The 114,313-nt window shown below is 43.9% G+C and overlaps 10 protein-coding genes and 1 long non-coding RNA gene across 21 annotated transcripts in view; 5 read left to right on the top strand and 6 right to left on the bottom strand.

Annotated features, from left to right (window-relative positions):
- Positions 1-8,329, top strand: part of LOC109883367 (runt-related transcription factor 1) — a 57,718-nt gene extending 49,389 nt beyond the window's left edge. For 3 of the 5 annotated variants that reach the window (XM_031824083.1, XM_031824082.1, XM_031824084.1), the window contains 3 exons: positions 1,425-1,625; positions 6,849-6,995; positions 7,120-8,329. In XM_031824083.1, the coding sequence (XP_031679943.1) occupies positions 1,425-1,625; positions 6,849-6,995; positions 7,120-7,628 (857 nt within the window). In that variant the 3' untranslated portion in view covers positions 7,629-8,329. The remainder of the gene's footprint in view (positions 1-1,424; positions 1,626-6,848; positions 6,996-7,119) is intronic. The other 2 variants (XM_031824085.1, XM_031824086.1) reach the window with 1 other exon arrangement.
- A 2,808-nt stretch (positions 8,330-11,137) lies between these two features.
- On the top strand, positions 11,138-15,405 carry LOC109890517 (protein downstream neighbor of son homolog). The gene is made up of 8 exons (XM_020482444.2): positions 11,138-11,723; positions 11,959-12,039; positions 12,274-12,474; positions 12,624-12,802; positions 12,957-13,135; positions 13,422-13,837; positions 14,005-14,205; positions 14,540-15,405. Exons 1-8 carry the CDS (start codon positions 11,301-11,303, stop codon positions 14,675-14,677), a joined length of 1,818 nt encoding a protein of 605 aa, XP_020338033.2. The 5' UTR covers positions 11,138-11,300; the 3' UTR covers positions 14,678-15,405.
- Positions 15,406-15,945: 540 nt separating this feature from the next.
- LOC109890516 (uncharacterized) lies at positions 15,946-21,927 on the top strand. 2 transcript variants are annotated; one of them, XM_020482442.2, is made up of 7 exons: positions 15,946-16,121; positions 17,648-17,720; positions 18,050-18,427; positions 18,600-18,977; positions 19,525-19,632; positions 19,735-19,800; positions 19,909-21,927. In XM_020482442.2, exons 2-7 carry the CDS (start codon positions 17,675-17,677, stop codon positions 20,040-20,042), a joined length of 1,110 nt encoding a protein of 369 aa, XP_020338031.1. In that variant the 5' UTR covers positions 15,946-16,121; positions 17,648-17,674; the 3' UTR covers positions 20,043-21,927. The 2 variants fall into 2 exon arrangements, with proteins under 2 accessions (XP_020338031.1, XP_020338030.1); XM_020482441.2 differs by lacking the exon at positions 15,946-16,121 and adding an exon at positions 17,239-17,397.
- Positions 21,928-21,979: 52 nt separating this feature from the next.
- Positions 21,980-33,527, bottom strand: LOC109890353 (protein SON). 4 transcript variants are annotated; one of them, XR_004209925.1, is made up of 14 exons: positions 33,334-33,527; positions 31,937-32,004; positions 31,628-31,792; positions 29,634-31,235; positions 29,072-29,490; positions 28,745-28,879; positions 27,769-28,074; positions 26,603-26,713; positions 26,405-26,521; positions 24,113-24,202; positions 23,397-23,544; positions 23,226-23,291; positions 22,961-23,076; positions 21,980-22,827 (listed from the first exon to the last, which is right to left on the bottom strand). XR_004209925.1 is itself a non-coding variant. In XM_031824079.1 (13 exons), the coding sequence occupies exons 1-13, from the start codon at positions 33,414-33,416 to the stop codon at positions 22,645-22,647; spliced, it is 3,519 nt and encodes a 1,172-aa protein (XP_031679939.1). In that variant the 5' UTR covers positions 33,417-33,527; the 3' UTR covers positions 21,980-22,644. The 4 variants fall into 4 exon arrangements, 2 of the variants coding, with proteins under 2 accessions (XP_031679939.1, XP_031679940.1); XM_031824079.1 differs by lacking the exon at positions 24,113-24,202; XM_031824080.1 differs by lacking the exon at positions 24,113-24,202 and having other exon boundaries at positions 22,664-22,827; positions 22,981-23,076.
- Positions 33,528-33,954: 427 nt separating this feature from the next.
- LOC109890515 (uncharacterized) lies at positions 33,955-40,699 on the bottom strand. The gene is made up of 13 exons (XM_031824081.1): positions 40,642-40,699; positions 40,129-40,166; positions 39,608-39,655; positions 39,270-39,473; positions 38,656-38,790; positions 38,369-38,557; positions 38,114-38,269; positions 37,851-37,997; positions 35,494-35,628; positions 35,285-35,403; positions 35,066-35,200; positions 34,840-34,951; positions 33,955-34,475 (listed from the first exon to the last, which is right to left on the bottom strand). Exons 2-13 carry the CDS (start codon positions 40,163-40,165, stop codon positions 34,402-34,404), a joined length of 1,491 nt encoding a protein of 496 aa, XP_031679941.1. The 5' UTR covers position 40,166; positions 40,642-40,699; the 3' UTR covers positions 33,955-34,401.
- A 740-nt stretch (positions 40,700-41,439) lies between these two features.
- Positions 41,440-45,198, top strand: LOC109890352 (adrenodoxin). The gene is made up of 4 exons (XM_031824078.1): positions 41,440-42,002; positions 42,605-42,729; positions 42,863-42,992; positions 43,534-45,198. The coding sequence occupies exons 1-4, from the start codon at positions 41,824-41,826 to the stop codon at positions 43,640-43,642; spliced, it is 543 nt and encodes a 180-aa protein (XP_031679938.1). The 5' UTR covers positions 41,440-41,823; the 3' UTR covers positions 43,643-45,198.
- Positions 45,199-46,635: 1,437 nt separating this feature from the next.
- Positions 46,636-64,907, bottom strand: LOC109890351 (rho GTPase-activating protein 20). 2 transcript variants are annotated; one of them, XM_020482324.2, is made up of 15 exons: positions 64,453-64,907; positions 58,403-58,488; positions 56,820-56,990; positions 56,524-56,673; positions 56,061-56,102; positions 55,378-55,546; positions 55,201-55,267; positions 54,916-55,104; positions 54,507-54,688; positions 54,128-54,292; positions 53,013-53,137; positions 51,142-51,331; positions 50,165-50,267; positions 48,949-49,934; positions 46,636-48,841 (listed from the first exon to the last, which is right to left on the bottom strand). In XM_020482324.2, exons 1-15 carry the CDS (start codon positions 64,546-64,548, stop codon positions 48,011-48,013), a joined length of 3,552 nt encoding a protein of 1,183 aa, XP_020337913.2. In that variant the 5' UTR covers positions 64,549-64,907; the 3' UTR covers positions 46,636-48,010. The 2 variants fall into 2 exon arrangements, with proteins under 2 accessions (XP_020337913.2, XP_031679937.1); XM_031824077.1 differs by lacking the exon at positions 56,061-56,102 and adding an exon at positions 55,818-55,859.
- A 4,101-nt stretch (positions 64,908-69,008) lies between these two features.
- On the bottom strand, positions 69,009-72,374 carry LOC109890500 (zinc finger protein 250). The gene is made up of 2 exons (XM_020482428.2): positions 71,929-72,374; positions 69,009-70,291 (listed from the first exon to the last, which is right to left on the bottom strand). The coding sequence occupies exons 1-2, from the start codon at positions 72,119-72,121 to the stop codon at positions 69,423-69,425; spliced, it is 1,062 nt and encodes a 353-aa protein (XP_020338017.1). The 5' UTR covers positions 72,122-72,374; the 3' UTR covers positions 69,009-69,422.
- A 6,848-nt stretch (positions 72,375-79,222) lies between these two features.
- On the bottom strand, positions 79,223-87,114 carry LOC109890504 (zinc finger protein 2 homolog). The gene is made up of 2 exons (XM_020482433.2): positions 86,895-87,114; positions 79,223-79,986 (listed from the first exon to the last, which is right to left on the bottom strand). Exons 1-2 carry the CDS (start codon positions 87,085-87,087, stop codon positions 79,388-79,390), a joined length of 792 nt encoding a protein of 263 aa, XP_020338022.1. The 5' UTR covers positions 87,088-87,114; the 3' UTR covers positions 79,223-79,387.
- Positions 86,594-87,574, top strand: LOC116374145 (uncharacterized). Its single transcript, XR_004209923.1, has 2 exons — positions 86,594-86,808; positions 86,950-87,574. It is a non-coding gene; the product is annotated as an uncharacterized LOC116374145 (long non-coding RNA).
- Positions 87,575-89,444: 1,870 nt separating this feature from the next.
- On the bottom strand, positions 89,445-106,379 carry LOC116374144 (zinc finger protein 135-like). Of its 2 annotated transcripts, none has more exons than XM_031824076.1 (2): positions 106,005-106,379; positions 89,445-91,759 (listed from the first exon to the last, which is right to left on the bottom strand). In XM_031824076.1, exons 1-2 carry the CDS (start codon positions 106,195-106,197, stop codon positions 91,572-91,574), a joined length of 381 nt encoding a protein of 126 aa, XP_031679936.1. In that variant the 5' UTR covers positions 106,198-106,379; the 3' UTR covers positions 89,445-91,571. The 2 variants fall into 2 exon arrangements, with proteins under 2 accessions (XP_031679936.1, XP_031679935.1); XM_031824075.1 differs by lacking the exon at positions 89,445-91,759 and adding an exon at positions 99,950-102,352 and having other exon boundaries at positions 106,005-106,374.
- Between the last annotated feature and the right edge of the window lie 7,934 nt (positions 106,380-114,313).

Genomic DNA, 114,313 nt, shown 5'->3' with positions numbered 1-114,313 from the left:
CTCTCTCTTCTTCCCTCTCTCTCTCTTCCCCTCTCTTCCCCTCTCTCTCTTCCCCTCTCTCTCTTCCCCCTCTCTCTCTCTCTTCCCCTCTCGCTATCTCTCTCTCTCTTCCCCCTCTCCGCTCTCTCTCTCTCTCTCTTCCCCTCTCTCTCCTCCTCTCTTCCCCTCTCTCTCTCTCTCTCTCTCTCTCTTCCCCTCTCTCTCTCTCTCTCTCTTCTTCCCCTCTCGCTATCTCTCTCTCTCTTCCCCTCTCTCGCTCTCTCTCTCTCTCTCTTCCTCTCTCTCTCTCTCCTTCCCCTCTCTCTCTCCTCTCTTCCCCTCTCTCTCTCTCTCTCTCTCTTCCCCTCTCTCTTCTCTCTCTCTTCCCCTCTCTCTCTCTCTTCCCCTCTCTCATCTCTCTCCTCTCTTCCCCTCTCGCTATCTCTCTCTCTCTTCCCCTCTCTCGCTCTCTCTCTCTCTCTCTTCCCCTCTCTCTCTCTCTCTCTTCCCCTTCTCTCTCTCTCTCTCTCTCTCTCTCTCTTTCCCCTCTCTTCTCTCTCTCTCTCTCTCTCTTCCCCTTCTCGCTATCTCTCTCTCTCTTCCCCTCCTCTCTCTCTCTCTCTCTTCCCCTCTCTCTCTCTCTCTCTCTTCCCCCTCTCTCTCTCTCTTCCTCTCTTCTCTCTCTCTCTCTCTCCTCTCCTCTTCTCTCTCTCTCTTTCTCTCTCTTCCCCTCTCGCTATCTCTCTCTCTCTTCCCCTCTCTCGCTCTCTCTCTCTTCTCTTCCCCTCTCCTCTCCTCTCTCTCTCTTCCCTCTCTCCTCTCTCTCTCTCTCTTCCCCTCTCTCCTCTCTCTCTCTCTCTCTTCCCTCTCTCTCTCTCTCTCTTCCCCTCTCTCTCTCTCTCTCTCTTCCCCTCTCTCGCTCTCTCTCTCTCTTCCCCCCTCTCTCTCTCTCTCTCTTCCCCTCTCTCTCTCTCTCTCTCTCTCTCTCTTCCCCTCTCTCTCTCTCTCTCTCTCTTCCCCTCTCTCGCTCTCTCTCTCTTCTCCTTCCCCTCTCTCTCTCTCTCATGCTGTTTTGTTGTGGTCTGTTGAGGACTCCCTTCATCATTATGTCCTTTCAGTCTGGCCCCCCATATCACTCAACATGAAACCAAATAGGGAAAATCTCATATTGGAATTAGAACTGAGACCTCAGACTAAAGAAAAAGAAGAAAGAAAAACATGTCAACAAACAGACAGGCAGACAGACAGGCAGACAGACAGACAGACAGACAGGCAGGCAGACAGACAGGCAGACAGGCAGACAGACAGGCAGACAGACAGGCAGACAGGCAGACAGACAGGCAGACAGACAGGCAGACAGACAGGCAGACAGACTGAGAGATTGATTGATTGAATGAATGATTGATTGATGGAGAGTGTATGCGTTTCTGCCTGCGTGTTTGTAGGCCACAGACAGAAGTTGGAGGATGTGAAGACGGGAGCATTGGCCTTCTCCGAGCGTCTCAGTGAGCTGGAGCAGCTAAGGCGGAGCTCCATGAGGGTCACGCCCCCTCACCATCATCACCACCACGCCCCCACTCCCAATCCCCGGCCCGCCCTGAACCCGGCCCAGTTCAGCAACCCCACACACCACACACAGATACCAGGTGAGTCTTCTCTCATGGTACCACATACACCCATGGTGCATAGGCTACATGCTAACTGTCATCACACAGTGAAATCACTGGCATTATGCCTCCACAAACGTAGCAAACAACACTCAAACAATGTGTAAGAGAGCAGGAGAGAAGAGGCTCAATCAATTTGTTTTTCACACATTGTTCTGTGTATATTTATCTAAGCCGTGTTTTCTTTAACTCTGGGTTTGGAAAGACCAGTACTTCCTTTTTTGTGGTTTTAGCCAATCCTATTGCGGTTGACGTGTGGCACTAGAGCCTCTGACACACACGCCCGCAGTTTCTGTTCCTCTTCTCCAGAAGTGTTGTGTGTGTATGTCTGTGTGTGTGTGTGTGTTGGCCAGTATATGTAGACAGTTGTCGTGAGGAAGCGGGCCAGGGAGGAGAGGAGGAAGTGAGAGTCAGCTGACAGGAAGTAGAAGTGTGTGAAAAAACCCTCATTTAAAATCTAAACACGCAATACTCCAGTGGAGGCTGCTGAGGGGAGGACGGCTCATAATAATGGCTGGAACGGAGCGAATGGAATGACATCAACCACATGGAAACCATGTGTTTGGTGTATTTGATACCATTCCACTCCAGCCATTACCACAAGCCCGTTCTCCCCAATTAAGGTGCAACCAGCCTCCTGTGCAATACACTACAGTATATAAGGGAGTCTTTCACATTACACGTAAGAGACCAGCAAAATATTGACATTGACAGGAATTAGCTATGTCTCCAAAAGTGATGTCAACAAATGACATGAGATGGAGATGGAATCAGAGATGGGTGTATGGAGAGATGGAGAAAGAGGAGGGAGGTAAAGAGAGATGGAAAGACGAAGAGAGAAATAAAATACCCCAAAAGATACATGAGACGCGAGAGAGAAACGGGGATAAGGATGGATGGATAGAAGGAGAGGAGTCCGAAAGAGAGGGGCAGGCCCCAGTCCTTCCTGTCTGGTGTGTCTCTCAGATCCTGAGGCCACAAAAATAGCAACAGGAGCACTGCCAGCGGAAACCGTTATTAAGTAATTCAAGACCTCTCTCTTTCCCTCCCTCTCTCTTTCTCTCTCTCTTTCCGTCCCTCCCTCTTTCTCTCTCTCTTTCCCTCCTACTTCTCTTTTCATATCTGTGAAAATCTGAGGCAGCTGGGGCCATGGGCTGGGTGTATGTGTGTGTCAGAGGCAGCTCTGTGTGTGTGTGTGTGTGTGTGTGTGTGTGTGTGTGTGTGTGTGTGTGTGTGTGTGTTTGTGTGTGTGTGTGTCCAGTCTGGTTGTCAGTATGTGGCGTGCCAACCAGAGTGGGTTGGCATGCAGTCAGTGTGGGGTCTGTCCTGAGGCTATGGGCTTTGTGTGTGTCAGTAAGTGGGTGGGTATGTGTGTAGGAGTGTGTTCTCTCCATCCAGTGTGTGCCAGCTGAGGCCACCTGACCGATTCCATTTGCCCCATCTGTCCAAATGTAATCTTGGACACCCAGAAATAAAACACTTGCGTCAGATGCTCTAATTAAGTTCTGGGGGGATACGTGTTCGAAAATGAACTAACGAGACTAGAGAAGTCTCCACCCCCAAGACGTAAACTCTCAGTCACCTTCGAGCCTATCAGCCAAATGTCCCCTCCCATTCCGAAATTACATTTGAAAGATGTGAGCACCTGCAAAATCGGGATTTGTCCAAATGATGAGTCTGTTGGCAGATACCTGTAATGTTAGAACAAGAGACGGTGATAGAGAGCAAGAGAGAGAGTAAAATCATGATTAATCTTTCAGTCTCTCTGTGTGTGTGTGTGTGTGTGTGTGTGTGTGTGTGTGTGTGTGTGTGTGTGTGTGTGTGTGTGTGTGTGTGTGTGTGTGTGTGTGTGTGTGTGTGTGTGTGTGTGTGTGTGTGTGTGTGTGTGTGTAAAGCTTACCGTGTGCGTGTAGGCGAGTGACTATGCATATGTCTACATGTGTGTGGGAATGCAGTAAAATGAATGAACCGCAGCAGCAGCAGCCCCGGATACACAGACCCGCCTCCAGCCACCCACCCAGCCATGTGTGACTCCTGCCCCAGATCAGAGCTCCGAAGCCTGGGGAGGGGAGCCAAGAAAGGAGGGGGTCTTGGCACTGGGCCTAGGCCTCAGTGTTTTGTTCTTGGGGGAGCTGGCTGCACTTAAAAAGGCCATTGACGTCTTGGCTGCTGTGTGCAATTTGCTTCCCCTCTCTGTCTGCAGAGTATGTGGGACACACACACACACACATACATACACGTACACACTTTTGTCTGCGAGTCTGAGGGCGATCACTGGCATTTATTGGACCACAGGGAAAAGAACCGGCTGCCTAAGAGCACACACACACACACAACCCCCCCACCCTTCCTACGCCCCCTCACTAGGCTAATCACTTCCTCTCCTCTCTGTCTCCATCTGTCCATCTCTCTCCATCTTTCTCTTCTTTATTCCCTCTTCCTCTCCCTTCCTCTCTCCTCCACTCCTCCCACTCCCTCCATCTCTCTCCATCTTTCTCTTCTTTATTCCCTCTTCCTCTCTCCTCTACTCTTCCCACTCCCTCCATCTCTCTCCATCTTTCTCTTCTTTATTCCCTCTTCCTCTCCCTTCCTCTCTCCTCCACTCTTCCTCTCCCTTCCTCTCTCCTCCACTCTTCCTCTCCCTTCCTCTCCCTTCCTCTCCCTTTCTCTCTCCTCCACTCTTCCTCTCCCTTCCTCTCCCTTCCTCTCCCTTCCTCTCTCCTCCACTCTTCCTCTCCCTTCCTCTCTCCTCCACTCTTCCTCTCTCCTCCACTCTTCCTCTCCCTTCCTCTCTCCTCCACTCTTCCTCTCCCTTCCTCTCTCCTCCACTCTTCCTCTCCCTTCCTCTCTCCTCCACTCTTCCTCTCCCTTCCTCTCTCCTCCACTCTTCCTCTCCCTTCCTCTCTCCTCCACTCTTCCTCTCCCTTCCTCTCTCCTCCACTCTTCCTCTCCCTTCCTCTCTCCTCCACTCTTCCTCTCCCTTCCTCTCTCCTCCACTCTTTCTCTCCCTTCCTCTCTCCTCCACTCTTCCTCTCCCTTCCTCTCTCCTCCACTCTTCCTCTCCCTTCCTCTCTCCTCCACTCTTCCTCTCCCTTCCTCTCCCTTCCTCTCCCTTTCTCTCTCCTCCACTCTTCCTCTCCCTTCCTCTCCCTTCCTCTCCCTTCCTCTCTCCTCCACTCTTCCTCTCCCTTCCTCTCTCCTCCACTCTTCCTCTCTCCTCCACTCTTCCTCTCCCTTCCTCTCTCCTCCACTCTTCCTCTCCCTTCCTCTCTCCTCCACTCTTCCTCTCCCTTCCTCTCTCCTCCACTCTTCCTCTCCCTTCCTCTCTCCTCCACTCTTCCTCTCCCTTCCTCTCTCCTCCACTCTTCCTCTCCCTTCCTCTCTCCTCCACTCTTCCTCTCCCTTCCTCTCTCCTCCACTCTTCCTCTCCCTTCCTCTCTCCTCCACTCTTTCTCTCCCTTCCTCTCTCCTCCACTCTTCCTCTCCCTTCCTCTCTCCTCCACTCTTCCTCTCCCTTCCTCTCTCCTCCACTCTTCCTCTCCCTTCCTCTCTCCTCCACTCTTCCTCTCCCTTCCTCTCCCTTCCTCTCTCCTCCACTCTTCCTCTCCCTTCCTCTCCCTTCCTCTCTCCTCCACTCTTCCTCTCCCTTCCTCTCTCCTCCACTCTTCCTCTCCCTTCGTCTCTCCTCCACTCTTCCTCTCCCTTCCTCTCTCCTCCACTCTTCCTCTCCCTTCCTCTCCCTTCCTCTCTCCTCCACTCACTCCATCTCTCTTTATCTTTCTGTCCATCATCATGTCCTGGATCTTTTACTATTTAGTAAATGATGGTGTAGTGAGTGGTGTTATGAGTGAAGGTGTAGTGAGTGAAGGTGTAGTGAGTGATGTAGTGAGTAAAGGTGTAATGAGTAAAGGTGTAGTGAGTAAAGGTGTAATGAGTAAAGGTGTAGTGAGTAAAGGTGTAGTGAGTAAAGGTGTAGTGAGTAAAGGTGTAGTGAGTAAAGGTGTAATGAGTAAAGGTATAATGAGTAAAGGTGTAGTGAGTAAAGGTGTAATGAGTAAAGGTGTAATGAGTAAAGGTGTAGTGAGTAAAGGTGTAATGAGTAAAGGTATAATGAGTAAAGGTGTAGTGAGTAAAGGTGTAATGAGTAAAGGTGTAATGAGTAAAGGTGTAGTGAGTAAAGGTGTAATGAGTAAAGGTATAATGAATAAAGGTGTAATGAGTAAAGGTGTAATGAGTAAAGGTGTAATGAGTAAAGGTGTAGTGAGTAAAGTCGTAATGAGTAAAGGTGTAATGAGTAAAGGTGTAGTGAGTAAAGTCGTAATGAGTAAAGGTGTAATGAGTAAAGGTGTAATGAGTAAAGGTGTAATGAGTAAAGGTGTAATGAGTAAAAGGTGTAGTGAGTGATGTAGTGGGTAAAGGTGTAATGAGTAAAGGTGTAATGAGTAAAGGTGTAATGAGTAAAGGTGTAGTGAGTGATGTAGTGGGTAAAGGTGTAATGAGTAAAGATGTAATGAGTAAAGGTGTAATGAGTAAGGTGTAATGAGTAAAGGTGTAGTGAGTGATGTAGTGGGTAAAGGTGTAGTGAGTGATGTAGTGGGTAAAGGTGTAATGAGTGAAGGGTGTAGTGAGTAAAGGTATAGTGAGTGAGGGTGTAGTGAGTAAAGATGTAGTGGGTAAAGGTGTAGTGAGTGATGTAGTGGGTAAAGGTGTAGTGAGTGATGTAGTGGGTAAAGGTGTAATGAGTGAAGGTGTAGTGAGTGAAGGTATAGTGAGTGAAGGTATAGTGAGCGAAAGTGTAGTGAGTAAAGCTGTAGTGAGTGAAGGTGTTGAGAGTTTTACACACTCACAGAAAACTACTTCACTCACATCTCTCTTCAATCACATCCAGTATAGACTGTAATGTTTCAGTTTCTACCTGTTCAGCAGATGCTGGGGTGAAACAACCTCCGGCGTGTGTGTGTGTGTGTGTGTGTGTGTGTGTGTGTGTGTGTGTGTGTGTGTGTGTGTGTGTGTGTGTGTGTGTGTGTGTGTGTGTGTGTGTGTGTGTGTGTGTGTGTGTGTGTGTGTGCGCGAGCGTGTGTGCGTGTGTGTATGTAACCCTCTCTCAACGTGTGTGTCTGTGGGTGGTGGGATAGGCAGAATATATATTTCCATTCTAATGAAATGAATGAATAAAGTATCTGTTCTATTCTAATCTCTCAGACTCTAGGCAGATGCAGACATCTCCGTCGTGGTCCTATGAGCAGTCCTACCCCTACCTGGGTCAGATAACCACGCCCACCGTCCACTCAACCACGCCCATCTCACCCAGCCGCTCCTCCCTCAGTGACCTGTCCAGCCGCCTCTCAGGTAACACACAAACACTCATTCACCCACTGCCGACTGCCCGTAGTGTTCTCTTACAGTCATCGATTGCACTCATTCACTTCCTGCTTCCACTCTAACCTCTAACCCCTGACCTCTCCCCCTACAGGCCCTGACCTCACAGCCTTCAGCGACCCCCGTATGTCCCTGGATCGCCCGTTCTCCTCCCTGACCTCGCTCCCTGACAGCCGCTACCCTGACCCGCGCATGCACTACCCTACTGGGGCCTTCACATACACCCCTACCCCTGTATCCAATGGCGCCATCGGACTGACCATGGCAACCACTCCTGCTGGGCGTTACCACACCTACCTCCCCCCGCCCTACCCCACAAACGCCCCCCAGGGCCAAGGTGGACCGTTCCAGGCCGGTTCCTCTCCCTACCACCTGTATTATAGCACGGCCGCTGGGTCCTACCAATTCTCCATGATGGCGGGGGGAGGCGGGGAGCGGTCTCCTCCGAGGATATTCCCTCCCTGCACCAACGCATCCATAGGCTCCTCCCTCCTGCACCCGTCTCTGCCAAATCAGAGCGAAGGGGTGGGGGTGGAAGCGGAGGGAAGTCACAGTAGCTCCCCTACCAATATGGTACCCGAGGCCGTATGGCGGCCATACTGAGCACAGCAGCGGGGTTGATAAATGATTGACGGACTTGCTGGCTAATTGGAGTGGAGAAGGGGCTTTCACGGAGCGTTCCTATTGGATCATTAGAATGATCAAGGAACAAATTGAGGAAGGAACAGAAACAGGGTGCCATTTTACACCGAGGAGCATGCAGCAGCACTGAACTGAAAATAATTCAGCTTTGTTTTATAAAAGGATTGTTTGCCATGGTTATGATTGTTGTTGGTATTATGAATTACTCGTGGCCAAAAATACAATGGGTGATTTTTATGTGCCACAGGCACTCCCCTCCTATCCCACCTTTCCTTGTACCTCCTCCCCCTCTCCTCCCTTATCCCCCTCTCCCCTCGCTCAAAATGGAGAGAGTGCTGTTAATGTAAATTATGGTCAGCCAAGATCTGTGTCTGTTCTGTCATGTTTGTATTGGTTTATGGCCGTGATATTGTCTGCACTGATCTACAATCAGCACTGTTAGTCGATTCACAATGGTTAAGGGTAGGAATTTACAGGGAATGCTGTACCCAGTTCAGTGCTTATGGACATTGTACTGTCACACCAAACTGTAACAGGTCGTTTGCTTTATGATTCCTTAATTTATTCTCTTACAATACCTTTTTGGTTGTACGGTGTGTGTGTGTGTGTGTGTGTGTGTGTGTGTGTGTGTGTGTGTGTGTGTGTGTGTGTGTGTGTGTGTGTGTGTGTGTGTGTGTGTGTGTGTGTGTGTGTGTGTGTGTGTGTGTGTGTGTGTGTGTGTGTGTGAAGGAACAGATAAGGCCTACATTGCCACATGATTCACCTCATATTTGTAAATAGTCTTTAAATGTAAATGACGACATTGTCCATGTTTGATGACATCATTGCCTCCCACACAGGTATGTCACAGCAACATCAAATATGCTTTTTCTCACATTTTGTTTACTTTATGAATATAAATATTGTTTGTAATGAAAATAAAACCAGTCTTTTTGTATTTTCTCTAAATCTCTCTCGCACAATCTGTCTCAATCTCTCCCTTTCCCTCTCTCGTATTGGGCTGAAGGGAAAGGGACTTGTTGGCACTGGAATCTGTGCCAACATTCTCCCCCCTCCTAAGCACACACACACAGCCTTATGCTATTCCTGAACCAGGAAGAATTTACACAGGCAACCAGACAAGCACTGGCCTGCCCTCTCTGCCACTCTACGTTTCTAGAAAGACAAACTCAACCTTCACTAAAATACACACTGATATGGGCGCGTAGACAGACACTCACAAAGACTTCTGAAATGTACTGTAAATACACACTGATATGGCCACCTCTCTCTCTCCTCTCTCTCTCTCTCTCTCTCTCTCTTTCTCTCTCTCTCTTCTCTCTCTCTCTCTCTTTCTCTCTCTCCCCTCTCTCTCTCTCTCTCTCCCCTCTCTCTCTCTCTCTCTCTCTCTCTCTCTCTCCTCTCTCTCTCTCTCTCTCTCTCTCTCTCCCCTCTCTCTCTCTCTTCTCTCTCTCTCCCCTCTCTCTCTCTTTCTCTCTCTCTCCTCTCTCTCTCTCTCTCTCTCTCTCTCTCTCTCTCCCCTCTCTCTCTCTCTCTCCCCCCTCTCTCTCTCTCTCCCCCCCCCCCCCCCCCCCCCCCCCTCTCTCTCTCTCTCTCCCTCTCCCTCTCTCTCTCTCTCTCTCTCTGCCCCCCTCTCTCTCTCTACCTCTCCCCCCTCTCCCTCTCTCCATCTCCCCCCCCCCTCCCTCTCTCTCTCTCCCTCTCCCTCTCTCTCTCTCCCTCTCCCTCTCTCTCCCTCTCCCTCTCAGGGCTAAATAACCCACAGACACACACACAAACTGACACACAGATAGCTGAATAAAGGCGAACCTGTCCAGACAGTGGGTACACAGAGCGTGGCTGTTAGGTCTGTGTTGTAATCCTTCTCCAGGACTCAGGCCAAGGCCCATAAAACCACACAGTCTCCAGGAGAATAGGGCAGTGGGGTGGGAGAGACACAGAAACACAGTCTATGATGCTATAATACACCACTATTCACTGTCAGTCTATGATATAGCCTATGGTATTCTTTATCCAAAACCAAGGAGTTAATCTAGGTATTTATTATGTGTTCCAAGCAGGTTTCAAACGGAGTAAAACCCATAACTCATGTGTTGCAACCTACCTATAAACCAACTGAATCATCTACTTTGACATGTAACAAAGAATCCACAGACAAATAGGTCTATTCCTCATGACTTGGTTAGGGGAACCTTATCATAAATCAACATTCAATGAGAAAGCGTTGTGAATAGCGTCTCCTAATGAGGCCCACAGACTTTGTGGTGGTCTTATGAGAAACAGGCAAAACTTGATCTACGTATGGCTACCATGTCACGTTGATCTTCCTTTGAGGAAGTGTAGATCGATAATTAAATTGTAGTCGCAACTTTATCATCAGGGATGCATACTTTCCGTTGCTTTGTTTGAAGTTTCACCAGGGGTGTATTCAATCAGCCGTTTATTAAACGGAAGCAACGGAAATAAATTTGCTAAACGTTTTGAAACTGTTTAGACTAATGATTACACCCCTGGTTTGTTTGACAATGCTCGCACATGTCCAGCTCAGTGAAAAATACCTGTATACAATTACAGGTGCACTAAACCCTTACACCCGCCTTATTATACTCCATGTTGACATAGGGTCATTTTTCCAATAGGCGTAGCCTACAAGCCAGAGGAACCGTTGAGGGGAACACCCACCGCCATCGGGAACGTGGGAAACGCATTAAACTAGTTTATCCCCGTTGATATTGGCAGCCTATGAGCGTGACATACTCAATCACAAGGAATAACCTGGAAAGTGTTAGCTTTGCTGTTAGTCATGGCAGGACCGAACACAGAAACAAACATATGTTGATGTATGTGTGTTGAAGTTCATGGCCCACAACAATCAATTAATCCTACTAACCTTGGGATACTTTTGAGACGACAAAAGTACTGTCTTTCCACCCAAATGACAGCTCAAATAATCGATTCACAAATTTGCTAATCCCTGAAAACCGTTAGAATGACTGACGGACAGTTTCATTGAGTTCGGTTCAGCAATGAACGTGATTGATCACCAACAGTAATGATAAACGCTGAGAAATGATCGCTAACAAGAATTAACATACATACTATTAATCACTTTGACAAGAGGGAGAGGGGTCGAGGGGACCGCTGATTGTTGCTCGGACATAATGCAGATGAGAAAATCAAGAAATGAAAACATGTATTGAAAATGACATACACATTATATCTTATGGATATATATTTTGTAATAATTAATGAAGCATAACAGGATATAGGATATAACTTTAATGTCTGAAGAAACATAAATTATATTGATTTGTTTTCCCGGCAGATTTAGAGAATCAGTGGCTTTATGCGATGGCAAAATTGGTCTTGCAGTTATAATTCTAACCAGCAGATGGCGCCAAAGCATCTCAATTGTTGTTTGACTCGAAACGCGCCGGCGTAACTTGAAACTCCTCCCCTGAAATTTTAGCGGGACTCTGACGTTCCACTCACGTCGCGCGCTAAATTTGTTTTGTGTTGAAGTAAAATTCAAGGAACAACAATACAGAGGCGTATCGGCCGCACACAACCATTTTAAACGGGTTTCTTCTTGTTGTTTTCGAACCAAACTTGTTTTTACATTATCCTTACAAAATGGCACAACAAGCTGGTTACTCACCTAGTTTCAAAAGACCAGCTGAAATCCTGCGAATGCGGAGGAAGAGAGCCCGCAGCCAGGGTGTCAGTTCTGGCGGCCGAGGCGCGATTGCCAGCCCGTGTGAGGGTGCCTCTATATCCGCTGTTCGACCATTCTCCCCAGGACCCCTGTTCGGCCAGGGTCACTCTGGAGGGGGAGTGAAGCGGAGAAACCCATTTGCTAGCATCGAGAACACCTTCAGCAGCCCAGCGAAGAAGAAAGTCTTTATTTACACTGATGATGACGACGCCGACTCGTCGGATTCTGTGAAGCCGGGCGGCTCTGCAGGAGTGGAGGGAGAGAAGTCACCAACAAGAACGCTGCCATTTAGTGAACGACTTCTCCAGGCAGAAAAACTAAGCAAAGACGTGCCCGGCAAGGTATGGTAGTGGCACACGTTAATACAATAATAACGTGATAAACAATCTAGCTTTCTTTTCCAGCAAAGTACAGTATCTAGCCAACTTGACAGAGGTAACGTTAGTTAGTTAATGCAATGTTAGCCAGCTACTGTACAGTTGTCAAATTGCTTTATCTGTCAAAGCATCGCACCTCATGGTGACTTCACACCGCTGTTTTTGTTCTGATCTTTCGCTCATTTCTCTCTAACAACAGAAACCAACTTCTCTGTCTGAAGACGACTCACAGTTTGAAGATGAGGATTTGTTCCAGGAGGAGAGAACATCCATACTGAAGGTGAGTTCTATTCATTTCTCTATTCTCTTACTCCTTGTGGACATGTCTCCAACTCCATTCTTGGAGAGCTACCAAAAGCCTGTTACAATCATAGCTATCTACATTATAGACAGGCTGTGGAGTAGCTGGTGTGCAGGCTTTTATTCCATCCCATTCAACTATTCATCTCTACAGACTAACGTTAGGGGTTGTTTTGGTATTTTGTGAGTCAACATTTTATCTTGTGTGTGTCAGAGTCCCCAGGCTGGTGCAGTAACCTCCATAGCACCCCCTGTGTGTGTGGAGTACCCTGCAGACTGGAGCCTGAAGACGCATCTCCTTTTCACCTCCCTGCTCCCCTTCTCCTGGGCTGTACAGCCCAGAGCTACAGAGGAGGCCCAGGGTCTTACCCAGCACTGTAGAGGACAGTACACCACTATACCACAGAGTATACAGGTACTGTTATACATGTTACACACAGACACCCCAGTGGCAACCCCAAGGCAAAGGAGTACTGGTACCTGAGGAGCTTTACTAGCAACACAAATATATTGTCCTCAGTCTGTCTCTCACACTCTGATACTCACTTCTCTGTGTTCCTCCAGGACCCTCGGACATCTGCTGAGCTACGATGTGGGTTCCAGCAGTGTCTGCAGTTCTGGCAGCACCCGTCCCTGTCCTGGCTCTCTCTGTTCCCCCGGATAGGAGCAGAGAGAAGCTTCACTGGCAAGAACGTCCCCTGGGCCCAGGACATGGCACTTCAACAGAGCCTCATGAGTGAATGGTGAGTGGGCATCAGAGGGGAGTGTGTTGTCTGTATTATTTCAAAAGCTTTAAATTACCTTAAATTCAACTCCTCTCTACTCTCTCTCTCTCCCTTCTCTCCTTCCCCCTCTTCTCTTTTTCTCTCTCTCTCTCTCTCTCTCTCTCACACACAGGTCAGTGAGTCTGTCCTCCCTATACAGTCTATTGAAGGCCAGACTATGTCCATATTTCTATGTGTGTTCCTACCAGTTCACTGCTCTTTTCAGAGCCTCAGGACTGGCGGGGAACAGCATCATCACTGCACTACTCACCCCAACCACCAGGGGGCTCAGAGAGGCCATGAAGGCTGATGGTGAGCTACAAGATACAGTACATCCTTCAAGTTTATTATGTCATATGCACAGGATACACACATGGTGTTTACAGTCCAACGAAACACTGACCTGCAGGTTCCCTCTCGATAATGTGACAACAGTAAGAAGTAAACAGTAAATCTAATAGAATAAACATTTAGCATTAGTATAAATACAGGAAGTCACTCAACAATATATCATGTAGAAGTTTGTTATTAAACATTTATATATGGATATTCTAATCTTGATAATAAAACATTTTCTGTCAAATACCTGTGGTTGTAGGTATTGAGTTCACACTCCCCCTGCTGGAAGAGAGGAGGAAGAGCAAGGAGCAGGGATCAACTGCACACAACCAGGAGACAGATGGAGAGGAGGAGGAGGAGACACGGTCTGAAGCCAGTGACAAGGAAGATGATGATGATGATGGTGGGTTTTCCTGGCTGACGGAGATGGGAGTGCAGGATAAGATTAAGAAACCAGACAACATCTCCATCAAACTGCACAAAGAGCGCAACTCAGTGTGTTTAGACCACAAACCAGAGTCTGTAGTCTGTGTGTCGGGAACGCACACCTTCACTCTCATCAACTTCCTCATCAACTGTAAGAGCCTGGTGGCAGGGGCTGGATCACAGGCAGGCTTGCCCCCCACCCTACTGGCCCCTACAGCCTTCAGAGGAGCTACGCTACATTCACTCAAGGTGAGACGCACACTGCTGCAGACTGGAACCGTCTGAGCCTTACCTCTCACATTTCAATTTTCAATTTATGAATGGAAATAACAAAAACTAGAAATGGAAAGTTTCAGAAAAAATGTTGCTGTGTGTAACAGAAATTATAAGCATGTTGCCTTGTGTGTAATTGTCAGGCGCGTAGCGTGAACGTGAAGACTCAGGTGCGTGCTGGGTACCAGGACGTGTGCAGTCTAGAGGTGACGGGACCCATAATGCCTCATTCTCTCCACGCCCTGACCCGCATGCTTCGGCCTGCTCAGAGAGGAGGCTTCAGCACCGCGCTCTACACACACGAACCCACCGCTGTCCTCAACACACACACCACCAGGGAACAGGTCAGTCACACACACACGAACCCACCGCTGTCCTCAACACACACACCACCACCATGGAACAGGTCAGTCACACACACACACAAACCCACCGCTGTCCTCAACACACATACCACCACCAGGGAACAGGTCAGACACACACACACACACACACACACACACACAGCTCAACTGTTATCCAAGTCACGACACCACTGTAGCGGACTGGTATAAAGCCTCATCATTTGATCTCCGCAATTCAAAGTTAAATCATAATAAAAAATCCTTTGTACTTGTTTGTATATATCCTTCTCTTCCTCCCTCCTCCTCTTCCTCCCTGCCTCTCTCCCTCTCCCAGGCTGAGCAGGCTGTAGAGCTGGATGGATGTGGTCTTCATCCCAGCACCATTCAGCAGCTCCAGGAGCCCTCTACCTTGGGGAAGTCTCCCCTCAGACAGCTCCATTTGAACAACTACTCCTACACATGGAAGTCCTGAGAGCAACTCACCCTGTCTCTATCAGACTGCCAGGCTGGGTCCCAAATTGCACCCTTTTCTCTTTATAGTGAAATGCTTTTGACCGGAGCCCAATAAAGTAGAACACTATATTGGAAATAGGGTGCCATTTGGGACACAACCTAGGGCCAACATTCCTTTAGTGGACCGTACCATTCCTACACTGCCGTATACTTACTGTCCATATTTGTATGAATAGCCTGTCCACAAACTCCTGGTATGCTGGCAATTGTAGTTTTACTAACCCCCTGTCCTCTGTACTACAACCCAATGACTGATGGGATTTTTAAAAAACATTTATTTGACCTTTATTTAACTAGTCAAGTCAGTTAAGAACAAATTCTTATTTTCAATGATGGCCTAGGAACAGTGGGTTAACTGCCTTGTTCAGGGGCAGAACGGCAGATTTTATTTTACCTTGTCAGCGCAGGGATTCGATCTTGCAACCTTTCGGTTACGAGTCCAACGCGCTAACCAGTATGCTACCTGCCGCGAAATGGACTTCTTGTACATGTAACATTCCTGGATTTGCCATAATGAGATGGATTTGGCTAAAACGGGCTTGTTGTTGATTTTAGACCCTAAGATGTTTTTGTCTTGAACCATTTTTTTAAATGTCTGTTTTAAGAGCTTTTATTTCAACATAATTGTTCAACATATAGTATCTCTACTGGTGACATTTTATTGGATTAAATTCATTTGTCACGTGATTTTTCTGCTTGACTTATTTTTTCACACTTGACTGTTATAAATTTTAACGTCGAAGTCTAAACCTTGAAAGGTTTAGATTTTCTGATTTGTTTTTTATTTTTCCCCTGATTTGCTCTTGAGGAGAATAGTCAGTCACAGTGTGGTGTCTTGGCAGCAGAACCACTGTGCACTGACTCTCCTCCAGCTAGAGTTTCATGTTCCGTTAACGGGAAGCCGATCTGGGCTGCATCCAGGAGAACACAACGTTCTGAAAGCTGCAGATAGAAATGGATTGTATAGAGCTGACCTGATTCCCTTCTACGTGTCAGGCAAGAGCATGTCTATTCTATACTGAACAAAAATGTGAATGCAACTATTTCAAAGAATTTACTGAGTTATAGTTCATATAAGGAAATCAGTCAGTTGAAATAAATTCATTAGGCCCTAATCTATGGATTTCACATGACTGGGAATACAGATATACATCTGTTGGTCACAGATACCTTAAAGGTAGGGGCGTGGATCCGAAAACCAGTCAGTATCTGTGACCACCATTTACCTCATGAAGCGCAACACATCGTTTCATAGAGTTGATCAGGCTGTTGATTGTGCCCTGTGGAATTTTGTCCCACTCTTCGGAGACTGCGAAGTTGCTGCGTATGGGTGGGAACTGGAACATGCTGTTGTACACGTCAATTCAGAGCATCCCAAATATGCTCAAAGAGTGACATGTCTGGTGAGTATGCAGGTCATGGAAGAACTGGGACCTTTTCAGCTTCCAGGAATTGTGTACATGCTGAAACATGAGGTGATGGCATCGATAAAATGCAATTATGTTCGTTGTGCCTGCCCATACCATAACCCCACTGCCACCATGGGGCACAGAGTTCACAACTTTGAAATCAGCAAACCGCTCTGGTGGACATTACTGGAGTCAGCATGCCAATTGCATGCTCCCTCATAACTTAAGACATCTGTGGCATTGTGTGGTGTGACAAAACTGCACATTTTAGAGTGGCCTTTTATTGTCCCCAGTGCAAAGGTGCACCTGTGTAATGATCATGAAGAAATTCTCACTAACAGGGATGTAAACAAATGTGTGCACAATATGAGAGAAATAAGCTTTTTGTGCATATGGAACATTTCTGGGATCTTTTATTTCAGCTCATGAAACATGGGACCAACACTTTACATGTTGCGTTTATATTTTTGTTCAGTGTACATAGTACGTTGCTATAAGAATGTTTTGCAAACGTTTGAGTCCACTGATCTGCATAGCTGCATCTTGATAAGTAAATAGGAGCATAGCTATAGATGAACTACACTCATGTGAAATAGGTGTAAAAGTGAAATGGTGCAAATTGGCTACCTTTACGCACCAGATGTCCAAATTAACAGGATTGATAGAGGGGGTTTATGACCAAACACTGCACTGGATACTATCAATTTATGTTATAATAATCCAAAATTCAGGCTGCCTTGTGTTCATGTAAAGGTTATTATAGTTTTGTGGTTTTATATTCATTTTCTTGTCTCAGTTTTCAGATCCACTTTGCTAGTTTTTATTTAGTTTGTTTTCACAAAAACATTTCTATTTAGTTTTATATTATTTTGTTTCAGTTTTAGTGTTAAACTTACTGTATGCCTCCCAGTCTAAACAGTTTGTGTGCATATTTTATGTCAAGCCAGGGTAAGCCTACACAAAACACAGCGCTCATTTGAAGTCTTTCTAAAATCCCCTATGAGAGAAATTAATGGTGGAAAAACGACTAATTTCCCTGTTTGACCGCCAGGTTTTATGGGTATTATGACACCTCCACCGTGGGGCTCTATAGGGTGGTTGGATTAATATAAATTAAATAATAGCTCATAATGTGAGTCCTGACACAGACATCTGTTTCTCACGGTTAAAAAAAAGAGGACATCCTCTTGCCAATGGCTGAAGTCTAACCCGTGCGCAGACCCGTTTCTTGCGGTTCGTTGTTTAACTCGCCTTGATAACCAGTTATTCGGTAAGGGCACCCTTCACCGTGACTTGTTTTGTTGCAAAAGTTTTAGGCTCGAGAGATCAGCGACATCCACCCGACCCTGAACGGATTATTTTATCGATTTATTGATTGGCTATGAGTGGGATTTAGGCTACATTTCCAATATATTTTGAACACTTTTTTTACCAGACCTAATACCCTTCTAATAACTTATTTGTTTCTTTCCAAATGTATTCTAAAAAATAAAAACTTTATATAATATATTTTTTTATAGGTGTTCAAGGGATAGACATCTTGCAAGATGATTTTTTTAGGCTTCTTGGTGATTTTGACGTCAGTCCAAGCTGGTGAGTTTCTTGAGACCTAAGCTACTACTCTCTCAATCATGTAAAACTCATCAATAAGAATTCTCTATTTTCCAAAAGCTTGTGTCATTATTTGTTTAAAACTAGAGATCTTTGCTATACCTCTGCTCTTTCTGTCATTATCATACAAAGGTATTGGACACAGAAATGGATCTGTAGCATAATGTACATAGGTGTTCTGCCTGTCTGTCTTCCTTTCTGACTAATCATCTATTCACCCCTTTCTCCTTCTCTCACTCCCTCAAACGTTTTCCCATCCTTCATCCCTCTCTCACACGCTGTGTTCTCCATCTGTCCATCCATCCCCCCAGTGTCTGTGCCTACCTTCTCCCCCGTGTATGAGCTGAAGGTGGGGTACGGAGACAATGTCACCCTCCCCTGTAACTTTTCCTCCTACCTGGGCCAGGAGCATGAGGGGGAGGTCCACTGGGAGGCCATGGGGCAGGAGGTGGCCTCTATGGAGGTTGGGAACATCCTTGGTGAGGCCAGATGGGACGACGGGGCCAAGGGGGTGGAGGTCAAAACGATGCTGGGGTTCTCTTCCCGGGTGGAATTCCCCCCAGCAGAGAGGATGAGAGATGGAGACTTCTCTATGACCATCCAGGAGACAGTGCTGAGCGATGAGGAGATGTACGAGTGTATCTGGCTGGGCCGCAAGACCATCTCTACGGTCTGGCTCAAGGTTCAGGGTAAGTCTGTTTTCAGGCTTTCCCATTCAGAGCCGCATTCTGTGGTTGGTGGAGTCGACCAGCGGCCATTTTGGGTGTACCATTTGGAATGTTTGATTATCTTAATTTATGCTTATCACATCCTCTCTCATCCCTCACTCTTTTCTACTACTCTCTATCCATTCTCTCTCAGAGCCCGACCCTCCACGCTCTATCACGCTGTTCAAGGGAAGCCCGGTCACTCTGCCCTGCTACGGTGTCGTCCCCAAGACCCAGCCCACCAGCCAGATCTACGTCCAATGGCTGAAGGACGATGTGGAGATCATGACCCTTAACCCTGGCCCAGACGACAAGGGACCTAAGGAAGAAGACCTCCGTTTCTCTCTCCCACCCAACAACCTGCTGGAGAATGGTGACCTGTCCTTGTTTATCTACAAGACGGAGCTCAAAGACCAGGGTGTCTATCGCTGCTTCTACAAGTCCAGGGGCTTCGAGGACCCTAAGAGTGGGATACCAGAGGGTGTCTCTCTCACCATCCTAGATCCATACACTGACTTATATAACTTAACAGGTAGGCCTACACACACTGACCTATATAATTTAACATATAGGCCTACACACACTGACTTATATAACTTAACAGGTAGGACTACACACACTGACCTATATAATTTAACATGTAGGCCTACACACACTGACTTATATAACCTAACAGGTAGGCCTACACAGACTGACCTATATAACTTAACACGTAGGCCTACACACACTGACCTATATAACTTAACAGGTAGGCCTACACAGACTGACCTATATAACTTAACAGGTAGGCCTACACACACTGACCTATATAACTTAACAGGTAGGCCTTCACACACTGACCTATATAACTTAACATGTAGGCCTACACAGACTGACCTATATAACTTAACAGGTAGGCCTACACACACTGACCTATATAACTTAACAGGTAGGCCTACACACACTGACCTATATAACTTAACAGGTAGGCCTACACACACTGATTGACATTGAGTTTGTTCTTTCATTTGTGCTCCTTGTTTTTGAATGTGAGCGCTAGTAGCATAGATTTTTCAGTGTTTTTCCCTTTTGTAACACAGGAACAGAGAATGTCACCAGTAGCTCAGACTTCAGTGGGACTAGCGGTGACAGTGAGAACCCAATAACATTCTTCACTTTGGTGACCCAAGAAAAGGAGGATATGCAAGGTACTGTACAGGTGTTGCAACGTTTGAAAGCTATGCTTATTTTTACTTATTGTTTTCGTTATTGCTGGGACATACTGGTAAAATGTCAATACATCATTACAGTGACATCATCTGAGCCAATACTAGTGCAGACAGAGATGACACCATCATCACCTGACACAACCTTCGGTGAGTGCTATGTTCTAAATGTTTTAGAAGTACTGTAGATTAATGTTGGAAGACGTAGTCAATGTTACCGTGCCCCCCTATTCTCCCTCTTCCCTCCTCCTTGCCCAGAGGATCCAGAAGACGTGTTGGCAGTGTGGGCAAAGACCCTTCCGGTAGTGCGTATCGGGATAATCTCCGGGGTTCTGCTGGTTACAGCTCTGATCTTCTTCCCTCTGCTGGCTCTCAACAAGATCCCATCCTAGACCCACATTAGGAAGAGAGGGTAGACGCAAGGGTTAGGGCAAGGTCATTCAATTATGGTTCTGGAGGGCTGAAAAACATTGTTTTCATTCTCTTTTAATCAGACTGATTCAGATTTGGGTCTATCTGGTGACTCTTGGCCAGTCAATTACATCAAATGATAATTCATTCAGGACTAGTAACTTTTTAAAGTGTATACAGTGCATTCGTAAAGTATTCAGACCCTTTTGATTTTTCCACATTTTGTTACTTATTCTAAAATATATTACATAATTTTTTTTCTTTCATCAATCTACACACAATACCCCATTATGACAAATTGAAAACAGGTTTTGAGACATTTTTGCAAATGTATAAAAAACCCAGAAATAGCTTATTTATTACATAAGTATTCAGACCCTTTGGGATGAGACTCGAAATTGAGCTCAGGTCTATAAGGTCCCACAGTTGACAGTGCATGTCAGAGCAAAAACAAAGCCATGTGGTCGAAGGAATTGTCCGTAGAGCTTTGAAACCGGATTGTATCGAGGCACATTGTACCAACAAATGTCTGCAGCATTGAAGGTCCCCAAGAACACAGTGGCCTCCATCATTCTTAAACGTAAGAAGTTTGGAACCACTAAGACACTTCCTAGAGCTGACCTCCCGGCCAAACTGAGCAATCGGGGGAGAAGGGCCTTAGTCAGGGAGGTGACCAAGAACCCGATGGTCATTCTGACAGAGTTCCTCTGTGGAGATGGGAGAACCATCAGGAAGTACAACCATCTCTGCAGCATTCCACCAATCAGGCCTTTATGGTAGTGGTCAGACCGAAGCCACTTCTCAGTAAAAGGCACATGACAGCTCACTTCGAGTTTGACAAAAGGCACCTAAAGGACTCTGACCATGAGATACAAGATAATCTTGTCTGATGAAACCAAGATTGAACTATTTGGCCTGAATGCCAAGTGTCAGATCTGGAGGAAACCTGGAACCATCCGTACGGTGAAGCATTGTAGTGGAAGCATCATGGTGGGGGGATGTTTTTCAGCAGCAGGGACTGGGAGACTAGTCAGGATCGAGGGAAAGATGAACAGTGCAAAGTACAGAGAGATCCTTGATGCAAACCTGCTCCAGAGCACTCAGGACCTCAAACTAGGGTGAAGGTTCACCTTCCAACAGGACAACACAGGCATGGCTTCGGGGAACAAGTCTGTGAATGTCCTTCAGTGGCCCAGCCAGAGCCCGGACTTGAACCCAATCTAACATATCTGTTGAGGCCTGAAAATAGCTGTGCAGCGACACTCCCCATCCAACCTGACAGAGCTTGAGAGGATCTGCAGAGAAGAATGGGAGAAACTCCCCAAATACGTTTATGCCAAGCTTTTTGCTTTGTCATTATGGGGTATTGTGTATAGATTGATAAGGGGAAGAAAAACAAATGAATCCATTTTAGAATAAGGCTGCAACATAACAAAATACAATTGCACTGTATGTGTGAATAGTCAGAAAATACTACATTATCTTAGCCACATTACAGCTACAGCCTCTATGCATTTGTCCTCTGCGATGCTGGCTCAACCACATATCTGAGCTGCCAGTGAGAAGTCAGATCGTTTGATGATGTCTGCACTGCTACGTCCGCTGAATGCTTTGGAGGTTGTGTATTGGAATGTGGGATTGGACTCAAGGCCTCAGATGAACCCTTCTATGCTCTGTCCATATATAGTATTCCTATTAATAGCTGTCCCTGCACCAGGAAATATGTTTATTGCTACAAGTGCTGGAAGGATGACGAGGGCGGGGAGACCGTCTTCAAATACTGAACTGCACCGTTTGAAAACACAGTATTGGATGTACAATAAACGTGTGTTGTGAGCGCATGGCAAATAAACATGGGAAAAGACACGTTCTCGTCTGTATAAACAACATGGGAAAATGTACTTTAGGCACACAGTGAAAGGATGGTATCATTTAATTAATCAGATAAAAACATTTTTATTTTGGTATTCCAGACCATAACGGTTACCCACATCTCTTCGCTTTCAGCTAACACTTTACAATTGTTTTTATACAGACATGGTAAATAACGCTACCAACAAAAGCGGACTGAGAAAGCTCAACTTAAGACAGTAGTAAATGAATCTGTCCAAAATGAGAGAACTATCAAGTGTGAGTCACTTTGAAAATGAATGTTCCAAATGGGTAACATTTGATATTGACAATTTGGTCACGAGGAGAATAGTGGGGTTTTTCCCAAATGCGTTAACACTATGAACTGCTTCTTGAAAACATCATTTGAGCTTCAACACATAAGATAAACATTCAAAGTACGATTTTTTAAAAACGGAGTTACGGAACCGTTTTAAAATATCAGTAAGTTTATTTTGCTTCCAGAGTAACACCATCTCCTAGTGTTGACCATTAGGCAGCAGATACAGCTCTTCTGAATGCTTGTGGTGTGTAGGCCCAAAACATTATAAGACTTGATACAACGGACATTCCAATACAAATCATCGTTCCCTGGCGGGTGACTTCAAATTCTATATGTCCTTTTCAGCCAGAAGGGTCTGCGACTCAAGTGTGCGAGCGCTGTATCTCAGTCCGAGTGTGTTTCACTGTGTGTTAGACGTTGGAGGAGAACAGTGGGCCAGTGGTAGCAGTGGTGAACACAGGCCCTGTATAAAGCCCGGTGTCCCCTGACACCTCTCCCATGGCCTGCAGAGCCACCGTAGCAGCCATGGCTTTGGCATGCTTCTTATTGGGACTGGCTGACGCAGGCTGGAAGTCTTGACCATTTACCACCACCTGGGGTACAGAGAGAGAGGAAGAAAGGGGATGAGAGAGGAAAGAGGTTAACACACAAACCATCTGACAAAGTCAGCCATAAACTAACAAACAAACCCATGCAAACACACAGGCTTATAGCGCGTATCCACACCTTGAAAAGGAAGTTCTTGCGGTGGTCTGGGCCACTGTGGGTCACCATAACAAACTCTGGAGGAATCCACTTCTTCTTGTTGCACATCTCCATCAGAGCAGACACTGGGTGCTTACCTGGGGGGGGGGGGGGGGGGGGGGGCAGATGGTCAATACATTCAGTAAATCAATACAATTCTAATTTATTGATTCTATAGCACAAAAAAAAAAATGCAATATTGGTAAATTGAGTGAGAGTTAAAATCTTGTGTGTGTGTTGTACTCACCCAGTAGATCCTTCATCACAACCATACCGCCCGACTTCTGAGTCTTCTCTCCCTCAGCCACCAGACCTATGGTCAGATTATACACACATTATTAATCATCATCAATAGCCTTCTGGAATAATATTGCGATGCATAATGTTTTGGTGGAAAGCATGGGTCACTTCATTTCACCTTTGCGGTCGGTCTTGAAGTCGATTATGATTGGCTCGACAGTGCCCTCGCGGTGTCGCCCTAGCCCCTCCCCCGTCCGCCATCCCATCTTCCTCATGAGAAACTCCCCTACTCCTCCCGACACCGGGGCTGCTCGTAAGAACTGGTCCTACAGAGAGAGAGAGAGAGAGAGAGCGGCAGGAGAGAAGGGAGGGAGAAAGAAGAGAATAACAGAAGAGAGAACCATGGAGTGAGGAGGAAGAGGGAGAGAATGAAGAGGAAGAGGCAGAGGCGAAAGCAGATAATTAGTTTCTACCTTGAAAACATCTCAACCACCTCATCCAGTCACACCACTGTCACAGTCAGACTTGAGTTAGAGACTACCTTCAGGACAACTCACATGCCTCTGGATAACAGTGAGTGTGTGCATGTGTGTTACTCTGTCTGTAGTAACCTCTACCCCTATGTGAAACACTAGAAATAACTGTGGTGGCAGCTTTTGAAAATCGTGTGTTTGAGAGAACAAAACACATTAAGAATACAGATGAAATTAAATAAATTCTGTGGTGAAACTCAAGATACAGCCAAGAGACATTTCTTCACACATTATACCACATGTAGGTAAATAAGAGGGCGATGTGCCTTGACACCTCATTTCTTTCTCTCACACACACATTTTCTCTCACACACACACGGTTACACAAGATGTATAGTAAGGCGCTGTGTGGTGTACGTACCTAGCCCCTCATCACCGGCCCAGCATCAGACAGGAAATGAGGGGGGCCTGACTGTGGCCATGGCAACAAGGACAGCTACAAGGACTGACCCTGAAACAAGTGTCCAATACACAGAGAGGTGAAAGTTCACAGGTCACCCCTGTGAACCCACACCTCTCTCCCTCTGCTCCAATCCAGACCCCTCTTATCGACCCCCTTCCTCGGGCTGCCCCAAGGACTGGGAGGAAGTTGCCCCTAGACACCTAGGTCAGCTTGGAGTTATGATTTGCGAAAGGGAAGCTGATCCTAGATCTGTGACTAGGAGCAACTTCTGACCGCAGCCTCCCCCAGGGCAAGGGAAAGAGCACAGGCATGTCCATGGACACCTGTGACTAGCCTAGGTCCCTCAGAACAGAGTTCTCCCTCAGGCAGTGGTCTCCAATTGTGGTCCTGGAGCTAATAAGCAGGTTTTTGTTATAGCCCTAACCTATACGACTATGCTGGGATGGAACAAAATCCTGCACAGCCTGGACTAGGGTTGGAGACCACTGACTGGTCTAAAACTAGACCCCGCTCATCTACTGGGAAACAGAATGCACCAGGACTGGTTGCTGGGGGCACCCAACAACCACACAAACAACACAGTCCATATGCTGGTAATGCTAGCGTGCTGTAAATCAATGTTAGCTGCTGCAATGCTAGCGTGCTGTAAATCAATGTTAGCTGCTGCAATGCTAGCGTGCTGTAAATCAATGTTAGCTGCTGTAATGCTAGCAAAATGCATGTCACTAACATTAGTATGATCAATGCACTCTCATCCCTATATCACGTCTCTGAACATGTCCATGACATCTGCCAATAGCATCTGCATGTGAAGGACGTGTCGTATTAAATGAAGAATGAACTCAGCAGATCCATCACTCTCTCTATAGCTAAATGTGACAATGTGTTACTTAACCAGAGAAAGAGAGATTCCTCAGGATGTGTCGTTTAAAACAGTAGCCCCTTGTGTGTTTACAGAGCTCAGGAAGGTATAGGGTACAGTTACACCCACTGGCTTCAAACAGCCCACTATAGAAATGCTACAGGGTAGGAGGGTTCAGACTGGGTCCATAGACAGAGAAACAAACGACTATGGTTATCTCTGGGCCTGATGACATTCTGTGTGACTGGGTGTGGGGGAGTGATAGGGAGACACTGCATTAGGGAGACAGCGTGACGGTAGAGACTAAAGTAACCTGTCTTAGGGTGCATCTGAATAGTCTAAAGTCACTTCCTCACCTAACGTCCCCAACCATATCTGACCTGATCTGAAAAGGCAGGATAAGTAAAATAAGTGCTTTTCCCTTTCCCCTGTTCTGAGATCAGTGTGAATCCAAGGAAAGAGACGAGGAAGCAACTTTAGACTACTGAGACGGACCCATAATCTCTGCCTTGCCCTGGGGTGCTAGAGGACAAGGGGGGGGTTCTGGGGTCTGCAGACTTACTTCCAGCTCTCCTCTTCCTCCCCTCCCTCCCTCTTTCATTCTCCAAGTCCCTATTCCGACTCCGAGGGGGACTCTATTTAGTGCACAGACCAGAGCACCACTAGTAGACGGGTGTCAGACCAGCGCACCACTAGTAGACGGGTGCCAGTACTGCATTTGCACCTGCTTTGGTAAGAATGTCACATGTAAGGAATCTGCATCACTACCCTTAACATGGTGTACCCACTTCACAGGAAATGTAATTAGTCAGAATGTGTGTGTGTGTTGCGGGGGGTGATTGAAGTGCAGGGAGATTTTTGTTCATCTCTGTATGTCAGATTAAAGATTAAGGTCTGGGTTCATCATGTTACCACTGTTACAAACTGCAGTGCAAATATCAGGCAACATAAACAAGAGGCTTCCTTCACCGCCAGAGCAGCTTTTTCTGACGCAGACAGAAACACACAATACAGACAGATGCTCACTCACACACACATCAGTAAACTATGTGCATTAGCGCTGACAAGGGTTGCCATGGAAGCAGTGGACCCCACGTTTCGGGGCCGTTACATCTGACCTGGATTTCTCTGAGTAACAGTGGAACTACTCCATTCTAACCCAGTGTGTTCTTCATCAACAGAACACTTGTCAAACTAAATACAGTATATGTCTCTGGCTCTATGCGTACAGCCATTCAGTTATTTGATTAGGGCTGGGTGGTAATTAGGGAGCAGGCTGAGGAAGGTGTGTGAAGTGGGTACACCAGTGGGCATGGGCGATCCAGACACCTGTAGGGTAGTGGGGTGGTATGTTTGGGGTGGGGAGCAGGTAAGACAGTGGACGGTACCTTTTTAATCCAGGCCTGTGGTCCGCTGTTGGACAGCTCCTCTGAGCTGAGCACCGTTGCTCCAGTAGAACCTGTAAACAGACCAGGGATGGTGTTGGACTGGGCCCATGCATCCACCTAACAGAGAGGAAGGTTTAGTGTGTGAGAAAGGAGGTGGAAAGAGCGTACATTATGCTTCTACGAACACCTGTTGTTTACCTGTTCCTGAGCACGGCTGAGCATGCAGATGGCGCTGATGTCGTACGGGTTCTCAGCCAGACGCTTCTGGGCCTTCATCCTCTCACCGACTGCCTGGGTGATGTCTACAGGCTACAGGGGGAGACACAGGAGTCAGCGCCACACACACACACACACACACACACACACATCATTCATGCAAAAACACAATACTACACACACACACATACACACCCCAGTGAACAGCCGGTAAAACGAATAAGGAAAATCCATTCACCATACAAGAAAGAAATCTAGACTTATTCCATGAGACCTAGATCAGTTGTTATATGAAACTACTTACATCTATGTAGTCGTCAGTATTTGTATATTTATTTTTTTGAGTCGTCAGTATTAGTACAGTTGTACACCCCCCCAAAAAATAAAACGCAACCTGTGGAATTTCAGCCAGCTTTGTTTAATAACAGTTGCATCAAATACAAAAAAAGCACAAATTAACAGCAAGGTCACAGATGACGTCACCTGATTTCTCATTGGTCTGCCCATCTGACGATTGATGACTGATCGATAACTCAATTCTAAACCACTTGTCATCGCCTGGGAGTCAGATTATTAAATGGTATTGCTCTGAGATTTGATAGGTCAAATAATGCCCTTGATTGTACATTCAATTTGGAATTGGTGGGGAGGAGGGTCAGTGTTTACATGCTGCCCTCAAACAGCTATTCCAGCTAAACCCAGTCAATGCTGCTATAGGGTCAGATGAGGAGCACAGGTATGGCATTCTAACTAAACTCACCATACCATCTAAACCAGTGGTTCCCATATATTTTTCATCCTGCTGGGCATGACAACCCACCTAAGGCTTTGGACTTTTCTACTTTCAAATCAACCACACCAATGTTTCTAGCTACTTTGTGTAACAATAGAACCTGGTCTCAAACTACATCCCAATAGGAATCAGCAGTGACCTACCATTTCGGAAACCACTGATCCAAACCACTACATGTGGTAAAACACTGGGTTAAAACTAAAATCCAAAAATAAATCACATTTTTAACACGTATGATTTTGAAATGCATATCTCAACTCACTTTCTCTCCCTCCTACACGACAACTCTCCTAAAACCCCCTCATCTCTCTTAGTGTCACCTTACCCCCTCCTCCCCCTCCCCTCCGTATCCCACCTGTAGCGGCGGCTCCGGGAACACACTATCACTCTCCTTGACGACCGCCGGCTCCTCCGTTGCCACGGACACCGCAGACAATGGCGCATCCCCAGGCGAAGTTTCCTTGGCAGCCGTTGCCAATGCCTTGGTCGCCGCCACCTTGGCCTTTTCCGCCTTCTTGTCGACGGTCACCCACTCTCCGTAAGCCCCTCCCCCGTCGCCCTCCTTCTTCCTGTGCTGGGAGCCCGACGACACGGGGAACTCCTTGGCGAACGCCGCCTCGCTCCGAACCACCAACGCCGGAGATGGACGCACGGATGCGTTCTGAGAGAGGAGGAGGGGCAGCACAGGAGTAGGAGGGGCGAGGGGAGGGGGGGGGGATTACTGTTAAAAAAATGGGAGGGAAAAAAATATAAAAAGACAAAGAGGTGTGTTTCAACAAGGGGAATGGTTGAAGAGGAATGGCTGGTTATCATAGCAGTTATTGGGCCCAGTCTCAATCAGGAGGATTTATCTCCAGTGCACTTCAACCAGCAAACTTCCATCACATGACTGAGGTCTCCTTGGGATGGAAGTTTGTGGGAAAGTGCAAAAGAGTATAAATCTACCTGGTTTGGTTCTGGGCCCAAGGAGGCTTGCTGTCTGCTTTGCCCATTGCCTATGTTGGCTCAATGGGAAAACATTTTACAACATATCATACTGGTTATGTGGCAGCAATAGAAACAGCTCTTAACATCAGCCCAGGGCAAAACAGACAGCATACTGCAGTTCACTTCAACCATTCACCCAGTTAGGCACATCTCTTCAGTCCCACATAGTATCTAAACAGTAACTAGCCTTTAACTATGTTCAAACAGTAACTATGTTCTGAAAATTACATATCAGTTCAAACTGCCTCAATACATTGTTTATTAATAAGTAAATGTTTAAGCTCAAAATGTACTGTATATTAATGAGAGACATGATGCTGTGTGTGTGTGTTCCATGTTCTTACATTGAGGCTGAAGGAGATGCCCTTGACCTCCCTCAGGGCGGCTCGTCCAAACGGTTTGCCGTCGTCCTCGTCGTCAGATATACGGGGTTCAGCGAGGGCCAGCTCCCCTCCCTTCTCCACAATCTTCTTACACTTCTACAGAAACACACAGGACACAGCTAGAGGGTCAGTGTTTCCATTTCCACATACAATTTCATGTCTAAGATCTGTGTTTTATTATGAAAAGGATGCAGGACTAAATTTTGCACCAGGACAAATGCTTAGTAAATGTTCTCCAAAGCATATTATTACATGATTGTCATCATCATGACATTGAAGAGCACTTACGTCAGTGAACTCCTTGATGCTGATGCTGTTTGCCTGCTTGGCCACCTTCCTCTTCACATCCTCGATGGTGGCCATGTTGGGCTGGGGGGGACCTGGCGGGGGCTTGTTGGTGATGCTGGGGAGCGGGGCCATCTGGTGCATGGAGGCCATAGATCCCATACTGGCCAGGGCAGCAGTCATTGTGGCAGCCGTCATGCTAGCCATAGCTGCATTCATGGTCATGCTCATAGGCATGTTCATAGACATGTTCATGGGCATGTTCATATTCATGGGCATGGAGAAGGACATGGGGTTGTTGGGGCTGGGTAAAGGCAGCTGGAGGACCGCTTTGGGTCGCAGGCTCTCTGGGATGGGTATCCCGGCCTTGGCACACATGGCGGCTGCATTAGCCTTAGCAATCTCCAGTAACTGGTCTTTATCTGTGAGGGGGGATGAGGAACACATCACAAACTTGCATTGCGACTTACTGTACACCGGTGTTTTTGTCAAGTTACCATTGGGGAAAAAAAGTTATTCAATTCAAATATATTGATCATTCAAAAGAATGTAATGACATGCTTACCCAGCTCTGTAAGTCGTGGCGGGCTTTTGCTGGTGTCGCGGTTGTTGCGTGCCGGAGACCTCTTCTTGCGGAGGATAAGGACTGGGGAGTGGCTTGGCTCACGCTTCCAGCGGTCCCTCTGGCTCAGCTGGTGGCTGCCGAATGCACCCCTACCCCTCCGCCGCGAACCGGAGCGTGACCTTGACCTCTTTGACCTCCGAGCAGGAGACCGTGACTTGGACCGTTTCCTTTTCGGTGACCTAGACTTTGAGCGCTTGTTCCGCGTTCTGGACTTGGACCGTGATTTCTTCTTTCTCGTCCCGGACTTTGAGCGAGACTTCTTCCTCCGAGACGGCGTCCTGGACTTCCTCTTGCGGCTTGGCGACGAGGACCTCGATTTCCTTTTCCTCCCTGGAGACTTGGATCTGGACCTCCTCTTCTTGGAGGACTTTGCATCAGAGCGTTTCTTCTGACCAGGAGACTTTGACCTCGACTTTTTCCTCTTTGAAGGAGACCTGGACTTTGAAGATTCTCCTTCCTTCTCTGTCGTCTCTGCCTCTCCAGATGTTGGCTGTGGTTTAGGTTCAGGTGAGGCAGGCAGCTCTTCACCCTGAGGTGTCACCTTGTCTCCTCCACCAGCATCCGTTTTGGGGGGTAAGGAATCTACAGAGCCATCCAAGGTTTCTGAAGTAACAGGTCCATCCGATTCCCCTGGCTCACCAGTTGGCTGGCAGCTGTGGTTAGGATCAGAGGCTGACGTTGACTGGTGGTCAGTGGAGGCCTCATGCTGCTCACCTGAAGGCACCTCGGGAGGAATAGGGCACTTCTGTGGAGACGGCAGACATTCTGAGGGCTGGGAGGAAACGGCTGGCTCTCCCTTACTGCTGTCGCCTAAGAAGGGTATTGGCTTCCACCCTCCTCCAGAGGCGGCGGCCACATTGACAACACCCTCAATGCTGCTTTCCGAAGCTAGGGCTGGCGGATCGATAGGAACCATTACGTTTTCGTCTTTCACAGCAGACTCATCTTCAGCCAGGGCAGCAGAGGGATCCTTCTCGGCCGATTGGCTGTCTCTTGAGGCAGACCTGGATTTGGATTTGTCGTTTCTGGAAGGAGAGGGAGATCCTGAACTCATCTCTCGGTGACTCGACTGAGATCTCGTCTTAGATTTCGATCGCCTTCTGGATCTCGATCTAGACCGTCTGTCTTTCTTCAAGATCACGAGGGACCTTGACCGGGTTCTCCTGCCTCTCCTGGCAGACCCAGACCTTCTAGAATGTGACCCGGACCTCCGGTGCCGTGATCTGGAACGTGTGTGTCCGCCACGTCTTCTACCGGACCTCGATCTGGATCTCCCTCTCCTGTCCCTGGATCTGGACCTGCGCTTGCCTGAACGAGACCGTGAGCATCTGGAGGAGGACTTTTCCGGACACTTCTCCTCTAGTTTAGGGATGATATCAGGCAGATCCTGAGGTTTGCTCTCCTTGTTCCCAGGCTGAGGCTTCGACTCAGACTCCGACCCAGATGAGCTGTTGGACTTGTCACCATCTTTCTTCTGCTTTTTTTTCTTCTTCTTCCCAGAATGTCGTTTATGCCGCTTGGATCTCCCGTCATCCTCTTCCCCTGTGGAATTAATGACAATATTTTAGAAATTAATCATCATGACATTTGACTCAATGGTGCAATATGTAGAAATTGACATTACCTGGTTGCTAAAAATTCTGTTTGTGACAAAAAGCAACATTTTGTGTAGAGAATCTCTGTACCATCTAGCTAAACTGCTGTGAAATATATTTTCAATAACCAAAAACATTGTAAAATGACATAAACAGATCTACAATCAAACTTGCGTTCAATGAGAATGACAGATCTAGAACTCACATTTCAATGTGAATTGCGTCGTGCACAAAGCTACATAATAGACCTTTAAGTGGTCTGCTGATTATTAACATCAAACTGAAAAGGTCCACCACTGCTGTTATGCATGTGCTTAGTAGTATCTTGAGACTACTTACCAGTCTTTGCCTTGTCTCCATCAGAGTCTGCTGCTGATTCTGAGCCGCTCTCTTTCTCTTCCTTACGTTTCTTCTTTTTGCTTTTGTGTTTCTTGTGTTTCTTGTGCTTCTTGTGTTTCTTTTGTGGGACATCACCCTCTTCCTTATTGGCTACACCATCTTTATCTGCATAAATAATACAGTACATTTCAATTTAATTTGAAATATATGCTTTCACCTGATCAAAACTGTAGTATCAGTGCAAATACAGGGAAGGAGAAGAGAGAATATCACTTTGGACTATTGAGATACAGCCCTTGTGTTACTGACCTTGTGTGTTGTTGATCCCATCTGCTCCTTCTGCAGTTTTACCATTGGGATGGCCTTCATCTGTCAGACTTAATAGAGGGAATGCAGGTATGAGATGACACCTGTACTTGAACTTACAGTAGGTTCACTCAACTTTCTTATCAGCAAGGGTCTTGGTTTTTAACATGGCACAACGAATGGACAATATATATAAGTATGTATGAGCTTGAATGATTAAAGTAGTCTACATAATAACTGACGGGGCTTGTACATAAGCATTTCACTGAAAGGTCTACTACACCTGTTGTATTCGGCTCATGTCACTGACAAAAATAAAATGTGATTTGACATGCGAGGTAGGGGTGGGTATAATTTGTGGAACGTTCCAACAGGAATCTGTTCTAGAAACTTCGTAAATAAGGTTGCCAACAACAACGCATACAAAATTGTATAGCGGCAGAATCAGATACCGGGTAGGGAGTGGGCTATTTCACTAAATGTGTCACTCACCACGTTTATTCCGAAAAATGTCTGTCTTCACTCTGTTAGCCTATGGACAAACATTAAGAATAAGCTACGTGGTGGGTTGATGTCTATTTGGCAGCTAGTTAGCTAGGTGAATTGATCATTCTTTGTATGCGGTGTTTGTTGGCAACCTTGTACTTTACGACGTTTTTGGAACAGATTCCTGTTGCAACGTTACACAAATTATACTCACCCTGCGAGGTGGCTACTGTTAGTGAAAACGCTGTTCATGTTTGGGTAAGTACTGTCTGTCTTTGCCTCTGTCTGTTATAAACTGTCGGTGTAGAGAGGTGGCCACTGTTAGTTATTTAGCGTTAACCTCAAATTAGAACGTGACTGTGTAACGTAATAACTCACAAGACATAACTAAGTCCCCGGCATTGCTTTTGACATAACAGTTAGTTAGCTAAATTTAAAATCCGGGTAATCCAAAATGCGTGTGTGTAAATTATGTGTATTGCCTTTGCACACTGTGACTCTGTCAAACCAACGTTTTGGGGGAGTTCTAGCAAAGAGATCGCGTCCTGGTAAACTGCTAACGTTGGCTTTTTAGCAATCCACATTTAGCATGATTAGCTAGCTAGGAAGGTGCGTAGTGCTTACAAGCCCTGTACCTGGTGCCACGTTAGCTACCTGGTTTGCTTGAACCCAATAACCACAGTATAATAATCTTTGCAAGAACCAACCCAGGAGACTACCGTGTTATTAGTCAGGTAGTTAGCTAGCTAGCTAAATACGTTGTAGCCACAGCAACTGCCTGCCTTGCACACTTTGTACTGCCGGACACGCAAGCTAGCTAACCTTGTAGGCCAGCACAGAAAATTATACATTTCTCAAATTGCCCGAACAAACTATTCATGCCAGTAATGTAGGCTGTATAAAAACATATTTACATGATATCTTGACTCTCATCTTCAATTTCTTTTATCTTATTTACTACGAAATCGCGAAAAATTTGCTCGATGTTGGCCGCCATGTCTTTGGTAATCCCTCAAAGTGTTTTCCGCGGCGCCCGTTCAGCGCATGTGCAGCAGCATAGACCGACACCGGACGTTGGTTGCAACCCATCTCACATCGACAGACTAAAAACGCTGTTCATGTTTGGGTGCGTACTGTCTTTGCCTCTGTCTGGTATAAACTGTCGGTGTAGTGAAGCACTTCGTTTATCTATTGGTCTCACTTTTGTAGTTTTCCTCAAGCTAACTGTTTTCTCGAAGCATTTTTGTTCATATAGACAGGCAGTAGATAGTAGTCTAGCCTATTGTATCATTTATGACTACCTGCCATACAGGAGTGTCTCATTCATAAGCGTGGACAAAGATTATACGGTTTGGATCAGTTGGTTCCAGTTAATTTATTTTTGATTTCATTATACAGTATGTACTATTCAAACAGTATATTCAGACAGTTGGAGTAGGGGAAGACTTTGGACCTGTTGCGTCATTGAAACAGCTTCAGGCAGAACACATCTCCAGCTGTTTTCATTTCACAATGAACACAAGAGACACACCATGTAAAATGCTCCGTTTTTATTTTAAGAAGGGAGGACATACAACTTAATACAAACAGGATGCAGATGTGTTATGGTTCACAGGATTACTGCATGGAAACAGAATGTGTAGAATGGATATATATATATATTTTAATCTATGTTTTTTAATGTCACTCAAGATGGTGACAGAATAGAACACTTCAATAGAACACTTCATGTGTTGACATCACTTGGTTACTGGTGAGACCTGATATCACTGCCAATGGGGGGGGGGGGGTAATTACCAATAGATAAGTGAAGTGCTTCACTACACCGACAGCTTATAACAGACAGAGGCAAAGACAGTACGCACCCAAACATGAACAGCGTTTTCTCTATTGTGTGGGTCTCCATCGAGTGACAACTCCCTTTCATAGTGCATTGTAATGTCCATTCTACTTATTCTAATTCTACAGTTAGTGCAGGCCTCTTATGCTGCCATGGGGAAGGAGCAGATGGAAGCTCTCTTCAGTTCACAGTCCACTGCTGTCCACCAGCTCTCATCTGGGAGAGGGAACAAATGACAATGTTGTTAAATGGACCACTCATATACCATATAATCAAATTTTAAGGATCTAACTTTGATTGTGTCTAATAGACCTGTTGATTAAAACAGTATCAGAATGTTATGGTCATGAAAGAACATAAATCGTATAATACAATATGCTCTCATAACCAAAACCAAGTTAATCTGGGTCCTTCCCAGACTTTTTATGATTTATAGCCTTATTTATCAACAGTCTCTAAGGTAGCATTTCACAATATAACCTGTTATTGATAGCACTGTGACTTAGAAAATATGATGTTGTTAATACTTAAAAGGTTGTCAATATAGATATCAAATACTTTTTAAAGGTATGAGTCTCACCAATTCTGAACATCTCCAGACAAGCCTGCTTGTCTGTCTGTGTGTCTGGGTGACCGGGCATCCAGTCACTGTAGCCCCAGGGGGACCCGTCGGTCCACTCTGACTGCTTATCCTGCAGGGGTCACAACACACACACACATACACACCATTAAAACTCTTGGGAAATGGCTTGGTTACTATTAGACATTCTGATTGAACAAGAGTGAGGGGGTGATGGAATACTGACCTTCACGACTCCACCCAGCCAGGTGAGGATGGGACTCTTGGTGGCCCTGGTCACCATGGAGACCAGGCGGGAGTGCAGGTCGCCATTGGTTACGGAGGCCAGGTGTCCGTGAGGGGAGAGAATGCTGCAGGAGGACTGGATGCACACACACACACAAATATTAGGACAGCTGCTTATTTAAGAGAAAAGTGAATATGACTGACTGGGTGTATATTTCACCTCTGCCTCACTGAAGGTCATTAGTGTGGGGTTGAACTGATAGCAGTGGCCATCGATGACCTCACCAACACACTCTTTCTCTGAGTGAGTCTCAGCCTTAGCACTCAGCAGCCTGTCATCTACAGGGAGAAGGAGAGCAAGCATACTCCATCAGTGCACAAACACACACATACTGTACACACACATACTGTACACACAAACACTCTCACCCTGAGGTGTCAGTTTCATGCTTCTCTCCATCTCTCCAACAGGCCTGATGATGCGTCCGCTCCTGATGTCCATCAGAGTTTTCTGGGAGTTCTCGGTTCCCTGTTTGAACTCATCCACAGAGGAAGGAGTGTACACTGGAGAGAGAGAAAGAGAATATACACTGAGTGTACAAAACATTATGAACACCTTAACCATGACAGACTGACCAGATGAATCCAGATGAAAGCTATGATCCTCTTCTGATGTCCTTTGTTAAATCCACTTCAATCAGCTTAGACGAAGAGGAGGAGACAGGTTAAAGACAGATTTTTAAGTCTTGAGACAATTAAGACATGGGTTGTGTATGTGTGCCATTCAGAGTGTGAATGGGCACGGCAAAAAATGTAAGTGCCTTTAAACGTGGTATGGTATGTGCCAGGTGCACCAGTTTGTGTCATGAACTGCAACGCTGCTGGGTTTTTCACACTCAACAGTTTCCTGTGTGTATCAACAATGGTCCACCACCCAAAGGAAATCCAGCCAACTTGACACAACTGTGGGAAGCATTGGAGTCGACATTGGCCAGGACCCCAGTGGGATGCTTTTAACACCTTATAGAGTCCATGTCCCAATGAATTGAGGCTGTTCTGAGGGCAAAGGTGGGGGGGGGGGGGGGTGCAACTCAATATTACAATATTAGGAAAGTGTTCTTAATGTTTTGTACATACAGTGTATATAACCCTATATACACTGCTTAAAAAAATAAAGGGAACACTACAATAACACATCCTAGATCTGAATGAAGGAAATATTCTTATTAAATAGTTTTTTCTTTACATAGTTGAATGTGCTGACAACAAAATCACACAAAAATGATCAATGGAAATCAAATGTATCAACCCATGGAGGTCTGGATTTGGAGTCACCCTCAAAATTAAAGGGGAGAATCACACTACAGGCTGATCCAACTTTGATGTAATGTCCTTAAAACAAGTCAAAATGAGGCTCAGTAGTGTGTGTGGCCTCTACGTGCCTGTATGACCTCCCTACAATGCCTGGGTATGATCCTGATGAGGTGGCGGATGGTCTCCTGAGGGATCTCCTGAGGGATCCTGAGGGATCAGACCTGGACTAAAGCATCCGCCAACTCCTGGACAGTCTGTGGTGCAACGTGGCGTTGGTGGATGGAGCGAGACATGATGTCCCAGATGTGCTCAATTGGATTCAGGTCTGGGGAACGGGCGGGCCAATCCATAGCATCAATGCCTTCTTCTTGCAGGAACTGCTGACACACTCCAGCCACGAGGTCTAGCATTGTCTTGCATTAGAAGGAACCCAGGGCCAACCGCACCAGCACATGGTCTCACAAGGGGTCTGAGGATCTCATCTCGGTACCTAATGGCAGTCAGGCTACCTCTGGCGAGCACATGGAGGGCTGTGCGGCCCCCCAAAGAAATGTCACCCCACACCATGACTGACTCACCGCCAAACCAGTCATGCTGGAGGATGTTGCAGGCAGCAGAACGTTCTCCACGGCGTCTCCAGACTCTGTCACGTCTGTCACATGTGCTCAGTGTGAACCTGCTTTCATCTGTGAAGAGCACAGGGCGCCAGTGGCGAATTTGCCAATCTTTGTGTTCTCTGGCAAATGCCAAACATCCTGCACGGTGTTGGGCTGTAAGCACAACCCCCACCTGTGGATGTCGGGCCCTCATACCACCCTCATGGAGTCTGTTTCTGACCGTTTGAGCAGACACATGCACATTTGTGGCCTGCTGGAGGGCTCTGGCAGTGCTCCTCCTGCTCCTTACACAAAGGCGGAGGTAGTGGTCCTGCTGCTGGGTTGTTGCCCTCCTATGGCCTACTCCACGTCTCCTGATGTACTGGCCTGTCTCCTGGTAGCTCCTCCATGCTCTGGACACTATGCTGACAGACACAGCAAACCTTCTTGCCACAGCTCGCATTGATGTGCCATCCTGGATGAGCTGCACTACCTGAGCCACTTGTGTGAGTTGTAGACTCCGTCTCATGCTACCACTAGAGTGAAAGCACCGCCAGCATTCAAAAGTGACCAAAACATCTGCCAGGAAGCATAGGAACTGAGAAGTGGTCTGTGGTCACCACCTGCAGAACCACTCCTTTATTGGGGGTGTCTTGCTAATTGCCTATAATTTCCACCTGTTGTCTATTCCATTTGCACAACAGCATGTGAAATGTATTGTCAATCAGTGTTGCTTCCTAAGTGGACAGTTTGATTTCACAGAAGTGTGATTGACTTGGAGTTACATTGTGTTGTTTAAGTGTTTTTGAGCAATGTACTTATTTCCTTTTTTAGAGATAAAAATTTCAGAAAATGTAACATTTCAAAGCCCTGTACCTGGTGCCACTCTCCTGTCCATCTCACTGATGTGTTCCTTGACTAGGCCGGTGTTCAGGCTCATAATGAATCGTCTGGAGGGCTCTGTTCCCTGTCTACGTTCCTCTACTGGGACGCTCCGGACCTCAGCCTCGACCAGCCTCACATCTACAGGGAGAAGGAGAGGACCACTGAATAAGCAATTCAAGTGGACAGGCTTTTAGATATGGATATATATATATATATATTTAGTGTATATCAAAAAAGAAAAACTTCTATTGTACTTTGGAATCTGTCTCTCTCATCCTGAAGTATCTGTTTCATGCTTCTCTCCATCTCTCCAACAGGCCTGATGATGCGTCCGCTCCTGATGTCCATCAGAGTTTTCTGGGAGTTCTCGGTTCCCTGTCTGAACTCATCCACAGAGGAAGGAATGTACACTGGAGAGGAGAGGAGCAGGGGAGAAAGACAATATATAAAACCCCAAATGAAAAAATAAATAACATTTCTGGATAATGTAACATTTCAAAGCCCTGTACCTGGTGCCACTCTCCTGTCCATCTCACTGACGTGTTCCTTGACGAGGCCGGTGTTCAGGTCCATGATGAAGCGTCTGGAGGGCTCTGTTCCCTGTCTGCGTTCCTCCACTGAGAGACTCCCGGGCAGAACATCAGCCCTCACCCATCCTCCCACTCTCCTCTGGACTGGTACTGGGACCTCCATAGGCTCTGGATAGGAAATACATGGGTTAAGTGCTCAAGAAAGTTTTAGTATATTCCCTCTCTATTACAATTACTAATACACACATAAACACACACTCTCTCACCCTGAGGAGTCATTATCATGCTTCTCTCCATCTCTCCAACAGGCCTGATGATGCGTCCGCTCCTGATGTCCACCAGAGTTTTCTGGGAGTTCTCGGTTCCCTGTCTGAACTCATCCACAGAGGGAGGAACGTACACTGGAGAGAGAGAGAAATATACAGACACAATACCAGTTACACTGTTTTCATCCATATTAGTTACACTGTTTTCATCCATATCAGTTACACTGTTTTCATCCATATCAGTTACACTGTTTTCATCCATATCAGTTACACTGTTTTCATCCATATCAGTTACACTGTTTTCACCCATATCAGTTACACTGTTTTCACCCATATCAGTTACACTGTTTTCACCCATATCAGTTACACTGTTTTCAGTAATATCTGTTACACTGTTTTCAGCCATATCAGTTACACTGTTTTCAGTAATATCTGTTACACTGTTTTCAGCCATATCAGTTACACTGTTTTCAGTAATATCTGTTACACTGTTTTCAGCAAGCCTTATCTTCCAACGCTAATGTCTGTAGGACTGCTAGAAAACCTGTGCTTACTGAGTCCAGGGGAGAAAGACAATATATGTATGGATAATGTAACATTTCAAAGCCCTTTACCTAGTCCCACTCTCCTGTCCATCTCGTTGATATGTTCCTTGACGAGGCCGGTGTTCAGGTCCATGATGAAGCGTCTGGAGGGCTCTGTTCCCTGTCTGCGCTCCTCCACTGGGACGCTCCGGGGCAGAACCAGGACCCTGTGATCCTGAAGCCTACCTCTAGGGGGTGCTACTACATCATCCCTCAGTGGGGCAGCATGGAGACCTGGGGGGACACAACATACAATCAGTAAATATTATAATCTAGAGCAAAAGTGGGGGAGGCATGGTCAGATTCATACATACACACACTTGCAAAAATGAACATACTCATGCACGCACACACATGCACAAGCCTACCTCTAGGGGGTGCTACTACATCATCCCTCAGTGGGGCAGCATGGAGACCTGGGGGGACACAACATACAATCAGTAAATATTATAATCTAGAGCAAAAGTGGGGGAGGCATGGTCAGATTCATACATACACACACTTGCAAAAATGAACATACTCATGCACGCACACACATGCACACACGTGCATGCATGCCAGCCCACAAACACACTGCCCTTGAACTTTGACCTTGTTATACAAGGCATGCGCTTATTTTGATCAGACAAGAACATACATAGAGAAAGAACCGCTGCACTATTGGTACAATTATTAACCACTGTGCCAGAAAAATAATCTAACATGATAAGAATTTATTGTAACAAAGTCCAAAAGAGCAAGGAATAAGTCCAATGTTACAGTACATTGATACAGTGAAATGTAGTCATTTTGCATAAGCAGTCTATACTGTAATATTTCAGTTATTCTCAATTTGAGGAATCTCGTCTGTCCAAAAAAAAAAAAACATTAAAAACTTTCAGAATCTTACTTGACAAAGCCAGGAGCAACAACGTAAACGTCAACATCCTGTGAACAAGACAAGAAGCAAAGAAGAGAAAAAATGGATGAGAGAGAATGGTGGTGTCTAAATGTACATAGTGTCTGAATGTATATACTGTATCTACCTAACTCAGACAGGTAATCTCATCTGATGGTTGTAGGGTGAGCCCAGCTGTGCTAGTGCTCTGTGACTGTTCTCAATCTAAAAGTCTCACTGTCTCTTAGCTTTTAGTCCAAGTACCTCTGCTCAGTTCCTGTCCAGTTTACCAGTGCCTTAGCCTCTCCCTTCACTTAGATAATGTTTTGACCTTAGTGTCTATATAACATTGGGTTCTAAGTACGTGAGTAGCTAGCCTACATTGACTGTGTGTATGTGTGTCTGTGTCAAATACGTTTTCCTTTTATAAATAATATATATACTGTCTATATACCATTTAGCAGACGCTCAGTCTGTGTATCTTTGTGTGTGTGTATTGAGTGTGCGTAGTTGTATGTCACTTACCTGTATGGTGAACAGGTGGAGGTCTGGAGACAGAAAGTGATTTGAGGAAAGAAAAGACTCACTGGTCAATAAGTATGCAGCTGCAGCAATAAAGATGATAAGGGGCGTATACTCTCTGATATTAACACAAAAAGTTCAAATGAAATCCCAAGTTCAAGAATATTGGGAAACAGCAGCAATCCCATTTTAAAAAATAAAGATAATTGTCAATAAGACTTTACCTCGTTTCACCGTTTTATAAACATTTTGGATTCCCGCCATATCCCAATGTTTTTTAACTTGGGATTTCATTGGAAGTCATTGTCACGTATGGCAAGGCATCCAGCTAATAAAGCGAGATAGCGCACCTGTTACCCACTCCACACTAGCGCGAACAGTATTGAATGATTTTTTTTATTTAAAAAGAAATATCAGTAACATTTGATCAAATGACCTTATTCCATTAAAACTGCCCTGTGTAAGCCACTAAAAGTATAACACATATCTGGTATGCTACACCATATATAATCTTATGAATTAAGTGAAAAGGAGACTTGTGGTAGTTAATCATTCTTCCCATAATGAGTTTTGAGTAATAATTTCCCTTCCAGCTCATATTCGGATTTTGAGGATAAGAGTACTTTTCAAGACCACAGTAGACAATTTAAAACTAGTTTTCAAAATCATCATGCACCATGCGCTAACATTTGGTTACATTATGGAATACATTATATAATACATTTGAATACATGAAAACTATTCACTGCCCCGAAAAAGACCCGAAGAAAACTCTTGTGATTGGTCACGTAAGGTCACGTGAGAGTGCATGTCAGAATTTGTTCCAGGAAGTTATTTTGAGATCTTTAAATAAAAAAGTAAAACCTTGCGCTTTGCCTTTGAAATAGTCCAGAGGCTAAGCTTATTTCATTGAAACGAATTAGATATATTTCAGGTTTTATTTCCAAAGTGATCGTGTAGCAGTATGGCCTCCATATGGCAGTAGCTAAGATGTTATGCAATAAACGTGACACCGACCGAGCAGCGGTGTCTGCTGGTTACGCAAAGGGCTAGATATAGCCATTTTAGCTGAATTTAGCATGAAGTTAGCTTGTTTTGTCAGTACTGTATAGCGGTCTCATACAAGGCGAAATCGAACTCTCTTCCCCGCCGTTTAAGCTAGATTTTGAACGTCATCTCCAAGAAATGGCTCTGATGACATCGGCAAGAAGACTATTTCATGTTTCGTTCCGAGAAAATTCTCTACGACGAGCAGAAGCACTCATTTCAGCAACAAACACAACGTCGTGGAACTTATCATTGGCCGGTCAGAGAATGGCCTGTATTCGTGTAAGGGATTTTAGCACCAACACACAACCTCTTAGGTAAGGAATCGTGTCATCTATCATGTCCCCAAACGTACTTAACTTACTAGCTATAAAGGTATCCACGCTTAGTTAGGCTACTTGCTAGCTAGTCATATTGGCAAACTTAACTAGTTCATGTTAGGAAGAATGCTAACGTTAACACACTTGTTAGTATCGCATCAAATAAGCCAAGAACTGAAGGTCAACTTCAGCAGAAAGGTAGGTACAACTGACTGATCATTCTGGCAGATAAGCGCCATTCAGGATCTCTAAACAGTTGTTGGACTAGGACATTGCTGGATTGCTTGTGGGACTATTTACTCACTGTAGAGTATGGAACGACTGTAGAAATATTGTTCAACACATCCTGGTATAGATGTCAAAGCTAAAGCCATTGGATTTGTGTGCAGAAACCCGAAACCAATAGACCTTCTAAAACAGCCTGTACATTCGCAACTGAAGTCCTGAGAGGGTGTTACCTAGTCTATGGGAGTTCCCCCACATACAATGCAAAGTCCTTGAGCATCTGTAAAGTGTTATGTTAATCCAATGTATTCCCAATCCCCAGCATGACCACAGCTACTGTCTGTTATTGCACCCTTGTGTCTGTTCCTGTGCAGAGCTGACAATAAGGTGACGGTCCACTTCACCAATCGAGATGGAGAGAAGATCTCTGTCAAAGGCTCTCCTGGAGACTCTCTCCTAGATGTCATTATCGACCAGGACCTCGATTTTGATGGGTTCGGTGAGTTGAGTTACTTTAATGTGGTTAAGTGAATTAATACGGTTGTTTATTGTAGGTTTCGCCTGCTCTCTCACTCTGTGGGATGTTTTGATCTCTCCGTCTGTCTCTGTGTGTGTTTGTCTCTGTCTCTCAGGCGCATGTGAGGGGACACTGGCCTGTTCTACCTGTCACCTGATCTTTGAGGAAGATGTGTATAATAAGCTGGGCCCCATTACTGATGAGGAGATGGATATGCTGGACCTGGCCTACGGACTCACAGACACGTGAGACACACACACGAATTGGAGGCCCATTGATTGGACGCACAAGTGAAATGACACACACACACACACACACACACTGCCACCAGTGTAACCAGAGTGTTATGCTGTTCAGCGCTGCTTTATATTGAGATTAGGAGGTAATCATTGTGAGGAACAAGAACAGAGGGATAAACACACAGTGGCACATGCTTGCCTTGTACTGTTGCTAGCCTGCTTTCCAACCAATCGGAAGGGGATTTGAGTTCTGTGTTGCTGTTGCTGGTTTAGGCAGAGCAAGATGAGAAGGGTCACCGCCATGACCTCACTAATCATATTAGCTGAGTGTTGACTGAACCCCTTGTGACATGGCCCACTTCACTTCTGTTGTCCCAAACGTTACCCCCTAAACACAGATCTTGAATAAGATTACCTCCTCACTCTCCAACTTCAATTATCCAATTATTTCAAGTGGATCCATTTTGGTTAGGTCATAGCTTTGTGATGTTTTTAAATATGTTTGTCATAATCTTCTTTTTATTTTTCCTCTCTCTCTCTCTGCCAGGTCCCGCCTGGGTTGCCAGATCTGCCTGACCAGGTCCCTGGAAGGCATGACAGCGAGGGTGCCTGAGAGTGTGGCAGACATCCGACAGAGTGGAGACGGGTCCTCATAATGGCCACCCCATGCCAGAGTAATAGATGTACTGAAATTTGCCCAAATCAATGCTTTATTTCAACACTAGCATGACCAAATAATGCCAAATTCTAAGTGGTATGCTGGTATAAATGTTGATATGGAAGACACTGTATTTATAGAGATTATGTGTATTAACATTGAAATTAGTCCCATCACAGTTTTACATTCACTTTATACAGGGAACAATGGGAAAGTTGGCAAATAATTCCGCAGGTTCTGGAGAATAGAAGAAAGTTTAGATGGAAGTCTCCAATCAGCTCCCCCAGTCCTTAATGGTTGTGAAGTAGTATATACTGAACAGAAATATTAATGAAACAATCTCAAAGATTTTACTGAGTTACAGTTAATGAGGAAATCTGTCAAATGAAATAAATTAGGCCCTAATTTATGGATTTCACATGACTGGGAATACAGATATGCCTCTTGTTAGTTATAGATATTTTAATAGAAATGGGCCTCGGGATCTCATCACAGTGTTTCTGGGCATTCAAATTGCCATCGATAAAATGCAATTGTTTTGGTTGTCTGTAGCTTATGCCTGCCCATACCATAACCCCACTGCCACCATGGGGCACTCTGTTCACAACATTGACATCAGCAAACTGCTCGACCACACGACGCCATACACATGGTCTGCGGTTGTGAGGCCGGTCGGACATTCTGCCAAATTCTCAAAAATAACGTTGGAGGCAGCTTATGTTAGAGAGATGAACATTCTATTATCTGGCAACAGACCTTCCTCCAGTCAGCCTGCCAATTGCAAGCTCCTTCAAACTTGAGACATCTGTGACATTGTGTTGTGTGATGAAACTGCACATTGTAGAGTGACCTTTTATTGTCCCCCAGCACAAGGTGCACCTGTGTAATGATCATGCTGTTTAATCAGCTTCTTGATATGCCACACCTGTCAGGTGGATAGATTATCTTGGCAAAGGAGAAATGCTCACCAACATGGATGTAAACAAATGTACGCACACAATATGAGAGAAATAAGCTTTTTGTGCATATGGAACATTTCTGGGATCTTTTCTTTCAGCTTATGAAACATGGGACCAATATTTTACATGTTGCATTTATATTTTTGTTCTGTGTAGATGTTCTCCAGTGAATGTAAGGGGTTATGATCACTTTCATAGTCCACTACCTCCCTGGTGAGTACTTGGAAATAACACATTCAAATAGTTTTTTTTGTTGTGCTATTATCAATGACCAAAAATAAGTACCAAGAAGTGCAGCTTGTCACCATGTAGTTTCTGAGTAAATACCAGCTGAAACAGGATTGTAAAGTCACCCATCCAGACTTCAGAATGACACCCATTAATCTGGCCAGAGGCGAGACTGGTTAGGATGCCTTATCTTGTCACTTCTATGGCCACCCTAGCCTTTGTTTTATCAAGTTGTGTACCCTTACTGTCTTTAGTGTTGTCCTACCACTCGTGTAATCAAATATTAATTTCATATTCCACGTGATTGTAAATAGCACTCATCTGTGTCTAGTCAGAAATGCTGTATTAAAAATAGACTTTCTAATTAGTCTGTTTCTCTCTGTCTGTCCCATGTCCTGTTGTTGGCTCCTTAGAGAAACCACCCTCAAGGGAATATACCATTATACTAACATGATGTATTGCACAACCATAGAAAATGGATCCTCCAACATGTTCTTTAATGAGAAAATGACACACAGCAGGAAGGAGTATTAATTCAGTCCTTCATATGCTTCACTCTTAATGTATACTGAAAAAATATAAACGCAACATGTGACAATTTCAAATATGTTACTGAGTTACAGTTAATGAGGAAATCTGTCAATTTAAATAAATTAGGCCCTAATCTATGGATTTCACATGACTGGGAATACCGATATGCCTCTGTTGGTCACAGATACATTAAAATAAATGGGCCTCGGCATCTCATTATGGTATTTCTGTGCATTCAAATTGCTGTCGATTAAAATGCAATTGTATCTGTCTGTAGCTTATGCCTGCCCATACCATAACCCCAATGCCACCATGGGGCACTCTGTTCACAACGTTGACATCAGCAAACCACTTGCCTACATGACGCCATACACATGGTCTACAGTTGTGAGGCCGGTTGGATGTTCTGCCAAATTCTCTAAAACGACGGAGGAAGCTTATGGTAGAGAAGTGAACATTCTATTCTCTTGCAACAGCTCTGATGGACCTTCCTGCAGTCAGCATGCCAATTGCACGCTCCCTCAAACTTGAGACAAAACCACTTTTTAGAGTGGCCTTTTATTGTCCCCAACAAATACATATTTGAAAATGTCTGGGATCTTTTATTTCAGCTCATGAAACATGGGACCAACACTTTACATGTTGCATTTATATTTTGGTTCAGTATAGTTACTTTGGGAAGAGTCAGTTTTCAAACAATAGAACCAGAATCTGTTGATTTCGAATGCCTGCTAATCTCTTTCCAAACAGGAAACACATACAATCTACATCCGGGTTGGGAAACTGGCAGCCTGTGGCCCCCCCTTTTGTAGACAACAAATATATATTATTTCATTTTGGGTGGGGACTCAAGTCAGGGGCTCAATGTTCTGTTGAGAGTTATAATAGTAGAATACACAATGTGCAATTTAGAAATGTGGTTGTGCACTCTTATGTCAGTCACTGACAGTCACCCTGATCTACATTTTGTAGATATTATTAGCTGATCTATGTTGGAAGTTACTGCGCTATGCTAATTGGTTGGCAACATGGCAGAATTAATTAGATAAGTTCTTACATCAGTCATTCAGAACAGCTTGGCATAAAACTGGCATTCTGTAGTCCCCAGGGTGCACCTGCCCTGCTGATTGAGGTGACAGTGGGTGATTGGCTGAACTTGAGTTCAGTGGGGTTTGGGTGTAGTTGAGTTTAATACAAACTTCAAAAGACAGTTTCCCAGGTGTTACTGGACTGAGAGAACATTGCAAAGAAAACGAAACAACGGCACCATTAGTCTTACTTGCCAAGGTGGTTTGTTTTATTTTATGATCTGATTATCTTATGCATTACACGTCAAACGAGTGTAGTAGCCAGTTTAATAAAGCAGAGGCGGCATCTGCCAGATGCACTCTCAATACAGCACAGTGTGTACACTCTCAATACAGCACAGCGTGTACAATCTCAATACAGCACAGCGGGCACAATCTCAATACAGGACAGCGGGTACAATCTCAATACAGCACAGCGTGCACAATCTCAATACAGGACAGCGTGTACACTTTAAACATTATAAAGCATCCTATGGGCACAAATACAAAGAGAACAACAAACAATTTATGGTGTAGAAAGCTTTGTGAAAATGCACATAACACAATTGGCAGCAATTAGTATGAAATGAATACCTTCAAATGTAGAAAATAAGCAAACAATCATACTGCATATGCTGTAAATTTACCGTACAGATTATATAATTAATGTATACTTCTCAGACACAAACACATCGATACAAACATAGGGCTCTATTCAATCCGCATCGTGGAAGTTCAACTTTACAGCTTGATGGAATTTAAAGGCAACGTTCCTGCTTTAGCGGAGACAGCATTCACGGTAAAACGCTGCATACTGTATGTCAGCTCAATCGGAAATGACCTTTACATTTCTATCGCAGACTCAGTAACGCTTCAGCGATACAGAGTGAATAGAGAACAACATCTCTCAGACACACAGACATCCTGCCACATATACAGTACAGATTGAAATACAGAGTTTGAGAAATCGTTTGAGGAAACACTACAGCTGTAAGTTTAAAGCACTTTGCTTTGTCATTATCAACATTGATTTATTGGCAGTCAAGATCGTGTTTGTTATTTACAAAATACTGTTAATGCAAAATCACAGCCTCGCATACACTTTAAATATGACACGGTTTAGTAAGGAATTTTTGTTTACAAGTAAACGTTTTAGTAATCTTATACTGATCATAGGCAGTTCACTGCAAGGGTCCCTGTGAATAATCTCACATGTAATCCAACCAAATAGCCTGATCCCTAAAGTACATTTGTTCACTTCTGCGATCTAAAACGACACATTACATCATCTGAAACTACTCTTCCCTCCCTACTCCTAATACTACATGATACATTCACTTCAGTGAGCTCTTTTAGTAGAATCTATAATAATATAGAAGAGTCTTATTACCAATCGATTCTGAAAAGCAAAGTGCATTGTAAGTATAGGAATGTTTGTCCACAATAAGCAGAAGGTTGTTATATCTGTGATTCTCATAAGCGCTATGTTTTGGTTCTGTTATGGTCCTAAATGACTCTACCTGTACATTCACAGCTGTATGTAGAAGCATTTAGTGTGACTGTTCACAACCAGTGATGGTCTCACACGTAGGACTCTTCAGCAAAGAGCAGTTGGTCAAAGTCCGGCTCCAGCATGGGATCACTACACCTCCTGAGCCGCTCCCTCTGCCCCTGAATCAGGGCTAGCACCACCTGCTGACCACTATTGGGATTGCTGTGCGTGTGAGACGAGAAATAGTCTCTCACAGCCTTGGTGGCAGAGGGAGACAGGCAAAACTTCGGAGCCCCATTTTGGTCCGTGCAGGACACCTTCAACCCCAGGTCTTGGGACCCGTCCACTGACTTTGACCTCTGACCCAGTTTGACCTCTCTGTGAAGCCTCTCCGGGTGTGAGGCCTTATCCAGAACCAGGGCGTCGCCTAGATGTGCTGCCCCAGGCTCGGAGCTCCGGCGCTGGGAACACCTGCCTCCGGAGAGACCCTCCATGCCTGGGGCTAGGGAGTGGGACTTCTGCCTGGCTAGGGACAAGCTGGGTCCACCCTGCCCAAAGAACACATGTTGGGGAGGGGTACGGCTGCCCTGGTTTGTGACGTCATTTCCCATGTTGCTCGCTGCGCAGGCCCGGCTGTGTATCTCTCTCAGCTCTTTGACAGTGAGGGGTCTGTCTGTGGGTTGGTAGCAGGGAGAGCGGCAGGAGTGGAAATGCTCCTGGGACCTCTGGCGCGATGGTGGGCTCACCGAGCCTTGACTGGATCTTCGGTCCTTGGTCACCCTGCCGCGATTCTGCAACCCTCCTGCCTTTGGGGGGCAGCTGGCCAGGCTGGACTTGGGGGGGTCCTCAGACGACTGTTTCCGCCCTCCTTTATCCTGACATGACTTGCTAGTGGGGAGAGTCTTGTTAGTGGGACCCACCTACAGAGAGAGAAAGAGAGAGAAATGATGAGTCTGTGTGAGAGAGAGAGAGCCATTCCATGAATGAACCGTACTAATAAACAACAACCACATGTAATGGAACTCACCACACCCCCCTCATCCTCCTGCTGTGACAGCGACAGTCTGCGGCCTCTCTTCAACCAGGTGTTGGGATGGAGCCCCCTGCAGCCCTTCAGCATACCCCAGGAAGGGATCTCCTTCGGCGGGGAGATATTGGGACTGAGCCCCTGGCCTGGAGCCGGGGTGGGGATGGGTAGAGTATGGGTTGAAGTAGGGGAAGGTATGGGGGTTAGAGGTACAGGAGGACCAGGGGAGGGAGTCAATCTTGCGGCGTTGGGTCCCACCCTGGGTTGCCAGAATGGAGCAGACTGGATGCTGGAGTGGGAGAGGAGGCTGTCCAGGGAGTCCACTGAGGAGCGTGTGGGGGTGGGGGAGGTGGGCGGCGAAGAGAGACTGGAGTAGCTTGCGTTCCGGCGTGGCGTCTGTGCACCTTGTGACCCCGAACCCTCACACACCCCCTTACTGCCATTCCACTCCCCTGTGTGTGTGGGTCCGTGTGTCTGTGTCTGTCCATCCTTCTGTAAACTGTGAAACATCTCCCCACCTCCAGCCAGGTCATCGATGCTACCCAACCTGTCTGCGTTCCCTGCCAGTCGCGCCACGAAGCTGGCCACAGAGTACCCTATGGCCGGCTCTGAGCACCTCCTCCCTCTCTTCCGAGGAGCTGGGGGGCTGGGACAGGAGGAGGGGGGCACAGCTGGGCTGAGTTTCCTGGTCCTGCCTCGGGCTGGGGTTGAGGGCTGGAGGAGGTTGCCAGATCCAGGTTGTGTGATCGTATCACAGTGGTGGTGGTTGCCAGATTGGGGGTCTGTGGTGTCGGGGTCTGTGTCCAGGTCGGGATGCTCCTGGTCGCAGTCACTCAGGGTGAGGACCGAGTCCAGGCTGCCCTGCAGGGGCTTGGCTCTCCAGCGCCGCCGTGAGGTGTGGAGGCATGGAGACTCACTGCTGTCATCATTCAGCATGTTCTCCAGGCTGTCATAAGACGAGTCGGTCAGGTGGAAGGAAGACACGTCTGTGGAGAGAATGAGAAAGAGAGAGATAGAGGTGGAAGAGAAGAAAATGAGATGGTGTGTGCTTTTGAGCAGGGGAATCTTTGCATAAACAGAGATGTTTGTGTGTGTGTGTGTGTGTGTGTGTGTGTGTGTGTGTGTGTGTGTGTGTGTGTGTGTGTGTGTGTGTGTGTGTGTGTGTGTGTGTGTGTGTGTGTGTGTGTGTGTGTGTGTGTGTGTGTGTGTGAGATACCCGATTCGGCACGTTTCCGGGGTAGACCTCCAAACACAGAGGTGACATCCTCTCCGAGGACCTCCTGGCAGTGTTCTATCATATACCTCACCAGGTCACACACCTGGGGACAGGACAGGGGACAGGTCTTTAACCTGGAGGAACTACTACAGATACTGAGCTCTATGTATCTTTTTATTAGGCCTTGAGTTAAACAAACAACTAGCATTTAAGACACATCGTGTTTTTCTCATGAGAAATCAGTCTCCAAGATAGAGAAGTGAGTCTATTCTTTGGACAAAGGGCTTCACAGCTTTCTAACTGCATGAAACAGGAACGCAAGAGTGACGTGAGTGATGAGAATTTACCAGATAACCTTCTCAGAGAAAGAACAATCTATTCCGAGTGGGTTGGACATTCCGTTGATATGGTGATGAACTGACACAAATGCAGCACCAAAATGGCTCTGATGGTTACATTGATGTTGCTCTGTCTGTATTTTCAGTCTCAGCATGCGAGATAAGCTTCTAGGGGCTATTGAACTGGCTATGGAACACATGAACTTACTTGTAACCTAAGACTTTGTTGCATAATACATTTTTGCTATGTTAGCAGAGCCGTCAGACAAATCTGTTAGCCATAGAATTAGAATTAACTGCTACACTACTAGAGAAGAAACAACACCCATTGTGAGGGAAGGGGTAGCGTGTGTGTGTGTGTGTGTGCATCGCAAGACGAGTGTGAGAACAGTGCTGACCCTGCAGGCTGAAGGAAATGCGTTGCATATTTCCTAGCGAGCCCATTATGTTTCCAGCTACCTTCTCATTAATGTTGAGTTCCCAGCTACATGTTAACTGTTACTCTACTGTGGTTTTCCAGTGTTTGAGTGACCATTCACTAGGTTACAGGATAAAGGCTTAAGTGGAGCCTAGCCTAGATAAAGGTTAGGGGTCAAGGGAAAGTGCTTATGTGGATTACCCCTCCAGTCGTCCCCTCACCTTCTTGGCGCCCTCCCCCTCCGCCTCGGGGCTGCTGGGGCCCGGAGCCCAGAGCATGCTGGGAGCAATGCACACAGACAGGTTGAAGGCGTTCATCTGGTTGTCATGGGCGTTTTCCTGGATACCGTGCAGCACAGCGACCACGTGGCGTAGCAACAGGGTGTTCTCTTTGGGCAGTAGACCAATCAGCCTGCAGTGAAGTAGGGTCACAGATGGGTCAAAGTTATTATTGGTTATCAAAATGTGTATTATTTACAGTATGAACAGGGTGCTGGTTTGTTGATTTATTTGTTTATTTGGATCCTTATTAGCTTTTGTAGAAGCAGCAGCTACTCTTCCTGTGACTACAAAAAACACAACACATGACTCGTAACAAAACACTGATAGACAAGGACAGTCACACACATTTAAAACACAACACATGACTCGTAACAAAACACTGATAGACAAGGACAGTCACACACATTTAAAACACAACACATGACTCGTAACAAAACACTGATAGACAAGGACAGTCGCACACATTTAAAACACAACACATGACTCGTAACAAAACACTGATAGACAAGGACAGTCACACACATTTAAAATACAACACATGACTCGTAACAAAACACTGATAGACAAGGACAGTCACACACATTTAAAACACAACACATGACTCGTAACAAAACACTGATAGACAAGGACAGTCACACACATTTAAAATACAACACATGACTCGTAACAAAACACTGATAGACAAGGACAGTCACACACATTTAAAACACAACACATGACTCGTAACAAAACACTGATAGACAAGGACAGTCACACACATTTAAAATACAACACATGACTCGTAACAAAACACTGATAGACAAGGACAGTCACACACATTTAAAATACAACACATGACTCGTAACAAAACACTGATAGACAAGGACAGTCACACACATTTAAAATACAACACATGACTCGTAACAAAACACTGATAGACAAGGACAGTCACACACATTTAAAACACAACACATGACTCGTAACAAAACACTGATAGACAAGGACAGTCACACACATTTAAAATACAACACATGACTCGTAACAAAACACTGATAGACAAGGACAGTCACACACATTTAAAACACAACACATGACTCGTAACAAAACACTGATAGACAAGGACAGTCACACACATTTAAAATACAACACATGACTCGTAACAAAACACTGATAGACAAGGACAGTCACACACATTTAAAATACAACAAAATACAAATACAACTTGATTAGATTTGTACAAGCTGCCCCTAATGACTGATACGTGGTCAGATGTTTCTCATTAGCCTGATGGTTATGATTAGGATTCAAGTAACGTGGTAATCTGATCCTAGATCTGTCTTAAAGGGCTACCTCTACCTCCATCTGAACATGGACTCTGCTTTCCAGCACAGAAATGAATGATAACATAACAGTTCACACACTCTCGCTTTCTCTCACTCACTCACTCACTCACTCACTCACTCACTCACTCACTCACTCACTCACTCACTCACTCACTCACTCACTCACGCGGCTCCCTTGTGACTGGATGGAACGAATCGATAACAAATAGTTGAATGCCCAGGAGGAATATTCAGTTTGCCCAATATTTTCCTACTTTAAAGTGGCCTACAGTCGTGCTGACGCTGTCCCTAACCCTGTGCTCTGCCTGTTTAGAGGAGCTAGCTGAAAAGCTCTGTGAACCATTGAGACAAAACTCTCTATGATTAGAACACTGAGCTGAGGGAAGCAGTGGATCCTGGCACTCTTAAAACCCTATAGAGGAGTTTCCCTTTCATAACTAAATCACCTGGTTCATTACTCAGCCTAATACTGGCTGATTACGCCACTACCTCGTTATATCCTGTGCCTGCTCCTCCTCCTCTGCCTCCTCCGATTCGGCTTCCTCCATCACATCCATCCACTGTTCATAGAGGTCGGAACACAGCAGACTGCCCGGAATGTTCCGCAGGAAGTCCTGAATGTCGAGACAGAGACCAGAGTAACTAGACTGACACAATTTATAGTGGAAAAAATATACAACAGTAAAATGTCATTGAAGTTCATGTTGAGGTGAAGTTTTAGGTGGACACCTTCATTTGTCGTCATAGACTTTTAGATGTAACTTAACGTCTTCAGACTCACTCAGTGGATCTCGACCAGATTATGAGCTACAGATTAAATTTGACAACCTCATCTCTATTTAGCTATAGTTTTTGGCACAGCCTGTGCTGCATTGCTACGGGCTCGTATGTGTCACCCATAGAGATATGAGTCGATAATTGGATTGACGACAACAACACACCACAAGGGCACAGGTGTAATGTAACACTTGGCAAGCAAGGACAATGTCCTTCCCTGACATTAGTCATTCACAAGGTTCAAAGGTCGACTTTGGGCACGAAAAACAGTCCAACTCCGCCTCTTTCTCAATTTTCAAACAGAAAATGGAGTGTGCCTTTAGTGGTCCATCAACGTGTCATTCTGGTCATGCTCGCCACGACTGACGTAGCTAGTTCGTTAGCTAAATGTAGCCGCTGTAGCTAGCCAGTAACTCCGCCTGTGTTGATGTCATTTCACAGGACGGAAGCTCTAGAGATCGGTAAGAAATTGCACTTCTGCAGCCATTTTAAAGCATTAAATGACCTGGTTTGATGGTGCATTGATCAGTTATATAGTTTAAGGCGGTAATTTTAGCGTTTTTTTGCCCAACCTCAACACTACAGCATCAATGTGACAGCCGCATGTTTCTTTACAGCTTCATCTGCCACGGTCCTACAAGGTGACCAGATTTACTAAGCACAAAGGTTAAACCTGTTTTTCCTCAGGTGATGAAAGTACATTTGGTTCCACTTCACTTGAACCCTCCGTCTGCCATAAGGCCTACATAACACATCATAACATTGGTATAATTGATGTAATTCTGCCACAGACTTCAGAGTTGTCTGGCGTGTTTTAGAGAGTGGACCTTAAACACAGCAGCGATGATGAAGACGTGCTCTCGTGACAGCGGGACATCCTGAGCCCCAGAGTCCAGTCTGTCCCTGAGTTCACGACATGCCCTCGCCCCTGCTGACCGTCGGAATATCCCCCGCGTGAACGGACCCTCGTTGTACAGAAACACCAGCATGTCCTAGAGACAGAGAGAGAGACAGAGAGAGTAACAGAGAGAGAGACAGAGAGAGTAACAGAGAGAGAGACAGAGAGAGTGACAGAGAGAGAGACAGAGAGAGTGACAGAGAGAGAGACAGAGGTTGCAGATGAGATTGAATCATTTTCAACCGACTTCCTCAAATCACTGTGATGATGTCATTCTGAAGTCACTGTGACATCATCGCCTCACTCACCATGACGGGCTTGGGCAGGGAGTTGTCCCAACAGATGGTGCTCAGCGATTGGCCAAACAGGTAGCCGGGGGCAGGGGAGGAGAGGTTTGTAGAGGAACTGTGGAGGTTAGGATTGGAGCCTTTCCAGAAAGCCCAGTTGATGAGAGAACGCCTTCGCTTGAAGGGCTTCTGAGCTGGGTCTACTGGAGAGAGATGTCAGGTCAGACAGGACGTGGTCACAACAGAGAGATCAAATCATTTGCAGTGCGACACAGGAGAGAGGAGAGAAAGGGAATCAATAGAGTAACAAGAGAAAGCGTGACAGCAAAAACGAGCCAATCCTGGACCATCAGTAACAGACCAGTAATAGACCATTAATAAACCTTTTATAGACTAGTATTAGTACATTAAGCACCTCCTCAGTACTCACCAATCACAGACGTTGTTGTTGTTGAGCTGCATCGGGTCTTTAGGATGAACTGGCACTGTTTGTCCACCTGTACCTGGTCGCGGTGCATCGCCCTCTGTCTGTCTGGAGGTGGAACTGTGTCCCTGCGGCCCGGCTGGGCCAGGGGCTCCCGCATATGACTCATCTGGATACTGAAAGGGAACTCATGACCTGGGAGAGGGTTAGGGCGTAAAGGTCAGAGGTCAGGGGTTCCAGTAGGATTTAGTTCCAGGCTAGTTCCAGGCAAGACCTTAGTTAGAATCTCACCAATGAGAGGGTAAGGGGCGTTGTCCCTCTTGGAGCTTACCCACAGCTGGTAGTCCTTCACACAGCTCTATGGAACACAGACAAAGATATTCTAAGAACCAAGATAAACAAAAACACTAAAAAAACTACATTAGTCAAGATAACAACAACACAAGACACAAAAAAAACTGTACACACCGTGACACCAAACTGTTGAAGAGCGAGTCGGACAACCTCATTGGTTGAATCGGAGTTGCTGACACCCAAGGTCTTACTGACGGCCTGAGCACAACTCCCGATGCCTTTCCCAAACACCTTCAGTGAAATGGTTTTAGGATCATCCTTTTCCTTCTCCTCTTTTAATCGACTGGAAAAACAGGAAAGTTAGGATCCAGCCCACAGGGAGAACACATACTGGACACGCATCAACATACGTTTACAGTAGAAGAAACCATGAAGGCTTATCTGATGCTCACCTTTTGAGTAGGGAGAGCCATCTCTCCTTCTGGACCTCAGAGCTGGTAAAGATAAACCATGAAGGCTTATCTGTTGCTTACCTTTTGAGTAGGGAGAGCCATCTCTCCTTCTGGACCTCAGAGCTGGTAAAGATAAACCATGAAGGCTTATCTGATGCTCACCTTTTGAGCATGGAGAGCCATCTCTCCTTCTGGACCTCAGAGCTGGTAAAGATAAACCATGAAGGCTTATCTGATGCTCACCTTTTGAGTAGGGAGAGCCATCTCTCCTTCTGGACCTCAGAGTTGGTAAAGACAAACCATGAAGGCTTATCTGATGCTCACCTTTTGAGTAGGGAGAGCCATCTCTCCTTCTGGACCTCAGAGTTGGTAAAGATAAACCATGAAGGCTTATCTGATGCTCACCTTTTGAGTAGGGAGAGCCATCTCTCCTTCTGGACCTCAGAGCTGGTAAAGATAAACCAGAAACGTCAGAACAACAACAGCACGAGCAACCTAAACATGTCAAATAAGAACCTAAACACTTTCTACATCAACTTATAGAACCACCTGTAAAAATGTACCAGGTTGAAATATATACAACCTATAACGGTCATAATGTTTATCGGAGGAGTCTGATGGGAGGAGCTACAGGAGGACAGACTCATTGTAATGGTTGGAATGGAGTAAATGGAACGGTATCAAACACATCAAGCATATGGAAACCACATGCTTGACTCAGTTCCATTAATTCCATTCCAGCCATTATAATGAGCCCATCCTCCAATAGCTCCTCCCACCAGCCTCCCCTGCTGTGTATATATAAGCAATGCTTCACTGCTCAGAAATACGCAGTGCAGAGTGCAGACCCAGAATGTCTGCTGTGTACCTGAAGGTGACCACACAGTTGCAGGTGGGCCAGCCCATGACGAAGCTCCTCTCTGGGTTGGTGCTGCCCTCACATACGTCCTCCATACACTGGGCTGTCCACATCTCACCCACACACACCTGGGCCTTCAGCTTGAAGTGTGTGGGAGACCTGAGGATGACAAACAACAGATGTCAGAGACACACACACACACACACACACTCATTTTCATTCACTGCCCTTCTGTCATCCTCCTCATCTTTCTCTCTCTTTACCCCCTCTATCTCCCACCTTCCTCCTCCCTCTCTCGCTCTTACTTGGACTTGGCGATGATGAGGATGTCGGTGAAGAGGAAGAGGTCTCTGTCCTGAGTCTGCAGCCCTGTCTTCAGCGTGACATGGTCGTGCAGGAGGAACACCCTATCAGGACACAGGAACGACTGGACCAATGGGCACGTCTCTGGACACACAGGAACCAGGAAGCTCTCTCTGGGGAGAAAATATCAGGTATACATCCAATCTAAACACAGTTTTCCAGAATAAATAAATAAATAATTTCCTAACCAAATTATACAACCGAAACAATCTTAAAAAAAGGTAAAAAATGTATGCAGGAACTTTAGTTCAGGGAATCAACATTATGGGGTATGTGGTTGTGATTGAACTGTTGAATTAAATGGAATGTGACCCTGCTGTGAAAGGGGTCAGTTAGGTTAGTAGTCACCAGGGCGGATGAACACACCTCCAGTATGTCTTTAATATGGTTATTCACTGCCCTGGACAGAGGGTCAAAGCCAGGGATATTAATAGATCCCAGATCCTGATTGGGATGGATTAGCTATCTGAGAGGATTAGCGATGCCTGAGAGGAGAACCACTCTAGGACTAGGAGCTTGGTGTGTGTGTGTGTGTGTGTGTGTGTGTGTGTGTGTGTGTGTGTGTGTGTGTGTGTGTGTGTGTGTATAACAACAACTGGAGATCAATGTGAACCATTCATTTCACAACTGCCTTGACATATAGCATGTGAACACACACACAAACAGATGGAAAAACTCTGTTCCTCTCTTAGTAATGAAGTCGTTCCACTCCTTCCTGTTAAGCGTCTGTAGTGTGGTGCAGATTATGAGATCACCCCTCTGAGTATTTGGAAGACGTAGGCGCAACTCTCACTCAATTAAAAACTTGGTCCCGCTCCTTCCACTCCTCTCAATCACAGCTCAGAGTCCCAGGGGTCGTCTAAGCAGTAATGACCCTGTCATACATCCAGGCTGGGAGGAGGATGTCTGGTCTGTCTCCCTGTTTGGGTCAGTCCCTTCAGACAGCTAACTCAGACTGATAACACACTCTTAGAAAAAAAGGCTGTTATCTAGAACCTAAAAGGCTGTACCCATTGGAGAACCCTTTGAAGAACCCTTTTTGGTTCCAGGTGAAACCCTTTCTACAGAGGGTTCTCCTATGGGGAGAGCCTAAGAATCTGTTTTTATTTTTTTAAAGAGTGCACTGCTGTCTCCTTCTGTTTGACCAGGGTACGCACATACACACACACACTTACAAAAACACACATGCACACACATAGACACTCACTCGCACGCACACACAAACTCACACAGACTGTCTCCGCATGTTCAGCCAGTGTGACCCTTGACCTCTCTAATCTATGATTATCACAACCCTTGGCCACTTCTCTAGCCAAGAGAGAACCATAGAAATAGAATGGAAACTGTTGACTTAGAGCTCTACCTTGAGAGCTGAATCCTAACTGGAAAACCCACTTAACTCAAGCTCCGAGTGTGATATTGATGGGAGATTTGTAGGAAACGTTGAGTTGTGTAATTTTTGTTGAGCTAGGATTTGACCTTTACACCTAGTTTATGTGAAATGACCCTGGTCCCCCAAACATACCTGGAGAAAGTTCTGGATCTGGTCAGGGCTTTGTTGATGACCAAAGAGGGAGCGGACTGTCGACGATGGCTCAGAGACTTCATCCTCTGTGGAGGAGAGAGAGAGGGGTACGATAGGGTTGGAGATGGAGGGAAACAGAGAGAGAGAGGGGTACGATAGGGGTGGAGATGGAGGGAAACAGAGAGAGAGGTATGATAGGGGTGGAGATGGAGGGAAACAGAGAGAGAGAGAGGTATGATAGGGGTGGAGATGGAGGGAAATAGAGAGAGAGAAGAGAGAGAGAGAGAGAGGGGTATGATAGGGGTGGAGATGGAGGGAAACAGAGAGAGAGAGAAGAGCGAGATAGAGGGGTATTCTAGGGGTGGAGATGGAGGGAAACAGAGAGAGAGAGGGGTATGATAGGGGTGGAGATGGAGGGAAACAGAGAGAGAGAGAGGTATGATAGGGGTGGAGATGGAGGGAAATAGAGAGAGAGAGAAGAGCGAGATAGAGGGGTATTCTAGGGGTGGAGATGGAGGGAAACAGAGAGAGAGGGGTATGATAGGGGTGGAGATGGAGGGAAACAGAGAGAGAGGGGTACAATATGGGTGGAGATGGAGAGAGGGAGAGAGAGAGAGAGAGAGAGAGAGAGAGAGAGAGAGAGAGAGAGAGAGACAGGTTTGACAGGGGTGGAGATGGAGAGAGAGAGAGAGAGAGAGAGAGAGAGAGAGAGAGCCGTACAGACACGCCAGACACAGCAGAGACTGATCCAACAGCCCAAATATGTCTTCAACTCTGACTAATGTTCTCTAATGGGTTTTACCTTATTTACAGTACACAGCAGCAGCTGGCTGGCTGGACAGACACATACAGCATATAAACAACGGTTAAAAAGCGTACTGTGGTGCAGCCTAAACATTGGTTAAAAAGCGTACTGTGGTGCAGCCTAAACATTGGTTAAAAAGCGTACTGTGGTGCAGCCTAAACATTGGTTAAAAAGCGTACTGTGGTGCAGCCTAAACATTGGTTAAAAAGCGTACTGTGGTGCAGCCTAAACATTGGTTAAAAAGCGTACTGTGGTGCAGCCTAAACATTGGTTAAAAAGCGTACTGTGGTGCAGCCTAAACATTGGTTAAAAAGCGTACTGTGGTGCAGCCTAAACATTGGTTAAAAAGCGTACTGTGGTGCAGCCTAAACATTGGTTAAAAAGCCTACTGTGGTGCAGCCTAAACATTGGTTAAAAAGCGTACTGTGGTGCAGCCTAAACATTGGTTAAAAAGCCTACTGTGGTGCAGCCTAAACATTGGTTAAAAAGCCTACTGTGGTGCAGCCTAAACATTGGTTAAAAAGCCTACTGTGGTGCAGCCTAAACATTGGTTAAAAAGCCTACTGTGGTGCAGCCTAAACATTGGATAAAAAGCGTACTGTGGTGCAGCCTAAACACTGGTTAAAAAGCGTACTGTGGTGCAGCCTAAACATTGGTTAAAAAGCATACTGTGGTGCAGCCTAAACATTGGTTAAAAAGCGTACTGTGGTGCAGCCTAAACATTGGTTAAAAAGCATACTGTGGTGCAGCCTAAACATTGGTTAAAAAGCGTACTGTGGTGCAGCCTAAACATTGGTTAAAAAGCGTACTGTGGTGCAGCCTAAACATTGGTTAAAAAGCATACTGTGGTGCAGCCTAAACATTGGTTAAAAAGCGTACTGTGGTGCAGCCTAAACATTGGTTAAAAAGCGTACTGTGGTGCAGCCTAAACACTGCACAAGTCCGAGGTAAAGAGATAACATTTACACTAGATGTATGCGATAACTCGCCATCGACTTTGGTGTCAGCAGTCACCGCCAGAATGGCCTCCAAACAGACAGTTAGAGGGAAGTGAAATTTACAATGGAGGTTTCAATTATATAACAGGGCTGAGGTGTCCCCTCTGACAGGAGAGGACTGGGGTTCTTTCTCAGTGAGGGATGTCTCCTGTAATGTACTGTAGGTGTAGACTGTAGGGAGCTCTGGAGAGACTTTCCTTTTGAGGGACAATAAATGCCATTCATTAATTGGGAGTCCAAATTGGATTGGAGGGTGGATGATCTTATTTTAAGGTAAAAAATATAAAGTGAATATGTAACTAGGAAAATCAGATGTTATTCCTCTGTGAAATCTACAGGTAACCCTGTGTACAACTGTGGGGTCAGTCATACCTCCTCTGAGGTCACCAATGTACAGCTGATTAATTTCATTACAACATGTTACCAGCATGCAGGGTAGGTTACTTTCTAAATGTAATCTGTTACAGTTACTAGTTACCTGTCCAAAATTGTAATCAGTAACCTAACTTTTGGATTACCCAAACTCAGTAACGCAGTCTGATTACATTCAGTTACTTTTAGATTTACTTTCCCCTTAAGAGGCATTAGAAGTAGACAAAAATGTATGTTACCAATTGAATGACATCTACTGCAGGATAAATTCATGTTAAAGTTTACATAGCTGGCCATATATGGATGTTACATTTTACTTTATGGGTTGGTTATGTAGGCTTCTCCTAACCCATCGCTTTCTACTACATATAATAATAAATTATATTAAGAACATTAAATTATATAAATTATATATATTAATGTAAAAATAAGTCCAAAAATGGCAACTTACAGATTGCCCCTTTAAGTCTACCAAAGTGTGCAAGTTTGAGCATGTGTCCAGTAGGCCTATGGATTATTATTATTTTTACCAGCATGAATTAGATTGAGCAATAAAATCCCCACTTTTATTCCATAGGTTTGGATCTGCACTATGTAGCTGTTGCAAGAGCACATTTTTCACTGGCTGTCCACTGGTTTCAAAAACAATAACTGATGATTGATAGGCAGCTTAAACTTATTGAATTCAACCATTATTGGGTTCAAATACACATTTAGATGTGGCGCAGATAACTAAAATTAGAGAGCAGCAGTGTGATTCACATCAATGCCCATTGTAGATCTCAATAATAAGTGATATCCGTATCGCCGTAGACTACACCTCTGCTGTCATCGTTACCTCCAAGCGTTTATTCAAGTTGGATAATCTTTGGATGCCGACAGCAGTTGCACCATTGGAAGACATAGATTGGACTGTAGCCTACAAAAACCTATTCCTGCTCTTTTCCCGCAATCCATCAAACCCATTTGGTGTGTCATCCTAGTGGTCTCTGACTTGTGGTCAGTCTCGCTCAGGTGGAACAAACTTAAATTTGCACCTTTTTTCAATGCCGATTTGAGTGATTGAGAAAACAGAGAAGAGTCAAAGATTTGTTTTGCAAACATCCTTTCTGAATTTAAAAGTAATCCACAAAGTAAACAAGTTTTTCAAAAGTATCTGTAATCTGATTACAATATTTTTTGCTGTTAACGGATTACAGTTACCGTTTTGTTGTAATCCCTTACATGTAACGGATTACATGTAATCTGTTACTCCCCAACCCCGGTTACCAGAGTAGTTGGTTATTAAGTTAATACATGGCACATGGGCAACAATGTAAAGCATTGCCTGTTCTATCTCAAAGTAAACAGCTAAATAACATGTTATTCTGAACTGTACAGATAATGATTTGTGTCATGACTTTAGGCATAATCAAGTTCCCTCAACGGACCAATTATTTATGTTAAGCCCATCAGGGTTATCTAGCCTGCTGGTCAGCAGCCAAATCTGCTGACCTAAACAGTTAGGACCTATCCTGTGATGACATCGGCTGTCACTACTGGTTATAAGGAAGGCATCTATACTACATTAGTAATGACAGTTATTATGACACAGTAATATACAGTGCATTGGAAAGTATTCAGAACCCTTGACCTTTTCCACATTATGTTACATTACAGCCTTGTTCTAAATTTTTTTTTATTTTTATGTTTCCCTCATCTACACACAATACCCCATAGTGACAAAGCGAAAACAGTTTCAGGTTTCAGAAATGTTTGCAAAAAACAGAAATACCTTATTTACATCAGTATTGAGACCCTTTGCTATGAGACTAGAAATTGAGCTTGGATGCATCCTGTTTCCATTGATCATCCTTAAGATGTTTCTACAACTTGATTAGAGTCCAACTGTGGTAAATTAAATTGATTGGACATTATTTGGAAAGGCACACACCTGTTTATATAAGGTCCCACAGTTGACAGAGAATGTCAGAGCAAAAACCAAGCTATGAGGTCGAAGGAATTGTTCGTAGAGCTCTGAAACCGGATTGTGTCGAGGCACAGATCTGGGGAAGGGTACCAAAACATTTCTGCAGCTTTGAAGGTCCCCAAGAACACAGTGGCCTCCATCATTCTTAAATGGAAGAAGTTTGGAACCACCAAGACTCTTCCTAGAGCTGGCCGCCCGGCCAAACTGAGCAATCGGGGGAAAAGGGCCTTGGCAGGGAGGTGACCAACAACCTGATGGTCACTCTGACAGAGCTCCAGAGTTCCTCTGTGGAGATGGGAGAACCTTCCAGAAGGACAACTATCTCTGAAGCACTCTGCCAATCAGGCCTTTATGGTAGAGTGGCCAGACGGAAGCCACTCCTCAGTAAAAGGCACATGACAGCCCTCTTGGAGTTTGCCAAAAGGCACCTGAAGACTCTCAGACCATGAGAAACAAGATTCTTTGGTCTGATGAAACCAATATTGAACTCTTTGGCCTGAATGCCAAGCGTCACGTCTGGAGGAAACCTGGCAACATCCCTACCGTAAGGGTGGCAGCATCATGCTGTGGGGATGTTTTTCAGCGGCAGGCACTGGGAGACTAGTCAGGACCGAGGGATAGATGAAAAGAGCAAAGTACAGAGAGATATTTGATGAAAACCTGTTCCAGAGCGCTCAGGACCTCAGACTGGGACAAAGGTTCACCTTCCAACAGGACAAAGACCCTAAGCACACAGCCAAGACAACGCAGGGGTGGCTTCGGGACAAGTCTCTGAATATCCTTGAGTGGCCCAGCCAGAGCCCGGACTTGAACCCAATCTAACATCTCTGGAGAGACCTGAAAATAACTGTTCAGCGACGCTCCCCATCCAACCTGACAGAGCTTGAGAGGATCTGCAGAGAATAATGGTAGAAACTCCACAAATACAGGTGTGCCAAGCTTGTAGCGTCATACTCAAGAAGACTTGAGGTTGTAATCACTGCCAAAGGAGCTTCAACAAAGTACTGAGTCAAGGGTCTGAATACTTATGTAAATGTCATATCTCCATTTTATATTTTTTATACATTTGCTTTGTCATTATGGGGTATTGTTTGTAGATTGATGAGGGGGAAAACAATTGAATACATTTTAGAGTAAGGCTGTAATGTAACAAAACGTGGAAAAAGTAAAGGGGTCTGAATACTTTCTGAATGCACTGTAGGTCTTGTGACTAGACAGATAAATTAAATAGTTATTAAAACTATCAATTACTGAAGCAGTCACTGTATTAATGTCAGGCTTGCTTATAGCTGATATTTCCACACAAAGCAGAGCAGTGGGTAAAGCCTACTGCAAAGCCTACTGCCAGTCCCCACGCAGCCAGACACTATAGTGGTGCCAGAGACTGGAATACCCGGCTACAGAACACCACAGCTTTTACACAAACACCACAACTACTGATTCAGAAGACTGCGGAGGGGGAATCTATACATTCCAACTGTTGATCATTGTCCTATAATAACCTGCAGTTCGCTATATGATAAAAGCCTAAGGTTTCAAACGAAGATGTCATATTTGATATACTACATAAGATCAATGGTTTCAGAGCATTGAAACGCTTTTGAAATGTCACATTTTCGCATGGCTATACAACAAGTAGTGCTGTTTTCAGCAAATAACTGGATATGGATATTCTGATTAGTATTTTAACCGGAGGGTTCGGTTTAACGGCGATTTACTCCCTCCTCCTGCGAACACCATGAGTCTGAACATAGCACCGGCAATCCCCGTGTGAGCCCGTGCGCTACGGGACACAGAGCGCGCAACACAACACAGTTGCAATAAGCTCCTTGACCAAAACAATCACACACATTAATAGGGAATGAATGCGTAAAAACACATGATTTGGCCTATGACGTTAATTTACCCTCTTGTGTTCATGTTGCGTGCTGGTCTTGGACTCGCCGGTGAGTGAAGTCCTGCGGCTCAGCTCGTTCTGTTGCTGTGGTGACATGGTTTCCATCCAGGTAGAGTTGCGTGGGAAAAGGGGAGCTGCAACCGCGCTCTACTGTCCCAAAGCTATGAAACTCCATAAAAGTCCTTATTCGTTAGAAGCATTCCACCCGAAAGAAATATAAATAAACTACGCACAGGATCTGTATATGGTATTATGCCCGTCGTGGTTGAAAATGAGAGATCAGTTGTCTGGTGTTGAAAACGAACTGTCTAAGCCATGCACATCTTCACAAGTTATAGGTCCTCTATGCACGCACCTCACTCAGGCTCTCTACACACTGAAACAAATTGGCTGTGTCAATTCTTTACACACCAGCTCGTGAGCCCTGTGGAGTCGGCGCCTCGGTGGCCCCTGGGTCCTACTGCAGACGTGGTCTGGTAGAGAAGCGTTTGTTCTTTTTAAGTGAAATATCTGAGGGAAAATGGACCAGGTAACATTTCAATGAGAGTGGGACTATGTTACAAGCTTGATAACAAAAAAAAATCGTATGTGCTTGTTGTATTATTCCAAGACTTGAGGTGAGCTTTGAAGTTTAGACTTGTTAGTGAAAAACACTATTCTTATTATCATGATCAGCAGGAATTACACATGATAGACATTCATTAACAGGTGGTCAGTGTAATAGACAAGAGGGCGCTGTGCCCACTGTCATAATAAGAGTAGGAGATAAGAAATGGGACCCAAAACTTTGTAGAACTTGGAACTCGGGTTCAAAAAAGAAAGAATGTAATAAAATCCATTTCACTGCAGCATCAGACAGAAGTGGAGCACAAACTGGGCTAAAGTGAGAAGAACCAGGACAGTGTGTGCTCCCCAAACCAATCACAATCATAGCCCCATTTAAAGTGGTTCAGAAAATCCGATGATTAGATGAATGAGGGTGATAATGAAATGCCTTGGGTGTTAGGCAGACAGCACACATAGAAAGTACAACATACCCTCATTATTGTCTCTCTGAAACTTCCACTTTCTCCTTTAATCTTGAGGGCCGGTTTCCTGGAACCTAATTAGTCCTCAATTAAAAATATGTTTGAAGTTTAAAAGAGAAAAAGTAACATCCCTCCTAACTTCTCTTGACATCCCCTCTTTTTCAGGCACACAGACACATTATGTCATTTCATTAGATAGAGGATTTGAGTGGCTTTTCGCCTGTGCTCTGTAGGGTTCCATTAGAAAGGAACGTCTGGTCTCCGTGCACAGACTCATGTGGCGAAGAGCCCTCAGAGCCGCCAACTACAATCACTAACACTACATTCCTATCTTTCTCTCTCACTCTGCCTATCCCTCTCTCCCTCAACTCCCCACACTCTTTCTGTCCATGCCTCTTTCCCTTCTGCAAACAGCCCTATACTTCCCTGTCCATCCCTCCACCTCTTTCTGTGTTTGTCTTCCTTCATCTCCTCTTCCCTCTCTCCATGTTCATCCCAGCACAGCATTTCTCCCTCCAGTGGTTGGCCCGACCCTCGTCCCATCAATTTAATCAGCTTCCCTAATGAGCCAATGTTCCAGACAGAAAAAGGCAGAGAGGCGTGTGTCTGTTCGCTATGCAAGGTCCTGAGGACATCACCTCTCCTCTTCACCTGCAGCAACTAGCAACACAGGGTCACGTAAACCATGGCTGAAAACTGAGAACTACAATTGACTGAATATTACAAATGCAAAAAGTTGGCGTCAACCAATTACATTAAGTACTACATTCTCATTGTCATATTCGCTCTTCCAAACCAATGTAACAGACATGGTTAGAATACATCTACAGTTACTCCTATCACTGGATGTTCCTTCCTGCCCTCTGTAGCCTGTATGAGCTGCAGACGTCAGAGGCAGGAGATGTTTATTGCCAATAAATGAGAGACTGATGTGTGAGATAAATATTTATGAAGTGTGTAGATTCCCTCCCTTCAGTCCAACAGTAGACAAACTCTCTCTCTTTTTCTTTCTTTCTCTCTCTCTCTCTCTCTCTCTCTGTCTCTCTCTCTCTCTCCTTCTCTCTCTCTCTCTGTCTCTCTCTCTCTCTGTCTCTCTCTCTGTCTCTCTGTCTCTCTCTCTCTCACACACACACACACACACACACACACACACACACACACACACACACACACACACACACACACACACACATCTGTTTATGGAAAGATTCCTCTGCTGTGTCAGCGCTGTAAAGGCAATACATCATCTGTACAGATAATATACAGAGGGAAGTTTTTGGACTTGGGGACTGGGCCAGAGATGTGAGCTGAATGACTTCGGTTCGAGCTCTGTTCTGGTACTGGTTTAGAGTGGGTTCATACAGATGTGATCAGATACGATCACATACAGTCTGTCCTTTGGTATCCACTCTGTTTGTCCCATGGCAGCGATCGCCATCCTGATAGCCATAATCTAGTGGCTCACGTGTCTCTTTATAGCTGCCCAAGAATGGCTTGAAAAAGCTGTGGATAACCTCCATCATAGTCAGAGGACCCTGAATCGACCAATTGACCATTGTTCTACTGACACTATTCCTCAATTGCCACTGACGCTGAAAGACTGTCAGATAAAACTGGGACATTGGATTGTCATCAAGATCGTGTTTCAATGCATCCCCAAAGGTTCATTCTCATCAGTACTTGAGAATGAAGTACTACACTAAGTCTTTTTATGGCAACATTTGATTATGTTTGTTGTTTGCAGTACTGTAGTTTGTAGTACTTTTGTCTGTAGTGTTTCAGATAGGCCTACATGTTATTCCTTTGTAATGTGTATCACGTCTGCTATATTTGTATTTACCCTCCCAGTGATCATATCTAGGGTCTATTGTTTTCTGCTAGCAGGCCTATGTCATCTATTACAGTCTCTGGCCCCTTTGAAAACTAGATGATAGACCTCAGGGAATTTTCTCCTACATATTTCCACTCTGAAAACTAGTAATAAAAGAGTCCTATACCCTCCAGCTCCTCTCTCTGTTTTCTTGACCCATTTCTCTCTGAAATTAATCTGGCATTTCCACCATTGGCACACGAACAATGCCGGCTTACATGAATCTAATTTAAAACAATGTTTCTGGCCACAACTGTCAGAGGCCTTCCTTTCAGTTGGACTTCATTTCGGGTTGGCCTTCCTTTCAGAGGCCTTCATTTAGTTTGTACTGGTGGGAGCCTGAGGAGCGATTATCACAGCCTATGATAACAAACACAGACCCAGATCTGCCCTGGAAACACAGGGAACAGAGGAAACTACCGGTTCTGACAAAAGTCACCCAGACAAATGTTAAGCGGCCAATACAAGTTCAAATTAAATTCTTATTGATTGATAAATGACTGGAGATTATTAGGAGGCATTGACCAAATAGGGCCAAATCAAACCACCCCACAGCTGGCCGAGGATTAGTTTAGAAGTGGGACCACCTGTTTATTATCTTCAGAAATATGTTTATTATATTTCATGATGCGTCAACTTTGTGGTTGAATCTTTATTGATTTTGTAAGACGGGTGCCAGCGACACTGTCCCCCTAATCCTACAGGCAAATATTTGGATAAAAATAGATGGATCTAGTAATATCTATCTGAATAAATCCCTACAACATTATTTTGCCAAGTGTTATTAGAGATGATGAGACAGTTGTCTTGGTGTCAGGTCAGCAGCAGTTCAAGTTTGCCATTATAGTGGCATTTCTGACAGTCACTACCATAGGAGGATTAACCACAACCCCAAAATGTGTTGAGAGCCCTGCAAGTAGAGAGCAGTATGCACAGGCGAAAAGTATCATTATAGCTATCCTGCTATCATCTACCTGATTTTTTACTCCAGTTACTTTAGTTAACGGAGAACCCTTCTCTCACAAAACAACGACCTGCAGAAGAGTTGCAAAGGAGTGGAAAAAGGAGGAGTCAAAGGAGTGGAAAAGGGGAGGGGTCAGACTTATGACTACTGAGATGCACCCAAACACTCAGTTAAAGCTGGTCCTGATTCTCACAACACTGTACCTCAGGGCCCTCTGAGGTCAGGCTCGGGGATGGGGGAAGGAGACACGGTTGTGGAGGGCGCGGTCAGGTCAGTTGGAATGTTGAGGATTCTCCATGATGCTGGTGTTCCTTAGGAATGTGACCTGTCAAATATCACACTGACACTGACATTTAAACACTCACAGTGTTCACAGGAAGCCACTGTCAGTATAAGGTAATGGTTCACAAAGTCCTTTACAGCCTGACCTTCACCCAACAAAGGTTTTTGTGACCCAATAATTCAAACAAAGGCACAGATTTACTTTCAGCCATGTCCCAGGAGACACCAGTCAGGAGGTAAAATTGACACAGGGCCTGTATGGACAAAGCGTCTGAGAGTTTAGGAATGCTGTTTCAGGATAGGGTTGGGGGTAAGAGGCAAGGAATAGAGCTGATAGAGGATGTATTAAACCTTCCTGATATGAACCAGCACAAAAATCACGTTCAACAGAGAAAAATAGGGTTTCACTATGACATCCATTGAAAAAAACAGCTTTATTAAAACAAAGTTTATTTTGTATTGAGTCAATACAGATGTGATGGGCTACTTCAATATTCTAACATGCAGCCATCAGTACAGATAGAAGATATTCTGTATGTCATTGTTAAACAATTGAATAAGAACTCCTGTTGTTTACAAATCCAAGTGTGTGCTATGTGCTAGATACAGTGGTGAGGACTTCCTGAAGCCAGCAGTGTCCTGGAGGGTAGGTCCCTGAAAGTGAGAGCTAGATTCATCTTAAAAAGCTGACACTGAGTGATGCTTCCCCCTCCACACACACAACTCAATTCGTTTTTTGTCTAGGGCCAGAAAATAGAACATTAATTTAAAGTTGGATGTAACAAGAAATCCACAATGATAAAGTATAATTTGTTGTTTTCACTTCAGATTCACTTCAGGCTGATGCTTTTGCTGCACTTATTGCAGTGATATTATGTATCTCATTTGTGTGAGTGCTCATATGCAACTTCAAGCTTCCTTTATAACTAAAGCATTTGTCACATTCTTTGCACTGATGAAGTTTCTCCCCTGTGTGAATGCTCTGATGACGTCTTAAATGGCTTAATGCCATGTAACTTTTCCTGCATACAGGACAGCTGTATGTTCTCTGTCCTCTATGAACTTTCATATGCAATGTCAATTCTATCTTCTGGTTGAAAGCTTTGCCACAGTCTTCACACTGAAAAGATTTCTCCCCTGTGTGTATCCTTGTGTGTCTGTCCAAGTCACACTTCCGACTGAAACATTTGCCACAGTCTTTGCACTGATTAGATTTCTGTCCTGTGTGTATTCTCATATGCTGTTTCAGGTTACTCATAACATTGAAACATCTACCACATTGTTTGCACTGATAAGGTTTCTCCCCAGTGTGTATCCTTGAATGGATGGTCAAGTGTCCCTTACGTGTGAAGCTGTTGCCACATTGTTTACACTGATATAGTTTCTCCACTGCAGCAGAGCAGTCTGGATGAACTGAGTGGGGCTGATCACTGGTTGGTTGTGGTACTCTGTAGTCCTCTACATCAGGATCTGTTTTGATCTCCTCAGTTATGATGATAGGTAGAGCGCTCATCTCTCCATCATCCACAGTTTGGTTTTGGTAATGATGTGAGGGCTGAGGTGGGTCCTCCTGACTGAGTCTGAGCTCCTGTTGTTCCTCTTTAATCTGTGTGGGTTCTGGGTCATCCTGCCCCAGACTGGGGCTCCACTCCTGATCACAGTTCTGCTGCTCAGGGGGAACGACTAGAGTGAGTAGCTGGAAGTCTGGAGGGAAACAAATATATTCAATCAATATTTTGAATGACTAAAAATTGTGATTTTGTTTGGAAGGCCTCTTTGTGCTTAAAAACAAGAGGATTTGTTGAATGGTCTACTACACTAGCTACAGCATGATTCAACAGAGCAATGTTGGCCAACCAAAGTTATGTTCAGGTTGCGCTATCCCAATATTAGACTTGTCATTCATTATTTCATGAATTAGTGACAAGGTCTTTGGGCATTTCATAGTGACTGCAATCGAGATAACTCATGGTCCAATGACCACTAGCAGAATGTGTCCAAAGTCCAAAGCTACAGTGCCTTCAGAAAGTATTCACACCCCTTGACAGATTTTGTTGTGTTACAGCCTGAATTTAAAATAGATTAAATTGAGATTGTGTCATTGGTCTACACAATACCCCATAATGTCAAAGTGGAATTATGTTTTGAGAAAAGTTTACAAATTAACTAAAAATGAAAAGCTGAAATGTCTTGAGTCAATTAGTATTCAACCTCTTTGTTATGGCATGCCTAAATAAGTTCAAGAGTAAAAATGTGCTAAGCTGTCATATGGAATTGTTTTAAGATGGTCATACTATATGGATCATTTAGCTATTTGATTTTTAATTGTAGGAACCCTTTAGGTATCAAAAAATTACCCCCCCCCACCCCCCATGGACGCCAATGGGTTTTTTCTGCTTTGCAAGCACATCTGTCTGTGGTTCACAACCGTCTGCTGTCAGCTATTGAGTCCCGGAAGAACCGACAGGGGGGCTTCAACAAGACGGAGTGTTTTGGAAAGTCCAGATGGAAATAGGCTATGTAGAGCAAAACATTGGCATCCATATTAGATCATTATTTGAAGAGGGGGGTAGCATCTAAAAACGGGATTTAATAGTTTCTTGTTCACTGGTCAGCGATATGTTTTTCGCATTGTCATTATGGGGTATTGTGTGTAGATTGATGAGGATATTTTTTTAATTTTTTTAGAATAAGGCAGAAACATAACAAAATGTGGGAAACGTCAAGGGGTCTGAATACTTTCCGAATGCACTGTAAATGTGTTGAACTAATCGGGACTAGAGTGTAGATAGCTTCAGACGCGGGACAAATGGGTATAATCAGAACTAGGATGTAGATAGCTTCAGACGCGGGACAAATGGGTATAATCAGGACTAGGGTGTAGGTAGCTTCAGACGCGAGACACGTGGGTCTACTATAGATACAGTCATTGGACCATGAGTTCTCAAATGCTTTCGTTATGGAATGCCCTTCAGACCTCAGCCAGCATATCCAACCCGCGTGTTTACAGCTGCAGTAAATTTGGACAGGCTTCTGCGAGACATGTCTCGAAAAATGTATCTCAATCCAGGGTTGAGAAATGCGTTGTACTCCGAATTGTCATCCCCCACGGGGTTTTAATCTATGCAGGAAGCCTGTCCGACCCTAGTGCAGCTGTAAGCGAACATGTCGCATCTACTGGCTATTTAAACCTCGTTTTATTAGTTGATGAAATAAATAATTGATCAAATGTATAATATTGGGCTAAGAGTGCGCATATCACAACGTGCCATCTGAATTATCTAGTCTAGTGACGTTAAATATACAAATATCGTATCACAACTGTAGCTCGCTATACACACCAACTCTGTGTAACTTTATCTCTGGTTTGATAACCATGGCCAACAGCCTCCGTAGACGCTCGTTCTCCTCTGCTGAACATAAGATTAGTTCCTGAAACTCTGCAATGGTCTTCTCTACGGCCCCGAATATCTCCACAGCAGCCGCGGATAAACGCTCGGCGACGAACACATTCAGCAACTGTAGTTTGGACATATTGGCGATCAAATAAATGTTGAAACTTCTGTCTACTTTGGCCTAGCAGATCTAATCTATAACATATGTAAACAACGATGGACGGTGTGCTCCTTACATAACGCGATCGGTGAAAAACAGATTGCATTACTATAGCGCCACCTGCTGTCTTGGAGCATTTAATGGAAAACCAGTCACTGGATCCTACTCCCAACACCAAATTTAGCTAAAATGTCTTCTTCTTCGTTTCAAGCAGACTATACTCTGAATTGCTAGTTTAGATTTCTAACTGTTGTCAGTCAGTATATTCTGTAACAACGAGATGTTTTTTTCATGCCTTTGTATGAAAAACCACCATGTCCCAGGAGACACCAGTTGGGAGGTCAAAGTTGACCCTAACCAGTAACACAGGGTTAGGGCCAGGGGTTGTATTCACAAAGGCCCCAATTCTGGGGGTTAGAAATCCAGGGCTTGAAAACGAAAGTGTCAACGTATGTCAATGACTAGAATGACCTCTTAAATCCGCAAATCTGGATCCCTGCACAGTCTCATTGAAGATCTTGATCCATTTTCTATCCTCTTTGGACTTAAACCCAATTATGATGAGTGTACCTTATGTATTGGATTGTTAAAAGACAACATTTTTACATGACCTTGTAGTTTACCTATAAAATGGCCTGATGGTGAAGTAGACATACTTGATATTCATATCCTTAAAGATATCAATTATTAACCAAGAAATTTAAATAAAAAGTTAGCAAAAATAGACAAGATTCTGCAACCGTTGAGAGGTAAACCTGTATATTTATGGACAAATCACATTGATTAACTCAAGTCCAATCTCAATTTCACGGTCTAACTTATGGCGCAGCCTACTCCAGATGACATGTTGTTTTTAAATCATATGAGCCCAAAATATTGCTAATTAAAGGTGCCTATTCACATAAGGAATATGAGTTTGGGCGATTGAAATGATTAAACATGGCCGCGGGGAGATTCTGCAAAAAAACACATTTGAATAAATGTAGATTTTGATACTCTTATGTAGGCGTCTTCACCAGCCATAAAATAACGCAATGTGTCACAACAGGTGTAAATATATGTGTCATGGCAGTGTTATGACGATATTATGGACAGGTTATGACAAGTTGTGTCAGCTGTTATGGCATATTTTGACATGAATATGACCGTGTCATAATGTGTTATGATGCTAGGTGTCAAGTAAAGTGTTACCAAAAAAAATTATGCAGGCTAATTAAATCGTTATGGTGCTGAGGAACAGACTGAGCCGTAACAGTTTGAACCAAACCCATGGCGCAATATTTAGAATTTTGTCGACAGACTAGAATACATCGAGAGAACAGGTTCAGAAAATAGGGATATGGATTTTTAAAAATCCTTTCATGAAAAAATTCTTTCATTTACCCCTATTTTCTGAACCGTTTCTGAACTCGTTCTCTCAATGTATTCTAGTCTGTCGACAAAATTCTAATTGAAGGTACACTGTATTTAAAGGGATCACGGCTTAAGATAAATGACCTGAAAACATTTCTGAATTAAAACTCAATGAGAACATCTGTTGGCCAGCGGTTTTCAGTGGTTGAATTACATGTATTCAGTGCACACAAAAGAATCACGCCTGCAAAGCCCATTATGCACCTTCATATGGTAAGTCTGAATACCAACTACTGAGAAGGGCGTAAAAGAGGCATCATTTCCTAAATCGGAATCGGATCCAAAGCATCTGATTGGGAGTGCTGATCTAGTTTCGCTTTTTCAATTATAAATGACTGGACAGGGACAATCTGATCCTAGATCAGCACTCATTGGAGATGCTTTATGTCAATTATAATAAATGGGCAGGGGCGAACTGATCCTAGTTCGGCCCTCATCTCAGACGCTTTATGAAAACGTTTCAGGATAGGGTTGGGGGTAAGAGGCAAGAAATAGAGCTGATAGAGGATGTATTAAACCTGCCTAATATGAACCAGCACAGAAATCATGTTCAACAGAGAAAAAGAGCATTTCATTTTGACATCTATTGAAAAAACTACTTTATTAAAACAAATGATTTGCTGCATTATTAACTGTCAACACAGATGTGATAGAATCCTTCAATTTTCTAACATGCAGCCGTTGGTACAAATAGAAGGTAGTGGCCCAAATATCCTGTATGTCATTGTTAAACAATTGAATATGAACTCCTATTTAGAAATCCAAATGTGTGCTCTGTGCTAGATACAGTGGTGAGGACTTCTTTTTTCTTTAGATGTAGACAATTTATTTCATTTTTCTCTTCTTTACACGAAACAACCAACGCATTAAAAACTAAAAACACAAATACAGAGAGAAAGTTTTCCTCAAATGATATGGTGAGGCCTTCCTGAAGCCAGTTGTGTCCTCCACTTTTTCCACATTTTGTTACATTGCAGCCTTATTCTAAAATCAAGTAAAAAATAAATAATTCTCAGCAAACTACACACAACACCCCATAATGACAAAGCAAAAACAGTTTAGAAAATGTTTGCAAATGTATTAAAAATATAAAACAGATACTGTATTCAGACCCTTTGCTATGAGACTGGGAATTGAACTCGGGTGCATCCTGTTTCAATTGATCATCCTTGATGTTTCTACAACTTCTACAATTCAATTGATAGGACATGATTTGGAAAGGCACATACCTGTCTATATAAGATCCCACAGTTGACAGTGCATGTCAGAGCAAAAACCAAGCCATGAGGTAGAAGGAATTGTCCGTAGAGCTCCAAGACAGGGTTGTGTCAAGGCACGGATCTGGGGAAGGATACCAAAAATTTCTGCTCCATTGAAGGTCCTCAACAACACAGTGGCCTCCAGCATTCTTAAATGGAAGAAGTTTGGAACCACCAAGACTCTTCCTAGCGCTGGCCGCCCGACCAAACTGAGCAATCCAGGGAGGAGGGCCTTAGTCAGGGAGGTGACCAAGAACCTGATAGTCACTCTGTGGAGATGGGAGACCCTTCCAGAAGGGCAACCATCTCTGCAGCACTCCACCAATTAGGCTTTTATGGTAGAGTGGTCAGACGGAAGCCACTCCTCAGTGAAAGGCACATGACAGCCCGCTTGGAGTTTGCCAAAAGGCACCTAAAAGACTATCAGACCATGAGAAACAAGAGTCTCTGGTCTGATGAAACCAAGATTTAAATCTTTGACCTGAATGCCAAGCGTCACATCTGGAGGAAACCTGGCACCATCCCTTCGGTGACGCATGGTGGTGGGCAGCATCATGCTGTGGGGATGTTTTTCAGTGGCAGGGACTGGGAGACTAGTCAGGATCGAGGCAAAGCTGAACGGAGCAAAGTACAGAGAGATCCATTTGCTAAAATTTTGAAACAAATGTTTTTGCTTTGTCATTATGGGGTATTGTGTGTAGATTGATGAGGGGAAAAACAATGTAATCCATTTTAGAATAAGGCTGTAACATAACAACATGGGAAAAGTCTGAATACTGTACTGTAGGTCTCTGAAAGTGAGAGCTAGTTTCAGCTAAGAAATCTAATACTGACTGATGATTTTCACAACTCAATTTGTTTTGTCGTCAAGTGCCAGAAAACAGAACATAACATTAATTTACAAGTTGGATGTGAGAAGAAATCCACAACGACACAAAGTATCATGTTGTTTTCACTTTTGCTGTACTCACTGCAGTAATATAATGTATGCCCTTTAATGTGAGTGCTCATATGTGATGTATGGCTGTTTATAACAATATTAACCATATCTCTCTCATCATCACTCAATGCCTAGGTTTACCTCCACTGTATTCACATCCTACCATACCTTTGTCTGTACATTATACCTTAAAGCTATTTTATCTCCCCCAGAAACCTCCTTTTACTCTCTGTTCCAGACGTCCTAGACGACCAATTCTCATAGCTTTTAGCCGTACCCTTATCCTACTCCTCCTCTGGTGATGTAGAGGTGAATCCAGGCCCTGCAGTGCCTAGCTCCACTCCCATTCCCCAGGCGCTCTCTTTTGATAACTTCTGTAACCATAATAGCCTTGGTTTCATGCATGTTAACATTAGAAGCCTCCTCCCCAAGTTTGTTTTATTCACTGCTTTAGCACACTCTGCCAACCCGGATGTCCTAGCCATGTCTGAGTCCTGGCATAGGAAGACCACCAAAAACTCTGATATCTCCATCCCTAACTACAACACATTCAGACAAGATAGAATGGCCAAAGGGGGCGGTGTTGCAATCTACTGCAGAGATAGCCTGCAGAGTTCAGTCCTACTATCCAGGTCTGTACCCAAACAATTTGAACATCTACTTTTAAAAATCCACCTCTCTATAAACAAGTCTCTCACCATTACCATCTGCTATAGACCACCCTCTGCCCCCAGCTGTGCTCTGGACACCATATGTGAACTGATTGCCCCCCATCTATCTTCAGAGCCTGTGCTGCTAGGTGACCTAAACTGGAACATGCTTAACACCCCGGCCATCCTACAATCTAAGCTTGATGCCCTCAATCTCACACAAATTATCAATGAACCTACCAGGTACCACCCCAAAGTCGTAAACATGGGCACCCTCATATATATCATCCTAACCAACTTGCACTCTAAATACACCTCTGCTGTTTTCAACCAAGATCTCAGCGATCACTGCCTCATTGCCTGCATTTGTAATGGGTCAGTGGTCAAACAACCTCCACTCATCACTGTCAAACACTCCCTGAAACACTTCAGCGAGTAGGCCTTTCTAATTGACCTGGCCGGGGTATCCTGGAAGGATATTGACCTCATCCCGTCAATAGAGGTTGCCTGGTTATTTAAAAAAATAACCATCTTAAATAAGCATGCCCCATTCAAGAAATGCAGAACCAGGAACAGATATAGCCCTTGATTCTCTCCAGAACCGAATGCCCTTAACCAACACAAAAACATCCTATGGCGTTCTGCATTAGCAGCGAACAGTCCTCGTGATATGCAACATTTCAGGGAAGATAGAAACCAACATACACAGGCAGTTAGACAAGCCAAGGCTAGCTTTTTCAAGCAGAAAATTGCTTCCTGCAACACAAACTCAAAAAGGTTCTGGGACACCGTAAAGTCCATGGAGAATAAGAACCCCTCCTCCCAGATGCCCACTGCACTGAGGATAGGAAACACTGTCACCACCGATAAATCCACTATAATTGAGAATTTCAACAGGCATTTTTCTACGGCTGGCCATGCTTTCCACCTGGCTACTCCTACCCCGGTCAACAGCACTGTACCCCCCACAGCAAATCGCCCAAGCCTTCCCCATTTCTCCTTCTCCCAAATCCAGTCAGCTGATGTTCTGAAAGAGCTGCAAATTCTGTACCCTACAAATCAGCCAGGCCAGACAATCTGGACCCTTTCTTTCTAAAAAATTATCTGCCAAAATTGTTGCAACCCCTATTACTAGCCTGTTCAACCTCTCTTTCGTGTTGCCTGAGATTCCCAAAGATTAGAAAGCAGCTGCGGTCATCCCCCTCTTCAAAGGGAGGAACACTCTTGACCCAAACTGCTACAGACCTATATCTATCCTGCCCTGCCTTTCTAAGGTCTTCGAAAGCCAAGTCAACAAACAGATTACCGACCATTTCGAATCCCACCGCACCTTCTCCGCTATGCAATCTGGTTTCAGTGCTGGTCATGGGTGCACCTCAGCCAAGGTCCTAAACGATATCTTAACCACCATCGATAAGAAACAATACTGTGCAGCCGTATTCATTGACCTGGCCAAGGCTTTTAACTCTGTCAATCACCACATCCTCATCGGTAGACTCGATAGCCTTGGTTTCTCAAATGATTGCCTCGCCTGGTTCACTAACTACTTCTCTGATGGAGTTCAGTGTCAAATCGGAAGTCCTTTTGTCCGGGCCTCTGGCAGTCCTTATGGGTGCTACATGGTTCAATTCTTGGGCCGACTCTCTTCTCTGTATACATCAATGATGTCGCTCTTGCTGCTGATGAGTCTCTGATCCACCTCTACGCAGACAACACCATTCTGTATACTTCTGGCCCTTCTTTGGACACTGTGTTAACAACCCTCCAGACGAGCTTCAATGCCATACAACTCTCCTTCCATGGCCTCCAACTGCTCTTAAATACAAGTAAAACCAAATGCATGCTCTTCAACTGATCGCTGCCTGCACCTGCCCACCTGTCCAGCATCACTACTCTGGGCGGTTCTGACTTAGAATATGTGGACAACTACAAATACCTAGGTGTCTGGTTAGACTGTAAACTCTCCTTCCAGACTCGCATCAAACATCTTCAATCCAAAGTTAAATCTAGAATTGGCTTCCTATTTCGCAACAAAGCATCCTTTACTCATGCTGCCAAACATACCCTCGTAAAACTGACCATCCATGTCATTTACAAAATAGCCTCCAATGCCCTACTCAATAAATTGGATGCAGTCCATCACAGTGCCATCCATTTTGCCACCAAAGCCCCATATACTACCCACCACTGCGACCTGTACGCTCTCGTTGGCTGGCCCTTGCTTCATACTCTTCGCCAAACCCACTGGCTCCAGGTCATCTAACAGACCCTGCTAGGTAAAGTCCCCCCTTAGCTCGCTGGTCACCATAGCAGCACCCACCTGAAGCACACGCTCCAGCAGGTATATCTCTCTGGTCACCCCCAAAACCAATTCTTCCTTCGGCCGCTTCTCCTTCCAGTTCTCTGCTGCCAATGACTGGAACGAACTACAAAAATCTCTGAAACTGTAAACACTTATCTCCCTCACTAGCTTTAAGCACCAGCTGTCAGAGCAGTTCACAGATTACTGCACCTGTACATAGCCCATCTATAATTTTGCCCAAACAACTACCTCTTCCCCTACTGTATGTATTTATTTTGCTCCTTTGCACTCCATTATTTCTATTTCGCACATTCTTCCAATGCAAATCTACCATTCCAGTGTTTTACTTGCCATATTGTATTTACTTTGCCACCATGGCCTTTTTTTTGCCTTTACCTCCTTTATCTCACCACATTTGCTCACATCGTATATAGACTTATTTTTCTACTGTATTATTGACTGTATGTTTGTTTTACTCCATGTGTAACTCTGTGTTGTTGTATGTGTCGAACTGCTTTGCTTTATCTTGGCCAGGTCGCAATTGTAAATGATAACTTGTTCTCAACTTGCCTACCTGGTTAAATAAAGGTGAAATAAAAAATTCATGAAAAAATAACCTAAGCTTTTGCCACATTATTTGCACTGGTTAGATTTCTCCCGTGTGAACACACTGATGAAGTCTTAAATAGCTTTCCATTGATACGGATTCTCTCCTGTATGTATCCTTGCATGGCTGGTCAAGTTGCTCTTATGGTTAAATCTTTTGCCACATTGTTTGCACTGATAGGGATTCTCTCCTGTGTGTGTCCTTGTATGGATGGTCAAGTTGCTCTTCTGGTTAAACCTTTTTCCACATTGTTTGCACAGAAAAGGTTTCTCTCCTGTGTGTATCTTTAAATGCAAGGTCAAGTTTCCCTTACGTGTAAAGCTTTTGCCACATTGTTGACACCAATATGGTTTTTCCAGTGTAGCAGAGCAGTCCTGATGAACTGAGAGGGGCTGATCACTGGTTGGTTGTAGTCCTCTGTAGCCCTCTACATCAGGTTCTATTTTGATCTCTTCAGTTAAGATGATAGGTAGAGCGCTCCTCTCTCCATCATCCACAGTTTGGTTTTGGTAATGATGTGAGGGCTGAGGTGGGTCCTCCTGACTAAGTCTGAACTCCTGATGTTCCTCTTTGATCTGTGTGGGCTCTGGGTCCTCCTGCCCCAGACTGGGGCTCCACTCCTGCTCACAGCTCTGCTGCTCAGGGGGCACAGAGGGAGTGAGTAGCTGGAAGTCTGGAAGGAAAAAAATATATTCAATCAATATTGACTTATCTTAATACAAAATCTGTACTTTTATTTGGAAGGCCTGTCTGTGCAAAAAAAACAAGATGATTTGTTGTCTTGTCTACACTGATGGGAAACATGAAAATGAGCTCCCTGAATTCCCTGTAAGGGTGAAGGAGGAAGAGATTTCCAGGATAAGAGCTGTCCAGTGTCTCTTATGCCGAGGCAGCCAAAAGAGTGAAAGAAAGTGCTAGTGGGTCGGTTGCCATGGTGGAGACACCGTAGTCTAGTCCTGTGGGTGCCGTTCGCCAGGTGCAGGGTCCAGATACCCTCGTTGTGAAAAAGGTGGACTTTGGCATTTATCGCTATGGTTATAAACTGCACTGCTGGAGTGGATAAGAACTCAAGATTGATCGATATCATATCTGCAGCTGAACACCTCTTAGGATTGAATGATGTCATGGACGAGGGGCTACACAGAGTACTGGCTGGAGACCTGGTTCTGAGTGCATTTTGGATGACTGACGCTGTCTGCCCTAAAATCCCACTTTAGAAGAAGATTGGTTTTGCTTTGTTCATAACCAAATGGGAAGATGGTATTTACCACATACGACAGGGAAAAACGTCCCTTCAACTGGTAAATACTAGTTGGAAACTCATCTATCGTCCCAAGCTCCGACTTATCCCACATGCTGAACCTGACGTCACACATTAAGATAATCATCTTGAGAATGGCATTTTTGGCCAGTAAATGCAACAAAACATTATTTATAAAATCTATGAATATGGTTTTTACACAATTTGTTTGTGAGCATGATAACTGTACTTTTAGATTATGGTTGAAGCAGCTTGTTTGCCACTGGCCAATCTGCATTTCTCAACGAGTTCAAAGCATGTGAATGCATCCAACTCCTATTTACGACTCCACAGCTGGTAATTAACACTTTCCCACTTGGCTATGAACGCAGCATCTACACCAGCGAAGATGTAGAAACCGAGACACCTCATAGGCTCATATTATCTGGTTGCCGCATAAGTAGACCAGCCTCATTTATAACGTTACTTAAATTTCACACCAATTAAATTTGTGCGTACATACATACATACACATGTTTACGGTTATAAAATAAGACCCGTCCTGAAACTGTGCACTTGTGAATGAGCATTAAAACTCTGCCTGAAAGACGCTTATCGTTCACCTTTTATGGTCACAATAACGACCTTATTTGCTGTATACTTTTAAAGTATTTGAATTAGGCCGAAGCATGCTTCTAAAGGAAATAGCAATAGTGAACTTGATCAAATGTCTTTGGAGGGGATGGCACAATGTTAAACTTGCTGTACAATTGCAAATGGCTGTGGACCTGTAAACAGATCGTTTGAATTTAATAGGGCATGTTTTGCATTAACTTTTTCTCGAACCTATGCTGCACTCACTGCCAGTGAATTTTGAAACAGTGTCTACTCACAGTGGTATCCATACACCTCAATGCATATCAAATATCAACTGTCTGTTCACCTGTTAAATTCTACTTTGTTATAAACCAGCTTCCTTTCTGATGTATAGAGCAAAATACTTGAAATAATACCGTATCTAATAGGCCCAATTAAATGAGAGACGCATGGTAATTTGTTGCATATAGGCTATGGCTACTTCAGGAATATGATCCCAGCATGCCCAGAAAAGGCGAAAAAAATATTCTACAATGGTTATGAAAAGTTGTGTATAAATCAAATATTGTCTACTGAAGAAATGTTAAATTAGAGTATTCAGACGTAAACTATAGAAGTAACCTACACCTTAATAACCTGCGCTCCAGATCAGATGGCATACTGCAAAATACCGCAAAATACTGTAGCTTATCTATTGACTGCTGTGAAGTGGGTCCCATTAAACTAGAGACAGAACGAAAGGTATCACTGTTGTAGGACTATAGGCTACCTCGTGAGTATGAAACCATTGCAAAAAGTAGAGGATTTTATTATGCAATGAAATAAATAATAGCCTAGGAAATATACGTATTTCTAATTATTTTAAAATGCAAAGATAAACAAATTAGACTTCCTCTCCTCACCAATGGCAAATTATTGCATCTTGATATTAACCTGTTTGTTATGAATAAGCCATCCCTCGTGTGCCCCTTTTCCACAAAATACTAATCTAGTTGCAATGCAATACTTCAACCACTAGAAAATGTGCGTGTGCATTAGAGGTCGACCAATTATGATTTTTCAACACCGATACCGATTGTTGGAGGACCAAAAAAAAACCGATACCGATTAATCGGCGAATTTTTGTATATTTATTTGTAATAATGACAATTACAACAATACTGAATTAACCCTTATTTTAACTTAATATAATACATCCATAAAATCTATTTAGCCTCAAATAAATAATTAAACATGTTCAATTTGGTTTAAATAATGCAAAAACAAAGTGTTTGAGAAGAAAGTAAAAGTGCAATATGTGCCATGTAAGAAAGCTAACGTTTAAGTTCCTTGCTCAGAACATGAGAACATATGAAAGCTGGTGGTTCCTATTAACATGAGCCTTCAATATTCCCAGGTAAGAAGTTTTAGGTTGTAGTTATTATAGGAATTACAGGACTATTTCTCTCTATACCATTTCTACATCATTAACCTTTGACTATTGGATGTTCTTATAGGCACTTTAGTATTGCCAGTGTAACAGTATAGCTTCCGTCCCTCTCCTCGCTCCTACCTGGGCTCGAACCAGGAACACATCGACAACAGCCAGCCTCGAAGCAGCGTTACCCATCGCTCCACAAAAGCCGCTCCAAGTCTCAGAGGAAGTGACGTTTGAAACGCTATTAGCGCTCACCCCGCTAACTAGCTAGCCATTTCACATTGGTTACACCAGCCTAATCTTGGGAGTTGATAGGCTTGAAGTCATAAACAGCACAATGCTTGAAGCACAACAAAGAGCTGCTGGAAAAATGCACAAATGTGCTATTTGAATGAATGCTTACGAGCCTGCTGGTGCCTACCACCGCTCAGTCAGACTGCTCTATCAAATCATAGACTTAGTTATAACATAATAACACACAGAAATACGAGCCTTAGGTCATTAATATGGTCGAATCCGGAAACTATCATCTCGAAAACAAGACGTTTATTCTTTCAGTGAAATACGGAACCGTTCCGTATTTTATCTAACGGGTGGTATCTATAAGTCTAAATATTCCTGTTACATTGCACAACCTTCAATGTTATGTCATAATTACATAAAATTCTGGCAAATTAGGCAGCCCAAACTGTTGCATATACACTGACTCTGCGTGCAATGAACGCAAGAGAAGTGACACAATTTCACCTGGTTAATATTGCCTGCTAACCTGGATTTCTTTTAGCTAAATATGCAGGTTTAAAAATATATATTTCTGTGTATTGATTTTAAGAAAGGCATTCATGTTTATGGTTAGGTACACATTGAAGCAACGATACGCACCGCATCGATTATATGCAACGCAGGACAGGCTAGATAAACTAGTAATATATCAATCAATATCAATCGTGTGTAGTTAACTAGTGATTATGATTGATTGTTTTTTATAAGATAAGTTTAATGCTAGCTAGCAACTTACCTTGGCTTACTGCATTCGTGTAACAGGCAGGCTCCTTGTGGAGTGCAATGTAATCAGGTGGTTAGAGCGTTGGACTAGTTAACTGTAAGGTTGCAAGATTGAATCCCTCGAGCTGACAAGGTAAAAATCTGTCGTTCTGCCCCTGAACGAGGCAGTTAACCCACCGTTCCAAGGCTGTCATTGAAAATAAGAATGTGTTCTTTAACTGACTTGCCTAGTTAAATAAAGATTAAATAAAGGTGTAAAAAATATATATATTTTAAATCGGCCAAATCGGTGTCCAAAAAATACCGATTTACGATTGTTATGAAAACTTGAAATCGGCCCCAATTAATCGGCCATTCCGATTAATCGGTCGACCTCTATGGTGTAAAGTTTGCAGGAATGTGAGCACATTTTCACATCAACTTCAGTTTTTATAAATGCCAACTTTTACCCGCGGTTTATAAATGAGGCCCCAGATCCAGCTGCTATCGCAAAGGTGACTATGAAAGAGCCATAGGATCTGACCGAATCTGATAGACAAAAAGGTTATAAAACAAAACAATTGCAAATTGCTGTGGACCTGTAAACAGATCTTTTGAATTGAATAGGGCCTGTTTTGCGTTGACTTTTTCTCAAACCTATGGTGCACTGCCCACAAATTCTAAAACAGTGTCTACTCAGAGTGGTAGCCATTTATGCAGTAACTTCATCCCTACACACATGTACAAATTACCTCGACTAACCTGTACCCCTGCACATTGACTCGGTACCGGTACCCCCTGTATAAAGCCTCGTTATTGTTATTTTATTGTGTTACTTTTTCTTTTAACTTTAGTTTATTTGGGAAATATGTTCTTAACTCTTCTTGAACTGCACTGTTGGTTAAAGGCTTGTAAGTAAGCATTTCACAGTAAAGTCTACACTTGTTGTATTCGATGTATGTGACAAATAAAGTTTGATTTGATACACACTTCAATGCAAAAGATAAACTGTATGTTCAGCTGATATCACATTGGTGACTATGAGACAGCCATAGGATCTGATTGGATATTACTGATTCTCCCCACACACAGTAACTGGAGTAGATTTGGGGTGATATGAGAAGCTTAAATTTGAGTTTTTCCTAAATCTGTAGAAAAACTACTTTGTTTGAGGTCTGTGCTAGTTTTTAAAGCGCCTGTGGCAGTTAATCTGCCTGGGTTGCATTCAGTACATAAAAACGTAAAAATAATGTTCAATTGAACGGATAAGGTTGGGTTGTGGGTTCAAAGAACGTACAAGACAAACCGTTCTGCAACATAGCAAACTTTCAAGCGAACTGAACACAGCCCTGGTATTACCTAATACATATGTGTAAACACGAGGGGATTCGATGCTCCTGGTGTACCGGGTTAGCATTGACTGCATTTGTTTTGGAACCGGGCTACCTCCCGGTTGTGAGCCAGGTGCTCCGTTCTGGCCGATGAATAAAGCCTACATTGTAGAATAATAGTGAAGACATCAATACTATGAAATAACACATATGGAATCATGTAGTAACCAAAAAAGTATTAAACAAATCAAAATATATTTGAGATTCTTCAAAGTAGCCACCCTTTGCCTTGATGACAGCTTTGCACACTCTTGGCATTCTCTCAACCAGCTTCACCTGGAATGCCTGGAGTTCCTACATATGCTGAGCACTTGTTGGCTGCTTTTCCTCCACTCTGTGGTACAACTCATTCCAAACCATCTCAACTGGGTTGAGGTCGGTTGATTGTGGAGGCCAGGTCATCTGATGCAGCACTCCATCACTCTCCTTCTTGGTAAAATAGCCCTTACACAGCCTGGAGGTTTGTTGCATCATTGTCCTGTTGAAAAACAAATGAGTCCCACGAAGCACAAACCAGATGGGATGGCTTATCACTGTGGTAGCCATGCTGGTTGCCTTGAATTCTAAATAAGTCACCGACAGGGTCACAAGCAAAGTACCCCACACCATCACACCCCTTTCATGCTTCACGGTGGGAATCACATATGCAGAGATCATCTACCTTTAGTCGTGATTTCTTTGTAGCAATTCGATCATGAAGGCCTGATTCACGTCTCCTCTGAACAGTTGGTGTTGATATGTGTCTGTTACTTGAACTCTGAAGCATTTATTTGGGCTGGTAACTGTAATGAACTTATCCTCTGCAGCAGAGGTAACACTGGGCCTTCCTTTCCTGTGGCAGTCCTCCTGCTAGCCAGTTTCATCATAACTCTTGATTGTTTTTGCAACTGCACTAGTTGTTGACATTTTCCACATTTACTGACCTTCATTTCATGTCCTAAAGTAATGATAGACTGTCGTTTGTCTTTGCTTATTTGCGCTGTTTTTGCCATAATATGGACTTGGTCTTTTACCAAATAGGGCTATCTTCTGTATACCCTCCTACCTTGTCACAACACAACCAATTGCCTCAAATGCATTAAGAAGGAAGTAAATTCCACAAATTAACTTTTAACAATGCACACCTGTTAATTGAAATGTATTTCAGGTGACTCCCTCATGAAGCTGGCTGAGAGAATGCAAAGAGTGTGCAAAGCTGTCATAAAGGCAAAGGAAGGCTACTTTGAAGAATTTCAAATATATTTTTATTTGCTTAACACTTTTTTGGTTACTACATGATTCCATATGTGTAATTTCATAATTTTGATGTCTTTACGATTATTCTACAATGTAGAAAATAGTAAAAAAATAAAGAAAAACCCTTGAATGTGTAGGTGTCTCCAAACTTTTGACTGGTACTTCATATTTTATGGAGAAGAGATGTTGAATGTTCCTGAATGATGCGCCATGCTCCATTTTTGACAATATGACCGAGCAGCGCAGATTACCATTCGATTTGAGTAGCCCGGCTAGCGGTTCAACCCGGGCAGGTTAATCGAATCCCCGCAGTCTGAAATCGCAAAAAAATCGACCATCACCATATGGTAACCGCCCTCTGGCCACCGTAATCCAAACTTTTTCAACTATTTGTTCCGTTTCCGTTAAATTCAACGTTGCACCCGTTTCTGTCTACACTACAGCACGTGATTCAATGAAGCAACGTTGGCAAACCAGAGGTGTATTCCTTACGCTGAATCTGTTGCAAAACGTTTCTTAGACGGAAGCAAACGGAACAAAACGGAAAGGGATCTACCTGAATTTGTTTAATATAAATTCTAATTTTGCATCTGTTTGCACTAATGATTACTCCCCAGAGTTGCGGTCAGGGTGAGAATTGCACAACGTGCCACATAAATTGTCTAGTACCATTATTCTACAAGTAAAATATTGTTATACGTTAACTCGCTACAGACCTGTTCTGTATAACTGTATCTCTGATTTGATAATCATGTCCATCTCCCTCCGTAGACGCTCGTTCTCCTTTGCTGAACGGAAGATTTCTTCCCGATACTCCGCTATAGTCTTCTCTACGGCCCCGAATATCTCCACAGCAGCCGCCGACAAACGCTCGGTAACGAACACATTCAGCAACTGTAGTTTGGACATATTGGAGAGGGCAATGAAAGTCTAGCTGTTTGTTTTATCAAAGAAATGTTGAAACGTCTGTCTGCTTCAGCCTAGCGGGTTTACACTACCTAGTAGATACCTTTGTAAACAACAATGTCACGTGCTGTGTTTTCTATTCATCAACCGCGAACGGTGTAAGACTGCATTACATTAGCGCCACCTGCTGGCTTGGAGCACGTCAAACCACGTCCGGAGGCCTTCAATGAACTGGGAGAAGTTTGAGCTGAATTTGCCCTCCAGGCAAGCAACTAGAGCATGTCATCTATACGGAGAACAGGCGCATGTGCTCTGTTGTAGACAGCCGTGAGGACTTCCTGTAGCCAGCAGTGTCCTGGAGGGTAGGTCCCTGAGTCAGAGCTAGATTCAGTTTACAGATCTGATAGACTAATGCTTTTCCCTCTCCACAAATTACACAATTTGTTCTGTTATCAATTGCCAGAAAACATTATATAAAACGTATTCACAAGTTGGATGTGTCAAGAAATTCACAATGACAAAGTATGAATGTACTGTTTGAACTTCAGATTGACTTCAGGTTAAGCTTTTATGCAAAACCCCTTTTGTGAGTGACCATATAAGACTTCAAGTTTCCTTTCAAACTAAAGTATTTGCCACATGATTTGCACTGGTAAGAGATCTCCCCTGTCAAACATGCTGATGACATCTTAGATACACTATATATACATGAGTATGTGGACACCCCTTCAAATTAGTGGATTTGGCTGTTTCAGCCACACCCATTGTTGACAGATGTATAAAATCGAGCACAAAGCCATGCAATCTCCATAGACACACATTGGCAGTAGAATGACCTTACTGAAGAGCTCATAGGATGACACCTTTCCAACAAATATCTGCCCTGCTATAGCTGCCCCGGTCTATTGAAAGTGCTGTTATTGTGAAGTGGAAACATATAGGAGCAACAAAGACTCAGCCGCCAAGTGGTAGGCCACACAAGCTCACAGAACGGGACTGCCGAGTGGTAGGCCACACAAGCTCACAGAACAGGACCGCCGAGTGGTAGGCCACACAAGCTCACAGAACGGGACCGCCGAGTGGTAGGCCACACAAGCTCACAGAACGGGACTGCCGAGTGGTAGGCCACACAAGCTCACAGAACGGGACTGCCGAGTGGTAGGCCACACAAGCTCACAGAACGGGACCGCCGAGTGCTGAAGCGCGTAACACATACAAATAATCTGTCCACAGTTGCAACACTCACTACCAAGTTCCAAATTGCCTCTGGAGCTTCATGAAATGGGTTTCCATGGCTGAGCAGTCGCACACAAGCCTAAGATCACCATGCGCAATGCCAAGCTTCAGCTTCAGTGGTGTAAAGCTCGCCGCCATTGGAGTTTGGACCAGTGGAAACGCATTCGCTGGAGTGATGAATCCCACTTCACCATCTGGAAGTCTTAAGGACAAATCTGGGTTTGGCGGATGCCAGTAGAATGCTGCCTGCCCCAATGTATAGTGCCAACTGTAAAGTTTAGTGGAGGAATAATGGTCTGGGGCTGTTTTTCATGGTTCGGGCTAGGCTCCAGTGAAGGGAAATCTTAACGCTACAGCATACAATGATATTCTAGACGATTCTGTGCTTCCAAATTTGTGGCAACAGTTTAGGGAAAGCCCTTTCCTATTTCAGCATGACAATGCCCCCGTGCACAAAGCGAGGTCCATACATAAATGGTTTGTCGAGATCAGTGTAGAAGAACTTGACTGGCCTGCACAGAGCCCTGACATCAACCCCAACGAACACCTTTGAGATGAATTGGAACGCTGACTTTGAGTCAGGCCTAATCGCCCAACATCAGTGCCCCACCTCACTAATCCTCGTGGCTGAATGGAAGCAAGTCCCCACAGAAATGTTCCAACATCTAGTGGAAAACCTTCCTAGAATAGTTGAGGCTTTTATAACAGCAAGGGAGGACCAATTCCAAATTAATGCCCATGATTTTGGAATGAGATGTTCGACGAGCATGTGTCCACATACGTTTGGTCATGTAGTTTACCTTAATGCGATGTAACTTTTCCTGCATACAGGACAGATATATGGTCTCTTCCTTGTATGAACTCTCATATGCAATGCAATGTCAATTCTATCTTCTGGTTGAAGGCTTTCCCACAGTCTTTGCACTGACATGGTCTCTCCCATATGTGTATTTTTGAATGGATGGTCAAGTGTCCCTTACATGTGAAGCTGTTGCCACATTGTTTACACTGATAGACGTTTTTGTGAGAAGACCGATCTACCTCTGCCACCGTTTACCACAAATGCGGAAGTGCAACATAGGCAGATTGAGAAGCATCCAATGCAAAAAAAAACAACCCATCTCTAGCTTAAACTGACAGATTTGTATTACGTTACTTAGATTGATGCACTGATGTGTCAATGGACTCTAGGGGGTTACACAGGAAGTAGTTTGTTTCCTGGATTATGTCAAAACAAATGTGATAGGCTACATCAATATTCTAACATGCAGTACAGATGTGATAGGCTACATCAATATTCTAACATGCAGTACAGATGTGATAGGCTACATCAATATTCTAACACGCAGTACAGATGTGATAAGCTACATCAATATTCTAACATGCAGTACAGATGTGATAGGCTACATCAATATTCTAACATGCAGTACAGATGTGATAGGCTACATCAATATTCTAACACGCAGTACAGATGTGATAAGCTACATCAATATTCTAACATGCAGTACAGATGTGATAAGCTACATCAATATTCTAACATGCAGTACAGATGTGATAAGCTACATCAATATTCTAACATGCAGTACAGATGTGATAAGCTACATCAATATTCTAACATGCAGTACAGATGTGATAGGCTACATCAATATTCTAACATGGAGTACAGATGTGATAGTGGCCCAAACATCCTGTATGTCATTGTTAAACAATTGAACAAGAACTCCTGTTGTTTAGAAAGATGAGATTAGAAAACGTTTTGGTCCAGTAAATTTGCACAGAATGGGAAAGTGTCTTTGGCGCTCTGGCTTACATTAAATGGATGAAAACATACACATTACATGAAGCATTTACATGTCAGTTCATCTTATTTAGAATTGCCACTCAGGGGATTTCTCCAGCCATTCTTCCGTGCGAGTGGCACCTTTCATCTCCAACCAGACGGCAGCATTTGGAAGGATAATGCAGTGGGCGGGTATGGTCGTTGAAGACCTGGAGTGCTTTCCTTGTAATGTTCTGTGTGTACAGTTCTTGCAGTTGTGGCTGTTTTGCTGCTGATTACTTTGCTGACCTGACTGACAACTTTTGCCAGTTTACTCCTGTCCCTGAACGAGAGGGTCCCAATTCCCATACCAGGTGGAGATGAAGGTGAGAACACTCTCGATCAGGGATCTTTACACCATGGTCAGTGTGTGTTTGCTTGCATTATTCCGCATTTTACCACCAAGGCATTGTTCTTTAGTCTTGGTGAAATGGACGTCAATTAAGCTATTGTCAAAACATGTCACGAGGTCATCAATTAACTGGGAGAAACTTGAGCTGGATTTGCCATCCAGGCAAGCAACCAGAGCCATGTCATCCGCATACAGGTATTTGATGAAGGTGAGGTCACTGTTTTTGCATATGTATACGGAGAACAGGAGTGTGTTCTGTGCTAGATACAGCTGTGAGGACTTCCTGAAGCCAGCAGTGTAGGTCCCTGAAACTGAGCGCTAGATTCAGTTTACCAATCTAATACTGACTGGTGATTTCCCATCAACACACATTACTCAGTTTGTTCTGTTGTCAATTGCCAGAAAACAACATAATTATTCAGAAGTTGGACGTATTAAGAAATTCCCAATGACAATGTATTCATTTGTTGTTTTCATTTCATATTCATTTCAGACTATTATTGCAGTCAGTGCAGTAATATCATTTATGAACTTTAGTATGAGTGCTCATATGTGATGTTAGGCGATGTTTATAACCAAAGCATTTGTAACATTCTTTGCACTGGTAAGGTTTCTCCCCGGTGTGCATACGCTGATAACATCTTAAATAGCTTAATGCAATGTAACCTTTCCTGCATACAGGACAGATATATGGTCTCTCTCCTGTATGAGCTCTCATATGCAATGTCAATTCTATCTTCTGGTTGAAGGCTTTGCCACAGTCTGTACACTGATATGATCTCTCCCCTGTATGTATCCTTGAATGGACTGTCAAGTGTCCCTTCTGGTTAAACCTTTTGTCACATTGTTTACACAGATAAGATTTCTCTCCTGTGTGTGTTCTTGAATGGATGGTCAAGTGTCCCTTACATGTGAAGCTGTTGCCACATTGTCTACACTGATATAGTTTCTCCACTGCAGCAGAGCAGTCTGGATGAACTGACAGGGGCTGATCACTGGTTGGTTGTGGTACTCTGTATCCCTCTACATCAGGATCTGTTTTGATCTCCTCAGTTATGATGATAGGTAGAGCTCTCCTCTCTACGTCATCCACAGTTTGGTTTTGGAAAGATGTGAGGGCTGAGGTGGGTCCTCCTGACTGAGTCTGAGCTCCTGTTGTTCCTGTTTAATCTGTGTGGGTTCTGGGTCATCCTGCCCCAGACTAGGGTTCCACTCCTGCTCACAGTAATGATTTTCATGGGGAACAGCAGGAGTGAGTAGCTGGAAGTCTGGAGGGGAAAAAATATATTCAATCAATATAGACTTATCTTAATGTCTGTCATTTTGTTAGGAACACCTCTCTGTGCTCAAAAATAAAACTAGTTTGTTGACTGGTCTTCACCACAGCACAGAAAAGGCTATACTGACACTCCTGACATACAAAAAAATATTTAATTTGAGAATTAGTTCAAATTAGGTTACATTTATGGTCAGGATTAAGGTAACGGGTCAGTTCTAGATTGTGGTTACTTGTTTACAGGACAGGAGTGTCCTTATAGCCGGTACCCCAGCACGTGACTTAACAAAGCAATGTTGGCGAACCAGGAGTTGCGTTCATGGGTGCTCATAGCCAGAGAGGAAGAGGGATTCAACTAGTTGCCACAAAGTCAAAATTGGCAAAATAGTGAAATCGAACATTTGCTTCTTAATCTTAATTTAAGGTGTGGTTAAGGTTAGGTTTAAAATTTTCAGATACATTTTTGAAATAGGTGGGATTTACGCCTTTGTTACTGTGGTAACTAGTATCGACCGAGGAAGATACAAAGCTCTTTGGCATGAGAGAGGCTATACGGACACGCCTGGAGCACAAAATTGATGACGTATGTCGCGCAGCGAGAGTTGAGTGGAGACGAACGGATTCTGTTCAGTCAGTCATCGTAACTCGCTCTCGTTGTTTTCGTAAAGGGCCGCCAAACGACCTATGGGAACTCCTTCCCCTTTACGTGATCTGATTGAGATGTGCTGAATTTGACATTTGTCTGCCAAAGTTGGAACTTGTGAGATTACTCAGATAAAAACAGAATGAATCTGAACAACCAACAACCACAAGGAGAATAAGGTGAGGAAACAGTCCACGTCAGTCAGGCCCATCTTTTTTAAAGAAACACAATTTATTTAAATCTATAGTTTAGTCAAATAAGTAGTTTTGTTGTAATCACAAGAAAATCTTAACTCAAACTCCGGTAAAGAGTGCCACAGTCAGGCAGAAACATCTGAATGCTCTTAGTTTCCCTGTCTGATATGTCTGCTACTTAGAAATACTGTAACAGTAAATCATGATGACATTCACTGCTATCAACCTTTCTCCAATAGAACCTCATAGTTTACACAGACCCACCTTTGACAAATACATCCCCGTGTGAAAAGGCCTCCCACGGTCTGTGTTTGTCAACGAGCTCAATGTATTCCAAACACTGGTGGTAACCAGATGATCCCAATAATTCAGGTAGTAAACGTTGGTACAGTACAATGCATTCGGAAAGTATTCAGACCCCTTGACTTTTTCCACATTGTTACGTTACAGCCTTATTCTAAGATGGATTCAATTGTTTTTTTTCCCCTTCATCAATCTATACACAATACCCCATAATGACCAAAAAAAAGGAAATATCACATTTCCATAAGTATTCAGACCCTTTACTCAGTACTTTGTTGAGGCGCTTTTGGCAGCGAATACAGCCTTGAGTCTTGTTGGGTATGAAGCTAGAAGCTTGGCACACCTGTATTTGGGGAGTTTCTCCCATACTTCTCTGCAGATCCTCTCAAGATCTGTCAGGTTGGATGGGGAGTGTCACTGCACAGCTATTCTCAGGTCTCTCCAGAGATGTTCAAATCGGGTTCAAGTCCGGGCTCTGGCCGGACCACTCAAGGACATTCAGAGACTTGTCCCGAAGGCACTCCTGCGTTGTCTTTGCTGTGTGCTTAGGGTTGTTGTCCTGTTGGAAGGTGAACCTTCGCCCCCAGTCTGAGGTCCTGAGCGGTCTGGAGCAGGTTTTCATCAAGGATCTCTCTGTACTTTGCTCCGTTCATCTTTCCCTCGATTCTGACTAGTCTCCCAGTCCCTGTCGCTGAAAAAACATCCCCACAGCATGATGCTGCCACCACCATGCCTCATCGTAGAGATGGTGCCAGGTCCAGATGTGACGCTTGGCATTCAGGCCAAAGAGAATAGTTTAGGTGCCTTTTGGCAAACTCCAAATGGACTGTCATGTGCCTTTTACTGAGGAGTGGCTTCCGTCTGGCCACTCTACTATAAAGCCCTGATTTGGTGGAGTGCTGCAGAGAATAGTTGTCCTTCTGGAAGGTTCTCCCATCTCCACAGAGGAACTCTGGAGCTCTGTCAGAGTGACCATCGGGTTCTTGGTCACTTCTCCCCTGATTGCTCAGTTTAGCCAGGTGGCCAGCTCTAGGAAGAGACTTGGTGGTTCCAAACCTCTTCCATTTAAGAATGATGGAGGTCGCTGTGTTCTAGGGGACCTTCAAATGCTGCAGAAATGTTTTGGTACCCTGCCCCAGATCTGTGCTTCGACAGAATCCTGTCTCGAAGCTCTACGGACAATTCCTTCGACTTCATGGCTTGGTTTTGCTCGGACATCCACTGTCAACTGTGGGACCTTATATAGACCGGTGTGTGCCTTTCCAAATCATGTGGTACATTCAATTGATTGGACAAGTGGACTCCAATCAAGTTGTTGAAACATCTCAAGGATAATCAATAAAAACAGGATGCACCTGAGCTCAATTGAGTCTAATAACAAAGGGTTTGAATACTTATGTAAGTGTTAAATGTATAACCTGTTTTCGCTGTGTCATTATGGGGTATTGTCTGTAGATTGATGAGGGTAAAATTAAATTGTGTCCGTTTTAGAATAAGGCTGTAATGTAACAAAATGTGGAAGGGGTTTGAATACTTTCCGAATGCACTGTATATTCCATATATTAGCGTTACTAGGCTACACTGAACCATGGCGGACCCAATGTATGGCTTTTTAAAAAATATTTAAATGTGTTCCAGTGCAACATACCTAGTTTTCAACCACTGATACTTGGCTTACGGAGCGCTCTTTGAAATAAGCATTTGTAACGCAGTATTCCAATGAATCAAGTTTTTAATTCGTTACGTTAGCTAATTGGCAGGTCACGGTGATGTCTAGAATGGTGACCAATAATACAAGTCATTTCTCCCTTTCGCTTGCCCATCAAAATAAATGGGGTCAATGACAATTAGCCAGCATAAACTAGTCTCACCAGGACGACTGACTGAACCGAATCCATTCGTCTCCACTCGACATACGTCATCAATTTGGGCACAATGCATGTACCCTTCGGCATAACACAACGTGCCACATGCATCTAGTCTATTAACTAGTCTACAAGTCAAATCTCGTTACAACAACTGCATTTCGCTACAAACCTACTCTGTGCAACGTTATCTCTGGTTTGCTAACCATGTCCAACAGCCTCCGTAGACGCTCGGTCTCCTCTGCTGAACGGCAGATTTCTTCCTGATACTCTGCTATAATCTTCTCCACGACCACGAATATCTCCACAGCAGCTGCTGACAAACGCTTGGTGACGAACACATTCAACAACTGTAGTTTGGACATATTGACAATGGTTATGAAAGTCAAGCTGTTCGTTTTATTAAAGAGATGTTGGTTGAAACCTCTCTCTCTCTGATTCTGCGTACCGGTTGATAGCGACCTTGTTCTCGTTTCGCTAAAGTTGGTCGGTGAAAAAAAGACTTAATTACAATAACACCACCTGCCGTATTGGAGCATTTCATGGAAAACCATTGTTGTCAGTCAGTATATTCCCAAATATTTTATGTTAAGGTATGAGATCTTTGAGCCACATTACCTGGACCAAGTTTTGCCCTCAGTTTCAATATGGGTCCCTTCACAGTTTTATTTGAGACGACTGTACAACCATCAAGATTAATTGTCAGATTCAACAGAAGATCTGTTTGTTTCTTGGGACCTAGAACAAGCATCTCTGTTTTGTCCGAGTTTAAAAGTAGAACGTTTGCAGCCATCCACTTCTTTATGTCTGAAACACAGGCTTCTAGCGACGGCAATTTTGGGGCTGCACCATGTTTCATTGAAATGTACAGCTGTGTGTCATCCGCATAGCAGTGAAAGTTAACATTATGTTTTCGAATGACATCCCCAAGAGGTAAACTATATAGTGAAAACAATAGTGGTCCCAAAACGGAACTTTGAGGAACACCGAAATTTACAGTTGATTTGTCAGAGGACAAACCATTCACAGAGACAAACTGATATCGTTCCGACAGATAAGATCTAAACCAGGCCAGAACTTGTCCGTGTAGACCAATTTGTGTTTCGAATCTCTCCAAAAGACTGTGGTGATCGATGGTATCAAAAGCAGCACTAAGGTCTAGGAGCACGCAGACAGATGCAGAGCCTTGGTCTGATGCCATTAAAATGTCATTTACCACCTTCACAAGTGCAGTCTTAGTGCTATGATGGGATCTAAAACCAGACTGAAGCATTTCATATACATTGTTTGTCTTCAGGAAGGCAGTGAGTTGCTGCGCAACAGCTTTTTCTAACATTTTTGAGAGGAATGGAAGATTCGATATGGGCCGATAGTTTTTTATATTTTCTGGGTCAAGTTTTGGCTTTTTTCAAGAGAGGCTTTATTACTGACCAATGTATTCCTTGCTTTACTCAAAGCCATTGGCAAGTAATTAGTAAAGATTGAAATAAGTAGGGGGCTGCCCTGGGGAATTCCTGATTCTATGATTGTGTTGGAGAGGCTTCCATTAAAGAACACCTTCTGTGTTCTGTTAGGCAGGTAACTCTTTATCCAAAATATAACAGAGGGTGTAAAGCCATAACTAGGGCTTTGGCGGTCATGAAATTTCATCAACCAGTGATTGTCATGACAACAACTATCGGTCTCACGGTAATTGACCGTTAATTCACATAAACACATTTAGCATCTCCTGGCTTCCACACACTTTTTAATACATTGTAAGGCTGCATGATGCGACTCTAATGATGATTTGAAAAAAGTCGCTTGAAAGGCATTGGCTCTGCTTTGTGTTTTTTTGTGTGTAGGCTGTACACACTACTGTACATCAGTCTCTCATTCACAATTTGACAAGCACTTGATAATGCCTACAATTTCACGCCAGCATCCCTTTGTGTGGCCGTAATGCCCCCCAAAACAATCCATGCCTTTTGCAGCCAGTGGAAGTTGTGCCCTTCTCGCTGAGTGCTGCACTCTGCATCACATGATCGGGTCTTTCTCACAGGCCACAAGACAGACACATCAGGGACCCAACTGCGCCGTCCTTATCCAATTCTGAGGTGCATATTGAAGCTATTGGAAGAACTGTCCACATTTACTTTACATCAGCCAACAAGATGAGTAGGCCTAACGAACAACAAAAGCACTAGTTTATGTCAATCTTCTATCCCCCAAAGTACAGAGTTCGACCTATTCTATTCTGTGCGAGAAATAAATATTCCAAACATAGTCTGGGACAGTTGTGGGATGCGATAGATCCCAAATTAATACAACCATTTGCATCAAAACAATTTTTTTACGGAATGAGGCTGATGCAACAGATCAGAACGTTTAGCTTAATATTTTGATAAACTCTAAGGCTATTTCTTCACATTATACGCACAGCAATGCCCAAACTTGAAACTCACGTGCTGTTTATGTATGCCAGTTAGCCGCTACACCCTTTATAAAGCGGATTAATGTGCTTCATTTTAAGAAGTTATTTGGCCACTTTAGTTGTGATACAAACCTTATTAAAACATATAGGCCTATGGGCTAGGCTACATGAGGTGTGGGACTATGATTCGAAAAAGTTGCAAAAAAAGGCATTGTTTCTTATTATCAATATATAATTCACAAGTGATAGGCTAATATTGTCACCCATCAGACTATTCTTGATTCAATCTTGTCTTTACATAATATATTATACTAAATAATATGTGTGAAATTTATTTAGATTTAGAATAGACCATTATCAGAAATTTGATCCTCCTTTTTTCAGTAGAGGCCATCATTCTGTTTTCTCACGCAATTGCATAACCTATTGAAATGTTGCGCAACATGAGGTCATGGGCTCTCAAGAAGGGTTTGATTATATTTTCGAATACATTTGCATTGGTGTCAGTGATTATAGAGACAATAGAGTGTTGAGTACCGGGCAGTTAGTAAGTTTGGTAGACTACTAATGACCATCAGCAGCATCAGAGCTTGGAGAAGCCTAATTACCGTGACTAAACAGTCACGTGGAATTTGACTGCGTTCATGACTCTTGACCGCCGGTATGGAGGTAATACGGTCACAGTGACAGCCCTAGCCATAACACATACGTTTTCCAAAAGAAGACTTTGATCGATAATGCCAAAAGCCGCACTGAAGTCTAACAAAACAACGCCCACTAAGGGTTGGTAACAGGCTGATTGGTCAGCTATTTGAGCCAGTAAAGGGGGCTTACTGTTCTTTGGTAATGGAATTACTTTTGTTTTCCTCCAGGCCTGAGGGCACACACTTTCTAGTAGGCTTAGATTGAAGATATGACAAATAGGAGTTGCAGTATCATCCACTTTTATCCTCAGTAATTTTCCATCCAAGTTGTCAGACCCTGGTGGCTTGTCATTGTTGATAGACAACAATAATGTTTTCACCTCTTCCACACTCAAAATGACAATGCTTACCTTTCATAATTTTACGAGTTATAATTGGATGTGTAGTGTCAGCGTTTTTTGCTGGCATGTCATGCCAAAGTTTGCTAATCTTGCTATTGACAAAATCATTAAAGTAATTGGCAATATCAGTGGGTTTTGTGACAAATGAGCCATCTGTTTTAATGAATGATGGAGCCAAGTTGACCTTTTTGTCTAAAATTTAATTTAAGGTGCTCCAAAGCTTTTTACTATTATTCTTTATATACTTTTGTCTGTGTTTCATAGTATGGTTTCTTGTTTAAATTCCGTTTAGTAATATGATTTCTCAATTTGCAGTATGTTTGCCAATCGGTTGTGCAGCCAGATTTATTTGCCATTACTTTTGCCTCATCGCTCTCAACCCTACAATTTTTAAATTCTTCACTCAAACTCCAGGCATTTAAGTTTTTACAGTCATTGTCTTAATGCGGGCATGCTTATTAGTAACTGGAATAAGCAATTTTATAAATGTGTCAAGTGGAGCGTCTGGTTGCTCCTCATTACACATCACAGACCAGCAAATATTCTTTACATCATCAACATAAGAATCACTACACATTGTATGACCTCTTATACACGACTAGGCACAGCCTTTGAAATGTTGATTTTCCTAGATATGGCTACTTTATTGTGATCACTACATCCAATGGATTTGAATACTGCTTTAAAGCAAATTTCTACAGCATTAGTAAAGATGTGATCAATATATGTTGACGATTTCATTCCTGTGCTGTTTGTAACTACTCTGGTAGGTTGACTGATAATCTGAACCAGGCTGCAAGCACTGGTTACAGTTTGAAGCTTTTTCTTGAGTGAGCAACTTAATGAAAGCCAGTCAATATTTAAATCACCCAGAAAATATACCTCTCTGTTGATGTCACATACATTATCAAGCATTTCACACACATTATCCAGATACGATTAGCACTTGGTGGTCTATAGCAGCTTCCCACAAGAATGGGCTTTAGGTTAAGCAGATGAACCTGTAGCCATATTACTTCAACAGTATTTAACGTGAGATCCTCTCTAAGCTTTAAAGAAATGTGGTTCAGAATATACACAGCAACACCTCCACCATTGGCATTTTGTATTTTCTGTAAATGTTATAACCATGTATTTCTACCACTGTATCAAATGTTTTATTTCAGTGAGTTTCAGATATGAATTCCATCTGTTACTAGCAAGTTATTGATTTCATGAACCATGTTTCTTAGGTTACAGATGTTAATGTGGGCTCATTATGTTTGAGCTGAGTGGACTTCCTACTAGGGCACACCGCCTCAGTGCTAGCAGTAGAACTCTTGTTCATAGGCACATGATTACTGCATACAATAACTGTAGGATCAACAGAGGCAATCAGGGCAGTTAGGGGGACATGAATTAGGTTACTTATATTGTGTCTGCAAACACCATTGGGATAATGTACATTTTCTGCAGCATTATGACAACTCAGCGACAAAATGGTAGGGCTTAACTGAGCTGGGCTTGGATCATCGATAAGTCATTGTCTCAACGCATCCTTGAAATGTGTGGACAGAGTCCAGGAGCCAAGATGATTCGGATGGACTCCATCATTCCTGTAGAGCATTTTCTGTTTTTCATTTTCTCTAAATCTAAAAGGCACAAACTAGATTTGAGTCATTGTAATAAGTCATTGAAAATGCTATTACTCCAACCTTGTGAAAGTAACAAACTGACACGTTTTCATTTGTCAAAAACAACTTTATTTCAAAAGAGTGCCTTTGATTTGACGGCCTGCACATGTGCAGTTCGGGGCGGGGCGACCGTAAGACCCAATGACGTTTCTGCGCATTTACAATGTCGCCATTGCATCGCCTACAAGTGTGATCGGGATTTCTATTGGAGAAGCAGTTTCTACCCATCTTCATACTGTAATGTCTTTGGTGCACCAACTGGGAGGAGGTAAATGTTGATCCTAAACAGTAACACAGGGTCAGGGGTTGTGTTCTCAAAGCGTTTCAAAGTAGGAGTGCTGATCTTGGATAAGTTTAGCTTTTTCAATTATAATGAACGGACAGGAGTGATCTGATCCTAGATTAGCACTCATCCAAGATGCTTCATGAAAACAGGCCCAGATACATTCCCATCTGCCTAATGGGTCAGGTTGGGGTTGGGGTAGGAGGCAGGACATATAGCTGATAGGCAGGTTTAATACATCCTCCAGTATGAATGACATCCATTTTATTTTAAGTACTTTATTACAACAAATTATTTGCTACATTATATAGATTGTCAAATACGTAATAGGCTACTTCAATATTCTAACATCAGTACAGATAGAAGATAGTGGCCCAAATATCCTGTATGTTATTGTTAAACAATTGAATAAGAACTCGTTGTTCAGAAATCCAAATGTGTGCTCTGTGCTAGATACAGCAGTGAGGGAGTTTGATTAGGCTGAACCGCGGTGCACCTGGCTATGACCTGTCATGTGATTGGATCACACCTGTGAGGCAGCATAGTGTCAAACTGATGCAATCACTTTTCACCTGGTGCAAACTCTGCCCACCCGGGCCAGCATAATCAAATTCCCTCATTATAACGGCAAATAGGCATCCAAAAAAAGCACCAAAATGAGCTTACAAATTGGATAGAGTGATGCTTTACACTCCACATGCACATTGTTACTTTCCTCAGCTACAAAACCACATAATGTTGCTCAAACAGAAGGGGGAAGTAACAAAAAGTCACTGACAACCAAAACAGGCAGGGTTATACGAGGGGTTCTGAAAGACACTCGTTGGGGTATCCACTGATAGTTGACTAGTCACAACAACTGGAATGTAAATGACAACCACCACGAGCACCCACTAAATTTGCCCAAGAAGAGGCCAACACAAGAAAAACCCACACCAAACTTAAAAGACAGGAAACAAACCAAAAAGTTGAGCAAAACAAATACAGGGAAGATCAGACAAATGAAACATTTTCTATAAATGAAATAGGGAGAGCCAACTAAAAAGGTGTTGACCGAACGTCCACATTTCAAGGCAACTGAAGCACTGGGCCAGCCACTCTTAAATAGCAAAAGGGCCAGGACAGGTGTAACACATACTGACTAACGAGGTGACACAAATCGCTGCCTCCAACGTGCTAAAGTGCTATACATCCTAAAGTCCAACCTGAAAACATAAATTGAAAAAACAAAACCTTTAACACACAACTACATTTGTTTTGTTGTCAAGTGGCAGGAAATATGATAATTATTTACAAGTTGGATGTAACAAGAAATTCAAGTGAGTAATCATTTGTTGTTCTCAGTTCAGGCTGAAACTTTTGTGTGAGTGCTCATATGAGACTTCAAGCTTCCTTTATAACCAAAGCATTTGCCACATTATTTGCACTGGTAAGATTTCTCCCCTGTGTGAACACGCTGATGAAGTCTTAAATAGCTTAATGCGATGTAACCTTTCTTGCATACAGGACAGATATATGGTCTCTCTCCTGTATGAGCTCTCATATGCAATGTCAATTCTATCTTCTGGTTGAAGGCTTTGTCACAGTCTTTGCACTGATATGGTCTCTCCCCTGTATGTATCCTTGAATGAACGGTCAAGTGTCCCTTCTGGTTAAACATTTTGCCACATTGTTTGCACTGATAGGGATTCTCTCCTGTGTGTACCCTTGTATGGATGGTCAAGTTGCTCTTCTGGTTAAACCTTTTGCCACATTGTTTGCACTGATAAGGATTCTCTCCTGTGTGTGTCCTTGAATGGATGGTCAAGTGTCCCTTACGTGTGAAGCTGTTGCCACATTGTTTACACTGATATGGCCTCTCCACTGCAGCAGAGCAGTCTGGATGAACTGAAAGGGGCTGATCACTGGTTGGTTGTGGTACTCTGTAGTCCTCTCCATCAGGATCTGTTTTGATCTCCTCAGTTATGATGATAGGTAGAGCGCTCATCTCTCCATCATCCACAGTTTGGTTTTGGTAATGATGTGAGGGCTGAGGTGGGTCCTCCTGACTGAGTCTGTGTTCCTGTTGTTCCTCTTTAATATGTGTGGGTTCTGGATCCTCCTGCTCTAGACTGGGGCTCCACTCCTGCTGCTCAGGGGGAACGACAGCAGTCAGTAGCTGGAAGTCTGGAGGGGAAAAAAATATAGTCAATCAATATTGACTTCTTAATACAATACCTGTAATTTTGTTTGGAAGACCTCTCTGCACTCAAAAATAAAACTATTTTGTTGACTAGTCTACACTACAGGACAGAAAAGGCTATACTGACACTCCTGACCTACAAAAATACACTGCTCCAAAAAATAAAGGGAACACTTAAACAACACAATGTAACTCAATCACACAAGTCAATCACACTTCTGTGAAATCAAACTGTCCACTTAGGAAGCAACACTGATTGACAATAAATTCCACATGCTGTTGTGCAAATGGAATAGACAACAGGTGGAAATTATAGGCAATTAGCAAGACACCCCCAATAAAGGAGTGGTTCTGCAGGTGGTGACTACAGACCACTTCTCAGTTCCTATGCTTCCTGGCTGATGTTTTGGTCACTTTTGAATGCTGGCAGTGCTTTCACTCTAGTGGTAGCATAAGATGGAGTCTACAACCCACACAAGTGGCTCAGGTAGTTCAGCTCATCCAGGATGGCACATCAATGCGAGCTGTGGCAAGAAGGTTTGCTGTGTCTGTCAGCGTAGTGTCCAGAGCATGGAGGCGCTACCAGGAGACAGACCAGTACATCAGGAGACGTGGAGGAGGCCGTAGGAGGGCAACAACCCGGCAGCAGGACTGCTACCTCCGCCTTTGTGCAAGGAGGAGCAGGAGGAGCACTGCCAGAGCCCTGCAAAATGACCTCCAGCAGGCCACAAATGTGCATGTGTCTGCTCAAACGGTCAGAAACAGACTCCATGAGGGTGGTATGAGGGCCCGACGTCCACAGGTGGGGGTTGTGCTTACAGCCCAACACCGTGCAGGACGTTTGGCATTTGCCAGAGAACACCAAGCTTGGCAAATTCACCACTGGCGCCCTGTGTTCTTCACAGATGAAAGCAGGTTCACACTGAGCACGTGACAGACGTGACAGTCTGGAGACGCCATGGAGAACGTTCTGCTGCCTGCAACATCCTCCAGCATGACCAGTTTGGCAGTGGGTCAGTTATGGTGTGGGGTGGCATTTCTTTGGGGGGTCGCACAGCCCTCCATGTGCTCGCCAGAGGTAGCCTGACTGCCATTAGGTACCGAGATGAGATCCTCAGACCCCTTGTGAGACCATATGCTGGTGCGGTTGGCCCTGGATTCCTCCTAATTCAAGACAATGCTAGACCTCATGTGGCTGTAGTGTGTCAGCAGTTCCTGCAAGAGGAAGGCATTGATGCTATGGACTGGCCCGCCCGTTCCCCAGACCTGAATCCAATTGAGCACATCTGGGACATCATGTCTCGCTCCATCCACCAACGCCACGTTGCACCGACTGTCCAGGAGTTGGCGGATGCTTTAGTCCAGGTATGGGAGGAGATCCCTCAGGAGACCATCCGCCACCTCATCAGGAGCATGTCCAGGCGTTGTAGGGAGGTCATACAGGCACGTGGAGGCCACACACACTACTGAGCCTCATTTTGACTTGTTTTAAGGACATTACATCAAAGTTGGATCAGCCTGTAGTGTGGTTTTCCACTTTAATTTTGAGTGTGACTCCAAATCCAGACCTCCATGGGTTGATAAAATGATCAATGGAAATCAAATTTTGCGTGATTTTGTTGTCAGCACATTCAACTATGTAAAGAAAAAAGTATTTAATAAAAATATTTCATTCATTCAGATCTAGGATGTGTTATTTTAGTGTGCCCTTTTTTTTGAGCAGTGTATATTTAATTTCAGAATGAGTTAAAATTAGGTTAGGGTTAAGATAAGGGTCAGTTTTAGATTTTGGTTAGTTGTTTACTGGACAGTCGTAGGGCTGGGCGGTATACCGTATATTACTATATACCGGTATTGATGCACGGACCGGTTTGGGTTTTTACTTTACCTTCTATAAGGGTATTTGAATGTTTGGTTTGTTAAATGTGATACGCTGTATGTAATGTCCACTTTTATAGTTTACTCCCCTACTTCACTCACTGCTCTCTCATGCCGCTTTCCACACAGACCTAGCCCTACCCCTGTCACTCGAGTGCATTTGTTGTTGCTCGACCACGGGACACTTGCATTCAGTCTGCATGTTCAATGCAGCACATGCAACAATGTTGATAACTACGATGCTGTTTCCACTTTGCTTCTTAATCTACAACATCTACAAACTGCTAGTTTGTCTTTTCTTAGCAAGTTGTGGCTAAGTTGTTAGCTGCTAATCGCTAGTTATCTGGCTAGCTAGCTAATAAATGTACTGAGTCGGAGCAAACTTAGCTAGCTATACAACCTGATACCAGTGATGGTGTAGGCCTAAAACAGCATGTTTGTGCAACAGTATCTTCTAAATCAATTTATTTTAGTTTGAGTTTTTATTTTACCTTTATTAAACTAGTCAAGTCAGTTAAGAACAAATTCTTATTTTCAATGATGGCCTAGGAACAGTGGGTTAACTGCCTTGTTCAGGGGCAGAACGACAGATTTTTTTTTTTTTTTACCTTGTCAGCTCTGGGATTAGATCTTGCAACCTTTGTTACTAGTCCAATGCTCGAACCACTAGGCTACCTCACTTTTTTTTGCCCATATCATGCAGCCCTACGTGACAGTGTGGAAATAATCTCAAATGAGTGCAGGAAATGATTTTGAGTTGAAGTTTAATTGAACAGTAGAAAACAATTAGAATGAGTAAGACCCATTGAAATAAGTTAGAATGGATGTGTTGCCACCCCAGGGTCAAGCACTACTCATAAAGCAAATGTCTAACTTTTATATTCAAAAACATAAAGTACCATCAAATACTGTCAACATTTAGAAAAATACTGTGATACGATATTTTGTCCATATCACTCAGCCCTAGTATTTTGTAAAAACAAAAGTACTTATAAAAGGAAGCTGTTACCATGTTCCAACGCATATTATATAGTTTCTGTTTCATAGTTGTAACAAAGGCACTCCAGAAATAAAATTGATTTAACAGTGGAATTTGTGTTTTTACATATTGCCTACATCAACTAATGAAAATGCTATTTTGTTACTTGGAATCAGGGAACAAATATTTTCCAATGTTACCAAAGACCATCATGAACACAATCAAATTATTATTTCAGTGATAGCATATGAAATGTATTAATTACACTGTTAGAATTTTGCAGTCAGAATGACTGCTCATTTGCATAAAGGGGATCCTTCGAGGCCCAGCGGTTCTAGTGTTTACTATATTTAAAACCAAATACCTTGACTCAAGTAGTACTATATTTTACTTGGATTTTCACTTTTATCTGAGTCATTTTCTATTATGGTATATTTACTTTTACTCATGACAATTTAGTACTTTTTCCACCAATGCTCAGACTCGTCCTCTAGCTTGAAAAGAGACATCCAAACTCTTGCGGTACGGTACAGTTGCTGCATGTAAAGTAGTTGAACAACATGGTAAGAACCCGAAGAAAAAAAACACCAATCAAAACCGTCTAACCCATAGCAGAGCTCTTTTGACGTACCCACTTCATTATACTCGCCCTTAATCCAGTCGCCATATTGGGATGAAGCTACACCCTTCACCTCCCTTTAGCATATCACAATGTGCCACATTAATCTAATCTATTGGTCTACAAGTCAAATCTCGTACAACTGTATTTCACTACAAACCTGCTATGTGTGAGGTTCTCTCTGGTTTGGTAGCCATGTCCAACAGCCTCCGTAGACGCTCGTTCTCCTTTACTGAACGGCAGATTTGTTCCTGATACTCCGCTATAGTCTTCTCTACGACCACGAATATCTCCACAGCAGCTGTCGACAAACGCTCGGTAACGAACACATTCAACAACTGTAGTTTCGACATATTGGAAATGGTTATGAAAGTGTAGCTGTTCGTTTTATCAAATAAATATTGGTTGAAACCTTTCTATAAGAATCTGCTTAGCGCCCTTTGAACAACAATTTCTATATAAAAAATATTAAAAAATGGATAGTGTTCTCCTTTCACAAAAGCTGATCGGCAGAAAAAAAATACTGCATTGCATTAGCGCCACCTGCTGTTTTGGAGCATTTCATGGAAAACCAGTTATTGGATCCAGCCCATTACCTGGATAAAGCAGAGTTTTTCCCTCAGTTTCAATGTGGGTCCCAAGACGCCGTTTTATTCATGCCTTTGCCTTGTCTGTTAGTACCTTCTAATTAAAGTTGCAATAGAGCCCCACAGTGGAGGTATCATAATACCCATCAAATCTAGTGGTCAAACAGGGAAATGGTTCCAATTGTAGTTCTTTATGAAAGCCACATTAGTAGCTAATTACTGTTTCATTTTTGTGGAGTAAATACAGGTGAATATACAAGTCAAAAGTTTGGACACACCTACTCATTCAAGGGTTTTTAATTTTTCTTATTTTCTACATTGTAGAATAATAGTGAAGACATCAAAACTATGAAATAACACATGGAATCATGTAGTAACCAAAAAAGTTTTAAACAAATCTAAATATATTTGAGATTATTCAAAGTAGCCCCCCTTTGCCTTGATGACAGCTTTACACACTCTTGGCATCACCAGGCCCAGTGAATCAGAATGAGTTTTTCCTCACAAAAGGGCTTTATTACAAATAGAAATACTCAAGTTCATCAGCTGTCCAGGTGGCGGGTCTCAGATGATCCCACAGGTGAAGAAGCTGGATGTGGATGTCCTTGGCTGGTGTGATTTCACATGTTCTGCGATTGTGAGGCTGGTTGGATGTACTGCCAAAGTTTCTAAAGACGTTGGAGTCGGCTTATGGTAGAGAAATTAACATTGAATTATTTGGCAACAGCTCTGGTGGACATTCCTGTATTCAACATGCCAATTGCAGGCTCTCTCAACTTGAGACATCTGTGGCGTTGTGTGACAAACTGCACATTTTAGTGGCCTTTTATTTTCTCCAACACAAGGTGTAAACAAATTTGTGCACAACATTTGAGGGAAATAACCTTTTCAAGGATCTTTAATTTCAGCTCATGAAACATGGGACCAACACTTTACATGTTGCGTTTTAGATTTTTTTTCAGTATAGATAACCACCGACTGTAGTTACATGTACAATGCACATTACCCTCCTTACATGTAAAAAATAAAATAAAAAATAAAAAATAGCATAATGAATGTTGTGACCTCTTTATTGAAAATGTTTCTTTATAAACATTGCATGCCACAGATGTAGGACCTGAATGTAGAAATCTTGGTCTGCTGGCCAGTGCCCAAAATCCTTATGTTATTATCCCTGCATGTCAGTACCTTTCAGACAATCCCCCTATCACTGTTGGTCCTCTTCAGTGACCTTATGGCTGATGGTTTTAACTTTCCTCTTGAGAATTAGAATCAGAAGTAGTTGTATAGCTCATTGTAATACTTCACCTCTTCTGGCAAATAGTAACCTAGACTGTCCTGATCATCTAGTTGATCATTCCAGATAATTCCTTCATCTCAGCAGAAATATCCCATCCACATAGTATGATTTTAGATGTGCAGATAGACCAAAGCCCAGTCTATTTTACTGTTACTATAGTCAAGTCTGTGGGTTATGGTATTTTAATGTAGATCTCATTTCAGTAATCAATTTAGCTAGCTAGTAAAAGTAACTTTTGTTGTCTTTCAGGTGGGATGGACTGGAAACCCAGTGACAACACTTGGGTCTGTAGCTGCCCTTTTCCGGTGGGAAAGAGAAAAGGCCCTGTATTTACCAGAAAAGGTAGCTCATCCACCATGGCAGAAGATGAAGATCCAGACTGTTGATTGGGAAACAAGAACAAACAATAAGGCATGAGGATTGAGTGTTGAGTATGAGAAACAATTTGTTTTCTGTCCAGATAAATATGGTGATACAGCATTGAAAAATACCCACCACTGACCATGTCTCTTTGTTTTCCAGTCCAACAGGAGTGCATCCCTCAGTCCATCCAGTGCATGGACATCCCGTGCCAGTGTGATCCGGTTGTGGAGACTACAGCAGGACAAGCCTGTAGACAGACAGGTCAGTAACTCATCAAATATGATACAATATTGTGTAAAACAGTGAATTTGTAGATGCATCAATTTTGACTGTGTCCCCTTTCCCCCATGTTAAACACATAGACATGATATGCGGAACATCAGGCTCACCCCACGAGAAGCAGTGCATGGTCAACGCCGCCCTCAGCAACAAGATCTGCTGGAAGTGATGTACTTTCTCGCTCTGGGGGTAAGACATAATTTAAACATCACAGATATAAATTCCCACTGTGCCCATGATGAAATGCAACTGTGAATTGTGCTGTACTACTCAATGAAACAGGAAATGCACTCAGACCAGCCTTTGTGATTGAACTTACGTTAACTACATTACTTTAGTTGGCTGCTTTGAGCAAAACTTGTACAGTGCATTCAAAGTATTCAGACCCCTTGACTTTTTCCACATTTTGTTATGTTACAGCCATATTCTATAATGGATTAAATTGCCCCCCCCCCCTCAATCTACACACAATAGCCCATAATGACAAAGCAAAAACAGGTTTGTTTAAAATGTTGAAATATCACATTTACATAAGTATTCAGACCCATTATTCAGGACTTTGCTGAAGCACCTTTGGCAGCGATTACATCCTCGAGTTATCTTGGGTATGAAGCTTGGCACACCTGTATTTAGGGAGATTCTCCTATTCTTCTCTGCAGATCTTCTCAAGCTCTGTCAGGTAATGGATGGAGAGCGTCACTGCACAGCTATTTTCAGGACTCTCCAGAGATATTCTATCGGGTTCAAATCCGGGCTCTGGATGGGCCACTCAAGGACATTCCCCGAAGCAACTCCTGCATTGTCTATGCTGTGTGCTTAGGGCCAAAGAGTTCAATCTTGGTTTCGTCAGACCAGAGAATCTTGTTTCTCATGGTCTGAGAGTCCTTTAGGTGCCTTTTGGCAAACTTCAAGTGGGCTGTTGTGTGCCTTTTACTGAGGAGTGGCTTCTGTCTGGCCACATAAAGGCATGATTGGTGGAGTGCTGCAGAGATGGGAAAATCTTCAGGAAGGACAACCATCTCCACAGAGGAACTCTGGAGCGCTGTCAGAGTGACCATTGGCTTCTTGGTTACCTCCCTGACAAGGCCCTTCTCCCCCATTTTCTCAGTTTGGCCAGGTGGCCAGCTTTAGGAAGAGTCTTGGTGGTTCCAAACTTCTTCCATTTAAGAATAATGGAGGCCACTATGTTCAATGCTGCAGAAAGTTTTTGGCACCCTTCCCCAGATCTGTGGCTCGACTCGTCTTGGAGCTCTACGGACAATTCCTTCAACCTCACGGCTTCGTTTTTCCTCTGACATGCACTGTCAACTGTGTCCAATCAATTGAATTTACCACAGGTGGACTCCAATCAAGTTGTAGAAACATCTCAAGGATCAATGGAAACAAGATGCACCTGAGCTCAATTTTGAGTCTCATAGCAAAGGGTGTGAATACTTATGTAAATAAGGTATTTATGTTTTATTTTTTAAATACATTTACAAAAGTTTTTTCGAATTGTTATTATCAGGTATTGTGTGTAGATTGAGGAGGAAAAATGTGATTTAATACATTTTAGAGAAAGGCTGTAACATGTCAAAATGTGGAAAAGGTGAAGGGGTCTGAATACTTTCCAAATGCCCCTTCGTGAGATGTATGCCCCTTCGTGAGTATGTATGCCCCTTCGTGAGATGGGTGTTTTTCCCCAAGTGTGTGCTGTGCCCGGCCAGAACCTTGGCCAGAACCTTGGACACTTACATTACACAGGCAATACGACAGTCTGATTGGCTATTCGTTTTCTATAGTGAGAGAGTTCTGGGACAGAGCCTACAGAGCCTAAAGACTCTCACATTGGATTGTGGACATTATTACTGCAGTATATTGGCTGGACAGCCGGCCTCTGACCTCTGTTGTAGTAGCGTATTCTATTAGAGGAGTAGCTACATGGTGGGCCCTGCTCTGAGGAGTTTCCCCTCAATTACATTTTCGCCTCGGCCAGTTGGGCATCGTATAGCACTTTTTCTAGGTACAATTGAGCCAATGTTACCCCCGGCAATAAGGTTGGGACGGCTGTGCTGGGTGTTGCCTCCTTCCCTGAGTGGGGACGGAGGGACACAGCAACTATGACTGCCCTGAGCTCAGTTCTATGGGACTTTGTTCTCTGTCTGGCCCTTACATAGTTCACCGATACCATATTGGAGTGATCCAATATAGTGCTACATAACGAAGGTTGCATATGTAACTGTCACAAGAATTTTCAATCCCAATGATAATAACTGACAATCAATAGCTTTGACTAATCCCTGAGATCTGTAAGACCATGGGTTTTATAATAATTAGTCAAAGACTCAGCTTATGCAAAAAGATAGTGCAGTTTATTCAGAGAACGTTCTAAAGTCCATTATACAAAGACATCCATTTTATAGATGCGCACATACTTCCACACAAACAGTAGGTATCCTACGCACATACTTCCACACAAACAGTAGGTATCCTACGCACATACTTCCACACAGACAGTAGGTATCCTACGCATATACTTCCACACAATCAGTAGGTGCGTTTTATCTCTATAGTTCTCACCACTGTGTATCACTGCCTAGCCGACAGTTCCATTCCCCTGAGATTAGGGAAACCTTGAGAAGTACTCCCTGTGCTCTCATAGGTTCCTCAGAGTTCCTGCCAGGTCGGTTCAAACACAGTTGAACTGTTCTCTGTATTTTCTTCGGCACACACACACATACAAGTTCAAATCCTGAGCTACGCCTTGCTCAGACAGTCTGTGTTTTTCCACTATACAGATACATTGTTTAACCTAATTCCGACTAAAACTACACACATCATCGGATTATAATTTTATGATTCTCATCAATTTCATACAGTAATAAGGTTTCAGAGTGGAATTATTTCATCATTCTTTCAATATTAAAGTTATTTTATCAGTAACCACGGTTATGTGTGCTACCGGATCACTCCAATCCTCTTTTTCGGTGATCTATGGCACCTCGAAAAAGGACACAAGGGGGAAGTAGTGCAGCGGCAGCTATTTAAGTGGTTTCGCCGCAGCCTCAGCACTACCAGCTACAAATCTGAAATCCTTACTCAGAATGTGTCCTGCTGCGCGGAGGGATACCTTATTAGAAGGATACCATATTGGAATGATTCAACAGCTCACATAACCGTGGTTACGTACGTAACCTTCGTTCTTCCTGACACCGCTATGTTCTTCTCCACGGCCCTGAATATCTCCACAGCAGCCGCCGAGAAACGCTCGGTGACTAACAACTGTAGTTTGCACATATTGATGATAGTTATGAACGATGATACTTTTAATGTCCATCACAGGGCGTTCCAGGAATGCTCCATAGAAGCCGCCGCCAGAGATTTTTCAACTAACCTGTTCTTGGCACGAAAATTCAGAAAGATACTACATACATGTTTTGTATGGAGTGAGATATGCCTCTTCCATCTGTGTAGATCTTTGTTTTGGTCGGACTTTGTTACGCGCTGTCATCTACTTCTACACGTGGCCGTTGACGCTTCGCATAGAAATTACTAGTTCCTGAAAAAAATGCTGGGAAATGTTAGATGTGTGGCAGCTAAAATGGCAAGGAACCTCCTCGCAGGGTACAAAACATGGATTTAATATCTTTCTGAGTTTTCTTGTTTTTATAGAACCACCTGCAAATGGAATTGAGAATTAAGAAATTATCGCCAAGAACAGGTTAGTTAAATCTATGGTGGCGGTTTGTGTGGGGCTTTCCTGTAACGGCCAGTAATGGACACCAAAAACTTTGAGGTGAGGAGGAGGATTATTTCAGATGTTTTTGGAAGATGGGCAGGGACTCTGCTGTCCTAGCTTCAGGGAGATGCTGGTTCTACCATTGGGGTGCCAGGACAGAGAAGAACTTGGGCTGAGTGGGAGCTGCCTTCCTGTAGGGGTGGGAGGGCCAAGAGACCTGAGGTGTCAGAACGGAGTGCTCGGGTTGGGGTGTAGGGTTTGAGCATAGCCTGAATGTAGGTAAGGGAAGTTCCTCTTGTTGTTCCGTAGGCAAGCACCATGGTCTTGTAGTGGATGGGAGCTTTGATTGGAAGCCAATGGAGTGTGAGGAGGTGCGGGGTGACATGAGAGAACTTGGGAAGGTTGAAAACCAGGCGGGCTGCAGCGTTCTAGATAATTGCAGGGATTTAATGGCACGAGTGGGGAGCCCAGCCAACAGCGAGTCGTAGTAGTCCAGACGGGAGAGGACGAGTTCCTGGATTAGGACCTGCACCGCTTCCTGTGTGAGGTAGGGTCGTATTCTACGGCTGTTGTAGAGCATGAACCTTCAGGAGCGTGTCACTGCTTTGATGTTTGCAGAGAACGGCAGGGTGTTGTCCAAGATTCTTTGCACTCTGGGAGGGCGACACTGTGGAGTTGTCAACTGTGATGGAGAGGTCTTTGAGCGGGCAGGCCTTCCGAGAGGAAGAGCAGTTCTGTCTTGTTGAGCTTGAGGTGGTGGGCCGCGCTCCAGCAGGTGTATCTCACTGATCATCCCTAAAGCCAACACCTCATTTGGCCGCCTTTCGTTCCAGTACTCTGCTGCCTGTGACTGGAACGAATTGCAAAAATCGCTGAAGTTGGAGACTTTTATCTCCCTCACCAACTTCAAACATCAGCTATCTGAGCAGCTAACCGATCGCTGCAGCTGTACATAGTCTATTGGTAAATAGCCCACCCTTTTTCACCTACCTCATCCCCATACTGTTTTTATTTATTTACTTTTCTGCTCTTTTGCACACCAATATCTCTACCTGTACATGACCATCTGATCATTCATCACTCCAGTGTTAATCTGCAAAATTGTAATTATTTGCCTACCTCCTCATGCCTTTTGCACACATTGTATATAGACTCCCCCTTTGGTTTCTACTGTGTTATTGACTTGTTAATTGTTTACTCCATGTGTAACTCTTTGGTGTCTGCTCACACTGCTATGCTTTATCTTGGCCAGGTCGCAGTTGCAAATGAGAACTTGTTCTCAACTAGCCTACCTGGTTAAATAAAGGTGAAATAAAATTTAAAAAATAATAAATCTGCCAGGCACGCAGAGATGCGTGTCGCCACCTGGGTGTCAGAACAGGGAAAGGAGAAAAGTAGTTGAGTGTCAGCCGCATAGCAATGATAGGAGAGACCATGTGAGAATATGATGGAGTTGAGTGACTTGGTGTATAGTATAGTGACAAAAATACAAACTCTGTTATGCACATAATTTGTATACGCCTTAAACCTGAACATTTCCACGGTCTGTTTCTATCATGTAAGAAGAAGCCTGCCATTATAACTGCCATTATCACTTGTTTGTACGCTATGCTCCCACCATGATCTCACACCCCTGCTAAAATGCCACATAGACAAGAGGTTGTATTTTCCTATAAAGGCTGAGAACCAACTGTTGTTTGTTGGGCTCTTGACTGTTGCACCTGCTCCATTATTGCAAATCTTATAATAAAATAAGTTGTTTTGAGGAATCTACAGTCTCTGTCTTCCTTTCCACGACCAATAGAGAGAAGAAGAGAGGGCCTAAAACTGAGCCCTGGGGGACACCATTAGTGAGAGCACATGGTGCAGACACAGATCCTCTCCACGTCACCTGGTAAGAGCGGCCTGCCAGGTAGGATGCAATCCAAGGGTGTGCAAAGCTTGACAACCAGCCCTGAGAGGGTGGAGAGGAGGATCTGATGGTTCACGGTGTCTAAGGCAGTGGAAAGAGAGTCAGCTTTGGCAGTGGGGAGAGCCTCCATGACTCAGAGAAGAAGCCTGACTGCTAAGGGTCAAGAAGATCATTCTGAGGGAGATAACAGGAAAGTTGATCAGAGACCGCAAGCTCAAGTGTTATGGAAAGAAAAGAAAGAAGAGATACAGGTCTATAGTTTTTGATGTCAGATGAGTCGAGTGTTGGTTTCTTGAGGAGGTCAGCAACT

The sequence above is a fragment of the Oncorhynchus kisutch genome, linkage group LG5, assembly GCF_002021735.2.
Source record: "Oncorhynchus kisutch isolate 150728-3 linkage group LG5, Okis_V2, whole genome shotgun sequence".
Classification (NCBI taxonomy): Eukaryota; Metazoa; Chordata; class Actinopteri; order Salmoniformes; family Salmonidae; genus Oncorhynchus; species Oncorhynchus kisutch.
This window is presented reverse-complemented; position numbering and strand designations above follow the sequence as displayed.

What these genes read in the sequence shown, in the direction of transcription:
- LOC109890517 (XM_020482444.2), top strand. Translation starts at nt 11,301, where the DNA reads ATGGCACAACAAGCTGGTTACTCACCTAGTTTCAAAAGACCAGCTGAA. An exon ending in CTACGCTACATTCACTCAAG is followed by an intron (nt 13,838 to 14,004) that starts GTGAGACGCACA and finishes TGTAATTGTCAG; the next exon opens with GCGCGTAGCGTGAACGTGAA. An exon ending in CACACACCACCAGGGAACAG is followed by an intron (nt 14,206 to 14,539) that starts GTCAGTCACACA and finishes TCCCTCTCCCAG; the next exon opens with GCTGAGCAGGCTGTAGAGCT.
- LOC109890516 (XM_020482442.2), top strand. Translation starts at nt 17,675, where the DNA reads ATGATTTTTTTAGGCTTCTTGGTGATTTTGACGTCAGTCCAAGCTG. An exon ending in TTTGACGTCAGTCCAAGCTG is followed by an intron (nt 17,721 to 18,049) that starts GTGAGTTTCTTG and finishes CCATCCCCCCAG; the next exon opens with TGTCTGTGCCTACCTTCTCC. An exon ending in AGAAAAGGAGGATATGCAAG is followed by an intron (nt 19,633 to 19,734) that starts GTACTGTACAGG and finishes ACATCATTACAG; the next exon opens with TGACATCATCTGAGCCAATA.
- LOC109890353 (XM_031824079.1), bottom strand. Translation starts at nt 33,416, where the DNA reads ATGGCGGCCAACATCGAGCAAATTTTTCGCGATTTCGTAGTAAATAAG. An exon ending in TCAGCCGTGCTCAGGAACAG is followed by an intron (nt 26,522 to 26,602) that starts GTAAACAACAGG and finishes CCTCTCTGTTAG; the next exon opens with GTGGATGCATGGGCCCAGTC. An exon ending in GCAAGAACTTCCTTTTCAAG is followed by an intron (nt 22,828 to 22,960) that starts GTGTGGATACGC and finishes TCTGTACCCCAG; the next exon opens with GTGGTGGTAAATGGTCAAGA.
- LOC109890351 (XM_020482324.2), bottom strand. Translation starts at nt 64,548, where the DNA reads ATGGAAACCATGTCACCACAGCAACAGAACGAGCTGAGCCGCAGGACT. An exon ending in AGATCCAGAACTTTCTCCAG is followed by an intron (nt 56,991 to 58,402) that starts GTATGTTTGGGG and finishes TTTTCTCCCCAG; the next exon opens with AGAGAGCTTCCTGGTTCCTG. An exon ending in CTCATCATCGCCAAGTCCAA is followed by an intron (nt 56,674 to 56,819) that starts GTAAGAGCGAGA and finishes TGTCATCCTCAG; the next exon opens with GTCTCCCACACACTTCAAGC.
- LOC116374144 (XM_031824075.1), bottom strand. Translation starts at nt 106,197, where the DNA reads ATGTCGAAACTACAGTTGTTGAATGTGTTCGTTACCGAGCGTTTGTCG. An exon ending in GAGAACCTCACACATAGCAG is followed by an intron (nt 102,353 to 106,004) that starts GTTTGTAGTGAA and finishes TTTCCCCTCCAG; the next exon opens with ACTTCCAGCTACTGACTGCT.
- LOC109890504 (XM_020482433.2), bottom strand. Translation starts at nt 87,087, where the DNA reads ATGTCCAAACTACAGTTGCTGAATGTGTTCGTTACCGAGCGTTTGTCG. An exon ending in GATACAGTTATACAGAACAG is followed by an intron (nt 79,987 to 86,894) that starts GTCTGTAGCGAG and finishes TTTTCCTTCCAG; the next exon opens with ACTTCCAGCTACTCACTCCC.
- LOC109890500 (XM_020482428.2), bottom strand. Translation starts at nt 72,121, where the DNA reads ATGTCCAAACTACAGTTGCTGAATGTGTTCGTCGCCGAGCGTTTATCC. An exon ending in GATAAAGTTACACAGAGTTG is followed by an intron (nt 70,292 to 71,928) that starts GTGTGTATAGCG and finishes GTTTCCCTCCAG; the next exon opens with ACTTCCAGCTACTCACTCTA.
- LOC109890352 (XM_031824078.1), top strand. Translation starts at nt 41,824, where the DNA reads ATGGCTCTGATGACATCGGCAAGAAGACTATTTCATGTTTCGTTCCGA. An exon ending in ACCAACACACAACCTCTTAG is followed by an intron (nt 42,003 to 42,604) that starts GTAAGGAATCGT and finishes GTTCCTGTGCAG; the next exon opens with AGCTGACAATAAGGTGACGG. An exon ending in CCTCGATTTTGATGGGTTCG is followed by an intron (nt 42,730 to 42,862) that starts GTGAGTTGAGTT and finishes TCTGTCTCTCAG; the next exon opens with GCGCATGTGAGGGGACACTG.
- LOC109890515 (XM_031824081.1), bottom strand. Translation starts at nt 40,165, where the DNA reads ATGTTGACGTTTACGTTGTTGCTCCTGGCTTTGTCAA. An exon ending in CATGATAATGACTCCTCAGG is followed by an intron (nt 38,558 to 38,655) that starts GTGAGAGAGTGT and finishes TTTCCTATCCAG; the next exon opens with AGCCTATGGAGGTCCCAGTA. An exon ending in GGACAGGAGAGTGGCACCAG is followed by an intron (nt 35,629 to 37,850) that starts GTACAGGGCTTT and finishes CTCTCTCTCCAG; the next exon opens with TGTACACTCCTTCCTCTGTG.